This window comes from Aplidium turbinatum, chromosome 6 (assembly GCF_918807975.1).
Source record: "Aplidium turbinatum chromosome 6, kaAplTurb1.1, whole genome shotgun sequence".
Classification (NCBI taxonomy): Eukaryota; Metazoa; Chordata; class Ascidiacea; order Aplousobranchia; family Polyclinidae; genus Aplidium; species Aplidium turbinatum.
The window spans coordinates 34,923,742-35,067,920 of record NC_137477.1 but is presented as its reverse complement, the minus strand read 5'-3'; the positions used below and the strand labels follow the sequence as shown (position 1 = coordinate 35,067,920).

General features: G+C 38.1%; 3 protein-coding genes across 3 annotated transcripts; 2 read left to right on the top strand and 1 right to left on the bottom strand.

Moving 5' to 3' along the window:
- The first annotated feature begins 16,460 nt into the window (after nucleotides 1-16,460).
- LOC145772611 (uncharacterized) lies at nucleotides 16,461-18,134 on the top strand. The gene has a single exon (XM_082584470.1). It carries the CDS (start codon nucleotides 16,461-16,463, stop codon nucleotides 18,132-18,134), a length of 1,674 nt encoding a protein of 557 aa, XP_082440596.1.
- Nucleotides 18,135-70,815: 52,681 nt separating this feature from the next.
- LOC145772610 (uncharacterized) lies at nucleotides 70,816-83,823 on the top strand. The gene is made up of 5 exons (XM_082584469.1): nucleotides 70,816-71,799; nucleotides 71,857-73,177; nucleotides 73,363-74,167; nucleotides 79,020-79,095; nucleotides 83,383-83,823. The coding sequence occupies exons 1-5, from the start codon at nucleotides 70,816-70,818 to the stop codon at nucleotides 83,821-83,823; spliced, it is 3,627 nt and encodes a 1,208-aa protein (XP_082440595.1).
- Nucleotides 83,824-84,775: 952 nt separating this feature from the next.
- LOC145771862 (WD repeat-containing protein 55-like) lies at nucleotides 84,776-143,659 on the bottom strand. The gene is made up of 8 exons (XM_082583607.1): nucleotides 141,384-143,659; nucleotides 141,071-141,168; nucleotides 132,894-132,981; nucleotides 114,107-114,179; nucleotides 107,250-107,459; nucleotides 104,846-105,015; nucleotides 102,644-102,772; nucleotides 84,776-85,305 (listed from the first exon to the last, which is right to left on the bottom strand). Exons 1-8 carry the CDS (start codon nucleotides 141,539-141,541, stop codon nucleotides 85,098-85,100), a joined length of 1,134 nt encoding a protein of 377 aa, XP_082439733.1. The 5' UTR covers nucleotides 141,542-143,659; the 3' UTR covers nucleotides 84,776-85,097.
- Between the last annotated feature and the right edge of the window lie 520 nt (nucleotides 143,660-144,179).

The following is a 144,179-nucleotide window of genomic DNA, read 5'->3' as shown; positions in this document are numbered from 1 at the left end:
AATCGAACCCGCGTCAATGAAAGCCAACCAGCTGACAAAACCCCTAAACCAACCAGCTGACAAAAAATCCATCACTTAATTTGCTTTCTATCATCTTCTTTTCGTCATTTTTACGTCACTTAAACCGGGCTTATGATTGGTTGGCGGTTTCATTCTAGTCATTTTTAGTGGCAGAATTTCGACTTGTTAAAGTGGCTACCGTACCAAACCTTAGTAAGTAATTGTTTAATATCAGTAAGCGAGACCACTTAAATTTACACTAAGAACTATCGTTAAAAGATCACATTAATTTGCGACTAAAAAATGTCATGAAGTTTCCTTTTTACATAACGTAATAAAAACGTGTAAAGACACCTACAAAAACACATAATCTAACTTATATCCTAAAAAATGCGGAGGAGCGTGGTTGACACCAATCCACTTGAGTGGAGAATTCTTTCTGTTTATACCGTCCTTGGGAGGTAGTTTTACCTAACACAGATTAAAAATTGCCCAAATGAACGAAAGAACTTCAACACGTTTAATATACATGGAAAATACGTGTTACTTTTCAACAGATGGAAACGTGCAATACACGTGGAAACAACATATAATCAAAATACAAAAAATCCCGGTAAAACATCCTTCTGCTCGGGTAAACATTTTTTCTCTTTTGTATGCCCTCTTCTGGGTGTGATTTTACCTTATATACCTTAAAAATTAGTCAAATAATCATAGGATTTTGAACACGTGTAATATACGTGGAAAACACGTGTTATTTTTGCAAGCGTTATATTCAAAAAATAATCCCTGATAAAACTTCTAGAATCATATTTACAAACTAGTCATACTAAATGATAGCTAAAATATGTCTCTAAAAAAATGTTTTTTAAACAAGTGAATTTGTGTTGGTGTACACAAACTCCTTAATAACACCTGAATTCTACCTAAGATACCATACTACCTAAAATCAACCAAAAATCAACGTGTAATATACGTAGCTTTCTAGCTGGGTTCATACATTAAAAAATAATTTTTTTTTGCGAAACTATCTAATTCTTTTAGTTTGGAACTAACGTCATTAAAAAGTGTCTAAGAAAGTTTTTTTACGTACTAAAAATGAACATTACTGAAAAAAAATTGTCTTTTTAAAAAAATTTTTCCAAGACATTTCATACAGTGAAAAATAATTTTTTTTGCGAAACTATCTAATTCTTTTAGTTTGGAACTAACGTCATTAAAAATTGTCTAAGAAAGTTTTTTTATGTACTAAAAATGAACTTTATTGAAAAAAAATTGTCTTTTCAAAAAATTTTTTCAAAAATTTTTATAAGACATTTCATACAGTGAAAAATATTTTTTTTTTGCGAAACTATCTAATTCTTTTAGTTTGGAACTAACGTCATTAAAAATTGTCTAAGAAAGTTTTTTTACGTACTAAAAATGAACATTATTGAAAAAAAATTGTCTTTTCAAAAATTTTTTTCCAAGACATTTCATACAGTGAAAAATAATTTTTTTTTGCGAAACTATCTAATTCTTTTAGTTTGGAACTAACGTCATTAAAAATTGTCTAAGAAAGTTTTTTTACGTACTAAAAGTGAACATTGTTGAAAAAAAATTGTCTTTTCAAAAAAATGTTTCAAAAATTTTTTAAGACATTTCATACAGTGAAAAATAATTTTTTTTTTGCGAAACTATCTAATTCTTTTAGTTTGGAACTAACGTCAGTAAAAATTGTCTAAGAAAGTTTTTTTACGTACTAAAAATGAACATTATTGAAAAAAAATTTTCTTTTTAAAAAAATTTTTCCAAGACATTTCATACAGTGAAAAATAATTTTTTTTGCGAAACTATCTAATTCTTTTAGTTTGGAACTAACGTCATTAAAAATTGTCTAAGAAAGTTTTTTTACGTACTAAAAGTGAACATTATTGAAAAAAAATTGTCTTTTCAAAAAACTTTTTCAAAAATTTTTCTAAGACATTTCATACAGTGAAAAATATTTTTTTTTTGCGAAACTATCTAATTCTTTTAGTTTGGAACTAACGTCATTAAAAATTGTCTAAGAAAGTTTTTTTACGTACTAAAAATGAACAATATTGAAAAAAAATTGTCTTTTCAAAAAATTTTTTCCAAGACGTTTCATACAGTGAAAAATAATTTGTTTTTGCGAAACTATCTAATTCTTTTAGTTTGGATGTAACGTCATTAAAAATTGTCTAAGAAAGTTTTTTTACGTACTAAAAGTGAACATTATTGAAAAAAAATTGTCTTTTCAAAAAACTTTTTCAAAAATTATTCTAAGACATTTCATACAGTGAAAAATAATTTTTTTTTTGCGAAACTATCTAATTCTTTTAGTTTGGAACTAACGTCATTAAAAATTGTCTAAGAAACTTTTTTTACGTATTAAAAGTGAACATTATTGATAAAAAATTGTCTTTCCAAAAAAACTTTTCAAAAAATTTTCTAAGACATTTCATACAGTGAAAAATAATTTTTTTTTGCGAAACTATCTAATTCTTTTAGTTTGGAACTAACGTCATTAAAAAGTGTCTAATAAAGTTTTTTTACATACTAAAAGTGAACATTATTGAAAAAAATTGTCTTTTCAAAAAAACTTTTCAAAAATTTTTCTAAGACATTTCATACAGTGAAAAATAAATTTTTTTTGCGAAACTATCTAATTCTTTTAGTTTGGAACTAACGTCATTAAAAATTGTCTAAGAAACTTTTTTTACGTACTAAAAATGAACATTACTGAAAAAAAATTGTCTTTTTAAAAAAATTATTCCAAGACATTTCATGCAGTGAAAAATAATAATTTTTTTTTCGAAACTATCTAATTTTTTTAGTTTGGAACTAACGTCATTAAAAATTGTCTAAGAAAGTTTTTTTATGTACTAAAAATGAACTTTATTGAAAAAAAATTGTCTTTTCAAAAAATTTTTTCCAAGACATTTCATACAGTGAAAAATAATTTTTTTTTGCGAAACTATCTAATTCTTTTAGTTTGGAACTAACGTCATTAAAAATTGTCTAAGAAAGTTTTTTTACGTACTAAAAATGAACATTATTGAAAAAAAATTGTCTTTATAAAAAAATTTTTCCAAGACATTTCATAAAGTGAAAAATAATTTTTTTTTGCGAAACTATCTAATTCTTTTAGTTTGGAACTAACGTCATTAAAAATTGTCTAAGAAAGTTTTTTTACGTACTAAAAATGAACATTATTGAAAAAAAATTGTCTTTAAAAAAAAAATTTTCTAAGACATTTCATACAGTGAAAAATAATTTGTTTTTGCGAAACTATCTAATTCTTTTAGTTTGGAACTAACGTCATTAAAAATTGTCTAAGAAAGTTTTTTTACGTACTAAAAATGGACAATATTGAAAAAAAATTGTCTTTTCAAAAAACTTTTTCCAAGACATTTCATACAGTGAAAAATAATTTTTTTTTGCGAAACTATCTAATTCTTTTAGTTTGGAACTAACGTCATTAAAAATTGTCTAAAAAAGTTTTTTTACGTACTAAAAGTGATCATTATTGAAAAAAAATTGTCTTTTCAAAAAACTCTTATAAAAATTTTTCTAAGACATTTCATACAGTGAAAAATAAATTTTTTTTGCGAAACTATCTAATTCTTTTAGTTTGGAACTAACGTCATTAAAAATTGTCTAAGAAAGTTTTTTTATGTACTAAAAGTGAACATTATTGATAAAAAATTGTCTTTCTAAAAAAATTTTTCAAAAAATTTTCTAAGACATTTCATAAAGTGAAAAATAATTTTTATTTGCGAAACTATCTAATTCTTTTAGTTTGGAACTAACGTCATTAAAAAGTGTCTAAGAAAGTTTTTTTACGTACTAAAAGTGAACATTATTGAAAAAAATTGTCTTTTCAAAAAAACTTTTCAAAAATTTTTCTAAGACATTTCATAAAGTGAAAAATAATTTTTATTTGCGAAACTATCTAATTCTTTTAGTTTGGAACTAACGTCATTAAAAATTGTCTAAGAAAGTTTTTTTACGTACTAAAAATGAACATTATTGAAAAAAAATTGTCTTTTTAAAAAAACTTTTCTAAGACATTTCATACAGTGAAAAATGATTTTTTTTGCGAAACTATCTAATTCTTTTAGTTTGGAACTAACGTCATTAAAAATTGTCTAAGAAACTTTTTTTATGTACTAAATATGAACTTTATTGAAAAAAAATTGTCTTTTCAAAAAATTTTTTCCAAGACATTTCCCAGCTAGAAATTTCACGTGTATTACACGTAGATTCTACGTACCTTGGGTCGTGTATTATACGTTAATTTTCACGTATAATACACGCATATGTGTAGACACTATTTCACGTGCATTACACGTGTATTTGGTGGTGGATTTTACGTGTTTTACGCCCGCATTACACCTAATTTCCTCGTATCTGACAACACTAATACACGTGTTTTCCACGTATATTTGGTGGTGGATTTTACGTGTTTTACACCCGCATTACACCTAATTTCCTCGTATCTGACACGTAGATTCTACGTACCTTGGGTCGTGTATTATACGTTAATTTTCACGTATAATACACGCATATGTGTAGACACTATTTCACGTGCATTACACGTATATTTGGTGGTGGATTTTACGTGTTTTACGCCCGCATTACACCTAATTTCCTCGTATCTGACAACACTAATACACGTGTTTTCCACGTATATTTGGTGGTGGATTTTACGTGTTGTACACCCGCATTACACCTAATTTCCTCGTATCTGACACGTAGATTCTATGTACCTTGGGTCGTGTATTATACGTTAATTTTCACGTATACTACACGCATATGTGTAGACACTATTTCACGTGTATTACACGTATATCTGGTGGTGGATTTTACGTGTTTTACACCCGCATTACACCTAATTTCCTCGTATCTGACACGTAGATTCTAAGTTCCTTGGGTCGTGTATTATACGTTAATTTTCACGTATAATACACGTATAAGTGTTGACACTATTTCACGTGTATTACGCGTATATTTGGTGGTGGATTTTACGTGTTTTTACACCCACATTCTACCTAATTTCCGCGTACCGTATCTGAAATCAACAATTTAACACATTTGTATTTATTTAACACATTTGTATAACACATATTGGTATAAGAGGCTACTGTCCAATTGTGACCCTTCTAGCACTCATTCGGAGAGTTAACGCTTGTTTTGAACTTTATTTGGAATTAGAGAAGAAAAAGAGCAATAGCAGTGGTGGGAATCGAACCCGCGTCAATGAAAGCCAACCAGCTGACAAAACCCCTAAACCAACCAGCTGACAAAAAATCCATCACTTAATTTGCTTTCTATCATCTTCTTTTCGTCATTTTTACGTCACTTAAACCGGGCTTATGATTGGTTGGCGGTTTCATTCTAGTCATTTTTAGTGGCAGAATTTCGACTTGTTAAAGTGGCTACCGTACCAAACCTTAGTAAGTAATTGTTTAATATCAGTAAGCGAGACCACTTAAATTTACACTAAGAACTATCGTTAAAAGATCACATTAATTTGCGACTAAAAAATGTCATGAAGTTTCCTTTTTACATAACGTAATAAAAACGTGTAAAGACACCTACAAAAACACATAATCTAACTTATATCCTAAAAAATGCGGAGGAGCGTGGTTGACACCAATCCACTTGAGTGGAGAATTCTTTCTGTTTATACCGTCCTTGGGAGGTAGTTTTACCTAACACAGATTAAAAATTGCCCAAATGAACGAAAGAACTTCAACACGTTTAATATACATGGAAAATACGTGTTACTTTTCAACAGATGGAAACGTGCAATACACGTGGAAACAACATATAATCAAAATACAAAAAATCCCGGTAAAACATCCTTCTGCTCGGGTAAACATTTTTTCTCTTTTGTATGCCCTCTTCTGGGTGTGATTTTACCTTATATACCTTAAAAATTAGTCAAATAATCATAGGATTTTGAACACGTGTAATATACGTGGAAAACACGTGTTATTTTTGCAAGCGTTATATTCAAAAAATAATCCCTGATAAAACTTCTAGAATCATATTTACAAACTAGTCATACTAAATGATAGCTAAAATATGTCTCTAAAAAAATGTTTTTTAAACAAGTGAATTTGTGTTGGTGTACACAAACTCCTTAATAACACCTGAATTCTACCTAAGATACCATACTACCTAAAATCAACCAAAAATCAACGTGTAATATACGTAGCTTTCTAGCTGGGTTCATACATTAAAAAATAATTTTTTTTTGCGAAACTATCTAATTCTTTTAGTTTGGAACTAACGTCATTAAAAATTGTCTAAGAAAGTTTTTTTACGTACTAAAAATGGACAATATTGAAAAAAAATGTCTTTTCAAAAACCTTTTTCCAAGACATTTCATACAGTGAAAAATAATTTTTTTTTGCGAAACTATCTAATTCTTTTAGTTTGGAACTAACGTCATTAAAAATTGTCTAAGAAAGTTTTTTTACGTACTAAAAGTGATCATTATTGAAAAAAAATTGTCTTTTCAAAAAACTCTTATAAAAATTTTTCTAAGACATTTCATACAGTGAAAAATAAATTTTTTTTGCGAAACTATCTAATTCTTTTAGTTTGGAACTAACGTCATTAAAAAGTGTCTAAGAAAGTTTTTTTACGTACTAAAAGTGAACATTATTGAAAAAAATTGTCTTTTCAAAAAAACTTTACAAAAATTTTTCTAAGACATTTCATACAGTGAAAAATAATTTTTTTTGCGAAACTATCTAATTCTTTTAGTTTGGAACTAACGTCATTAAAAATTGTCTAAGAAAGTTTTTTTACGTACTAAAAATGAACATTATTGAAAAAAAATTGTCTTTTTAAAAAAATTTTTCCAAGACATTTCATACAGTGAAAAATAATTTTTTTTGCGAAACTATCTAATTCTTTTAGTTTGGAACTAACGTCATTAAAAATTGTCTAAGAAACTTTTTTTATGTACTAAATATGAACATTACTGAAAAAAAATTGTCTTTTTAAAAAAATTTTTCCAAGACATTTCATACAGTGAAAAATAATTTTTTTTGCGAAACTATCTAATTCTTTTAGTTTGGAACTAACGTCATTAAAAATTGTCTAAGAAACTTTTTTTACGTACTAAAAGTGATCATTATTGAAAAAAAATTGTCTTTTCAAAAAACTCTTATAAAAATTTTTCTAAGACATTTCATACAGTGAAAAATAAATTTTTTTTGCGAAACTATCTAATTCTTTTAGTTTGGAACTAACGTCATTAAAAAGTGTCTAAGAAAGTTTTTTTACGTACTAAAAGTGAACATTATTGAAAAAAATTGTCTTTTCAAAAAAACTTTACAAAAATTTTTCTAAGACATTTCATACAGTGAAAAATAATTTTTTTTGCGAAACTATCTAATTCTTTTAGTTTGGAACTAACGTCATTAAAAATTGTCTAAGAAAGTTTTTTTGTGTACTAAAAATGAACATTATTGAAAAAAAATTGTCTTTTCAAAAAATTTTTTCAAAAATTTTTATAAGACATTTCATACAGTGAAAAATATTTTTTTTTTGCGAAACTATCTAATTCTTTTAGTTTGGAACTAACGTCATTAAAAATTGTCTAAGAAAGTTTTTTTACGTACTAAAAATGAACATTATTGAAAAAAAATTGTCTTTTCAAAAATTTTTTTCCAAGACATTTCATACAGTGAAAAATAATTTTTTTTTGCGAAACTATCTAATTCTTTTAGTTTGGAACTAACGTCATTAAAAATTGTCTAAGAAAGTTTTTTTACGTACTAAAAATGAACATTATTGAAAAAAAATTGTCTTTATAAAAAAATTTTTCCAAGACATTTCATAAAGTAAAAAATAATTTTCTTTTGCGAAACTATCTAATTCTTTTAGTTTGGAACTAACGTCATTAAAAATTGTCTAAGAAAGTTTTTTTACGTACTAAAAATGAACATTATTGAAAAAAAATTGTCTTTATAAAAAAAATTTTCCAAGACATTTCATAAAGTGAAAAATAATTTGTTTTTGCGAAACTATCTAATTCTTTTAGTTTGGAACTAACGTCATTAAAAATTGTCTAAGAAAGTTTTTTTACGTACTAAAAATGGACATTATTGAAAAAAAATTGTCTTTTCAAAAAACTTTTTCCAAGACATTTCATACAGTGAAAAATAATTTTTTTTTGCGAAACTATCTAATTCTTTTAGTTTGGAACTAACGTCATTAAAAATTGTCTAAAAAAGTTTTTTTACGTACTAAAAGTGATCATTATTGAAAAAAAATTGTCTTTTCAAAAAACTCTTATAAAAATTTTTCTAAGACATTTCATACAGTGAAAAATAAATTTTTTTTGCGAAACTATCTAATTCTTTTAGTTTGGAACTAACGTCATTAAAAATTGTCTAAGAAAGTTTTTTTATGTACTAAAAGTGAACATTATTGATAAAAAATTGTCTTTCTAAAAAAATTTTTCAAAAAATTTTCTAAGACATTTCATACAGTGAAAAATAATTTTTATTTGCGAAACTATCTAATTCTTTTAGTTTGGAACTAACGTCATTAAAAAGTGTCTAAGAAAGTTTTTTTACGTACTAAAAATGAACATTATTGAAAAAAATTGTCTTTTCAAAAAAACTTTTCAAAAATTTTTCTAAGACATTTCATACAGTGAAAAATAATTTTTTTTGCGAAACTATCTAATTCTTTTAGTTTGGAACTAACGTCATTAAAAATTGTCTAAGAAAGTTTTTTTACGTACTAAAAATGAACATTATTGAAAAAAAATTGTCTTTTTAAAAAAATTTTTCTAAGACATTTCATACAGTGAAAAATGATTTTTTTTGCGAAACTATCTAATTCTTTTAGTTTGGAACTAACGTCATTAAAAATTGTCTAAGAAACTTTTTTTATGTACTAAATATGAACTTTATTGAAAAAAAATTGTCTTTTCAAAAAATTTTTTCCAAGACATTTCCCAGCTAGAAATTTCACGTGTATTACACGTAGATTCTACGTACCTTGGGTCGTGTATTATACGTTAATTTTCACGTATAATACACGCATATGTGTAGACACTATTTCACGTGCATTACACGTGTATTTGGTGGTGGATTTTACGTGTTTTACGCCCGCATTACACCTAATTTCCTCGTATCTGACAACACTAATACACGTGTTTTCCACGTATATTTGGTGGTGGATTTTACGTGTTTTACACCCGCATTACACCTAATTTCCTCGTATCTGACACGTAGATTCTACGTACCTTGGGTCGTGTATTATACGTTAATTTTCACGTATAATACACGCATATGTGTAGACACTATTTCACGTGCATTACACGTATATTTGGTGGTGGATTTTACGTGTTTTACGCCCGCATTACACCTAATTTCCTCGTATCTGACAACACTAATACACGTGTTTTCCACGTATATTTGGTGGTGGATTTTACGTGTTGTACACCCGCATTACACCTAATTTCCTCGTATCTGACACGTAGATTCTATGTACCTTGGGTCGTGTATTATACGTTAATTTTCACGTATACTACACGCATATGTGTAGACACTATTTCACGTGTATTACACGTATATCTGGTTGTGGATTTTACGTGTTTTACACCCGCATTACACCTAATTTCCTCGTATCTGACACGTAGATTCTAAGTTCCTTGGGTCGTGTATTATACGTTAATTTTCACGTATAATACACGTATAAGTGTTGACACTATTTCACGTGTATTACGCGTATATTTGGTGGTGGATTTTACGTGTTTTTACACCCACATTCTACCTAATTTCCGCGTACCGTATCTGAAATCAACAATTTAACACATTTGTATTTATTTAACACATTTGTATAACACATATTGGTATAAGAGGCTACTGTCCAATTGTGACCCTTCTAGCACTCATTCGGAGAGTTAACGCTTGTTTTGAACTTTATTTGGAATTAGAGAAGAAAAAGAGCAATAGCAGTGGTGGGAATCGAACCCGCGTCAATGAAAGCCAACCAGCTGACAAAACCCCTAAACCAACCAGCTGACAAAAAATCCATCACTTAATTTGCTTTCTATCATCTTCTTTTCGTCATTTTTACGTCACTTAAACCGGGCTTATGATTGGTTGGCGGTTTCATTCTAGTCATTTTTAGTGGCAGAATTTCGACTTGTTAAAGTGGCTACCGTACCAAACCTTAGTAAGTAATTGTTTAATATCAGTAAGCGAGACCACTTAAATTTACACTAAGAACTATCGTTAAAAGATCACATTAATTTGCGACTAAAAAATGTCATGAAGTTTCCTTTTTACATAACGTAATAAAAACGTGTAAAGACACCTACAAAAACACATAATCTAACTTATATCCTAAAAAATGCGGAGGAGCGTGGTTGACACCAATCCACTTGAGTGGAGAATTCTTTCTGTTTATACCGTCCTTGGGAGGTAGTTTTACCTAACACAGATTAAAAATTGCCCAAATGAACGAAAGAACTTCAACACGTTTAATATACATGGAAAATACGTGTTACTTTTCAACAGATGGAAACGTGCAATACACGTGGAAACAACATATAATCAAAATACAAAAAATCCCGGTAAAACATCCTTCTGCTCGGGTAAACATTTTTTCTCTTTTGTATGCCCTCTTCTGGGTGTGATTTTACCTTATATACCTTAAAAATTAGTCAAATAATCATAGGATTTTGAACACGTGTAATATACGTGGAAAACACGTGTTATTTTTGCAAGCGTTATATTCAAAAAATAATCCCTGATAAAACTTCTAGAATCATATTTACAAACTAGTCATACTAAATGATAGCTAAAATATGTCTCTAAAAAAATGTTTTTTAAACAAGTGAATTTGTGTTGGTGTACACAAACTCCTTAATAACACCTGAATTCTACCTAAGATACCATACTACCTAAAATCAACCAAAAATCAACGTGTAATATACGTAGCTTTCTAGCTGGGTTCATACATTAAAAAATAATTTTTTTTTGCGAAACTATCTAATTCTTTTAGTTTGGAACTAACGTCATTAAAAATTGTCTAAGAAAGTTTTTTTACGTACTAAAAATGGACAATATTGAAAAAAAATGTCTTTTCAAAAACCTTTTTCCAAGACATTTCATACAGTGAAAAATAATTTTTTTTTGCGAAACTATCTAATTCTTTTAGTTTGGAACTAACGTCATTAAAAATTGTCTAAGAAAGTTTTTTTACGTACTAAAAGTGATCATTATTGAAAAAAAATTGTCTTTTCAAAAAACTCTTATAAAAATTTTTCTAAGACATTTCATACAGTGAAAAATAAATTTTTTTTGCGAAACTATCTAATTCTTTTAGTTTGGAACTAACGTCATTAAAAAGTGTCTAAGAAAGTTTTTTTACGTACTAAAAGTGAACATTATTGAAAAAAATTGTCTTTTCAAAAAAACTTTACAAAAATTTTTCTAAGACATTTCATACAGTGAAAAATAATTTTTTTTGCGAAACTATCTAATTCTTTTAGTTTGGAACTAACGTCATTAAAAATTGTCTAAGAAAGTTTTTTTACGTACTAAAAATGAACATTATTGAAAAAAAATTGTCTTTTTAAAAAAATTTTTCCAAGACATTTCATACAGTGAAAAATAATTTTTTTTGCGAAACTATCTAATTCTTTTAGTTTGGAACTAACGTCATTAAAAATTGTCTAAGAAACTTTTTTTATGTACTAAATATGAACATTACTGAAAAAAAATTGTCTTTTTAAAAAAATTTTTCCAAGACATTTCATACAGTGAAAAATAATTTTTTTTGCGAAACTATCTAATTCTTTTAGTTTGGAACTAACGTCATTAAAAATTGTCTAAGAAACTTTTTTTACGTACTAAAAGTGATCATTATTGAAAAAAAATTGTCTTTTCAAAAAACTCTTATAAAAATTTTTCTAAGACATTTCATACAGTGAAAAATAAATTTTTTTTGCGAAACTATCTAATTCTTTTAGTTTGGAACTAACGTCATTAAAAAGTGTCTAAGAAAGTTTTTTTACGTACTAAAAGTGAACATTATTGAAAAAAATTGTCTTTTCAAAAAAACTTTACAAAAATTTTTCTAAGACATTTCATACAGTGAAAAATAATTTTTTTTGCGAAACTATCTAATTCTTTTAGTTTGGAACTAACGTCATTAAAAATTGTCTAAGAAAGTTTTTTTGTGTACTAAAAATGAACATTATTGAAAAAAAATTGTCTTTTTAAAAAAATTTTTCCAAGACATTTCATACAGTGAAAAATAATTTTTTTTGCGAAACTATCTAATTCTTTTAGTTTGGAACTAACGTCATTAAAAATTGTCTAAGAAACTTTTTTTATGTACTAAATATGAACATTACTGAAAAAAAATTGTCTTTTTAAAAAAATTTTTCCAAGACATTTCATACAGTGAAAAATAATTTTTTTTGCGAAACTATCTAATTCTTTTAGTTTGGAACTAACGTCATTAAAAATTGTCTAAGAAAGTTTTTTTACGTAGTAAAAATGAACTTTATTGAAAAAAAATTGTCTTTTCAAAAAATTTTTTCCAAGACATTTCATACAGTGAAAAATAATTTTTTTTTGCGAAACTATCTAATTCTTTTAGTTTGGAACTAACGTCATTAAAAATTGTCTAAGAAAGTTTTTTTACGTACTAAAAGTGAACATTGTTGAAAAAAAATTTTCTTTTCAAAAAAATGTTTCAAAATATTTCTAAGACATTTCATACAGTGAAAAATAATTTTTTATTTGCGAAACTATTTAATTCGTTTAGTTTGGAACTAACGTCATTAAAAATTGTCTAAGAAAGTTTTTTTACGTACTAAAAGTGAACATTATTGAAAAAAAATTGTCTTTTCAAAAAAAATTTTCAAAAATTTTTCTAAGACTTTTCATACAGTGAAAAATAATTTGTTTTGCGAAACTATCTAATTCTTTTAGTTTGGAACTAACGTCATTAAAAAGTGTCTAAGAAAGTTTTTTTACGTACTAAAAGTGAACATTATTGAAAAAAATTGTCTTTTCAAAAAAACTTTTCAAAAATTTTTCTAAGACATTTCATACAGTGAAAAATAATTTTTTTTTGCGAAACTATCTAATTCTTTTAGTTTGGAACTAACGTCATTAAAAATTGTCTAAGAAAGTTTTTTTACGTACTAAAAATGAACATTATTGAAAAAAAATTGTCTTTATAAAAAAATTTTTCCAAGACATTTCATAAAGTGAAAAATAATTTTTTTTTGCGAAACTATCTAATTCTTTTAGTTTGGAACTAACGTCATTAAAAATTGTCTAAGAAAGTTTTTTTACGTACTAAAAATGAACATTATTGAAAAAAAATTGTCTTTATAAAAAAAATTTTCTAAGACATTTCATACAGTGAAAAATAATTTGTTTTTGCGAAACTATCTAATTCTTTTAGTTTGGAACTAACGTCATTAAAAATTGTCTAAGAAAGTTTTTTTACGTACTAAAAATGGACAATATTGAAAAAAAATGTCTTTTCAAAAAACTTTTTCCAAGACATTTCATACAGTGAAAAATAATTTTTTTTTGCGAAACTATCTAATTCTTTTAGTTTGGAACTAACGTCATTAAAAATTGTCTAAGAAAGTGTTTTTACGTACTAAAAGTGATCATTATTGAAAAAAAATTGTCTTTTCAAAAAACTCTTATAAAAATTTTTCTAAGACATTTCATACAGTGAAAAATAAATTTTTTTTGCGAAACTATCTAATTCTTTTAGTTTGGAACTAACGTCATTAAAAATTGTCTAAGAAAGTTTTTTTATGTACTAAAAGTGAACATTATTGATAAAAAATTGTCTTTCTAAAAAAATTTTTCAAAAAATTTTCTAAGACATTTCATACAGTGAAAAATAATTTTTTTTTGCGAAACTATCTAATTCTTTTAGTTTGGAACTAACGTCATTAAAAAGTGTCTAAGAAAGTTTTTTTACGTACTAAAAGTGAACATTATTGAAAAAAATTGTCTTTTCAAAAAAACTTTACAAAAATTTTTCTAAGACATTTCATACAGTGAAAAATAATTTGTTTTGCGAAACTATCTAATTCTTTTAGTTTGGAACTAACGTCATTAAAAATTGTCTAAGAAAGTTTTTTTACGTACTAAAAATGAACATTATTGAAAAAAAATTGTCTTTTTAAAAAAATTTTTCCAAGACATTTCATACAGTGAAAAATAATTTTTTTTGCGAAACCATCTAATTCTTTTAGTTTGGAACTAACGTCATTAAAAATTGTCTAAGAAACTTTTTTTATGTACTAAATATGAACTTTATTGAAAAAAAATTGTCTTTTCAAAAAATTTTTTCCAAGACATTTCATACAGTGAAAAATAATTTTTTTTTGCGAAACTATCTAATTCTTTTAGTTTGGAACTAACGTCATTAAAAATTGTCTAAGAATGTTTTTTTACGTACTAAAAGTGAACATTGTTGAAAAAAAATTGTCTTTTCAAAAAAATGTTTCAAAAATATTTTAAGACATTTCATACAGTGAAAAATAATTTTTTTTTTGCGAAGCTATCTAATTCTTTTAGTTTGGAACTAACGTCATTAAAAATTGTCTAAGAAAGTTTTTTTACGTACTAACAGTGAACATTATTGAGAAAATTTTTTTTTTAAATTTGTTTGCAAATATTTCTCTAAGACATTTTAGAACTGATTACATACAGTGAAAAATAAGTTTTTTCTAAATTTTTCTAAGTTTTGACTGTTGACTTGGGTTTTAAGTTTTCGCTCGGAAACCTAATCCTAGGTTTCTTCAGGCTCAATTTTTTGCAATGTTTTTCGTATTTGACATCCAGATAGGAGAAGAACCTAGCAAAACATATCAATTTTTTTCGCTTTTAACAGCTAAAAACTGCGCTTTCGACATCTCGTTTTCGCTTTCGACAGCCCTACGACATCCGGACGCGCTTTCGACATATGGCTGCACTTTGGACATCAAATTGACTTTGGTTTTGCTCTTTGCATCTCGTTTTTTTCTCTTTTATTTCAGGGATGGTAGAAAGGAAAACCATGGGTGTGACATTGGAAACTAAATACATGTACTGTGAATGTTTCGTGTACATGTAATGTGGATGTTTAGTGTTTCAGGGGTGGTAAAAGGGCAACCAGGGGTGTGACATCGAAAGCTAAATAATATAGTACAGTTATTTTTCTGAATCTGGTTTATTTCGGATCAAACAGTTTACATCACAAAATTAATACAATAAAAACGTCAGAACCGATTTACAAAGGTAATTGGCCTACTGTAGACTTGGAAGATGCTTGGTTGTCTTCAAGCGTAAAGCGTACACAATTGATAGCATCAAGAAATTCAAATAATGTAAAATAATGCAGGTGTGGTGTCATAGTAATGCACAGCTGTTATGATGTTCAGTGGTTCTAAAGATAGCTGAAAGATAACGAGAAGTAAAACAACACAATGGTATGGTCGAGAACAGTCGCAATATCATTGCTTAATAAAGCTGTTTCATAAAGAATGATAGCGAGTAGCGACGATAAGCATATTGGTGCATGTATGATATATGAAAGTTTAAGAATTAATAAGCTGTAATGTGGTCAAAGTGATTTAAATTAAAATACACCAAGTTTAAATATTAGCCTACTATTGACAGAATGCTGGTCTAACAAAGCAAATGTTTTACTTATCTGAGACACACTATACATGAAAATGGCAGATCCGCTACGTAAGTATTGAAACAGATAAAAATAGCAAGAAACAACTACGTAAAAATGAAAAATACATTAAAACTACGCAAAATTAACGTCAACACTCGAAAACGAATCATCTGGACTACGTTACTATACAACGAAGAAACATGGACATTGTCATCAGAAATGGTAAAACGACTTAGGCATTTGAAATGTGGAGTTATAGAAGAATGTTTAAAATTTCATGGAAAAATAAAATCATAAACTTGGAATACACTGGAGCTACCTAACGCTCAACGGCCCAAAGGCCATAGCAGGGTTGTGGTGGGACGATTTCGAGAGAGCTTCCCACCAAGAAGAATGTTGTCCCGTGGTAAAAGCAAGCGAACACTTTTTCGATGTTTCTGAAAGCCAAATGACTATATGCACGTAGCATAATGATAACATACATCATTTTGTTTAACATCTAAAAGCTTAGAAAATCTTTTAGTGTACTATTCAATTCTATAAAGGAAACGCTTTGTTAAACAAGAGTATATATACTCTAAACTTTTGTTAAACAAAAGTATATTGGGAGCTATTGGGACGGAGCCTCCACGTGTGTGATCGATTTTCAATCACCGGCGCTCCTGGATAGAGAGGAGTTCTTGCTGACGACATCTCCTCTTGAACCAATATCGTCCCCTGGGGAAGGATACATAGGCCACCCACACCAGTATTCGGCCTAGTTAACTATGATGCAACAAGTTAAAAGAAACACAAATGACGTAAACGAGACCAGTCGCCGCTCAATGCGTGCAGGTGTCGCGTCCGGTAACGCAGGATCTTTACAAGTGCCACAGGCAGAGCACTGGCCACGGGGTCCGCGGGATCGTCATTCAGCAACCGTGGTACATTATGCCAACTCAAACAATGCAAGAAACTTTAGAAAAAAAATATCTAGAATTGGAACATGGAATGTTAGAACACTCCACCAAGCAGGAAAGTTAGATAACGTGTTGGTAGAGCTAGACCGAATGAAACTTGATTACTTGGGTTTATGTGAAATTTGGACTAATTCGGGAGAATTTACTAAAAATAAAAGAAGGATTTTCAATTCATCCGGCTTAAAACATCAACATGGAGTAGCTCTAATACTGTCTGAGCAATTAGCAAAGTCAGTGCTCTCCTTCTGGCCAAAGAATGAACGAATGCTAATGGTGAAACTCAAATCAAGTCCTTTCAACGTAAACATTATAGTTGTATATGCTCCCACAGCTGACTCGGACGAACATGAAATCAATAAGTTCTATGAGTCTTTGAATGATCTCTACAAAACTTGCGAACAAAATGAAGTTACAATGGTTATGGGAGACTTTAATGCCAAAGTTGGATGTATGGAGGAAAGTAAAATTGTTGGTCAGTTTGGGCTTGGTGAACGAAATGAGAGAGGTGACAGGCTGGTTGACTGGTGTAGGGACAAAAACCTGACAATTACTAACACTTGGTTTAACGTACATCGAAGAAGAAGGTACACCTGGACAAGCCCTGGAGACAGAGCAAGAAATCAAATAGATTACATTTTGATCAGTACTCGATACAGGAATGCTGTTAAAGATTGCCATGCATACCCAGGAGCAGATATTCACTCGGACCACAATTCAGTCGTTGCAAGATTCCAACTGTTTTTCAAGTGCATCCAAAAACCAAAACCAAAAATAAAGTTTAACCTACAGTCTCTCGGTGATTTAGATGTTTGTGCAAACTTCAAACATGATGTCCTGAAAAACTTGCCAGATACTTTGCTGCAAGACCCCGAAACTTTCTGGAATGTATATTCGACTGTTATCAAGGAAGCCGCATACACTAATATTCCTAAGATGGACCAGAGCAAGAAAACTTCAACTTATTGGTTCAATTCTGAAATAAGAAATTTAATGGACAAACGTCGTAAATTGAAACAAGATCCAATACAATATCGTTTAGTAAACCGTGAAATTAAAAAAGAATGTCATACAGCTAAAGAAAAATGGCTTGAAGAAAAATGTCTAGAAACTGAGAAACTTCGACTTGATGGGAAAAACATGTTCAAAAAGATAAGCGAGCTTGTAGGCAAAAAATCAGCACCAACATCGAAGTGTATCAGAGCGGCAAATGGAGACATCCTTCATGACCCAAAAGATGTAACTCAGAGGCGGGAGGAATATATACAGGACCTCTTTCGGGATGCGAGCAGAAGCAAGCTTACTGAAGACGCATCTCGAGATGTGACAGGTCCACCGATCTTGAAAGCCGAAGTTAAGTGGGCTCTGCATCAAATGAAAACAGGAAAAGCAGCTGAGCAAGATGAAATCTGTGTGGAAATGCTTAAAGCCCTGGACGAAGAAGACATCGAAGGACGAAGAAGACATCATATGGAAGCTCTTTGACAGAATATATGAAAGTGGTGTGATTCCTGAGGACATGTTGAAATCAGTATTCATTGCACTACCCAAAGTTCCAGGAACACTTGATTGTGACAAACATCGCACTATTAGTCTGATCTCACACACTGTGAAATTGCTGCTAAAGATCATCCTCCAACGCTTAAGAAGGCAATTGCTTCCAAAAATAGGGGGCAATCAATTTGGCTTCATGAAAGACAGGGGAACAACCAACGCAATCTTTACGATGAGAATGCTTGGTGAAAGAGCAATCGAAGTCCAACAAGACCTATATCTAGCATTTGTAGATTTAAAAAAAGCCTTCGATAAAGTTCGTCACGAACAGCTTTTTGAGATGCTGAACAACATTAACGTTGATCACAAGGACCTACGCATAATTAAGAATGTGTATTACCAACAACAAGCTGCAGTTCGCCTACCGGAAGGTCTGTCTAGATATTTTGAAATTCAACGTGGGGTCAGACAAGGCTGTGTGATGTCACCAGATCTGTTTAACTTGTATAGTGAAATGATTCTCAGAGAAATAGAAGGTATTGATGAGGGAGTTTTAGTGAACAGCATCTCATTAAACAATATTCGCTATGCTGATGACACTGTGCTCATAGCGACATCCCCGGACGGTTTACAAACACTAATTAACAAAACTTCAGACATCAGTGCAAAATATGGAATTGAAATTAATGACAAAAAAACAAAATACAGTACATGACTATCTACAAACAAAGTCCTGAACCCCACTTTGTACTTCACCAGAGAGGCAACACAATTGAACAGGTGTCTTCTTTCAAATATCTTGGTTCTCTCTTGACAGCGGACGCACGATGTAAGAGAGAGATACGAAGAAGAATAGGCCTAACTAAAGACGCTTTTAATAGACTACGACCTATTCTATTGGATCGCAAGCTTTCTATTCTTCTGAAGGTGCGACTTCTCAAAGTGTTAGTGTGGTCTGTTCTCCAGTATGGTTGTGAAACATGGACCTTCAACACAGAAACTAGGCGTAACATTGAAGCAGCTGAAATGTGGTTTTACAGGAGAATGCTCAGGATTTCATATACTGATCACATCACAAATGCAGAAGTTTTAAACCAGGTACATCAAGACAAGGAACTATTGAACAACATAACTCAATGGCAACTCAAATTTCTCGGTCACATTATCAGAAAAGAAGATTTCGAAAATCTCTGTCTAAGCGGCCGCCTTCTCGGGAAACGTGCTCGTGGCAGACAACGAACAACATTTATATCCAATTTCAATACATCAATCAGCCAACCACGAACACTTTGGGACACTGCGCGACAAAGGGAACACTGGAAAAATTTACGAACTGAGCATCTAGTTCATCAAAGGCTGCATCGGCTATGATACTGTTGATGATATACTATAACATTGGTCAACAGAAACTTTTTGGCAAACAAAGTGAGAGTGTTTTTGGACCTCAGTACTGCAGTCACTATGGTGGGGAAAAAAAGCCAAAAAACACAAACTTTGGTATAAATTGTGCTGTGAACATTGAAACAAATCTGTTTTGCATTGGCTGTAAGGGTATATGGGTGGTGCACCTTTGTTTATTAAAATATGTTTATTTTTTTGCCCCAGGAATGGGGTAAAAAATCATGGGTGGGGCAAACTATACTCAATCATGCTTATAATGGGTGGAATAACAATTTAAACATCAGATAAGGGCGCAAGACAACCAATCTGTAAAATCTATCAACATTGAAATGAAGATTACATACCTCAGCAGTGCAGTTCTTCAATTCTGCTTACCATACACGCAAGCCAAAACAGAGGTAGCAGCTGACATATTCCTTTTGCAGTAATATTTCCTATTCTTCCGTAATATTTAAATTTTATAATTTTAACATGTTGAAGATAAAAAAAGGTTAGCAGTGCTGCGTAGCTGCTTTATTTAAGGAGAGAGCGCGTATTTTAAGTTAAAGTCGCACTCTAAATATTGTTTTTGACTAAAGTCATTGTAAATTGCCTAGGAAATTATATCCTACACGAAGAGTTTCGATTATAACAAAAAAATTTTTTTTAAATTCCTTTGCAAAAATTTTTGTAGGACATTTCATGTCATTTCATACAGTGAAAAATATATTTCTTGCGAAACTTTCCAATTCTTTTTGTTTGAAACAAACGTCATTAAAAATTGTCTCAGAAACTTCTTTTACGTACTAAAAGTGAACATTATTCGAAAAAATTTTTTCAAAAATCCTTTGCAAAACTTTTTCGAAGATTTTATTTTATTGCAAAGATTGAAAAAACTAAAGAAATCTTTTTCACTGTATGAAATGACATGAAATGTCTTAGAAAAATTTTTGCAATGGATTTTTGAAAAAATATTTTTTTTTGATAATCGAAACTTTTTGTGGGATATAATTCCTTAAATGAAAACATCTCCTTAAATGAAGCAGCTACGCAGCTCTCAGTGCTTGTATAAACTTTTAATGGACTTTTGTTAATTGACAACTTTTTAACTTCAAACCAAGTTTTAGCGGTGTTAACATGCTTTGGAACGATAAAACATTACTACTGAACATAAAAATGAGACTTTAACAATATGAAAAAAACTTTGAAAATATTTAAAAAAAAATTTTTTCAATCTCTGCAATGAGTTATGAAATGTCCTAAAAAAATTTTTGCAAAAGATTTTTGAAAAAGTTTTTTTTTTTATAATCGAAACTCTTCGTGTGGGATATAATTTCTCAGGCAATTTACAATGACTTTAGTCAAAAACAATAATTAGAGTGCGACTTTAATTTAAAATACACGCTATCTTCTTAAATAAAGCAGCTACGCAGCTCTCAGTGCTTGTATAAGCTTTTTAATGAACTTTTGTTAATTGACAACTTTTTAACTTCAAACCAAGTTTTAGCGGTGATAGCATGTTTTGGAACGATAAAAAATTATTACTGAACATAAAAAAAAATTTTCACAGTACGGTATGTAAAAAACTTTGAAAAGTTTCGAAAAAAAAATTCTTTTTCAATCTCTGCAATGAGATGAAATGTCTTAGAGAAAATTTTGCAGAGGATTTTTGAAAATTTTTTTGTTCCATTAAAGTTCACTTTTAGTACGTAAAAGAACTTTCTAAGACAATTTTTAATGACGTTTGTTTCAAACAAAAAGAATTGGAAAATTTCGCAAAAAAAAAAATTGTTTCACTGGGGAGTAGCGGTCAAACAAATGAAATCACATGAAATGTCTTAGAAAAATTTTTGCAAAAGATTTTTGAAAAAATATTTTTTTTTTGATAATCGAAACTTTTTGTGGGATATAATTTCTTAGGCAATTTACAATGACTTTAGTCAAAATCAATAATTAGAGTGCGACTTTAACTTAAAATACACGCTATCTCCTTAAATAAAGCAGCTACGCAGCTCTCAGTGCTTGTATAAGCTTTTTAATAAACTTTTGTTAATTGACAACTTTTTAACTTCAAACCAAGTTTTAGCGGTGTTAAAATGTTTTGGAACGATAAAACATTATTACTGAACATAAAAAAAAACTTTAACAGTATGAAAAAAACTTTGAAAATATTTAAAAAAAAATTTTTCAATGTATGCAATGAGTTATGAAATATGAAATGTCCTAGAAAAATGTTTGCAAAGGATTTTTGAGAAAATTTTTTTTTTTTTTATGATTGAAACTCTTCGTGTAGCATATAATTTCTTAGGCAGTTTACAATGACTTTAGTCAAAAATAATAATTAGAGTGCGACTTTAACTTAAAATACACGCTATCTCCTTAAATGAATCAGCTCTCAGTGCTTGTATAAACTTTTTAATGAACTTTTGCTTAAATTTTTTCCATTAATGTTCGACAATTTTTAATGACGTTTGTTTTAAACAAAAAGAATTGGAAAATTTCGCAAAAGAAAATATTTTTCACTGTATGAAATGACATTAAATGTCTTAGAAAAATTTTTGCAAAAAAATTTTTTTTTTGATAATCGAAACTTTTGTGGGATATAATTTCTCAGGCAATTTACAATGACTTTAGTCAAAAACAATAATTAGAGTGCGACTTTAACTTAAAATACACGCTATCTCCTTAAATGAAGCAGCTACGCAGCTCTCAGTGCTTGTATAAGCTTTTTAATGAACTTTTGTTAATTGACAACTTTTTAACTTCAAACCAAGTTTTAGCGGTGATAGCATGTTTTGGAATGATAAAACATTACTACTGAACATAAAAAAAACTTTAACAGCATGAAAAAAACTTTGAAAAGTTTTGGAAAAATTTTTTTTTCAATCTATGCAATGAAATGAAATCTTAGGAAAAAATTTTGCAGAAGATTTTTGAAATTTTTTTTGTTCCATTAGTGTTCACTTTTAGTACGTAAAAGAACTTTCTAAGACAATTTTTAATGACGTTTGTTTCAAACAAAAATAATTGGAAAGTTTCGCAAAAGAAAATATTTTTCACTGTATCAAATGACATGAAATGTCTCAGAAAATTTTTGCAAAGAAAGCTTATACACTCAGTGCTTGTATAAGCTTTTTAAGTAGAAGTGTTTTCGTGTTCAAAATGCGTGGCAATTTTTGTTGCTTTTTCGCAACGTTTGTCATCACAGATGCGCTGAAAGATGCGTTTTCGCAACGTTTGTCATACCGTGAGCTTTCGATGTGTGAACGCTCTGCATTTTATTATGGATTGATTGGTGTTGATAATGAAATATGCTAATCTGTAAATAAAGTTTTCTTTACAAACTATGATCTGACCCAACTCAATCCATCTGCTATCTGTCTTTGAATGTTTTATAACATATTACATTAGTTTCGTACATAATTACAGTATAACGAAAACCTCATGCAAAAATATTTAACCGTTATCCAGTTAGAATTCATTTGTAAACTAAGAATTATATATTATTTATTAAAATTCTACAATGTGCTTCAAAGATCTGTTGAAGGTTTTCAAGTGATACCCCACAAGCCTGACTTATCTTCCATATCATAATAATTTTTCAGTGTTACAGGAAATCTTTTGTGCTAACTGTTGGCCTAATTTAGTGATTGTTGTCGAAAGCAAATTACATTGTTGTTCTACTTTTCTAATTCTAGTTTTAACACACGTGTGGTTAATTATTTTTGTCTCCATTTTTAAGAAAAAGAGATTGGATGTCTCTGCGACTGATGAAAGAAATCGAATCTAGAGGACACAAAGCAACTGGAACAATCCTTAGCAACAGGACTAAATAATGCTCATTTTCCAACATCAAAGTCTTTGGAAAAATGCCTCGTAGTGCTGAAGAACACTTTTTAGAAAAAGACACAAATATTCTAGTTGCAAGATGGAACGATAGCGGGATTGTTTCGATCGCTTAAAATGAGCATGGAATGCAACCCATGAATCGAGTAGAGCAATACTCCACTGCAGAAAAAAAAAAGCCGTAAACATGCCAAAGCTTATCAGCATGTACAATCGATTTATGGGTGGGGTCGATCGTGTGGATCAACATACAGGATAAATATCACAATACAGGATAAATATTCGAGGCAAGAAATGGCACTTTTCAATCCTCTCCTACATGTTGAATGTATGTGTGAACAACGCTTGGCTGTTTGCAAGGGTAAATGGTTACAGCCATGACAAGCTGACCTTTACCAGATCACTGGTACAAACCTGGCTTAAAAAATATGGAGTCCCTCTGTAAAAACAGGAAGACAACGATTGCTAACAAATGCGATCAATGCAGAGATGCGGTTTGATCAAATTGCTCATGATATCGTTCCAAGTGAACCTAAAAGCCGCCGAAGATGCAGACAAGGCCAGAGCCAAACAGTATACGTCTGCAAGAAATGCGATGTTCCTTTACATTTGAAATGCTCTCAACATTACCACAAAGAGTAAATACGTTTTTACGATTGAGTACATGATAATGTAACCGTTTTTCCAGCAATAAATCTTGCAAACTGCTAAGCTGACTTAGTGTACTAATTATTACAATATTTCAGAAAAAAAACATTGCAGACAGATCACAAACTGATATGCATATAACTAAACAGATGAAGATAATAGCTAGGAAGATCAAGAGATTAGACAGACATAGCCTACATATAAGTTTTAAGTCTGTAGGAATCAATTGCGACAACAGCAATAGCAAGCGGGGTGACAAACAATGCGTTTTCGCAACGTTGGATTTTTGCAAATATTTCAATAAATCAACAAAACTTAAATTTTTTTTTTGGCAATTATCATCTCTTTACAACTGAACTGATTAAACTAAACATTAAACGAGTTGCAATCAGCGCAAGAATGTAGCTTTGGAGAATCAGATATTCCTCGCGCTGATTGCAACAGGCAGTGCTTCCAGCATGTTGTTACAAATACTACAACACCTTCCCCCCCACCCCTTAAGTTCAATGACACTACAAAACAACACCAAAATTAATACATTCTACCAGTCAAGTTAAGGCGCGCGTGGTCGAGCAGGCAAGTCCACGTTGACACTATCGGAAGGTATGGGGTCTCGATGGACCAGGAGATAGACGCAGATAACCTCCGTCGAATGAATCTGCAGTTTCTAATTAACAATCGGCCGCTAGCAGTTTTAACAGTGTATTTCCGGTAGTCGTCTACAACAACTATTTCCCATAAATGTACCACAGTCTGATGTTAAAATTTTGTACTGCGACGTAAGTTCTCATTGGGAATTCAGGAAGACGATGAGCATCATTGTCGTAGTAAGCTTTGGTGTCTTTTTACGGACATATCGTTTCACATTTCAGCTTGTTGCATCTCACTCTTCCATTTACGAGAGAAGGCCCGATGATCCTACTCGAAGGGTGTCTTGAGTCGGTCGTCCGTACAGCTTCTGAGCAGGTGATAGCAGTTTTAACAGTGTATTTCCGGTAGTCGTCTACAACAACTATTTCCCATAAATGTACCACAGTCTGATGTACCACAATCTGATGTCCTTCTTACACGGCGTGTTTCGATACTGCAGCAAAGCTTTTGCTAGTTGATCTTCGTCGAGGTAGCGATGCGTCCATGAACGACGTATTAACTTTTTCATGCTTTTAACGCTTGCTTCAACTTTCCCATTAGATTGCGGTAAGTTGGAGTAGAAGCATGATGAAGAAATTTGGAGAATTTCTCAGACTTGAATTGGGGTCCGTTGTCAGACAAAATAACATCTGGTATTGCAATGCGAGTAAAATAATCATACAAAGCGTTGATGACCACAATAGACGTAGTGCTATGCCTCATAAAATAAATTGACGGCCAGTCTAAAGCAATCTATAATAATTAGATAGTGTTATCCATTAAATTCAGCTACGTCAATCGCTCAGTGTCAATGAGGCTTTCGGCTTTTTTTCCATTGAACTCAATGGATACGTTTACGTTTTCATCTGATTTAGACATCGATGTGAGAGCTGCCAAGCTTGTTGATTGACATGCAGCGGTTGGGTTACTGCTCGTCGAACGGCACGCATTAGCGAAGTGGCCGTTTTTGTTACACTTGTAGCAAATCTGTTCTTTGGAAGGACAATTGTCTCTAGGATGAAGTCTTCTACCACAAAAAAAGCATTTTTTATGTTTTATTGCAAGGCAGTCGCTTTTGCGAGGTGGCGTTTTGTGGCTATATTGGGAATCCCAAGAACGTGACTCACACATAGCTAGAGGATCATTCAAAGTTTCATCGCCAGAGGGCATAACGTACGCTTCGGCATTACGTTGGGCATCATAAGCCGACCGAGCTTTTTCAAACGCTCTTTGTAGTTCCAAGACATTGTCTTCAAGAAGTCTTTGTCTGGTGTAACTTGCAGTAGGCTAATTCCTGCAATAAAGGCGTCTCGAATGGCTGATTCTTTGTTTTGAGCTGCAGAAACTTCATTCAAGTTGCAGTCAGCTCTGAGCTAGCCTGTTTTTGTCTTTGAAGAAAACTTTCCAGGGGTTCGTCCAATTTTTGCCTGCATGTATTAAGTCGGTGTCGCATAAAAAATTCGTTTATAGGTTTATTGTAAAGGGTGTCCAACTGAGCAATGGCGTTATCGTAAGTGTCATTTTCGCTGATGTGCGCATAAACATGCGACGTAGATTTACTAAAATGTCAAGCTTGGTTTCTGTATCATCACCCTAAAAAAAAAAAAAACTCAATTCGTGTGACATAATTTTAAAACGTTCGTTTCCAATGCTGCCACTTTCTCGAAGCTTCCGGGAAGTTTGTATCAACTTCAAACACATGAGGTTGCAGGAACTTATGCATAGCTTTTATTTTAATGAATTGAAGTGAACTTAATACACTTGTAGGCAACCTGGATTAGGCTTTATTAAAATAAAAGGCAACTACATCTGCAAATGAAAAGAATACATAAATAACTCCTTCCTACAGTACAAAATAGGGCTTTGATATTATAAATTCTATATATATTCTATTCAAAGACAACTACCAGAAGGAAAAATGAACGGCAAACGAAATAGGCGTAGACCACCAAGAATTTGGACTAATGATATTGAAGACTGGTCAGTGGTCAGGACTTAACTACAAAACTGCAGTAGAAAAATCTTACAACAGAGAAACTTGGCGTCTTATTGCCTCCAACCCTCGACCAGAGGAAGGAACTTAATGATGATGATGACAGTACACAATGCTGCAACAACAGAACTGAACGAATTGTTAAAGAAAGCGTAAAATCAAAGGGTGTAGAAAACAAGGCAATAATTACCTGAGTAGAATGTTTGAGGAACAGAGCGCTCAGAAACACACGGCAATGGGCCCACTAACCGGGATTTTGGAAGCGATAAATAGGGCCTTGCATGATTTAAGCTATTGAGTATCTGCAGCAATATTTACAACATTTTTTTCATTTCAACTAGCCAAAAAACATTAAACAAACTGAAATGAGTGGAACCCTAAACAGCCGTCACCCCTTCCCGGGTACGAGAGGCGGTTAATACGGCCCTGCCGTCTCAGGACCACTCTTGAATAATAACGTGTTTGAAGTGAACTACTACATCATAGCCGCCCCGATAGCTCAATTGGTTAGCGCGTCACTTCTGGAACGAAGAAGCTTCAAGATCAAGCTGCGCTGGTTCGACTCTCGGGGTGTGCGCTTGAGCAACGCACGTTAAGGACTGCTCTCCATTTAGCGGCACCTAATGGATGGAATAGTTCCTCAGCAACAAGACTTCGACAATCGGAAACTTAAGGTGATCAATCTCGGTGACCGGGCCTGCGTCAGTGATTCAAAGCCTCTACAAGTATGCGAAACTGTCAGGATTAAGCTCTGCAAGAAACTTTCCAAGTCCGAGGATAAAGATTCAATCAATCAATCAGGCATGTGCAACCTTTTTCACTGGAGGGACAAATACAAAATTTTGAATGATAACGCGGCCACATGATTTTTTCAGAAAAAACAATTACAAGTGACACAATAATCAGAGTAACGAATCAAAACATAACAGCATGCACCACATCCACTCAGTGAGGCGTCAGAAAATGTATGGAGTTCAACAGAGGAAACGATTTTATCAGAAAGAGATAAGCTCCTCGAGGGTGACACGCTTTCAATTAACAAAGCAACAAAAACTCAATATTAAAAATAATTTTACTTACCTTGGTTCTTTTGAGTTGAGGTTTGATAAAGACGACCTTAATATATTGGCTCTTCAAACCTGCAACAAGATAAATGCAACCCTATGTGGCTGCTCACGCAAACCAAGACAGTACAAAAAATTAACCAATCACCTCGAAGCAAAGATTAAACAAAACAAATCCTTAAACTTTAAAACAAAGGTGACAAAAATCACAATGGTTGATTGTCTACAACAATGGTACCTTGCACCAAGGTATTAACCCCAAAGACAAAAGAGTTTTACCAGTTAAACTAAATCCTTGACAGACCTGCAAGGAATATCTCAGGACACAACTTTAATTACAATTAATTAAGCAATTAAAATAAGTTAACAAGCTAGCTGGCGTATAACCGCAGACATAGTAGCCTAAGGCGGCGTACCAAAGCACACAAGTAAATTTAAATTAAAACAAAGCTTTCAACTAGCCGGCATACAAGCACAGACCTAGTAAGGCGGCGTACCAAAGCACACAAGTAAATTTAAATTACAACAAAGCTTTCAACTAGCTGGCATACAAGCACAGACCTAGCAAAGCAATCCTTGGTAGACCTAGAAAGGCTACCCCAGGACACAACTCAATTTACGGTTGAAACAAAGCTAGCTGCGTGCTTTTGTCAGAGCTTTCAAAACCGGAATGGGCTTGAGCAGCGAAGCGCGCGATTATACAGTCTACGTCACCAGCGACTAGCAATCAGCTGATCGGGCAAGAGTTTTCACCGCGTGAATTTCAAATGGCAGATCAGGTTCTTTAAATAGTAAATCAGCCTTTTACATAGATTCAACGTATTCAGGCCTTCAATCAATGTAAAATGAAGATGTAAAAAAACACGTTTTTGAAGGCAAATTCCACAAAGTCATGTGAAACGATTTCAGTAAGGCAATTCAGAAGGCGTGGAGTAATCAGCATTTTTTACATGGATTCAACGTGTCCAGGCCTTGAATCAATGTGAAAATTCTTGGAACGCAACACGTCTGAACTTTTCAACCCAACGCGCGAAAAGACTTTTGATGATGCTACTGCTAGTCGCTGGTGACGTAATTCTCGAGCAGTTTTTCCACTTTTTGGTCATTTTGCAAAAAATAAAAAATAAATGAAACACTGGACTTTGCGCCTTGCCAGCGCCATTGAAAACAATTTTTTTTCAGTAATTTTTTATGAAATGTATTCTTGAGTGTTCAGTTTAGGCATTTTAATGCCTAATTCCCGTTTGAAAATTTCATTTAGTATGCCTTTAAGACATAATCGACAAGATTCTGATGCTTCCCCCTATAACATAGTTTTTATAAAAGTTCACCAAATCGTTTTCAACAGTAGACTATCTATGTAGCACCAACAACTCCATCAAGTATCAACTACGGTGTCGGTACTATACATTTTTAGGAGAGCTACTCAACTGGCGGACCGCGGTCCGAATCCGGACATTCTGGGTGTTGAAGGTGGACCTTGGGCTTCTGGAAGAATAACCTCATTGCCACATTTTAGGGCCTCTTTAAACAGATTTCCATTAGAGAAAAGCAATTTTTTGTGATTATCCAAGCAGCTGGGGGTTTCGCCCCCAGACCCCCAAGCGCTTTGCCGTCTTCTCTGATTGCGATCCACACAGCTACACTACAAACAAACACAATACATTTTTTCCTTTTTTATTTACTTGTTTGTATCAGACAAGAATCCAAGTCGTGTTACATAGGCTAGGCTACTACCTGAAAAGTGTTTCGGTGCTCGCAGGCAGGCGCGAATCTAAGAGTTTTTTTCGGGGGGGGCCAGAAAATTTGAAAATCAATTAAAAAGAAAGGAAAAGCTAAACAGATATGAACAATGATACTACGACATATACGATATGCTAGAAAATAGACATTAAAACAACTATTTTCATCAATTGTGATGCCGAGGGACTAATATCAGCTGTTTAGAAGCATATCAAACCATTTGATGCGGAAACATACAATTTTTCACAAAATTTCGGGGAGGGCCCGGGCCCCCTGGGCCCCCCCCATAAATCCGCGCCTGCTCGCAGGCTACTGGTTGTTTAATTTTCGTGATTGCATATGTATGCACCGGATATTATATGTATTGATTGTATATAATGTATAGATTGTATATGTATGCATATGTATTCACAGGACCGCAAAAATTTTCAACTTGTCAAAATGTACCTTTGCTAACATTAGTTGAGTAGCCCTGATTTACAGTATATAATGCCACGCCCACACAGCTTTTTGCTTTTTCTAAGTGGTATCTCGCATTGCGAAATTATGCAACGCAGCATTCTTGCATCACAAAGAGCAATATTTCTGTGCACAACGTGTGAAAATTTCCATTGCTTTGATGTAAACTGCATCGAATAGTGATGGCTAGTACAGTATGAACTTTTAACATTTTGCTGAGCACCACGCGGGCCGCAGTGCGGCCCGCGGCCCACTGGTTGCACATGCACATGTCTGTACTACACCATTACAAAACGCTAAAAAATCTACATTTTTTTCAAGACGGGAGAGTCATGGCTAAATGGCCCTCCTGTGTACGTCACTGTACACATCTCACAAATGCAAGTGAACGATGAAAAAATAATGAACGATGCACACGAGTCGTGAACGATGATAAAAACTCGTCATAACCTGTGAGAAACATCTGGCAACCTTGGAGAGCAACGTATGTCGTTCAGCTCAAATCATGTTCTATCCCAGTTCTCATCACTCAGTGTTTTGCAACCCCACAATGCCAAAAGTTAAATTATCTCGATGAATGATTTTGGTCTGTTGGCAGGCAACTCGACAACTCTCAAGCGTGTATGCGACAAAGGCTGAACCCAGACAGTAAATGAGTCATTTTTTACATTGATTCAACATCTGCAGACAATGTCAATGTAAAAAATGACTGATTTGCTGTCTGGGAATATCACGTGTACAACATTTCTCCAACATAAGATTATGAACAAATGCAAATCGTCTTGCTGTTCATGAGACATTACGTCATTGATGCTCTCATAAAATGTCAAGCCAGCCATAATCCAACGAAAACGAACAGTTCTCTCACAGGCTGCAATTGTGAAAAGAGAAAGGCAGCATGACGCGCCAGATGCTTTACAGCGGAAAAGTTCGAGATAATTTCAGTTTGCAAGTTGGGATTTTCAGTGCGGTGGTGTTATGCTGCTGTTGCTGTAAAACCCGCAGTAAAAAAGGGCGTGGTTCTTTGGAATGAGACTTCCGTGCTTCTGTTTTTATCTTTATTTTAGCCTAATATAAGATCAAAATAAGCAACAACAGGGTTAAAACGATATTCTAAAAGGAAAACTGTCCTTCATTTAAAAGAACTTGAAGATTTCATAGCATAGGCTTTTGTAGTTGCCATTGCCTGCATTGGTACGAATGGTACCTTATAATTTGTAGCAGCTTTGTTTTTGTAAATTGAGGTTCTCGTTTATTAAGAAAAGTGGTCACAATGTTTGGTAAGATCTATAGTGTGTAAACCAGCTACCATGTGCGCAATACGTTTAAAAATTGAAAATATTTTTGACAGAAGCATATGTCCATTAATCTGCATTTGTTTTAGGATATTTCTAACCTTTTGTCGCTATTTTGTGCACGTTTAATCAATATGGGAGACAAGCCAGACAGTAAGTTTCATCTTTGTATTTGGTATGATATATTTTTGTATATTCTTAGTGTTTCCTAATCGTCATGAGATTTGTTTAAACTTGTTACCATCCCTCTTCGTGCCTCTAAAAGCTAATTTCATCATCGTGCCCCAAAAATCTAAGACTCAAATATCTCTTCAAAATTAGACCTAGAAAATTGGTAGCATGGTTAGTTAGTCACTCACAAATTTATCACAAAATTCTGAAAGCGCTGCAACAAAACTTGACCCCTTACGACGGTACAGTGGTGTTCAAACGAAACATTTGTGAAGATAAACTAAGCACAGTTAGGCTAATTTTCAATGATTTTTCCAAAAACGAAGCTCAATTTAACCTTGTGTTGCAGTTTCTGAAGTAGAAAAATTCGATAAAAGCAAACTGAAGAAAACCACCACCGAAGAAAAAAATACGCTGCCGACAAAAGAAAGTAAGTTTTTACGACTAAACGCGACTATTAGCCATCCAAAACACATCCGGAGAGCAGAGCCCTTATTTCTTGTTCTTCCTGTTTCTTCGTAAGTCGAGCGCTTAACCGACAGACGGACAAGGGACAAAATTTTTCCATTCATCAATATCGGTGACTGGACCGGTGCCCTCCATAAATAGCTATGGTGTACGGAACACTCAAGATTAAGCTTTAAAATAGGCTTTCTCGGTCCGAGGGAAAAGAGTCCCCACATTCAATCAATCCTGGATTCAACCTGCGAAGTTTAAACTTCAACCTTTGTTAGATTTAATCGCCTTTAAGCGCTCATTGTCTAAAAGAACACATTGAATCGGCGTGCAGTTATTTTCATGCGTGGTACTTTTCCAATACCTATCGGTCAAGATGTGATTAGGACCGTCATAGCAAAACTGCTATTTTTGCAGCTTGTTTGATTGGTAGAAACTACATAACTACGAGCAGTAGACTACAGTACTACTACTACTATTACTACTACTACTACTACTACTACTACTACTACTACTACTACTACTACTACTACTACTACTACTACTACTACTACTACACAACCGTCAAACGCAACTGAATAACGCTTTTTCTGTTTTTCAGCTATTACCCAAGAAAAATCTGGTTAGCAATCTTCTATCAATCTGTGCAAGTTTAAATTGGAATGTATCCAAGAAAAATGATTTTTTTGCTTTATTATCAAAGTACAATATGTTGTGTCAATTTATTCATTTGATTCCAATATGATATCTGAATCTTAACCGATTGTTATCGACGGTCAGCTTTGATATGAAATCGAAGCAAAAACTTGCCTAAATTTGTATGTATAATTTGTTGACGGTCAATTAAACTTTTACACTACTTTGCTACCGCTTTTCAAATTTACTTTTTCGTTTACTTCAACTGGTATTCAACTGCTTGTTTTTGATGACGTCATTCACAAACTCAATAAAACGTTCATTTCGATTCGACAACGCTTTTTGGTTGTGAGGGGTTGTTAAGGCCGTTGAGAGAATAATTTGAGAATTGCATCATGAGGGCCCTGGTCCCAAAATCCGGACACATTTAACAGAAACAAGCCACTTAAAAAAAACTGAGGGAAATATGCTAATAAAATCATCGAGGAAATAGTGTTTCTTCAACAAAGAGCAGGAGTTGTTCCCCACAACATTTGTCGATTTGTTAAAAAATTAATTGTAAAAATTAAACTTCTAAAACAGCGTTTTGTAGTCTTGAAATAAACAAGATGAACCATGTCTATCGGGGTAAACCATTATCAAGGCGACCTATATGCAGAGGCCATGCCAACTGGCAAGCTTAAATTTTACCGGAGGCCGACCTGATACACATGATCACATAAATTCATAGGCACAAGTTGATAGCCTGAGTAGTAGTTGAAAAATATAGTCTGTGTATATTTTGGATTACTTTTGTACCGCTCTTAAGCCTTTTGCAATGCAAATATTGAACTAGATTTTAACACTGGATCAGAAAATCTGTGGAGCGTCTGGCAACACTGGTAAAAGAGAAAGACTTACAGTTTTTTAGATTATAACCAGGAATTTTGCAGCGGTTTAAAATTCAACGATCACACTTTAACAATTTGGTTTCTCATAGTTATTATTTCAAGGGAAAAAGACATTTCGCCTAATTACATTCGGCCTCCAGTCATTATTGTAGATTCACACGTTGGCAAGGCCTGTGTATATAGACAAGACCCCTAAAGGGTAAACCAACAACTTTTAAGTTGCTCAACTGCAGACTCTTGTATAAAGTTGGCTTGCACGAACTATACTTCGCGATGCGATGGACTTATTTTTTAACCAAGTTTGCCAGCGTGCTAGACTATCGGGTTGGGAGATATCTACAATTTTCCGACATTTGTGTCACGTTGATACAACGTCACGACCAGGGCCGTGTGAACACCATCTTGCACTGAAGTCCACTTGTGGGCCCTTTTGTTTAGTGATGGTTAAAGATGTGTCGTTTCTTTGCGCTCACTTTTTTTACACAAAATATGTTTTTTGTAAAAAAGCAATCGTTTTATTTGCGCAAACAGTTTGTAGCCTATAAAATTTAAATGTTGAAACAAAATTTGTACTTTTGCTTCTCTGAAATATTTGTTCTGAAATAATCAAGACTAATAAGTTACCAATATGAAACTTTGTCACTAAACTTTTTATTAAAATCTTCTTTTGACTTTACTAAGGATGTGTATTGTGTAGTGTGATAAAATAATCAAAAGAAGTTGAGAGTGTTAAAACCTCAATTGCTAGAACTGACGATGCACTAGCAAGTGCGAAATATGTTTTCTGTTACTTTACTAAGGATTTTCTGTTACTTTACTTATCTAAGGATACTAAGAATTTTGCAGAATTTTGCACTGACTACTGATCCCTGTTACCTTAGCAATTGAGGTGTTAGCTTTCGAGATATGGAACAGGGATCGTGTCAGAACAAGACTAGGTCAGAAAGCGAGGCAGACTCCGACTCAGCTCAGCAACAGCCTAGAGTAGTTAGCTACAGAAGTTGAGAGTGCTACACTAAATTAACAAATTCAAGTTTATTAATTTTAAATTTGAATTGAAAGATCTTGAATTTGCGAATTTAATGTGGTAGTATGCTCTACTTTTTTATTGCTCAGTTAACCTGTATCAGTCGACTAGACCAGGGCTTCTCAAACTTTTTTGCTCTGCGACCCCATTTTGAAAAATATATTTCTATGCGACCCCATTTATTTATTTATTTATTTATTTACATCAGACTCAACATGGTCCATTTTACAATCAAACATAAAATGTAGAAACAAAGCAGATACTCAACTCCGAAGAGCTGAGTTGCATTGTACCACATACAAAGATTGATAGTAACAGTCTGTTGGCATTATTTCATAAATTCATTGATTGGAAAACAAGTTACATCGTGTTACAAACTGGTATAATTTTTACGAATGAGAGCTTGAAAAGTTGTGGAGAGCTGAGTTGCATTGTACCACATAGCCTACAAAGATTGATAGTAACAGTCTGTTGGCATTATTTCATTAATTCATTGATTGGAAAACAAGTTACATCGTGTTACAAACTGGTATAATTTTTACGAATGAGAGCTTGAAAAGTTGTGGTATTGTTATCAACGAATGCAGAGGTGATGCTGCGTCGTCTCCGCAGATTAAACAACATTCTGCAACAATTATTGTATCCAACACGTAAGCGATTACTATTGGATGAAAGATAGTTGCACCATAGTTGACAGGCATAAAAAGGAATACAATAGGAACGAAACAACACATTTTTAACAGCAATCGAACATTTGGAAAACCTTGCTTTTAACATGTTTCCAGCACAATACAACGACCGTAATTGTCGTTTCGTGTCTTCATCATCGGATAGCAAGTCGTTAATTATTACTCCTAAATATTTCACTAGGTCTCAAAGCAGATACGTTTTTCATTTAAATATATGATCGGATTAAAGTCAAGTTTCAACATCTTGGATTTAAATAAAACACCAACAGTTTTGTTGCAATTAAAGTTTTGTTGCATTATGGGGACATCCACGTTAATGACATTAAAACGGATCATTTTGATCATTATATTTTCTTTTTCTTTCTGACTTATCAATTGTTTTCTTTGTGCTTGCAATTGTTACCGCATGAATCTACGAAACCTAACCACTGATCCATAGTCAATTAATCTTGTAACTGGTTCCTTCAGAAACTAGTTGATAAGCTACTCTGAAATCATAATGCGAGCGGTAAGGTTACTTTTGGTCAGCACGTTACAGCAATGATAGCGTAACAATGCATCAATATTGTTACGATTGATTATATTTTATCGTTTGACAGTTCGCACCGACGGTTGCGGTCAATTGACATCATGGCAAGACTACAACCCACCAGCACTAGAATTCCATTACGACCCCAAAATTTCATTACGCGACCCCATTTGGGGTCGCGACCCATAGTTTGAGAAGCCCTGGACTAGACTGCAGATTCACCAATTAGACTTTAAAAATATTTACTCGTCCTAATAAGCTGCAATGAAAGAAATAAACAAACTAATAAAAGAAATTAAGATGCAACAAAGGAGGTTGACCGTTAACATGATCACCACTACCAGCATAGGTGTACGAGCCGGGGGTGCAGGGGGTGCAATCGCACCCCCAATCTGTCGAGAATTTGGGCAATTTTTTATATTTGGGCAAGATTTTACACCTATCTATCCTAAAAGGAGAATAGATAGGTGTGAAATTTTGCCCAAATATGAAAAATTGCCCAAATACTCTCCTTAGTCTTCAAAAGGAGAATTTTCAGAAGATACAAATAATGCCAACCAACAAAGCTTGAGATTGATATCTGAATTCTACACCTTGGAACAGGATTTCCTGGAATCGGAATATCAACTTTTTCACCAACTCACTCGCAACAGAGAAATCAAAACTGCTGTACAATGTACAAAATTCCTAATTTCAAATGGATTAGATAAAACTATGCCCCACTTTTCCAAAGCAGCAAAAATTCTAGCAGCAAAAATTCTAGCAACAGTTCCTGCAACTTCATGTTCAGCTGAGAGGTCTTTTTCCGGATTACGACGATTGAAGACATATCTGAGATCAACAATGGGCCAAACACGACTGTCAAACTTAGCTTTGTTGCACTTGGAAAGACCAACAACAATTAAAGTGGATGTCAATCGCATTGTAGATATATTTGGACAACGAAGTGGGCAAAACAAATACTTCTTTTAGATTTGTGTAGCCTATACCACCAGACTACCACTAATCAGTACTTTTTAGTTCAGTTTGCAGTTTTAGTTTTGCAGTTTTAGAGCCATGTACCGGTAGTAGGCCTACTGCATTCTACTGGTTCGTTAGTGTAGTGTCAATTAGCCTACTCCCTTCAATTGTCTTTTGATGAATTTGTTGTTTTGCAAATTTGCATAATGGTAACCTATACCGTAGAAGAAGGCGGGGCAAGTTGTGCAACGGGCCCGGGGCAAGTTGTACAAGTCTCCGTTTGAAAGGAAATAAATAGCGTAATGAATCTTTGACGCCATTATTATATTTTACCTATAATGCCTTTGCAGCACGTGAATCGCAGTTATCAGTTTTTTGAGCAGGTTAGGCTTGATCAACGATAGCTATAAGGTGTTTAGGTCTTAGGATCTAAATTTGGATGCAAACGAAATTTTGATTTTTTGGATGCACAGTAGAACTAGTCAAACTTTAGCAGTAGGGGTCAGTAGACATATGATGTAGTTGTATTTTCGCAGGTAAAATTTTTTCGTACATTTGTTAATTTTCTTGAAATTTTTTGTTCTTTAAAAAAAGTGTGAATGGGGCGAGTTGTGCAATTGATGACGGGGCAAGTTGTGCAACTGTTCCTGCAAACCGCCTTTGTTAATTTACAAATGTTCTAGCCTATTAGTCATTTTTACATAGTTTCAAAGTCTTCCACGTGAATGAATGTAAAAAATGACTAGTGAATGAATGTAAAAATAGCTGATTTGTTAAATTGTCTGTACTTTTGCTGGCCGTAATATGTTGCTCAACTTGCCCCTAGTCAAAACGAACGATTGTTGTTGCTCAACTTACCCCATGTGCTACACAGCTTACCCCATGGTGCTGCACAACTTGCCCCGGAAAAATAATCCGGGGCAAGTTGTGCAATCGTTACTTAAACTTGAATACAGTGCAAAATAATAAATAAAACCAACCAGTTTTTGTCTAAAAACTTGGCTTATTAGCATGTTTTTGAAATGCAATAGCCTACTGTACTTGAGTCTTCGAAAAAGTTAGTGAAATAAAAAAAAATAGATTTAAAAAAACCTGCTCAACTTGCCCCGCCTTCCCCTACTTATCATACCAGTGGCTTTGTAGAAGGCTTGTCAGTTGATGCCTCATGCTGTTTTTTTTAAGGCTTATATATTATTGTTTTTTCTTACATGTGTAGTACTTTTGTTTAGGCCAGTTGATGATATTTGGGCAAGAATTCTTTTGCACCCCCCAAAAATATGCTTTCCGTACACCTATGACTACCAGTACTGGGATCATTTTCCAGGATTCATCATCTGAACCGTCCTCTTCCGTGGTAGCACTTGAAAGGTGGTTCATTGGCACCACTTGCTGAGCATGCGGCCACACCTCTAGTCAAAACTGCAGTGAACTAATTTATAATAAGATCTTTAGTCAAAACATCAGCTATAACTGTATTGTTATGATAAATGAAAACAATTGTTGCTTAAAAAATATATAAAACGATTGGAAATAATATTAAAACAAAAAAACGTAAAAAAACGACGACTAAAAAAAATGTTTTCAACTAACTTATTGATTAAAAATTTATGTTACCCTGTCATTTCAAAAAGAATTCATTCAGAAGAATTTCAATGCCGTAATTCTTGAAAGTTTGTATAGCCAAGTGTAGTGTAGCCTTTCAGCAGGATAAAACTTCGAACATCTATCAGGGTGTCCTCAGCACCTTCACCGATAGCAAGTTTACGGCACAATCAACTTCATAACCTATCTCGATTCACTGAAATATATCAGTTTAAATGTTAATTAACTAGGCTGTTTGAGTGAACAGTGTACTTCTGAATATTGCATTATTTCGTTAGATTTTTTAGGAGGCACAAAAAACTTTACTCCCTTAATCCACTGTTGAAACGTTGCATGCCCAATATCACCAATTTGGTTAATAAAATGTGGTTAAGCGGGCAAGAAAATTTTGCAACAATGAAAAAACATTACATATTAAATGTTATATATAAATTTGCAAGTCAAAAAATGCTGCACGAACTAAATATGCGTAGGCCCATAGGCGGAGGTGGGCCCTAACCGGTGGGTTGGGAAGCAGTAAATTTTGTCTTGCATGGTTTGAGCTAAATAGTGAAAAGTTTGGGTGTTCATCAGGACAATTATCTAGCACTAGTTGTAACGTTCATCTGATGAAAGTGAAAGCAACGACAAACAGGTTGATTTATTGCTTCATTGACGTTTCGTACACCATGACAACGCGCATCCTCAGAACGAATAAGCTATTGAATATCGAGCTTTTGCAGCAGCTTTTTTATTTTTTAAGCAGCCAAAAACGTTGAACAGACTAAAATGGGTGGGCCTCTAATCAGCCGTGAGCCCCTTCGACAGGGGGACAGTAAGCGGTTAACACGGCCCTGGTCACGACATCCAAATGTGCATCAAATGTTAGTGAAGTGGTTCGGATAAAAAAGGCAAGGAACGTGACATCACAAAATCCTCAAGAATAGGCTGCATTTATCATCGCACAAACCTTTTCTGTAGCTCTTTTGGTTGCTTGGCAAAGGCTTGAAACAAGATTAACAAGCGACGGATGTTTATGTAGAAACTGTCAGTTAAAAAATAACAGAAAGTTAAATCATAAATCTTCGTGCCAGGAAATACGTGCCACGATGTGAAGGAAAGAGAAAAGATAATAAAGAAACACAAAATTATTCTCGGCTGCATCGACGTCACATCCGAGTGGGAGAATGAAAAACGAGGCGATATCCAATTGAAAGCATTCTTACTTTCACGTAAATTTTATGTTAGTTTGCAATGGCTCACAGCATAAAACTTCACCCTGAACAAGAATTCTTATCAAACGTTGTTGGCTTGAAACAACGAACCTAGTGTCAAGAATTGCAAACTGTCCTGTGTTGGTTATTTGCTTTGCTTGTGGAATCATTGTTTAGGAATAATTGCTTTTAGTGTGTATGGATTTCAGTCGTTCCAGAAATAGCTTGCAAATGTTGAAATTAAATCTGTTATGCTCAGACATGCGGTCAGGCTTTTCATAGCAAATTACTCTCCACAGTGCGTGGTTGCAATATACATTATACAAGGAAGTAGGTTCAGTGGGATGCACTGATCAACACAGAATTTGGTGCCGGGAATGTTAAACCTGTCTTTAGGTTTATATTTGGGCAGTGATTCTGAAAGCGCAATCATTTTTTTTCACCAGCTCTATGAAGAGTTGATTGGTGGCTGTGACGTGACTTATTTGATTGGAGACGGGAAGCACTCCAGAACCATCAATATTTAGCTTGACTTGAAAATTTAGCCTTTATCGGAAATTTTTAGTCTATACATAGGCTAAACTTTGAAATTTTTTCCATCATGCAATAAATCCACTTTTTGTGGACCCAGTGGGAGCAATTGGTGCAGAAGATAGAGTTTCTACCGGTTCCACTTAAGCATACCGAGCTAGGATGCTTTCCTGATCTTCTTAGGGAGTTCTGGTTGATGCCAGAGATCATTGTTTTGGTCTTTCCCGTATTCACTCTTAGGCTCTTTGCTTCTATTTCCTTCTTCCAGGGGGCGATTCTGTCAACTAGTGACTCTAATGAGGTGTCGATAATGGCAAGGTCATCAGCGTACAACAGCTCCCAAGGGCAGCCTGTGCGCGGTTCGAGTGACAGGGCCTCCAGGACAATGATGAAGAACAGTGGGCTCAATACAGAACCCTGATGCGCACCTACGCCTACTTTGAAAGTGTTACTTTGCCCATCCCCAACACGCACACAGCTCCTAGCATTCAGGTACATTGATTGTACTATCCGTACTAGCCATTCCTTATCACTCAGCTTTCGCATGGCCTATCAGATCACCTTCTTTGGCACTCGATCAAAGGCTTTTTCTAGATCTACAAAGGCCATATAGAAAGTCTTGTTTTCGGCAAGGTGTTTTTCTTGAAGTTGACGGATGATGAAGATGGCGTCAGTTGTATCTCGACCTGGCATGAAGCCGAATTGCATTTCATCAATCTGCACCTGTTACCTAATCAATTGTTCCGCCACTCTCTCAAGTATTTTCCTGGTCTGGTCAAGCAGCTTCAAGCCTCTGTAATTACCCCTATCAAGGGCATCCCCATAACCTTTATAGATGTTGACGATGTAGCTTTCTTCCCAGTCTGCTGGTATACGACCCTCGCTAACAATAGCTTCTACAAGATCTCGTATAAAAGCAACTCCAGCTTCGCCTGTTGGCTTCAGCATCTCTGCTATTATTCCTGAAGGACCAGGAGCTTTGCCCATGCGCATCTTACTGATGACTCTTTCGATCATCTCGGTGGTGATTGGTACACTAGGGCCCTCAACAGATTGTTCATCTGAGAGATTATCCGAGTTCCAGGGGAACTCTACATTGAGAAGTCGTTTATAGTATTGTTTCCAAGCAACCTTCCTTCCTCGTCGAGGAAGAGTTCACCGGCATCATTTTTGATGGGTTTATCACCACTAACGTCTTGATTGTCACGTCACGGGATGTAGGCTGTAAATGCAATTCACTGTCTACACATGATCTATTGCACCATATGTTTGGTCAGTCGTTCCTGTGCAGGAGGCCTACTTATTGTAGCCTAGTGATTTACTTTTACTTTATGGCAGAAAAAAATAGGTCAATGGATGGTGATAAAAACTTATGCAAATATCTGATAACTCTCCACCCTTGTTGATTCAAACGCTTCGACCACACAATGTCATATTATTCAGCATTGCAAAATTATTATTTTTTAAATTATGGTTTTGGCATAAGTATTTTGAGCCATCATCGTCATTACCCCGGAAACAAGTTTTCCAGTAACCACGAACAAAAGAATCTATCATAATGTTGTGATAGACCTCTAAAACAGCCACTTTATCTGGTACATATCGTCATCAAATCATGTACGGATCTGATAAACATATGTAGCTTACCTGATAAAGTGGCCATCTGGGTTATTTTGTTAAAAACCAAGTTTGATCGCTTTTGTTGAAACACGACTAATTTGGCTATAAACTTGAGGTGTTTGAAGTCGGCACCAGTGGCCGAGTGGTTAGCGCGTTGGGCTCGCAGTCGAGAGCCTGCGTGTTCGATTCCAGCCACCCGCACTGCTGTTGTTTCTCTGGGCAGGAAACTTTACGATAATTGCCTCTACCCAGTGATCGATTTCGAGTAATGGGTAGTACCAAATTTAAGTCATTAGCAGAGTAGACAACCGGAAACAGACATTGCAGTCGGCTGCAGCGTGGGTCAGGTGTACGTCGGAAGGCGTACACCGATGCATAGCGCTCAAGTCCGCTTTCCCGCAATGCAGGATAAAAATAAACAAACAAACAAACAAATCAGGCAAACGTTATTTTTTGTTTGAAAAGTGGAACTTGAAATTAAAATTGAGGCAAAAGAATTATGTAGCCTAACAGAAGCAGAATTTTTAACTATAACGCATTTTACTTGAAACACTCTTACACAAAACTATAACTCACATGCAATGTTTGTACATTTGTACAAGTTGTGCTGATGGTCGAATGTAGTTCATTTAGTAGGTGAATACTGTGCATGGAAAGGTTTTTGCCTTTTTGTTTGCTAAGGTAAGAGCTGTAGCCTGCATTAAGTTTCCGTGTGATTTAAAAATAACATTATTTAAATATACTTCACTTTTTTTCAAAATGCCGTTTCAAAGGGACATTCAATCTTCAAGTAAAATTGCTATAACTACTATTATGCTAGTTTCTAAAGGTCTTTTTATTTAATTGCCTTTCCTAAAGACACAACAAGCGAACTTGCCTACTCCCCACTGCATCAAAGCTGCAAGTCAACCAAAGAGACTATGAATACCATTTTTTACGTCTAATTATGAAACAGTTAAGGTTTGTTTCAACAACCTGCTGGATTCAAGGTGGAAGATCGTTGGGCTACCATGAGATGCCAAAAAATATTTTTCTCTTCGGTTGGGTACCATAAGCCTAAAAAGGTTGGGAACCACTAAGCTAAGCTATAGTTGTGGGCTACTCCGAATGTTGCAAGCATCATATCCAATCACAATACATCAATATTGCAGGCTGTAAATGAAGCATCTCAGCTCAGCCTGGTTGAAATCCAATTGTCCTGAAATGGACAATGTTTGCAGAAGGTCGTTATTTACAAAGCCACCGTTGATAGCGACCCCAAGGTCCTAATTACATTGGTTGTTGCAAAACGACTTTCAAAAAACGTTTCTCCAACCACAAATATTCCTTCATGGATAGGTCTAAACGAAATAGCACAGACCTATCTAAGGCGGTTTGGGACTAAAGGACAAGAATGTTGATGCTGAAATATCATGGTCCAATATCCATCCACAGCTATGCTCGGCCTTAAAGTGAAGGTGGCCGCAATGATTGTGGCCGTTGTCTTACTGAAAAGCTGGCCATTATAAAGGCCAAATGTAGCCACTTTTTGAACAAGCGTTCCAAGCTGGTGGGTAAATGTCACCATCGCAACAAATATAAACTCAAATACTTCAAAATATCATAAATTTAATTTGATTTCTAAAAGTTACTTTCACTCATACCCAGGGCCTCCAAGAGAAATCATGACTGGTCGGGAAACAATACTAAAAGTGGGCCCCAAAAAAACATTTTTTAGCAAAAATACAAGTAACGAAATTGTATCATGCGTTGTATCATGTGTCTTAAGCCGAACTTAAGCCATGTGTCTTAAGCCGAAGTTTCGATTTTAAACAACCTATTTATTATATCTATATGAAAAAACTTCTTTCAATAATTATGAAAATCAACAAAAATGACTCGACTACACTAGCAGCAAAATTGCCAATGTTGCTCAATATTTTCTCTTGAAAGAATTACAGTAAAATTATATGATGTGCACATGCACACCTCATTCATGGTGCTTTTGGCCACGGCCGTTGAGAGGAGAATTTAGGTCCCGTACCAAAACGATTTTCCGGCCCCAAATAAAGAAACTTCCAAGAAAAATGCACCATATCCAAAGAATGCAGTAGTTTGTTCAATCTCTCTAGTGTTAAGGCAGTGCGGGCGTGTTTACTGATGAATTCTTGTCTGTTCGTTGTGTGAATCCTGCAAGAGCCGCTTTTGGGTCGGTGATAACGTCTCCTCCCTTGACAAGTCTGCGTTGGTTCCAGTCATGTTGTGAATCGAAATTGCTATAGGTGGTAATTTTAGTAGGCTATAACCTACAGTAGATAAAGGAAAAACTGTGAACACACAATGCGGGCAATGAAAATAGCTCAACAAAGCATTCAATCCACTCCGAATTTTTTGCCATGCAAAGTTGCAGATCACAGCATCAAATAATAAAGATTTTGCAAGGTCTAATCTGATGCACAACATGCATAAACTGTTCACTTGGTTTTGAGTCGTGGTGGTGCGTAAACGAATCTTACAAATTTCTGTGTGCTAAAACCACGTTTTCAACTTGCAACCGTTGGAGGTACTGGTTTACATAACAAATTTTCAAAGCAACAAAAATATTTGGAAAAGTGTTTCGAAAGTTGCAATCAATGATTTCCTTGAGTAGATATCATGGGGTGATGCGTTCCGGTTTAAAGCTCAAGTTTGCTTGGTAGCTTTCTTTCAAAAGTACCAACTCATCCAAAATGTCATTGTTGTGCAACTTGTTTAAATTTGTTCCACATGCTTGGAACTACACTTCAGACATACAATGATATTTCCATTGGACTTCAAACTTATCGATATCTTTGAGTTTGTTGATACATTTGTGAATAAACTATCAGCAGCTAGCGAATCCTTTGCAACATAGCGTACAGTGGAATAAATTTCGTTTGAAAGATTGAGCTGGTGGAGCGGAGTTGTTGGAGCGTTCCGTCCCCAGAAAAATAATATTATTTAATTCATAGTTCCTGTAACAACTTAAGCTTGCGAGTAGCCTACTTTCCAGCTTTCTGTAAGTTTGATTACATCTTCCTTTAACTTCATTAAATTCATCAGCTTATTGTCCATTCGTCGTCGTCGTGTGAGCCTCCTCTGGGACCAAAAAACATTGAGCAGTTCTTTATCGCTGCATAAATAGGTTAGTAGAGTGAATCTCGCTAAGGACTGTGATCTACAATTCTACATAGGCTAATGCAGAGAAGCACAGGTTTGAGACTGCTCAAGTAGGCTGCTTGGAAGTCGCATAGCTTTCTTTAGAATTACCTATCTGTCTTGGCTGCAATTGAAAAGGACATAGACTTAGTCGATCAATTACACCCTTAATCGATCAATTGCGCCCATTGCGATAACATACAGTACACTGCGATCACAGATGCGATACAACAGACGACAGGAAGCAGCGAAGTGACACATAGTCTTCGAGTCAGCTGTTCCCCTTGATTTGGCTTGCCATTAAGTGTCTTTGCCGAGACACAGCCGCGTGCTCTGGAGCGGAGTCGAACCCACGTCCTTCCGAACGTCGCGCAGACGTTCTCACCACTCGGCTACGCAGCCGACAGCCACAGTGTCTGATTATTCTATATTATTGTTATTATATTATTTAGTCTATATTATTGTATTCAGATAATTAGGATGACTTCCAACTTTGTCATCTCCCGTTGTTAGCCAGCTTGCGGCTACTTGGGCGGACCATAAATGGAATTCTGAATGGAGGTCAAGCACCACCAGACTCCATTCATTCATCCCCGACGCCGACACACGCCCCATCGACCTGACACTACAGAGACAGACATGGGTGCGCCTCAACCGTCTCCGTACGGGCGTCGGGCTTTTCCGCTCAACCATGCACCAATGGGGAATGGCTTCTTCCTCCTCCTATGAATGTGGTGCCGAGGAACAGACCGCAGACCACATCATCAATGACTGTGCCATCTTCAAGCCGCCTGGCGGAGTGGAGGGTCTGCGCGTCGTGGATGGTGGGACTAAAGACTGGCTGCTCTCTAGCAGCCTTCCAGTGTAGTCCGGAAACATCGTGAATCTGGGGTGGTAAAAGGATAGACCCTCGGCCCCAGAAGCTCAGACGACGACGAGCCAGCAGAAGATAGTACTCTGTCAATTTTCTTCCGCTGCCTCGCGTTAACAGATGATTGTAGTCCATTCCAACCACCTTCTATCATCGGTGGAACACAGCACCTCCATCATCAACCTCATACGTTACTATCTTCTTCTGTTACAATGGTGCCCCGATATCCTTCGAACTCAAGACTTTGGACTAAGATTTGTCACAATTTCAACGCCAACTGGTAATGTTACCATGCGCTCTTTTTACCTTGCTTTGAGTTGTTGTAATCACTTTTCATCCAACATTTCATTTCGTGTCGTAACTTAATTCTGTGGTTGCTATAGAAACCACCGCATGTAGATTTTTTTAACTGCCTGTAATTATCAAGTAGCATTTATTATCAACCACCTATATCTTTTACTCCAGTGTAGCTTATCTTAGTGATTGCCATAGATATACATAATTGCCGTACATAGAAATCTTTTAACTGCATGCAATTGTCAGTTAGATTTATTATTAATCTTCCCACTATGCATCGATTTCCTACGGTATCTCATGCTATTACCCAGCATTCCACTCCTGTTAGCGATGCGCCTGCATATACGTCTGCGCCCTTTTTAAAGTCTCAAGTAACTCTTTCTAATAATTTCACATCCTTTCTAACTTTAGATAGTACTGCATCCACCACTCCCATTATTATGTCTCATACAGACGCCAACATCTCCACGCCCATGCGCTCCTCAGTCACTGCGCTACATGATCTAACTACAGTAGGTTCCATTTCTACGCCTACTTATTATTCACCTCTTAATATTAAACTTCCCGAATTTTGTACAGAGAATGTACCACTCTGGTTTAGCGCGTGTGAATCTATTTTTAGGTCTCACAGCATCACCAATGAGCAAATCCAGTTTGATCTTGTTTTAAATACTCTATCTTACACACAATTACGTGATGTTGACCACGCTATCATCACCAATCAACACACTCGTCAGCCCTATTTTACCCTTAAACAAGTTCTCATCACAGCAAATGAATAAAGCTTATCCGCACGTTTATCCACTCTTTTTCATAAATGTACTCTAGGTGATAAAAGACCTACCGTCCTCCTCAACGAAATGCGTAAGCTGTTTGGTTATGATAATGCGCACAATATTACGGTTAATGCTATCCTTAAAAACTTATTCTTGCAGGGTATGCCTTCACACATGCGACCCATCTTAGCTGTCTCCGCGCATTTAGATCTAGATGCACTGGCCCTCAGGCCAACAATATCTTGGACGCTCCTACTTCACTGCACGACAATCTTAGATCGAACGAAAATTCCTCCCAAGCATTAATTAATCAGCTCTTAGAGCAGAAGATTACTTCTCTCACGCACACTCTCAGTACCTTCATGGGGTACTGGGAGGGAAGACAAGCCCCTTCACGTGGTCCCCCTCGTCAGTAACATACGAAACATAAATGAAACGTATGCGAAGCGAAGCTTGTCAAACAAGAGCTGACGAGACTGTTCAGCGCAGGGTGGGTAGGGAAATGCCCTTTTCAGGGCACGGCAGTGCTCGCACTGTCGAAAAGTACCGACGACCCACCGTACTGCAGCTAAACACCGAGGGCATCACGGCCAGCAAGCTCAGCATCATTGAGCACCTGGCCACCAAGCATCAAGCCTAAGACAGTGTCGGTGGCCTTCCATCTAAACAACGAAGCAAAACGTGAGATCAACATTACCACCAATGACGAACGCCTGCCATACTGCGCCGAACCCACCTACCTCGGCGTAACCCTGGACAGGTCACTCACGTACCGACGACACCTGGAGTCACTGCGCAAAAAACTACCTGCGAGCGTTGCACTTTTGAGGCGGCTGGCGGGTTCCGGCTGGGGAGCTGAAGCGAAAACCCTCCGCACAGCTACCTTGGCCCTCGTCCATTCTACCGCCGAGTACTGCGCACCAGCTCTCACACCTGCCACATTGACACTTCCATCAACGACGCACTACGCACTGTGACTGGATGCCTGCGTCCCACTCCAACGGATTGCCTTCCCATCCCTGCAGGCATCCAACCTGCTGAACTTTGCCGTAAAGGAGCCACGATTTCCCTTGCTTGTCGCGCACTGGACCCCGACCACCTCCTCTACAGTACATTCCAGCGCCTACCTGGAGAACAGCAGCGACTGAAATCAAGACGCCCATTTGTGCCCGCCGCACGACAGCTTCTGAACAACGTTGAAGATGTTGGAATAAGTGCGGCACACTGGACGAACTACACATGGAACACGGAGTGGCAAAACACCTCCCGACTCCGTGATTTCCTACCCGACGTCGATCCCCACCCTCCGGGAATGTCCCCCGGCTTAACCGCCTACGAACCGGCGTCGGTCACTTTCGTTCAGACATGTGCAGATGGGGCCTGGCTCCCTCACCGGGATGCGAGTGTGGTGCCACAGACCAGACAGTAGACCATGTCGTCCATGACTGCCCAATCCATCAACCACCACATGGAACGCTTGGACTGAAGGCCCTGGATGACGAGACTGTCGAGTGGCTGATGACCTCATGCCCAAACATATAGTCCGGAAGAAAGCTCATACGACGAAGAAGAAGTACCTTCATGTCGCCGCCCAATCAGCATTATGCACCTTTCCAACGCAGAGTCACAGTCCACGACCACCCTCGCGGCCACGTTTTTATCCTCAGGCTATGCCGCCTTTTAACTGTCATAGCGCACCGATCACAGCACACGCTTCACCCCACCTCTCTGTCATTACTAGGGCCATTTAAAGTCATTAAAGTCATATTTTTTTCTATGCATCAGTAAGTCGTGAAATCAATTTTAACGCCAAAACCGCATCCCCATGAGGTATATTAAGAAAGTAATGAAGTCATATAAAGTCATATTTTCCTGGTTAGGTCATAAATCAGCTTTTTAAGTTACATAGTCATATTTTTGAGTTATAAAGTCAATACCGTTGTATACTTTAAATAAAAAGTACCAATTTAAGCGGTGAAGCAATTAAGCACTAAGAAAGTAAGGCAATTTCTGATTGAACGAAGGCAAACTGTAGGATTAGCCTACATAACACTTACAGTCACAGACCTATATTTTATGAGGTCACACATGCATTATGAGGTCACACATTACATTGGGTTGCAACACAATCTGTTCTACTTCTGTGCATTGAAGTGGGACGTCAGGTGAAGTTCAGTCAGTGGGTAGGCAAGCTAAAAAGCTCAACTTTGGTCTACTTATATACAAATACAGTACAACTAGTTGTTCTAGACAATTGTTCACAAAATCAAACGTCATATAAAACCGTTCAGGTCTACTGAATCTTAGCGTATTACGTAATGGAATATTTCTAAAAAATTAGCAGATTGCACCATCGTTTGCAAGACCTGTAAAACATTGCAGCTGCAGCATAACATTACATCATTGTTAAATCTTGAATTACGAGACAGGTGTAAGCTAAACTTGAACAGGTGTAAGCCAAACTTGAACAGGTGCTTGAATAGCTCCATAATGCATATCATTATTACGTCACAGAAACTGTTTACGTGCGTTTGAAATATTGCAATCTATTCTCGTCATTCTTAAAATTGTTGCTTGAAAGTTGGTTGCATATTTAACTGTTTTGCTTAGTGCTTGCCAGCTGGACGAAATTTCCGTCTTTATCTCAGTAATTTGTTGTGTAGTGACAAGTTTTAGTGGCGTACGGTGTTGCGTCCCAATTTCGACAGCCTTGAGGCTAATTTTACAGAAATGCAATTCTTGAATAGACGTTTTCAGAAGAGTGTTTCTTTTCGGTCATTGCATACAGACGAACGGATCCGAGAATCTTATGTTACAATTTTCCCACGAAGAGATTATGGTTTACCGTTGTGACCACTAGAAGCAAACTGAAGAATATAACAGTTAAATATATATAGAGACTGAGACATAGAGAGAATATCTGGTTCAGCATGCCAAAAGTGAAAGAATCAAATGCAGCGAAAATCAAAGCGATTGTAAATGAATTTAAGGACTTCACAATCTCCCCTACAGAGAAACTGTTCTGTCAGGTATGCAGTTGCATTGTGAAGCATGAGAAACGTTTTTTTGTTGAACAGCATCTTGCAACACACAAGCATAAGAAAGGGATTGAAGCAAGAACGACTCGCTCCTCAGCTCTGCAACAAGCATTCATTCACCCGGTGCAACTAAACAATTTTACCAGTCAACTTGTTCGGGCATTTGCATCAAGTGACATTCCATTGGTAAAAGTACAACATCCATCAATTAGAAAGCTGTTTGTAGATTTGGGAAAAACTGTACCCTCTGAATCCGCCTGTCGCCAAAAAGTATTTGAATTGAGTGAAGCAGACAATCAAAAACTGCTGGATAAAATTGAGTGAAAAAGAATTGTTTTTTGTGATGGATGAAACAGATTTAAGAGGCGAAAAAATTCTGCACACGCTTTGTGGTACACTGGACAAGCCTGAATCTTGTTTTCTGGTTAAATGCTCTGTGCTAGGCAGATCGCCAAATAGTCAGAAGATAATACATGAACTTGACGATGTGGTGTAAGAACTCAAAATTAACAGAGAGCAAGTGAATATATTGATATCTGACGCAGCAGCTTACCGTGACGCGACAATTTATCGAAAGACAATTTATCGAACGACAGTTCATCGAACGACAGTTTATCGAAAGACAGTTCATCGAAAGACAGTTCATCGAACGACAATTCATCGAAACGACAGTTTATCGAAACGACAGTTCATCGAAACGACAGTTCATCGAACGACAGTTTATCGAAAGACAGCTCATCGAACGACAATTCATCGAAGGGGCTAGGGGCTAGGGGCTAGGAGCTAGAGGCTAGGGGTTAGGGGCTAAGGGCTAGGGGTTAGGGGTTATGGGTTGAGGGTTAAGGCTGAGGGGTAGGGTTAAGGTTAGGGGTTAGGGGTTGGGGTTAAGAGGTAGGGTTAGGGGTAGGGTTAGGGGTAGGGTTAGAGGTAGGGTTAGGGGTAGGGTTAGGGGTAGGGTTAGGGGTACGGTTAAGGGTAGGGTTAGGGGTAGGGTTAGAGGTAGGGTTAGGGTTAGGGGAAGGGTTAGGGGTAGGGTTAGGGGTTAGGGCTTAGGGTTAGGGTTAGGGTTAGAGGTTAGAGGTTAGGGGTTAGGGGTTAGTGGTTGGTGGTTAAGAGTTAGGGGTTAGGGGTTTGGGGTTAAGGGGTAAGGTTAGGGGTAGGGTTAGGGTTAGGGGTTAGTGGTTAGGGGTTAGGGGTTAGTGGTTAGGGGTTAGGGGTTAGGGGTTAGGGGTTAGGGGTTAGGGTTAGGTTTTAGGTTAGAGGTTAGGTTTTCGATTAACTGTCGTTCGATAAATTGTTGTTCGATAAACTGTCGTTTTGATAAACTGTGGTTTCGATAAACTGTCGTTCGATAAACTGTCGTTCGATAAACTGTCGTAGTACCGCAGCTTACATGTGCTGCGCTGGAAAAGTCTTGAAAAAGGTATATCCTAAACTGCTGCATGTAACATGTGTTGCGCATCTACTGCACAATTGCGCCTTGAAAATAAAAGCCTCCTACCCCGAAGTAGACAATTTGATTGCAAAAGTGAAAGCAAGTATTTCCAAGAACAGAAGCAGAGCTGCCGATTTCGATTCATGTGGCATACCACCACAGCCCATAGTTATTCGTTTGGGTAGCTGGTTGAATGCTGCTCAATATTATGCCGAGAGACTTCCACATGTGAAAGAAATAGTCAATGCATGGGAAGGTGAAGGAGTTATTGTAAAGAGCGTCAAAAATTCAGTCAACGATCCAAAGTTGACTAGTCAGTTAACAGAAATATGCCTCCACTACAACAATATTTTAAACTTAATACTCAAAATGGAAAGTTGTACGTACACCATCAAAGAGGCCCATGCTGATCTAAATGCCCTTGATTTCGGAAAAGATCCGCTTGAGCTCAAAAATTACATTAAGAAGCGATTGGACAAAAACGATGTGAAACAAATTATGGAACTACAAAGACAAGACATTTCACCAACGCTTTATGCAAAACTGCAGAAGTGTCAACCCACATCAGCGTCTGTGGAGCGCTCATTTTCTTTACTAAAGTCATTTTTACGTCCAAATCGTAACTTCAAAGACTCTAACATTCCACACTACATGAAACTGTACTACAACAGTGGTTTAAAATAAAAATGGATGTGTATTACTGTTATGTTGCGTATGTTTTACTCTTTAATTCCGTGAGTGACGTTGTTCGCATGTAAAAATAAACGATTTTCACATAAAGTCATATAAAGTCATATTTTCCAAAAAATAAAGTCATATTATTGATTTTTTAAGGTCATATAGAAATGGTCTTAGTCATTACCATCAGAGATTTGGCCACAAGCCACAAAAATGCTCCCCTCCGTGTAAATCTTCAGGTCCAACAAAAAATGGCGTCGCCCCGCTGTCTCGTCAATAGGACTCACAGCGGGGCTATCTAAAGAGTTACATCCTTCAACGTCTCAATACCTTTATATCTACGATTCTATTACTCAGCTTAAATGGCTTATCGATACAGGTAGTCCTTATTTCATTTTTCCCGTGCAACATGCATCTTCTCAACGTAGCACAGTACATCCCACTTATACGCTCGCAATAACACCAAAGTATCCACCTTTGGTTACACTAAACTGCACCTCTCTCTAGGGTTCGATAAACCATTTCCATGGCGCTTCCTCATCGCGGATGTTCTTCATTCCATTCTAGGAATGGATTTCCTCGAACATTTCAAAATCTCACTTGACATCCCAAAACGTAAATTAATCTTACCGCTGATAAGCTTCCTCCATGCTCAAGCGCTTGCTCTTCCACTAATGTTAATGTGTGTCCCAGTAAATTGCCTTCAGCAACGTCCACTTATGCAAGTCGCAATATTAATCAAAGTGTTACGGCGTCACTACACAAACCTGCCTCGCATAGTATCTCTAGTACAGTTGTTATCCTCCATCAGTGCGCCATCCTCCATTAATTCTCTCCTTGACTCGGACGCTGACGTTTTTGATCAATTGTCCTTTACTAAATCTATTTCTCACCACGTACAGCATCACATCATCACCTCAGGGCCACCAGTCCGCTCACCCAAACGAGGCATGTCCTCGGAAATGCTCGAAACATTGTCTAAGGAAGTTAATACTCTCTTTGATCTTGGTATTATCGAGTATTCTAATTCGCATTACGCTTCACCCATACACATAGTTAAAAAAAAAGGACGGAATGTCCCATTACATCACGGTTGATTATCGTAAACGTAACCTCCAAACTCAACCGGACCGCTATTCACTTCCCTTCCTTCACGACTTTGCTAATCGCAGTCAGGGATTCATAGTATAGGGATCGCCAACTCGGCTGAAAATCCGACAATCGGAGTGTAAAAGTGTTGCCAGATATTTTTTATATTTTTAGAACAAATTATTATTTTGGCAATTATTAAAAGGTGCATAACGGAATTGAATGGAGCCAAGCGGCGAGATGGATAACGCCTCATGGATGAAGTTTTATGCGACTTACCAGGGGCGCGGGAAGTAGGGGTGCTCAAGGGGCTGCAGCCCGCCCTAGAGCTAATTCAGTCCCCCCTGAAGTTTTCGCTAATTGCTTCAGCGGTTCAGCCCGCCTAGAAAATTCTGACAATTTAAGATATACAACACAGATGTTTTTCAGAGTGTTGTAATTCGTGAATCGTCTAAACGTAAATCTTTATTCATTTCGCTTTTTGGTTCCTATGAAGTTGCCTGCAATTTGCTGGGTTTGTGTCCTACTCGTTGGTGCGTTCGTGCTTCTGCCCTCGCTCGTGTTGCTAAGTGTTACCCTACACTGTTGCAATGTCTAACCGACATGACAGAAGTTCAAAGATATTCTTCTAAAACAAGCACGCACGATGCGGCTTTATTTTGCGATTAGCCTACATGTAGCGGTGAAAATGTTCAGCCAGTGAACCAGTTTTCAGTGAGCAAAACTCCAGCAAGATTTCGAAACACAGAGAAATCGGATGCTTTGTTGCCTGCGGGAGAAGGAGCGTGGAAACGGCAATACATCGAAGCCCTTGATTTGGTTTAAGCTGAGAAGCTTGGGTCAAGTTTGATCGAAAATTCGACCAGGCTGATCTGCTTACAACAGCCAACAGAGAGAAGGCCCTTCTGAGCTGTGCAAACGGTAAGGAAAGATCTGATACTGAGATAAGCTTACCCGATGCCATCAGAAAAGATCGCCTAAAAACGGAACTTACCTTGCTCAGCGATGTTTTACACATAGAAAAACCCTAACTCCGTTCAAAAGGTTGCTGAGATACTATCACAACTATACCCTCAAACATTAGATCTTTTCAAAGAAACGCGAAAATTCGTGGAGCTCTGCCTTTGCCTCCCGGCTTCAGCTGCATCATCAGAACGTTCTTTTTCTGCTCTAAGACGCATGAAAACGTGGTTGAGAAGCTCAATGACACAAAAAAGACTTACTCATCTTGCGTTGATGCATGTCCACCAAAACCTTTTGGACACTGTCGATGTCAAAGAACTGATGACACAGTTCATAGAGAAAACACCTGAGCGAAAAGCAATTTTCGGAAGCGTGCGAGAACTCATTTCCACAAACTGTCGTTTTCACATCACTTTCTAATTTGTTTGTTTTCATTTTAATTTCCTGAACAGCTGCTTTATTGTTGCCGTCCTTCATTTGCTAAAATTTGCGATGTAATTCTTGGCGACGTATTTTACACAGAAGGGGACTGCATGTTTTCCAACATAAGGGGTCTGGGGAGCAAAGCCCCCAGAAGCTGACAACACTACGGCAGCTTCACCCCGTAGAGAAAAATAGTTCCCGCTAGTTTTTGCTACATTGACGATATACTCATTTTTTCAAAATTGCATGAAAAACATTTACTTCACCTGCAGGAAGTCTTTTCACGTCTTGCCAACTGTGGCCTAATCCTTAACAAAAATAAATGTACATTCGCAGTATTCCAAATCATCTTTTTAGGTCACTCCATCTCATCGCAAGATATTCAACCCAATCCTGAGAAGGTAGACGCAATTCAATCGTTTCCTCAACCTATTACGATGAAACAACTACGCAGTTTTGTAGGTACGATCGCTTTTTATTCCAAATTCATTCCCAACTGTGCTGACACTCTGCGACAACTACATGCCTTGCTCACATAACAAGGCCAATCGTAAACGTTTCACGTGGACTCCTGAAGCGAAGCAGCGTTTGTTCAAACAAAATCGTCCTTATCCAAGGAGTGTCTTCTTGCATTTCCCGCACACGAAGCTCCCACATTTTTCGCGGTAGATGCATCCGCCACTCACGTAGTTGCGCACTGCAACAAAACGTACACGGCCAATTCCGGCCTATAGCGTTCTTCTCAAATCTCTAACTCCTGCACAACGCAATTTCCTAACGTTCGACCGTGAACTTTTAGCCGTTTACCACAGCATACAACATTTTCGCTATTGGGTCGCACCTTCATCGTCCTCACGGACCACAAGCCGCCAATCAGCGCTCTCCACCGTCCCACCGCATCACACTCGCCGCGGTAGATTCGCCACATGCCTTACATAGCTCAATTCACTAAGTATCGTCAGCATCTTGCCGGTGAAGACAACGTTACCGCCGATTGTCACTCCCGCCATCCCATAGCCGCCACTTTTGAGAATGTACTGTCCCTTGATTATAATCTTATGGCTATCCTTCAGAATCAAGACACTACGCTTCCACCTCTACATGACAATTCATCGCTAAATCTGACCACTCGACCCGCCCCGGATGGCCTCTCCTTGTTAGGCGAGACATCTACCTGCCGTTTTCGCCCATATGTTCCTACGCTCATGCGCAGACAGGTATTTCACATTATTCACTCTCTTGCTCACCCAGGCATCAAACAAACACAACGTTTAATGACTGACCGCTTTTTTTTGCCCACGCTTAAAACAGATGTTCGCGACTGGTGCCACACCTGCTTACCCTGTCAACAAACTAAAATATTTCGTCACAATCTCTCACCCTTACAGCAGTTTCAACCTCCAGCTAGTCGTTTCGCTCACATTCACCTGGATCTCATTGGCCCGCTGCCATCTTCCCAGGGCTTCTCCTACATTCTTACCATTGTGGATCGCTTCACTCGTTGGGTCGAGGCCATTCCATTACGTGATATGACCGCAAAGTCCTGCGCAGACGCTTTTCTCATGCACTGGGTCAGGCGATTCGACGTGCCTGCCAGAATTACCACTGACCAGGGTACTCAATTTACCTCCACTCTGTGGAAAGATATTGCTCAATTTCTTGGCTCTAAGCTCTCACGTTCCACTAGCTATCATCCTCAATGCCAGGGCGCTGTTGAAGAATATAACCGTGTACCGGTAATTAAATGGGCTTTAACCCTGTCTGTAGCGACACGGGGCTTTATGAGGACGCTAGTAGTGAGGACACTCTAGTAGTAAAATATTTCACAGAAGGAAATATGCTAGAAATGTGAAATTTCTTAACTTTTAGTTTTTATTGATGTAATGTACCTAATGTACCAAACGATGCAAAATGTCAGTGGTGAGATTTAGCCTATCTTTGGTTGTAAAATTAAATCTTTGCCAAACGTCACGTAGCACAATCAGTATGTAAGTGATTTTTATGAATTTGATATGACGTCATTACATTGTACTGCTTTGTCCAATATTTTGCTCAATAAGTTATGCAAAGCAATGACTCCATTGTCATGCAAAGAACCATCTCAAAAACTGTTAAAGTTGCAGTAATCATAATATACGCAGTACCAGCAAACTGTTCGTTCTGCAAATTCGCGATTCTAAAAACACATAACTTCTAATGTTGGCCTCGTATTTGGTAACACAGCAACCCCCTAATATGTGTGGACCCAATTGAATGCATATCATAAATCGTTGCTCAATCACACCCAACATGTATAAACATTAAACAATATTGTCACAACCTACTGTATTTAAGTGATTACAAGTTTGTACCTAAAAAAGGCAGAAACTGCATATCACTGTATGGGTTAATAAGCATTAAGCAATGTTAGGCTATGTATGTTGGGTGTTTAAGGTACAAAGTTTGTTGCATTAAATAATATGGGCTCGTGTACTCAAAAATTTGGTTGTTCCTGCTCTGTGTGGAATGCAATATGCTGAGTTACAGTAGTGTTAGGTTTTTGTGTTATTATTCTCTCGGTTTCTCTTCTTCGTCGTATGAGCTGTTCTTCCGGACTATGCAGGGGCGCCGGAAGCGGGGGGGCAGGGGGGGCGATCGCCCCCCTTGCCCTCAAATTTTCTCTGGATGGGAGGGCAAGGGGGGCAAAGATGCCCTTTCAAAGTCATGTGAGCTACTGCTAATTTTTCAATATAACAATTTCTGCTATTCGCTTTTAGTCTAATTACAATCTTTCATTTTTGCCTCAAAATAATATTCACACACAAAATTCTGTATCACAGTAGGTTACATCATTATAACATAGCATTATGCCCTTCCGTGCCGTTGTTTTTTGTATACCGTTATGTAGTTCTTGTATCATTACTCGATAATGAGCTATTGTGTAGGTCACAAACATTATTTATTGAAATTCTACCACTCCTTTGCTTCTTCAAAGACGGTTTTGTCACAACCATGTTTGATGTTTATCACCAGCTGTGAAAATCAAACGTCAATGATTCCAGGCACCTCTAAGGACCGTTTTGCATTGCATAGGACCAGTCCAAAGGTTGGGCCGGATGGCCGGGTATTGTTGATGGCTTATGAGAAAAGAAAATGTTCCTAGTGGTCTTGGTTTTAGTTAGAAAAAAGATCTGAGTGATCCAGAATTGTAGGAAAGTTAAGGAATGGTAGCCTATAAACGTCTTAGCATAGCAAAGAGTGTGAGAACCTGGAAGTTAAATTTTTTTAGAAGGAAAAGAGTAAGTAAAGCCGTTATGACATCGGGTCAAATTAGGAAAGGTGAATGCTGAACGCAGTTTTAGCGCCATGAGGAGAGTAAAAATGTGGCTTCGTACCACAATGACAGACAACAGTTTAAACAACCGAATGTTTGCGACTATTCACAAACAGGTGATGGACACCATTGACTTAGAAGCTGTTGCAAATGAGCTCATTCGAGCAACCGACGCGCGTGAAATGTACTTTGGATTGGTTTGATATTTGTCTATATACAATACACATACAGTATACAAATTATCCCGTGGACACATTTTATACTTTGCAGCAGATTGTGACGCTATGAACGTGAAATTTATCTTTCGTTCTTGTTCAAGCTATTTCAATATATTTATTCATTTATCTTCATCTGTCTCACATTTCGATTATATGGCTAATAGGGAAAAAACGATTAACGAACTGCCCAGCATTATCTCTATATCTTATCTTAAAACTTAAAAAAGTGCCCTTTTTCATAATCCTGCCCCCCCAGTCAAAAATCGTTCTGGCGCCCCTGTGTTTGGGCATGATGTCATCAGCCACTCGACAGTCTCGTCATCCAGGGCCTTCAGTCCAAGCGTTCCATGTGGTGGTTGATGGATTGGGCAGTCATGGACGACATGATCTACTGTCTGGTCTGTGGCGCCACACTCGCATCCCGGTGAGGGAGCCAGGCCCCATCTGCACATGTCTGAACTTGTGCTGCCAACAAGAAAAGCCCATTCATTTACAAGGTATTATGTAAATGCATCAATTAAACAAAAAAATTACAATCTTCTATGATATCATAAACAACCTGCATCAGCCCAAATAGTTGCTATTGACTCATGATTAGCAGAAAATATCTTGACTCCAAAAATATGTAGTCTTATTGAGGAAATGTGTATTTTTACCATCGGTTTCATTTTTGACTGCTACTATCTCACAAGCCTGCTACGGTGTTTTTTTCGCGAAAGTTTCGCATTCAGTTGAAGTGTTATTGTGGTATCAGAATGGAATGACGTCTAGGAGAAATTTCCTCCCGTGAAAGGCGTCAACGGCTTACTACTTTCTGGTTGGTCAATTTTTCTTTGGGAATGGCCTCTTCCTCCTCCTGTAAATGTGGTGCCGAGGAACAGAACGCAGACCACATCATCAATGATTGTACCATCTTCAAGCCACCTAATGGAGTGGAAGGTCTGCGAGTCATGGATGATGAAACAGACTCTGCTCTTTAGTAGCCTTCCACTGTAGTCCGGGAACATCGTGAATCTGGGGTGATAAAAGATAGACCCTCGCCCCAGAGACTCACACGAACAAGAAATTTTCTTTATGTTGCCGAATGACAGTAGGTCTTACAAATACGCCTACCTTATTGAACTTCGGCCTTTTTATATTTTAGTTATAACATGTTTGAAGTTTTACTTGGTAATAATTATCCTAAAGCTTGGTAATAGGTTAAGTAAAAGCAGGATTACTAATCAAAGTATTATTATCCAAATAATTCTGTCCAATCATTATAGGTTGTGCAAAAAATGTAGGCTAGCCTATTAAGAAAGACATTTTCTTTTGGCTTTGCTAGCCTATTTATAATAATGTAGGCTAAGCTTAATCAGATTTAAACAAAAACGAATTGTGACAGCATTGCTTGCGATATGCAAGCTGTTATACATTTTTTTCATTTTCCGCTTGAAAAATTCACCCGATTGTGTTGTGTATTTTGTTTGTTTTTGTTGAAACAATGTACCTTGCTTTCGTTCCTCTTAGGTCTTCTCTTTTGCGTTTTTGTTAATCAGCGCTTCTCGTTTTGTTTCACCATATTTTTTGGTTGCACAGTATGCACACCTTTTTGATGGGTAGTTTCATTCTTGCGATTTTGAATACAAGTAGCAAACTTTTATATGACTCTTGTTGAATGAGTTAAAAATACAACACACCTGTTGTAACGCTTCGCGATAAGCCGCTTATTGACCGAGAAGCTAGTATTTCCAAATTGAACAAGGATGTATGGACCTCCAGAATCCTCTGGTAGCTTAAGCAACCAAAGTATCTGAATATGATGTGGAACGGGCCATAGTGGATAAAGTGGAAGATTTTTTGGAAGATGATCTAGCAATTCTGTCGTCTGCAATTATGAACAAGGGTAATTTCCGCAATCAATCATAATTAGCTGGCAGTGAAGCCAATCAAGGTACCAGAGAATCTTTTAGACAAGGACGTTTTAACTCAAACTAGTAGAAAAGTAATCAACGTTGCTGCTGACATGCTTGAATCGAAATTGATTTCTGAAAAAACTTAGCAATTTGTCCAAGAAACCCTAACTTGGTATTTTTGATCTTTTGCCTAAAATCCATAAACCAGGTAACCCTGGCCATGAAATTGTTTTCTGAATAAACACAGCAGCGAAAACGAAATTTGTACTGCTAAGTGTTCATGTATAAGGGACGTATGATCAAGGCCTATGAGAGGGGAGTACGGAGGGTACGGCGTCCCCTTGAGGGTCCAAGTCTGTGTTTGTTGGGGGGACCGAAATTGTGATTTTATAGTTTACGCGCAAAAATGTTTGGTTAAAACTACCTTAAACGACTAAATTCAAGCATAAAAGCTGTTATTCTTTAGTCTTGGGGGGCCCGTAATGTAGCAAAAGTGCCCGGAAAGGTAATTGAGTGCATTGTGAGCAAATTAGGCGCCCAAAGTGGTGATTTTAATGCTTTACGCGCAAAAATGTTCTGTTAAAAGCACCTGCTGGGGGGGCACAGGCTAGTGTAGCAAAAGCAGGTGTGAAAAAAACCCGGGCAAAAAGCCTGGGTTTTATTGCAGCCTGATACTATTATTGTGCACAGATGTCCATTGTCCAATTCTGCATTAAAATGTTGTATGATGTGCAATACGCCTAAGCAAACATCACGCGTTTTTCCCAAGACAAAAGGGGCTCGGAGGGAGAGAGGGGCCGGAATGATTCTTCGTACCCCTAGTTAAAGTGTCTCTCAGAGGCCCTGCGTATGATACAGTCCAGTAATGTTAGTTTACGTAATGGTCATTACCATAGCGCTAATGCAGTGCACCGGGTCACGTGCACTTCATTACGCCGTCCCTGCCTATGGCTGGAAGTAGTTTGTAATTATTGTAGGGAGACTTGGTCATTACTGCATTGGTTTGTCACTCTATCTATATATATTTTCAATTCCTTTGTATTTGTGGATTTGTGAAAGTTATTCTCCAATGGTAACTGTAACAAAACTTTAGGTCCAGTACAAACTTGAGCCCCACACACAAGAGACTTCTAAAGAAAACAATAGTATTTCAAAGAATACGCGGTGTTTTTATCCTTTGTAAAGAGCCTTGTAAAAATTGCAGACCCTTATTATGATCCCAGGCCCCAGTCCAAAGCACCTTCTGGACCTCTTTGTCAACGCTACTACCATTGAACCACTTTTGGTTCTAGCTTGAATCGACTGTAGCAAACATTTTCCTGCCATGGCTACAAAGTCCAACAAAATGTGGTCGATTACTGAAAGCTGATGGGAAAGTTCATCGATAAAAAATAAAACTGAGCATTTCCATGAGCTTTGGTAAAAAATATCACTTTTGTCAATTATACATTTTCCCAAATCACTATGACGTTGTGCAGTCGTATCAATAAAAACTACTCTAGTACCCATTGGTAACGTCAAAACCTACCTTCATGTCAACTGGGAAGTAGACAGTGAATCCTGTAGAGATGGAACAAACATTTTTGAACAAGGGTTAAAATTTCGTTGTGACGTTTCAATCACCTTTTCGAAAAATTCTTTCCAACACTGTCATCATCTCAATAACTGCAACGATTTTTCATTGAAACGATGTCCCATCTTGTTTGTAAAACTCGAATAAGCCAAGCCTCGAGGTGAGGCTCATGAATATTTAATAGAAACTTGTTTATTTTCTCACGAACGCTCGCCAGATGACTTAAGTTTTTACTTATAACTTGCAGACATAAGTAAAAAATTCTATCTATGGCAATGGAAGCTTAGTTCTCTGTGATGTCGTTTCCACGTGATCTCACCTTATATGTTATTGCGCTCAACTGTATCTTTGTTTTTAATTTTTTTTTACAAGTCGTGCGGTTACACTGAACCGGTTTCCTTAATTTTTTATCTTGCGGAGTCTTCTGTGACATCACAATTCATTTGCAACATGCACCATGTTTTAAGCCAGGGGTGTGCAACCTTTGTTACAGGAGGGCCAGATATAAATAACTGGGTGAAACCGCGGGCCGCACGTTTATTTAACATATGATTTCTAGTAGTTGCAGGCACAAAAGAGTAGTTTTTCTTGTTATGTTATTCTTATATTAGGGGTTATCTCCTTCCAGAAATAATAAGTTAGGACGCATAAATTTCTGAAGAAAACTGCTATTCAAATTTATTGTCACACTGTCTTTAAACGAGCTCAGTGAGAAGTTTGCAGCTGGCTTCTTTTCCTGACGGCTTTTTCCAAATTTACTTTAATGGAAGTGATCGCAATTCGAAGTCCATCTTCCAAGTGTTGGTCTGTCAGAACCGACCAATAGGGAGATTTCATGACGCCCGTTTTAGAAAAAAATGTTCGCACAAATACGTTGAGCCAAAAAGTGCCATTTTTGAAGCCATGGATTTTTGAAATGTGGAAAGTCATCTTAGTTGAAATGTTTTCGGTAAAAATCGCCAAGATTCATTTTTAAATACTTTGCTTTCAAATCCTTTTCCTCTTGAAGATCAATCAGTTCAAGTTGGATATCAGCTGGTGCTTTGTCAATGTCCGTGTTGAAAGGCGAAGAGAATATATCAAACAAATGTTCATGAGATTTGAAGTCCTTGAAACGAGTCAAAAATTCATACAACAATTTTTCAAATTTAGTTTTCTTCTCCGGATGCATTCCATAGTCTCTCAAAGTTGGAAAGTGGAAAAGATGTCCTGTCTGTATGTGAGCTTTCCAAAGTCGTACTTTGTTCATAATGGCTTTTATGTGACCATACATTTTTAGAAATAATTGATTAAACTACCATTCAACGTTTTATAGGCAGAGAAAACTTTTTCTCGAACCGTAGAAAATTTCATGATCAGATCACCGCTTCAATGCGTGATGGAAAGCTACAGATAAATCTGCATCAAGCATTACAGAGTGCAAAAAACAGTGTTGCAGAACGCGTTTTCGTATATTAAATTCTCATCAGTGCAACTACGTTTATGAACGCAATAACAACGGTGAACTTTAAACTCAATACAATACATTACAAACATTATAAGGACATATTCTCAGTGTTCAATTGAATATTAATAAATCCAGAGACATCAGAATAGATAATTAAATACAATGGATCAGGCCCGCAACCAGCAAATATTTTCGGGGGGGCATTTAATTTTTATCAAAGAACAAACATTAAAATGATGCATTGTAACATTTTTATGTTAATGTCCACGCCCATTGATAAGGGACAAGAGTGTGTGACACCAGTGGCATAGCCAGAAAAAAAATTTGGGGGGGCCAAATATTTGATGAATTGAAGAGAACAACAAAGTGTTTGATTTAAAACATTGCCACCTGATGTGCAGTGACGTATCCTGGTGGGGCAAGGGAAGCAATAAAGCTGGTGAGGGGTTAGAGCGTGCCGAAGGCATGCGTATTCTATGGGGGTCCGGGGGCATGCTCCCCCGGAAAATTTTTGAAAAATTACACTCAAATAATGGATTATAGGTAGCGCTTTCTGGAAACACTTTCAGGGTAATATTTGTATCAAATTTATTAGCAGATAAACAGCTACTAATTTATTAAAGGTAGCTGTTACACACGAACGGGCAAAAACTGCGGCTAAAATTAGAGAACACAAAAAACTCAGCTACACAAAAACCCAACAGAGTAGCTTAAGCGATTCTGAAATTGCTTCAACAGATTAGTTAAAAGAAGCGTAAATCGCGTAAATTTTGCGCGATTTACGATTTACAAAATTTATTAGTGTCTTTCTGTGTGCCTAAAACAAGTCCTGGGGGTGTTAATAGCCAGATGTCTTGAAAAACGATATAAATTTCTACAAATTATATTATATATTTCAAAAAAGGGTTCAACTTCGGAACTCAAACTTTGAAAATTTGGGGGGGCCATGTCCCCTTTCGCCCCCCCTGGCTACGCCTATGTGTGATACTACCATGTTACGGTTCAATGGTCATAACTTATGTCAATCACGTTTTTGTTTAGTACAGCATTAAAGGAAACTAGCCTTTGTAACCTTTTCTCATTTAGCTATGACTACCCGAGGAAGAAAATTACGATAATACAGTAATGTGTTCAGTCGATTACAAATAAAATACAACATTTGTAGGCTACGAACTGCATTGGCACGACTGGAGTCATAAATTAATCAATAACATATATTTACATCAACATAAACAAACAGATACATATGAATAAACTCAACACGGTAATTACAAATTACAATCCTGAAACATTTTGTTGGCTCAACAAGCTTTTATGTTTGTAGGCCCAAAGAAGTTGACTTTGCAAATGCAAAATAACATTTTAATTTAGAGCATAATGTCTAACTTTCTACTTGATTTGGCAATTTTGTTTAACACCAATTCCGCGCTTGGAATTTGAGTAACAGATAATGAGGATGCCAGCCTAGTTTATCGAACAAAATCGTTAGCATGGCTTCCAACCAGCGTAGCCTACTTTCGGTTTCGATAGTATGGCTTTACGTGTACGACGTACTATTCATAGTATATTTCATACTGCATATAGAACGCTTAAAATTTTTTTAAAAAATTTCGGGGGGGCAAATGCCCCCAATACCCCCCCCTGGTTGCGGGCCTGCAATGGATTGGCGGTGGCCAGTGGGAGACTTCTAAAATGGTTAACAGAAGGTGCGAAATCTACAATATTCCACTCCACAATGAATTGTTCAAACGTACCAGACTAAACTAAATTACCGTATAAACATGTTTCGCGGGCGCACACAATTCAAAATTGGCACATTTTCGCGGGCCACATAGTTTTTCTTCGCGGGCCACATTTGGCCCGCAGGCCGCACGTTGCACACCCCTGTTTTAAGCAACAAATTTATATTTTAACATTTAACCGAAATTATCAAAATTGCAAAATGCATTTCAACGCTGCAAATTCAAAACCTAAATGTTCTCAAGGAATTTAGGCCACGCTTCCTGTTAACAAATGCCGCTCTCACGGAGTTAGTTCACCGCATTTGTATTTCTGAAGCGATGTAATTGTGTAACCGGCTTTGTTTCATAATTCTCACGATAGGCTATTACTGATAAAAAGGCACCACATTATGAAATAAGCGGGGAATTGAAAAATGCAGACATTCAGAAATAGACTGGCAAAGCGAACGGACTGAAAGACAGAGCAGAAGGTTAACCTTTTGAAGGTTGGGGGGGGGAGGCTGTCAATTCAACTTTTTGTATCAAGAGTTGTATCTCTAAAACCACTGAGGCTGCAACTACAAGATTTCTTGACTTTTCCTAACTTTTATTCACCTCTATTGAGCTGAAATTTTGAGCGAATAAAGGTTATAAATTGAGAGATATGAGGTATTTCTCAGCACATCCTTTGAAATATTTCATATTTTATTGTTCAAAATTTTTCCACCAGCTGGATGAAAGTAATTAATTTGGCCCATGGCTCGTTAATCCTAACTGTTTGACAGCGTGAAGGAAATTGGCTGTATGTAAAATTATGTAAAAAATGTTTAAATCACAACCTTGCAATGCATGTTCTTCATTACTCTATCAAAAAATAATGTGTAAACTCACGCTACAAATACAGTCATAAGTGACCTCAACATTTCAACGTATACGAGCAGTTCTAAAATTCACATTGTTTTAATTTTCGGATATGCTCAGCGTGAATAAGTTTACAAAGTGAATCCCAAATTTTGAAACCGTGCCTTAAAAAATTATAGAGATATCACTTCTAAAGCATAAGAAGAATCGACAGCCCTCCCCCAAACTGAGCAAGACTCCAGGAGTCCAACCTTCTCAGGGTTAAATTCACGACTGGAGAATGTCGCTCATCTGACACCGGTCGCAAGAAACTAAATCGGTTAGACTTATCTTTTAATTGCCCGAACTTGTAACTTTGATTAATAATAAAATATGTTTAATATTCTGTAACATTACTGCAATTGCCGGTTGAATGCTTCTGACTAAGGTTGGCTGACAACGACACTAGATTTCTTACAGTCCAACATCGACGGCGGGGACAGCGCAGATATGCAATTCGTGTCATCGACAATTAGCCAAGTGATGTCAAATGTTTTTTTCAAATTCTTTCCTCTATTACAAGCCCATTTATTAATAACATTGCTAGTCGTACTGCTGTTTATATCCTTCTTTTGGAATGCTGTTCTTACTATCATAGCGCTAAAGTACTATCTTCCTGCCATCGTTAAAAGTCCGCGATCATCTGTTGGTAAATTACAACAACGCAGACAATCCCAGCGTCAACCCACACAGGAAAACGGGGGAGAAACCCCACAAGCCCAACTTACACAAGGGTAGCTTTATTCTCGCCTGTTCTAGCATTTTAACAGCTCCACGCATAAACTGGCATTCGCCACCATGACTAAATCATGTCGCCTAGTGGTACAACAATTTTATGCTATATTTTTTGTTATTGTGTTATACTACCGTGTACGTACTTTACTTATTATACCGTAGTTAAAACAATGAAAATTATTAATACTACAAAAAGTGCTCAATGCCAAGCAAAAAGACAAAGCAGAGCGAATTAAATCACATATAGTTATTACTATCTGAAGCCTTTACAAATTGTTTCACCTAACGGATCATCAGAAGGTCTTATTCATACTGAAAGGTTTTATTCATACATACCGATTTATACCCTAGTTATGTATCTTGCGGATGCTACTCTGTATCGAATTTTGCAGATGCGCCACCTCACCACATGGTTGCTGCTAGACGAGATGCGAGAGACATTGAGAGACTGACAGCACTACGATGGATGACACGACAGAGTTCTCTACGGTCATCGCCACCACACTGTGGCTCGATCATCAACTTACCTCCACGTGAGATGCGTCTATTTGAGATGCCTTTACTTAAAGAAGCTTTACGGAGATGACGTCAACTCGGCTAACCTCATTGCCGCCTACATGCACCGAAGCTGCACCGTTAACTTTCAACATGGTCAACCTCATGTCCGCCGCAAAACTGTTACAACCGTGCACAGTAGTTGCATTGTTATGCACTCAAGCCTTCTTCACACAAGAAGCACTCTACTTCAACAATATCGCCGCAGTATTTAGCTGCTCAAGACGTCTGCTTTACAGCTTGCGACTTTACAAGCTGGCCACTCCCATGTCGTGCTCATAACCTGTCAACAGACATAGACTGAACTGCTCATCAGCATTGCTATCAAAGTCTCGAACTCAACATTGCTTGAACTCAATAGCATAGCTTGTCCTCAAAGACATTACTCTCATGAACGCCATCTTCGTTTAGCACAACCTTCGCGCACGCGTAGCTCACCGCTATTCTATTATTATTATGGTTGCTTCTATGAGTGTCAAGCCTATCTCCCCCGGACGCGGGGCATGAACAATCAAGGACACTCACCTGCCTATATAGCCTACTATATTTGTGTCTTTTATTTTTTAAATTATTCGTTATGCTTACTCAAGAATGACGCAGCAACGTAGCAGTTGCCCTATTTCTAAATCCTCCTGAGCATGAGGTAAAACTGTATCCCTCCTGGACAAGAGGTAAAACTATAACCAACCCATTAGTTAAGCCACTACTGTCTTGCCTAAATAAGCCAAAAGGCTCCCAGGGAATTATGACATCGCCTTATCTCTTATGATAAACGATTGTTCCCCTGCAACCGCAATTACTGTAAGTTATTACAGCCATGCAATTACTGTAGGCCTATATCGTCCTAAGCCAAAAGGCTTCTAGGGAACTACAACATCGCCTTATCTCTTGCGATATACGAGTGTTACCCCTGCAACTGCAATTTGTGTATATCGTCCTAAGCCAAAAGGCTTCCTGAGAACTACGATATCGCCTTATCTCTTATGATAAACGAGTGTTACCCCTGCAACAATATACTTTATTAGCCTAACAGTATGTGCTACCTACTTGCTTATGTGTGCGTTTAATCTCCTTATCCCACGAAAGGAGGGGGGTCATGTGTCTTCCCCTATTAATTGCTAGCCCACAATTGTTAGTTTGTTGTAAAGTATCTTATAACCAAACATCTGTACACTTGTATATTATTTGCATCTTGTATAACCGAGTTATTGTAATATGATTTATCCGTTATTTTGCCGTAAGGAGGGTGTTGAGGACGATTCCTATCATTTCATGTTTGCCCCTTTTTGTTTACAATTTATTCTTACTTGAACCTGTGTGACAATGTAGCACAACGAAGTTGCTGATCTCTTGTGCTTTCTTTTCATGTGGTGTTCGGTCGCAAGGTGGACGGTAAGAAAACTTTAGTTTAAATTGCTTCCTATTGGTTAGTTACTGTTAAAATTATGCTGTTTATCACTTGTTAATTACTTTCTGGTCAAATTACAATTTTCATGCTGACTGTAGTTTTTACTTGTGGTGAGAGTCAGGCTAGACTGGTAGGTTAGCGATAAAAACCAGCCATCCACCGATCGGGATGCTACATTGGATTTAAACTAAAGGCCTCTTAATTTGTGTTGTGTTAAATTGGATTATTCCTAGTAAGTGATTTGTGGTGTCTTGTGTAACTACTAGCGTTTATGCATTGTAAATTTCAATGCTAATTGTGTCGTCACAGTGCTGTTTGTACTTGGTCTTTAGTGAATTTGTTTCTTCGTGTAATCAGTCGAAAAGCTAAGTCATTTTAACTTGCTTAGTGTTGATTAACTCTTGTGCTGTGTTGAGAAATTGTGTTGTGCTATTAAACTTGTGTTGAAGTTGTGAGACATTGTTTAATGTTAAGGATAAAGTAAGTGGTAAACTTGTGTTTGCTGGTGGTGTAGCCTCATTAAGTGAATTTGGTTGAATGCACCAAAGTCAGCATAATTATTATCTTAGATCTCGTGTTACTAGTTGTAAGAACATGTCTGAGCAATCTGATACAAGTAACAGTGTGGCTGTAGGAAGTACTCGGTGTGAGTTCTGTGGCCAGCCATTCAGGTATCAGTGAGCCAAGTGGTTCTGAAGTGACAACTGTGGTGAATAAACAAGTGTCTTCATCCAAGGAATTGTCCTTGCTGATGAAAGGATTTCTAAGCGTTGAGAGAAAATTATGCGAGTTCAAACATGAGATGTGGACTGCCATTGGTCAACCAGATACCGATGAGTTGGTCAATGAGCTAATCGAAAGATGTGAGTTGGCACTGACAGATGCCAAGTTCTTGTATGAGAAAATCAATGCTGGTACTAGTTTTTCTGATTCGGCCAAATCTAGAGCCCAGAGATACTGGAATAGCTTGAATGTGACTTTAAGTCAAGTGAAGGAGTTAAGTGATTCTAGAATTTCAAATAACATGAGAGATGAGAATCAGTCCCATGTTCAAGTTGTCACTAGTCCTCAACCGGTCGTAAATAATCATGAGGAGCCTAGGGCAACAGTGCATTTGCCAGATCCTAGTGCTAGTACTTCATACAGTATTCCACCAGTGCAATCTCCAGTGAGAGTTGAGAGTGAGCAAATCCCCATATTCCCAGGTGTCGCTGCTCCATACATGCGGCCTCCACATCTTGGTGTTGCTCCTCCAGTGACATGAGATAAGTTTAGTGGTAATGTGATGGACTACTTAGAGTTTAAACGTAATTTACAAAATTTGTAGAGAATGTTTACCAGGATGATGATGTACGCATGTCATACCTGCAATCTCTGTGTGTTGGAGAGGCAGGTAGGGCAATTCGCGGCCTTGGTGGTCATGTGAATAGAAGTATGGCTTACCAGACAGCGTGGAATCGCTTAGACCAAAGGTTTGGCAGTCATGACCTTTTGATAGCACAGGTGCGTAATGAGATGCTTAACGGACCTGTCATCAAGGCATATGATTCGTCAGCACTGCATAGTCTAAGAGACAAAATGTTTGAGTGCGAACAGAGTTATCTCAGTCTTGGTTGTTTAGATAGTTTAGACAGTCATGAGGTAATACATAAATTGTTCAGTCGCTTGCCTGAACAACTTCAAAGGGATTTTGTTCCCTTGTACAGAAAGGGACTAGGTAGTTTTCGTCAGTTAAGAGAGTTGGTAGATAGTGCTGCTGCGGACGCTGAGTGTGCTCTTGGAAAGAAGCTGTATCAGCTGGACCTCAAACCAGCTGGAAGAGCAAAAACTTCCAGAGACCAGCATTCCAGTAGTCATTTTAATAAACGTGTAACAGTAAGTGCTGTGAAAGAAGTCCACTCAGGTTTACCGAGGGCAGAAGGAAAATGCTCCAATGTGATGGTGGACATAAACTGTTAAGCTGTGCTGTTTTTAAACAGAAGTCGGTAAATGAAAGGAATGATATTGTCAAAAGTCTCAAGTTGTGTTTCAACTGTTTGTTACCAGGTCATCGTGTGGGTGATTGTTATTCCAAACAGAGATGTCAAGAGTGTGGCAAGCGACACCATAGCTTACTGCACTTTCAGAGACATCAAAGAGAGGTGAGGAGTGTTGGTGACAGTAGCCCTGAAACTAATGACAATGTGTTAGTGGCGTGTAACTCTTGTCCAAGTTCTGTTGATGGACTGGGCAGGAAATTGCATGAGGTGGTTCCTGTAAGAGTGTGGCTGCATGATCCAGCAAAGGCTGTGCATACTTGAGCCTATATGGATGAGGGGTCGGAAGCAACTTTGTGCACCCGTGCACTTGCTGAGAAGCTTTGCGCTCCTTTGTCCAAGGCCAAGGTGAAAATATGCACGGCTAATGCTGTGTCAGAAGCTTCGTGGCAGATGAATAACCTGCATATAAGAGGAGTTGACGAGTCAGAGGTATTTCAAGCGAACAGAGTGTTGGTGCAGGATTCCATCGTGAATGTAAGGTCTAGTATCCCCACCAATAAAGTTGCGAAAATGTTTCCACACTTAGAAGATTTGTCATTCCCTAAGATGGAGGTAAATGAAGTTGAATTGTTGCTTGGTCAGGATGTGCAAAACGCATTTCGTGTCACTGAACTGCGTTATGGTGATACTGACCAGCCATTCGGCTTTCATACGGCCCTAGGTTGGGCTTTGTAGGGAGTTGACAAAGTGACACCCGGTTGTTACTCTGACCAAGTATGTATTAGTTTTATCAGTGAGTTAAGCCTGCCAGATGAGTCTTGCCAGCAAGTCTTGCAAATAATGGACCAAGATTTCAAGGACCTTGACCTTCTCCAGAATGCTTGTCTTTCACGAGAAGACAAACGTGCGGTCACGATTATGGAAGAGTCTGTGAAGAAAGTGGGAGATCACTACCAGGTAGCGTTACCATGGAGAAAGGACAGGGTAGATCTCAAAAATAACAGAAAGTTGGCAGAGAAACGTTTAGCTGGTTTAAAAAGAAAGTTAGAGGCTGATCCAGAAGTGTGTCAAAAATATTGTGAAAAAATGAACGAAATGATTGAAAATGAGTATTGTGAACTTGTTCCATTGACTGATTCGCCTCCAGAAGGAAAAATCTCGTATGTCCTACACCACTGCACATCATTGTTAACAAAGTTTCGTGTAGTTTTTAATTGCAGTGCGAAGTGGAATGGTTCTTCTTTTAATGATGGGCTTCTTCAAGGCCCAGATTTAACTAATAGTCTTGTAGGTGTTTTGATGCGTTTCAGGCAGGAACCCATTGCTGTTGTGGCAGATGTCAAAGGCATGTTCTTCCAGGTTTTGGTAGATGAAAAGGACCGTGATGCCTTGAAGTTTCTTTGGTTCGCAGGCCATGATCTGACTCAACCTCCAGCTGAATATCGGATGAGGGTGCATTTGTTCGGAGCGACTTCATCGCCATCAGTTGCTGCATTCGCCCTACGAAGGACAGCTGAAGAGAACTTCACAAACTCTGGTCAAGACACAGTTAAGACTGTTTTTAACAATTTTTATGTAGACGATATGTGTAAATCTTGTACAACTGTGCAAGAGGCAGTGAGACTAGTGAAAGAACTGCAAGAGCTTTTGAGTAGTGGTGGTTTTAAATTAACAAAATTTCTTTCCAATAACAAGCAGGTGTTAAGCTCAATTCCATCCGAGGACCATGCTTTAGGCGTTTTCGATTTGGAGCAACGTGAACTTCCAACCCAGAAGGCTTTGGGCGTCTACTGGGATGCTGAAAGTGATAGTTTAAAAGTGAAGGTAAATATAAAAGAAAAACCGTGTACTCGACGAGGGCTCCTATCAATGATTTAACAGACATACGATCCTCTAGGGTTTCTCCAACCATTCATGTTGCCTGCTAGGAAATTGTTGCAAGAGGCCTGCCGCTTGAAATTGGCGTGGGATGAACCTTTACCGGTCGTGGGGGGTGGGAAAGATAGTTGGAAAGAATGGGTGCAGGCACTCCCTAGTTTAGAGGCGGTGTCTCTTGCAAGGAGCTTCAAGCTCCAAGATCGTGTGGTTGACTACATTGAGTTGCACATTTTCACTGATGCTTCCACCACTGGGTATGGTGCATGTGCTTATTTACGTATAGTATATGTGGATAATTTCATTGATTGTGTTTTTGTGATGGGGAAGTCCAGGATAGCTCCCTTAAAACCCGTTAGTGTTCCCCGATTGGAGCTTACTGCTGCTGTTCTTGGTGCTAAACTTGGTAAAATGATTTGTAGTGAATTAGAGTATTCTTTGAGTAGTGTTGTGTTTTGGACTGACGCCACCGTAGTTTTAAGGTATTTGCATAATTCTACCAGTCGCTTTCAAACGTTTGTAGCTAACAGACTGGAATTATTACATACTCTTACGTCAGTGCAGCAATGGCGTTACGTGCCCACCGACCAAAATCCCGCTGATATAGCGTCGCGCGGTATGGCGCCCTCTAAGGTGTCCAATGCAGACATGTGGTTTTGTGGTCCCGAATTTCTACGCGCGCGCGAAAACGAATGGCCAGGACAGCCAGATTTTGTGAACAATATCGAACAATGTGATGCTGAAGTGAAGGTTTGTTCCACTCAACTGTCTGATCCATCAAGTGACTCGATCCATCGATTACTGCGGTACTATTCAGACTTCAGTCGTCTTCGACGCACGTGTGCCTGGTTATTACGTTTTAAGAAGTTTCTGATGTGGAAAGCTAAATCAGCTCGTGATGCTCCCAAGTGTGGTCTGTTGAGCATTGAAGAATTAACAAAAGCTACGTCCGTGATCATCAAAGCTGTTCAAGTTGAAGCCTTTTCCAACGTGATGCAGACGCTTTACAATCACCCAAGTTTTGATGCCCCGTTTGTCCCAGTAGAAGAAGCTCAAATAAAGAAATGTGCTAATTTGCGAACTGTTCAGTCGCTCAATCCGTATCTTGTCGATGAGGTGCTTTGCGTTGGCGGCCGTTTACAAAGATCTCCGCTGACAGATGAAGAAAAACATCTCATTTTGCTCCCAAGTGATCATCCAGTTACCGCTCTCCTTATTTTGACGTGTCATCAACGAGAAGGACACATGGGAACCCCTCATGTGTTGTCTTCGCTAAACAAAACCTACTGGATTCTGAAGGGAAGGTCCACCGTGAAGAGAGTGCTACGTTCGTGTCTCAATTGCAGTTTTGGGCGGCGAAAGCAGGTCAGCAACAAATGGGTAATCTGCCTGCTCACAGAGTGACGCCGAGCCCCCCCTTCAGCGCTTGTGGGACCGATTTAATGGGTCCATTGCATGTGAAGATCGGAAGAAGCTATGTGAATCGATATGTTTGTATTTTTAACTGTTTAGCCAGCAGAGCTGTTCACCTCGAAATAGTTCAATCATTGGACATGACTGCGTTCATACAAGCCTTTCGAAGATTTTGCAACAGAAGAACAACCAAGGTTCGTGATGTTTACAGTGATAATGGTGGCAATTTCGTTGCAGCTAATCGCGAATGGAACCAATGTATCAAGCTTTGGAAAAGCAAGAATTTTCAAGATGCCATGTTGCAAGAAGGCATCAACTGGCATTTCGGGCCTCCTCTGACCTCACATCAAAACGGTTTTACTGAAGCCTTTTTCCGTATTGTCAGGAAAATCTTTCGTTCGGTTGTCGGAGAAGCTACACTGGAAGAATTCGTCTTACTAATCTTGGCAACAGAGGTTGAAAGAATTTTAAACAACAGACCAATTACCAAGCTTGCCGCGACCCCAGATGATTTAGCAGCCTTGACCCCCAGTATGATCCTTACTGGATCGTTATGCGAAGGAGTTGCCCCAGGTGTGTTCATGAAGGCTGATGCGTACCGCAGATCGTGGAAAAAGACACAATACTTAGCAAATGTATTTTGGGATCGATGGTTACAGGACTATTTACCGCTGCTGCAGCCACGCCAGAAATGGTTTGGCACGTCTCGCAATTTGCGCCCTGGTGATCTTGTTTTAGTTGTGAACGAATCGGTCAAGCGTGGTTGTTGGCCGAAGGGTGTGGTCGAGGCCGTAATGCCTGACAGTAACAATTTGGTTCGAAGAGTGAGAGTTCGAATGGCTCACTCAACCCTCGTAAGAGATATTCGTAAACTTTGTTTGTTAGAGGGTTTCGCTGACGAACAGTAAGTTTCTCATTTCGTGTGCATGTTTTGTTTAGTTTACTGGTGTATTTTGAATTGTTTTTTTGTTGTTGTTTAGAAGCAACAACGACGTTTACGCATAATGTAGAGGCGTACTTGAGTTTAAGCCTTTCATTGATACGTTTAGCTACATCAAGTTTTATGTAATTTCAAAGTTAGTCGTTGGATAGTCTGTATTCGTACTCGATGTCGTGATTGCATTTGATTTCGACTTTCGTGCTCATGCACGGTCTGCTATTTGTGTTGTCTTCGCTTGCCTGTCGCCTACTGTACTGTTTGGCAGTTGCTCGTGTGCCAGTGTCAATTTATCTCTCGTGTGGCATCGTCCTTAGTTAAAAAACGTTCGTTAGCAAGTTACGTTTTTGTGGGGAGAATGTTGAGGACGATTCCTATCATTTCATGTTTGCCCCTTTTTGTTTACAATTTATTCTTACTTGAACCTGTGTGACAATGTAGCACAACGAAGTTGCTGATCTCTTGTGCTTTCTTTTCATGTGGTGTTCGGTCGCAAGGTGGACGGTAAGAAAACTTTAGTTTAAATTGCTTCCTATTGGTTAGTTACTGTTAAAATTATGCTTTTTATCACTTGTTAATTACTTTCTGGTCAAATTACAATTTTCATGCTGACTGTAGTTTTTACTTGTGGTGAGAGTCAGGCTAGACTGGTAGGTTAGCGATAAAAACCAGCCATCCACCGAGCGGGATGCTACAGAGGGAAGTGTGTAACATGCACCATGTTTTAAGCAACAAATTTATATTTTAACATTTAACCGAAACCGGTGCCGAAACTTATCAAAATTGCAAAATGCATTTCAACGCTGCAAATTCAAAACCTAAATGTTTTCAAGGAATTTAGGCCACGCTTCCTGTTAACAAATGTCGCTCTCACGGAGTTAGTTCACCGCATTTGTATTTCTGAAGCGATGTAATTGTGTAACCGGGTTCGTTTCATAATTCTCACGATAGGCTATTACTGATAAAAAGGCACCACATTATGAAATAAGCGGGGAATTGAAAAATGCAGACATTCAGAAATAGACTGGCAAAGCGAACGGCCTGAAAGACAGAGCAGAAGGTTAAATTCACGAATGTCGCTCATCAGACACCGGTCGCAAGAAACTAAATCGGTTAGACCCATTTTTTAATTTCCCGAACTTGTAACTTTGATTAATAATAAACTATGTTTAATATTCCATTTTACTTGTGTTAATTTTTGTAGGAAATCATACCCCTAGACAGAAGCCTAAATTACCCTTTTTGCAGCTAGAGACTCAGAGTCTCTCAATAACCAAAAGTCTACAGTAAAAAAGATAGCCAATAATTAGCAAAACCCTAAACATTTTTTAACTTGCCTATGAAGACTCTCAAGTAAAAAGCTCAGGAAACTTGTTATTTTTTTTTAATTTCTTTTGGATTTTATTTTTCATTGCTGGCGCAAACACGTAGTGAACGACAAAGTAACAAAAGGGAAACTGGAAAAATAACAAAACCTAATTTACCGATGCTTGACATTTGTCACATTAATAACAGAGAAGCAGCTGACTCGATGACCGATATAATCTTTCGCTGCTTCCTGTCTGTTGTGGTATCTAGGTGGCTATTTTATTCGTATTGTGTGCAATTGTGCAGTGCTATGCAGGGGCGCGGGAAGTAGGGGTGCTTAAGGGGTTGCAGCCCCCCTAGAGAAAATTCAGCCCCCCCTTGAATTTTCAATAATTTCTTCAGCCACCCCTACAAAATTCTTACAATTTAAGGTACATAACATATTTTCAGAAAATTTTTGAACAATTATTGCTACGATGAATCGAGTTCCTGTTACGTGTGGTCACGCTCATCATTCGCAATAATGAGTCGTCAATCACAAGGAGCTATACCTCGCAGTATCAGTACTAGCCACCCTCCCTACTAACACGGTGGTCCATCGTTTATTGGACATCATTCTGCAATATCTACATTTCATGCTTTACTTCTGAACATTACAGTAATACATGATATTTCTTTGTCATATCTGACCGACATGACAGAAGATAATGCAATAAGAGGAAACGCACGTGCAAACATATTCGGCTTGGTAAAATAAGCAATGCGGCTTTATTTTGCGATTACCTGCAGCGGCGAAGTTTTTCAGCCTGCAGAAGCCGTCGCAAGACAGCTCCAAAACAAGAAGATCTCTAGAATCTTCAGCTTTAGAATCAATCACCATTCTCCGCGAATGAGTCAAAAATCTCAGAAAAGATGAATCCGTTTCCAAGCTTATGGAAGTAGCGAACGTTTTTTTTGCGTCTGTCAATAACCTAAAGACGCCAAAGAATCCCCGAGTGAACAAAACTCGATTTCGAAACACAGAGGAATCGGATGGTTTGTCGTCTGCGGGAGAAGGAGCGTGGAAACGGCAATAAGGCCGTAGGCCTACATCGAAGCCCTTGATTTGGTTCAAATTGAGCTTGATCGAAGATCGACCAGGCGGATCTGCTTACAGTAGCCAACAGAGAGAAGGCCCTTCTGAGCTGTGCAAACGGTGAGGAAAGATCTGATACTGAGATAAGCTTACCCGATGCCATCAGAAAAGATAACCTACAAACGGAACTTACTTTGCTCAGCGATGTTATGTGGAAAATCCGCGAACTCCGTTCAAAAGGTTGCTGAGATACTATCGCAACTACACCCTCAAACACGAGACATTTTCAAAGAAACGCGAAAACTCGTGGAGCTCTGCCTTTGCCTCCCGTTTTGAGCTGCATCATCAGAACGTTCTTTTTCTGCTCTAGACGCCTGAAAACGTGGTTGAGAAGCTCAATGACACAAAAAAGACTTACTCATCTTGCGTTGATGCATGTCCACCAATACACTGTCGATGTCAAAGAACTCATGACACAGTTCATAGAGAAAACACTTGAGCGAAAATCAATCATTGGAAGCTTGTGAAAGCTCATTTCCACAAACCGTTCTTTCCATATCACTTTCTAATTTGTTAGTTTTCATTTTAATTTCCTGAACAGCAGCTTTGTTGTTGCCGCTTTTCATTTGTTGGCAATTCCACATAAGGGGGGTCTGGGGGGCTTCGCCCCCAGAAGCTGACAGCACTACGACAGCTTCAGCCCCCCCTAGAGAAAAATAGTTCCCGCGCCACTGGTGCTATGTTGCTCTGGTACTACTGTATTATCGCAACAGACGAAATAAAAGTTTTCCCTCTCTCTCTCAGACATTGACGATTCATACGTAGTGCAGTAATACATGTTACGTAGTTCATTTAATTGTAGTGTTTAGTCCTATGAAAAATCTCTGTTTAATTATCCTTCACAGTTACGGAAAGTAACAATTCGGGCATCGATCTGGTTCATCTCAAGGTTAGCTTAATAAACAGAAGAAAAATTTTAAAAGACTAAAATATGTCAAAACTTCTTCACATCTCATTAACTCTGTGCCTTCCATACAGAAAACATACAGGATCTCCACATATCAGTAGTTCAGATGTGTGGATAGAGCTTCACAATAGCCTATGTAGCCTATATATCTAGACACGACTACGTTCTCTGACGAAGCGAATGTTCATGGTGAAAAACGACTTGCATGACAAACCGTAATCACTTCTATTCAATTCAATTTATTTTTGCTGGCGGGAACATGTAGAGAACGGCAAAGTAAACTCACAAATTTGGCACCAACACAAGGGAAAGATGGCAAAACCAAAAGGTTTAAAATATGCAAAAACAGTGTTTGGATGTCACTGTTTTTTGTTTGGATGTCACTTGTCACACATAGGCCTACTTGCGTAATTACTAATTGCACATATCATCTCAATATCAAAAGTCAGTCCTGTTACTCAACGCAACAAACAGTTTACCAGCCTCATTTTTGTAATCACAAATTGATTTCGCTGATATAGCATCCTCAGTATGATCATGTCAAGTGCAAAAACAGTAGGCTAATAAAATTCTTCAAATGTTTCAAGTTTAGGTATTGTGGTGGCGTAACCCGTAACAAATGCATGTTGCGCCACCATGGAAACAATTAAACAAATTATATAATCAACAATTATATACATATGAAGAAGGGGTGTTCTTCCCGGCCATCAGCACAAGGCTGATCACTCGCTAGCACAGCGAGCAGCAGTAACGCTTCGCTAACCAGAACGGTGTAGTTTCCACGCTAGCCATAAAGACCTCCAATAAACGATAAGTTTCTGGGCAGCCGATTGTAGCATCGAATAGACACGTGTTTCACTGTTTCAGTGACACGTGTTTTTGCAAGAATACGGTGCGATACTGATGAGCCCAGCCTCATGGGCGAAACACGTGTCTATCGCTGTCTATTCAATGCTACAATCGGCTGCCCAGAAACTTGATTATATATATAATTACTTATTCAAATAGATTCTACATCCCATTATCATGCTATCAGATCACCACATTACAAGATTGTTCCAACACTATCATGAGCTGGAAGGGCATAGTGGAACTCTACAGGTTCTTTCAACAATAAGAGAAAGGTATTGGATCATTCGCGGACAGTCTGCCGTTCGATCAACATTACGTCACTGCATACGATGTCGCTTTCAGCATGCTAAGGTTGGTGAACAGATTATGGCACCTCTACCAGAATTTCGTGGCACTCCCAACTATCATTCCTTTAACTGGACAGGCATTGATTATATGGGGCTGGTGTACATGTCAAGTCCGGAAGAAGTACTCCAAAACGTTATATCTGTGTTTTTACCTGTTTGAGTACAAGAGCTGTAGGCTACATCTTGAAGTTTCCCATTCCATGAATACAAATTCATTTTTGCCTTTCGAAGGTTTTTAGGCAGACGATGTAAACCCTCACATGTTTACAGTGACAATGGCACCAATTTTGTTGGTGCAGAAAGAGCGCTTCGTTACGCTCTTCAAGACTGGAACCATACCAAAAGGGTATGTAGTGAATTTAAAATTTTAAGCGACGCGTCCGCAAAATAGCAGAGCGGGTTAGGGACAAAGGCTTAGCTTTCCGCAACACAAAAAGGTTCACCCACGACGGGCCGGGCGGCGTGTGGGACAGCTGACTGCATATGGTCTTTCGCTACCATCCTGATTGCGCCATTATCTAACCAATAGTTGTAGGCTACAATGCATTGTTTTGACAATTAGGCTATATTTACTCTGCTTGTTTGTTAATATATGGCGCTGTTAAAACAAAATAAATTGATTTGACTATTAATTAATGCATAAAAGTTTGAATTTTATAGACTAAAATAAGCCTAAAGTTTGCCACGTTAGGTTAAAGGTGCACTGCAACGAAAATACATGGCTTTTGTATTTGTAGATCTTTCTGAAATAAAACGCTTTTCAACAATTTTTTATGTTGCTATCAATTAAAAAACCTAAAAAAAACTTTTTTGATTTGAATGATTCTGATGGGTCAAAAATTTTAATGACATCCAGGTGTTGCAACGCCGCATCCAAGGACTATTGTTTTGCGTGCAAACACAAGAAACAAATCGCGTAGGCTAACGAAACAGCGAACAATTTTGTGCTAAGGGAGTTGTTACGGCCTTAAAATGGTGGTTGCTTGTATGACTCCAGGTTGTAGGCCTAGGCTACTAACCGGAGAATCGTCAAAGGGGTATTCTTGCATCGTTTGCCTCTGAATAATGAAGACACTGAAGCAATGGATTTCTGCGATGAAACTCAAAGACTAACCTGTAAACAAGCACTGCCATATGTGCAGCAATCATTTTCTGGTCAGCGATTACCAACGTGATCTACAGGCAGAGCTACAAGGCACTAAGTCCAGACACCTGCTCATCCCTGAAGCTGTTCCTTCTGTGTTTGATTTTTCAAGATATGTGAAAGCCACTGTTCAATGCAGTGCCCACAAAATCCGATAGACCTAGGTAGGCTACAGATCTGTGAGTACGATCGGGCGTTTGGATCGAATAGCAAAGCAAGAGGACAACAAGACTTTGAAATAGGTTAGTAAAACATTGGCAGGGTTGGCAACTCTGAATAGATAAACTACTTTTGGTTCAAGAAAACTATTTTCCTGCATTTTTTCCAGATTCACTCAGGCAGTGAATGAACAATAAATCAAATCTAAACCATATCCATGCAGAACCTGAACTACCAGCCCTTCACAGCGAGGAAGTCCTGGACCATGTTCAACAATCAACATGAATTGATCATCCTTTAGCTACCACAGAGTCATTCTCCTGGCAACATTCGCTTTCGATTATTGTTAGTATGATGGCACAATTACCACATATAGGCCTACATCAATGCAAATTTCCCATCCGAACTGGTGCTGTCAGAGCATGAATCAGAATGATGTTCTTCGCTGTCAAGTCGCCGTCTTTTTGGTTCAAAGAGAAATCCTTGTCTGGTTTCAAACATCTTGTTTGTGCTGATCTTTTATTATACTCAAACTTAATATACAATGACCTATGCGACGTTTCCAAGGCAAATGCGTGAAGCTGTTAACTTGGCTGCCACCCGATGACGTCACAAGACATATTGCCGGTCGAAAATAAAAATGTCGTAAGTGCATTTTTACACTTTGGAGTAAAAGGCAAAAAAATTTTTTTTTTTCTTTTTTAAATTTCGTTAATGCTTTTACGTTGAGCATTAATATCTGTAACTATTAAATGAAGCACATTTCTATAGGGGAGAGAGGGGCTAAAAGTCACACGGGTAAGTTGTCACAAGCGTGAGTTTAGCGCACCCAAAGTAGGAAACTACTTTCTGACGTCATAAAAAGCGAGTAAGGCAAACCGGGGCGTGTTGTCACAGCAATTTTTTTTGTACTTGCACTTACTGCTTCGAGTCTATATTTGTAGCACGTGCTTTGTTAGGAGTCATCTTCATTTTGAGGTTAGCAAAGTCAAGAAAAGACAGCAGGTTTAGCTTAAATTAAATTATTATCAAAAACTTGGTCATCGATGTAAATTTCACTAACTTTTCAAAATTGTGTGACGCTTTCGTAAGAGCAGTTTGACCGCAAGTATGAAATCAATTTTATAGCTTATTATGTTAGGTGTTTAGCTGACACTTTAGAAGTTAAGAGCGTGTCTTTTCTAGCCGCCATTAAAACTTTTGTCTGACTGCGTACGTCGGGGCGAGTTGTCACAGCTGTGATGATGGTCACAGCTTATGAGAAGCAGAAGCAAAATTTGGCATAAACTACCAAACCCTTGGTCGATATGTGAAAGCAAGGAAACAAGACCCAAAGCAGTTGTTGAATTAATTTCAACTTGTTTACTGTATAAATTCCACGTAATAAAATTTGATTTTGTAAGGCCAACCGGGGCGTGTTGTCACAGGTTTGGGGTTTTTCCATTTGTGCTTTTGCTATATACAGTAGAATTCGCCTATAACGGCTTCGTTTATAACGTCAATTCGCCTATTACGTCACATTTCGCTCGGTCCCGGCAGAATTCCTATCTTTTACATACATTGTAGTTCGGCTACAACAGCATCGCTTATAACGTCAATTCGCATGTAACAGCACCCTTTAGTGGTCCCCAGACCTCTTTTGTTCGTTTATAACGTCACTTTAAGCCATCACCTTCACCACGAACGGTCAGTCTTTTAATCCAGTTAGCGCTGCTGCTTGCAAAATGTCTTCCCTTTATTTCGCTACGTCGTTCCCAGCAGGGACTTTAACTGAATTAACTTTTTTCCCGCGTGAAAAACTATCACGTGTAAAAAGCAGCTCTACAGCTGACCTTTAAACAACTGAAAGCAACAGTTGTACAATGTACGTGCAGTACTGTATAAACTAATTAACTTTTTTTCCCCGCGTGAAAAACTATTACGTGTAAAAAGCAGCTCTACAGCTGTGTCAAATCCGTAACAGCTCAAGATCAATGCCTTTTTTGCTAATAAACAATGAACTTTTCTACTACTGTATGTAACGAGCTGTATTGCGCAAATTTCCTGTAGCCTACCTTTCGCTGTAGGTTATTTTTTTTTTTAAACAATTTTTTTACTGAATTTTTTGCGTGCCTTTTGTCAGTTTGGTGGTACCCAGTAACCCTGATTGGATTATACACCTCTTTCTTTAATCAAAAGACAGTTGTGGAATAGTTTGCGGTAGTTCGTCTATAACGTCAGTTTTTGCAAATCCCCTAGAGGTGCCGTTATAGGCGAATTCTACTGTACAATGTAAGTGATTTGGTTATATCATTCGTACACTGTCCACTTACACTTCCTTTTGCCACTAGTTAAACTTTTTAACCGCAAAAGGATTTCAAGAAAATCAATTTTTTTTTTACAAAAAATTTGATTTTCTTGAAATCCTTTTGCGATAAAAAAGTTTAACTAGTGGCAAAAGGAAGTGTAAGTGGACAGCGTACGAATGATATAACTAAATTACTTGCATTGTATATAGCAAAAGCACAAATCGAAAAACCCCAAACCTGTGACAACACGCCCCGGTTTGCCTTACTACTTCCTTGGTTACACGTTGAGATCGGCCATGTTGTTTTAAGCAACAGAAGTGAACATAATCTAGACAATAACCTGTAGTGATTTTCTGCTTCTTACGAAGACGAATTGCCCAAGGTGGGTATTTTGATATAACTTAAACGTTTCTGAATATATACGGAATCTTTTTGTTTCTGTTAGTAGTGACTAATGTCAGTAATATATGGATAAACTTTCGTTTAAAATGTTGAAGCATGTTGACCAAAATTTGGAATTTTGAAACTAAAGATGCTTTGGGGTAAGTTGTCACATTCTGTGACAACTTACCCCGATGATCAATAGTAATAATTCATGAATCCTCTTGTTTCAATCAGAGTGTATTTCTGTAAATTCTGTTATATTTAGGGTAAACCTACTGTATTACTATTAATTCCTATTTTTTTCTTTAACATATAAAACCAGTAGCTTAGGCTATATCTTTGTAGATGCGTAACTACCAAAGGAAAACTGAACGTAGACGGTATTCGAAAGACGCGACGGAGGCGGCTGCAGAAGCGGTTGAGAATGGTGGCCTGAGCTTCAGAAAAAATCTGCTAGCAACAATGACGTTAACTACAAAACCTTAAGTCGTTACATTCCAAGCTATAAGGCTAACAACAACAGCCTGAAGGACGCCCAGCTTGGTTATACTTCTCACCACCAAGTGCTGACCACAACTATGGAGGATAGTTTAGCAGAGTCCAGGAAAAGGAAGAAGGGAAAATCCGAGATATACACAGACTCACTTGTTATGAAAAGGATGGCAGAAGAAAGAAGAGCAAAAGAAAAAGGAAGAAAACAGCCGCTAAAAGAGTGATAAAGTTTCAAAAGACCAAGATTCCAGCACCAGAATCATCAAGTGATGACAATAAAAGCTCAGATGAAACAGCCTTGTGCGATGATGCCACCGATGAAGACTCAGATGATGAAAGTTGTGTCCAGACACCACTTAGTCTTGATAACATAGATATTGACGACCACATTCTTGTGAAATTCGAAAGTGATCGAGCCGCACAATGTTACGTTGGGACAGTTTTAGAAGTCACCGAAGATCAAACTTCATGCGGAAAAAATGCCTTGATAAATTTGGAAACATGCAGTTTCATTTTCCTGAAACTTACCTTCACCACTAGAGGATGTTGTCTTCAAGCTTCCAACTCTAGTTTGTGGACAAACAAAACGAGGAGCAAACTTGTTTAGCTTTCACTGCTCTCAATTATCTGAGTACAATGTGCAGTAGTTTTGGACTCCACACAAAAGCCAATTAAGTAACAACAAATACCATACTTGTAAAGTGAATACTAAGTATAATTGGCATTTTAATGTAGCCTATCTGTATTATCTTATTCATTCCATTGTACTCTATCTTAAATAAACTTTATGCGTTACAAACTGCATGCGACAATTTATCCCAAGGTTTGTGACAACTAACCCTAAGGCGAGGGTAAAAGTCTCACCTCAGTGCTCATTTAAAATGTTGAAAAATTTGGATAAAGAATATAGTTATGTGGAATATTATATGGACTTCAAGTACTCGAAGTATGACAGTAAACCTTAGTTCGTAAATGTTGATGAAATTCCCACCCAGGGAGTGTAGATGGTTTAATTAGTAAATTTTGTGACTTCTTGCCCCCTCTTTACTGATTGCCACATTTCTTTTTCGATAAAATTTTCAAATAAAAGGAATAAGAGCAATTTCATTTCGATATTATATAAACGTAACTGCAAATGTGTTACATAGGCTACGTCTTTTTTGTATTCAAATTTTTTATGAATGACTCGGGCTATCTCGTTATACAAACACGGTAGAAACAAGCTGAAAATAGTAGTAGATAGTAAGATAGACCTAAATGCATAGGTTTTGAAAATGCAAAAAAAGGGAATTTCTCAAAAATTTCACTTACGACTATCTTGTTTTCGACCGTCGATATGGTGTCACCCGGTGGCTGATTTTCTTTTCGTTATATTTACCAAACAAAAAAGTTTATCAAAAAAAAATTTCGAAAAAGATAATACTTAAACACCAAAGAATCACCAAAAAAATATTCATTTCAGGTCCCCTTTAAATATTTATGCTTCTGGAGTACCCCTCTCCAAGCAAATGGGTCAAGCTACGGAACTGGGTTCCCAGGTTGGCAAGGCCTGTGTATACACGTCGCTATGGATTTATTATAGCACAAATTTACCTAAATGTTTTGTTGTACGCTTAGGCTACACTACGCTGTTGATTCTCCAGTTGCCACTTCAATTTCATGAAATAATTCCTCACGATTACATTTACCTTATCCAAACTGAGTTTACGCTATCACACTATGCACGATCGACACTTTATTAACCACTTCTTGAACTCTACAAGCTAGGTGACGGCAACCAAGTCAAACCTCTGTTCGTATCAACAACTTTTTTTGTCGACCGGTTGTGTCCACGATTAAGTACAGTGACGCGAAGGCAAAAAGCACAAATTTCCATCTGGGTTACTCAGGATCTTCGTTATTGCTGTCAACGTCATCACTCTCAACGTCATCGCTGTCGATGTTGTACGTGGGAACTGCCGGCTCCTTGTCGATGTCGCAGAGAAAAGCCAGGCGTTTAGTCTGACCCAGTCGCTTGTACTTGTTCGCCTTCCTCGCTTTAGCAGTGCCATCGACCTCAATGTTCTTCAAGTAGCCAACATCCCAAAACCTAACCAACAAAACAAGTGGTCACCGAATTTGTTTTTTATATCTTGGTATTAGCTATAATTATGTTAATAATTGTTACCCAACCTGTCTTCGTTCTAGATAAGTGGTGCTCAACCGGGGCCTGCGAAGCGATTTCAGGGTGTCCGCGACAGTTTCCGAGTAGGCAACATGATTGATAAATTAATTGATTGTGCTTTACTTGTGTATTACAGTACGTCGGAGCGCACTGGTGTGTCGTTTGAAATTGCAAAGGACATCGCACAAAGATTTGTTTTTTTAACTAAAAATATATTATATAGATGAATTAAATTTTTTAATTAGCAGTGGCCGAGTGGTTAGCGCGTTGGGCTCGCAGTCGAGAGCCTGCATGTTCGACTCCAGCCACCCGCACTTGCTGTTGTTTCTCTGGGCAAGAAACTTTACGACAATTGCCTCTATCCAGTGATCGATTTCGAGTAATGGGTAGTACAAAATTTAAGTCATAAGTAGAGTAGACAACCGGAAACAGACATTGCTGTCGGCTGCAGCGTGGGTCAGGTGTACGTCGGAATGCGTACACCGATGCATAGCGCTCAGTTCGCTTTCCCGCAATGCAGGATAAATATATGAAAAACAAACAAACAATTAGGCGATATTGGATATGTTCAACTTAATTCTTTTGAGACAGCAGATTGTAGATCAATGATCAAGTGAGAACTTTTTGTAACGGAAGCAAAATTTCTACAAATTTTTGGTCCTGTGTGCCAACATATACCTTATAACTTAACTTCGTTAATCATTATAAGTGCGTCGCGAGTTCAGCAAATTCTTCTAACTGTGTCGCTTTGGAACTTATGGAACATTTGATTCTATAAGAGGGGCGATACCCCAAAATTTCAGATAAAAATTTTTTAGGGGTCCGCGACCGATTCGAAGACACTAAAAAGGGTCCGCCAAGACAAAAAGGTTGAGACCATTTTAGCACAAGCTGCATATGTTGAGAGAACAGGCCTATAATATATTTTCCTTATATTTATGTAGCCTACAAGAAAACTCGTGTATGCAGTTGAAATGAATAACATGTTAGCTGTCCAGCTTCACCAAAAACCATCAGTGAAATCAACAGCACAGCAGTGTCGTGCATGTCCATTTAAACGAAACGTAATTTTTCTCGCAAACGTTTTGTCGTACGCAGGCTTACGCCTGGGGGTTGAAGATTTAGATTAAGTGGATGGGAAGGTAAGGAAGCCAATCTTCGTGTCCACCTTCAGGCATTGCTTTAAGTGTCTTACCAAAGACACAACCGCACGGTTTTAAGCGGTGTCGAACCGGCGCCTTTTCGGACATCCAACGATGGCACTCACCACTCGATTATGCAGGTGTCTCCTGTGGCACGGTATCTCCTGTGGCACGGTATCTCCTGTGGCACGGTAGTACAAAAAAAGAAACAAAACAGGTAGATCTCTGAGACGAGAAGACGAGAGCAAAACCTGGGACGAGGAGTCAAGGTACTCGTAGTCAGGAGTTATAGGAGCTGGTTGAAAGGCGTAGGAAGGCTGTAAGGTGTTTGTTAGTTGTCGTATCCAGCCTTATTATTATTCTTATCAGTCATTGCTGATTTGTAATTGTACATGTGCGAAAAAGTAGTTTCGCACAAATAAGTTGATCTGAAAGAGCTGTTAAGTTCAAGGCCAATCTTCTGAAATTGGGATACTTTTCCTTGACTAGTAATTTCCAGAACATCACATGCGCTCCAAATTGAAATGATGTTGATCTGGCATTCAAAAAAGTTTTTCAAATTCGGAATCTCATGCTCAAGGGTAAAACTTTTCGTCAAAAAGTAGCTTGATTTCCATTGCCGTTTAGATAGAATAGCCTTGAACCACGATAACACACATAACACAGTCTAGACCGTCCCGTTAGCTCAGTGGTTACGTGCCCGCCTCAAGCTCACGTAGCGCTGGTTCGACTCTCGGGGTGTGCGCTTGAGCATTTTGCCAAACCATTTATGGATATAGATGATTATATTATACAAACAATTTTCCATGCTAGCAAATCGTTGCTTTTTGATGGAGGTGATACTTGGGCTAAGAAAGATGGATTGTTTGATGTTACTATGGGTTCATTTGATGGTGCAGAGGTTTGCGAGTTGGTTGGTTTGTTTCTTTTGAACAAACTTTCTACTATTGTTGACAGAGAGATGCTTGGGTTGTATCGTGATGATGGTCTAGCTATTTTGCGTAATTTATCCGGCCCAAAAGTTGATCGTTTGAGAAAAAATGTCATTCAATTATTTAAACAACATGGCTTAAGTATTAATGTGGAAACTGGCCTAATTGAAACTGTACTTTCTTATTTTCATCTAGATTTCATTTTGATTTGAAGCAAATTATGCTTATCTTGGCTTTTCCTTAACCTATATTTCTGAAATGCTTGCAATAAATAGAAAGTTCGAAGTTATCAGACAAAAAATTTTCCAACCCCAGTTCATTATTGTGTATATCAGAAATTAATTTGGGGTGAATCGACTTTTTTTCCAAATCTAACTTTAGTCCTAGTTTTAGAATACAACAGGACATTCTAATACTTGTGGAACAAATTTTGAAATTTCTGTCTTTAAACTCTCTCTACCCCGAAAATTACCTTTCGCATTTAATTGCCCAATATTGTTTACACGTCTCTTTTTGTTTATAACATTTAAAGTTCAAATATTATTTGCTACAGTACTAAAATACTTCAAGTATGTTGCAAGATTGCCGTAAACATTTTTCTGGTTTTGGCTTCATCATAAAACACAGGAAGTGGTCATTTCGACTTGTGCGCATGCGCATAGCCAAAAGCGTGACATTAATGCAAGCAGTTTGTATGAAGCTGCAGTTGCATTTGAGCGCTGTAAATCAACCAAAACCAATCTCTAAAACCTAATTTTCAGAAATGAAGTTGCATTTAACTTGTTTTGTTATAATAACTGATAAAACGTCTCTGTCTGCAAAAAGTTACTTTGCATTTTCAATTTATGCCTTCTTTTTGAGACTCTCCGCTCAATCCCTTTTCATCTAGCTGTCTATTTTATCTGTTGGTTTCAGTTTAACCACATAGATTGACTTGCCTTTGGTATGCTTCTGCTGCAACAACCAATTGAAAACCTGTGGTGTAGCGCGTGTCGTCACGCACCACATCTCTCTTGCCAACAGCGCAGTGTGAGTTTACCGATTGCCTGGCTTGGCTTCTGTTGGCTTCTTTTGTGTTGGTTCATTCTTTTCAGTTAACAGTGTAGCAGTGCAATCGGCAGTTTAAGTAGAGTCTTGTTTTTAGTTTGTCATTTAATACTTTCTGTTAACATTCTTTAAAGCTAGTTTTCAATTGCAGGATAATCACGTTTTAAGTTTATTAAAGCCTACTTTACTAAAATGAGTTTGTTGGTTTCAATGTAGGTCATGTCAATTTAATAAACTTATTTAAGCAAGAATCAGAAAGATGGACAGACATATTCCTCGTCCTAAAGACCTTTCAGTTGATCCTAACTCCGCTGACGCTCCTACCATTTCAAGTTCTGGTTTTAGACTGTCACTGACTACATCGCTACACTTGAAGAGGTTCGCCAGGAAGGAACTTCTAATATCAACAAAACTAGAATAATACGTAGCTTCTTGTCCCCATAGGTATACCTCTTTGTCGAGGAAGTTGACGATTATGATGCAATTGTAGATACTCTCAAGAGAACATACGTAAAGAAGAAGAACAATGTCTATGCCAGGCATTTACTAATCAGCCGAAAGCAAGCCAGTGGAGAAACGGTCTTGGAATACCTTAGAGCGCTAAAACTATCTCTAAGGACTGCACTTTTGGGGACGTTTCTGCCCAAACGTATACAGAGCAGCTTATTCGGGATTCTTTCATAAATGGCTTACAGTCTCCTGTCATCCGCCAACGTCTTTTGGAAGAGAATAACATAGACCTTCAACGTGCTTCGGAACTGAGCGACAGTATAGAAAGAGCACAACAACAATCTTGCATCATGGGGAGAGCTGCAAATACTTCGATAGCCTCAACGAAAAATTATGCGCGAGAAGGTAACAACATGCGTCCAGAGCACAAGGATCATGACGTTTCTGCAGCCACTTCCAAGTTCAAGGTACAAACCAGAAAATCATGTTACTTTTGTAACGGACCACTCCATGACCGTTGGTCCTGTCCAGCACACAAACAGAAATGCTACAATTGTGGAAAACTAGGGCATTTTTCAAGGTCTGTCGCAGTAAAAGTTCATCAGTATCTTTGGCTTCTGCTGCAGAAAACCCAGTTGCTAACGCGGATTCTCTTAATTATTCGTCAACGCTTTCCAGGCACAGAGGCCCATTATATTTTGCTGGAGCTTCTAACTGCCTACATCGCAAAGTGGTGGATGCTTTGGTAAATGGACATCCAGTTAAAGCCTTGCTGGATTCAGGTGCCTCGATAACTTTATTGATAGAAAATTGATAAACAAGCTGAAGATAAACCTTACGAAACAACCTCACACTGTGACCATGGTGTAGCGGATGGCGAGTGGTCTGAACATCCACCCATACCTAGCTGTAGCTGCTACAGCAACATCCCGGGTACCAGCATGTAGCGTGGATGATCTTGAGAACAATACCTTATTCCTTTTTCGAGTATGACTTTATTGCAAAAAAATGAATGAACTTCCACGTCGGAACGTTGTGGCCAAATAATGCCTTGAATTCAAACAGAACGAGCTAAATTAATTCAGAGAATAAAAACTACACTACAACCATAATTAAACTAATATTGTGATTTCCAAGAAAGGAATCCGTGGCAAACTGACTGAGAAAGTAAGGCACCACACAACTGGCCGACAAAAAAACCATACTCAAACTCACAAACTGAACTGTGTTTCACGCTGAACGATTGATTTTAAAGAGGCTTGTTGCTTCAAGCAATGCAGCATGTGTCAAATGGTCAAATGCGCAACGCTAGAACAACGTAAAACTACGTATGTAAATCAAACCGAGGAAACGCCCTAATCTTCAGCCAGCATTCCAAATTCCTAACAAGTACAATTTTCACAATGGCAATTATACTAAGGCAAACACGAAAAGGGCCGCAGGTGCCTCGTATAACTTTATTGATAGAAAATTAGTAAACAAGTTGAAGATAAATCTTACGAAACAACCTCACACTGTGACCATGGCGTCGACCCATCACTTGGTCAAGACCGATGGCTGCGCTTGTTTGCATCTTGAACTCCTCGATAGAAGTTATCCAAAGATCTGCTTTGATGTCATTCCAAACTCTTGTGCTGATGTGATTTTAGGCCAAAATTTCTTTCAAAAACACGAGAAAGTCACCTTTCAGTTTTGTGGCCCCGAAAAATGTAAAATCCTGGCATGTGGTAGAGGAAGCACTGACAGATGACATGGCCCAAATCTCAGACTACCTGAAGCTGTGGATGCTGAAACTGAGCCTGGCAAAGACCACCGTCACACCTTTGCAACATGGAATCTACACGCCAATTGTCAGTCTCTCTCAACGGAAACCCACTCCCACACAACCCGTGTCCCACCTACCTTGGAGTGAAGCTCGACCGACAATTAACCTACAAACATCATGCTGAAGCCCTCCATGGTAAGCTATCAGCACGCAACAACTTGCTGAGATGCCTAGCTGGAACATCCTGGGGTGCTAGTACATCCACACTCCGTACAAGTGCTCTTCCACTTGTTTACAGCACCTCCGAATATGGTTCCCCCACTTGGTGCCGCAGCGTACACACTTCCAAAATTGATACTGCCCTCAACACCACCATGAGAATAATCACCAGTTGCCTGCTTCCAACTCCCACTGACTTTCTGCCGGGACTATCAGGCATCGCCCCAGGTAGATTTCATAGGGAAAACCACGTACGTAGTCTGGTCCTACAAGCTATGTCAAGGGATGACCACCTCCTCAACCAGATTGTCCTAAACTCGCACTCCCAAAAGCCTCAGCGCTTGAAATCTCGACGCCCGTTCTCCCGACATGCTGCAGCTATCTGCAAATCGAACTTCCACATTTCCGAAGTTTGGAACCGTGAATTGAGAGAAGTTGCGAAACCAACCCAATTCACAGTCCTTCCCAATACCAACATCCCATCTGGAGCAGAACTACCCCGGAAGGAATGGGTGAAGCTCAATCGCCTGCGGACTGAAGTGGGCCGTTTCAGCAGCAACATGTTCCAGTGGGGCCTCGCCGATTCACCATCTTGTGCGTGTGGCTCAGATTTTCAAACTGCACACCACAGTATCTATGAATGTCCTGTATACCGACCACAAGATAGACATGTGGACCTAACAACGCTCGATGAATACACAATCCACTGGCTTCTGCGCCTGGATGTAACAACGTGATCTGTGGCGGCCTCAAACGCAAGAAGAAGAAGAAGAAGTCAACAGACATGGCTTATTTTTTTCAAACTCGAGATTGCAAAGAACCTATACTACCTGCTTTCACATAAAAAGCACGTGCAACAAAATCGAAGCTGCGAAAAAAAAACCTCCTTCATCTAGGACAGTGGTCGGCAACCTGCGGCTCCAGAGCCGCATGCGGCTCTTTAGCTCCTCTGAAGTGGCTCCCTCCAGATTTGACATGATTTGGTATAGCCTATGCGTTCGACTGTGATAATGAAAAAAAAAACGGCATCAAAACGTTGTTACTAGTTGTGCAAGATGATGCAGCAATGAGCCAACTCTGATCGAATGATACTCTGTCAGAAAATAATATACTTTTTTTACAATTTTTGTTATTCAAGTTTTGACTATCAAGCCAGTTTACAACTTTTGGCGTGAACACTGAACAGCATACCCTTTTTTATGAGTATCCATGCACAAATAAAAAAGAGAAAAGTTTTAGGCGAAAACAGAGATGTTACTCAGCATAGACAATTGGACATAAACATAAAATTTGCATTCAATGTAAATGATGTTGGCATATCTGCATGCTTAATAGCCTATGTGGGAAAAAAATCCCAAAATAAATGACTTCAAAAGGCACTGTCAGAACAGCCAAAGAGCATTAATTTTGCTGCACATTATCCCATTTTGGAGATTAGTTTAAGTAGGCAGTATTGGAACTTATGCAAAGATCGGAGCAGAGAAAGGAAGCTTTCAATAAATGGATAACAGCCCCATGCCACAACAATGCTGCTACTTTTGTGGAAGCTCAATAGATTGTTAAGCAATGAAAGCTGTACACAGATAGAGATGACGGCATAAAAAAGAATTGTTCGGTAGCAAAGAAACTGTGGTCTGATCTACTTGAAACACATATATTACGTTTTGTGGCTCTCAGTAGTCAGCTGGTCATATCTGCCAAAATATGTAACAGAATCGCTCTTTTGTTAAAAAAGGTTGCCGACCACTGCTCTAGAACAAACACAAATGAAGGACTTGCAAAAGCGATTGTCGCTTCAGTTTGACTCCAACTGACGTCATAATCCGCGTGTTGCGCAATGCAATCCGCCATTGCAGGAACGTGGCCAAAATACAAGCGCGTGGAAAACCATAGTTTTGATAATTTTTATTGAGATAAATATAGCTTTAAAAAGTAAGGGCGAGGTTGGTATTTACAGATTGAAACATGCTCTTTCAGATAAAGTGCGGTCAAAGTCATCGTGCAGTTGCACTTTAAAGGTTTGAAGCCCTATTTGTTAGTGATTTAATATAGTCGCTACCCATTTGTGTTTCCATGCAAAAGAATGTCTTTAAGTCCGTCATTGATTGTTTAACTAACTTATTTTGCCTGTTTGGTTTCCCTGCTTACATCCACAGCGATCGAGGAACTGCTTTCACTAGCCGAGAGATCAAAGATTTTCTTTCTACACGTGGAATAGCTACTAGTTGCTCATCACCTTACCATCCTCAAGGAAATGGACAGTGCGAAAGGACAAACCAAACGGTATGGAAAACAATAAAACTTCTTTTGAGAACGCACCATGTTCTGGAAGACGATTGGGAGAAAGTCCTTCCACAGGCTTTACATTCTATTACAGTAAGTCATCGCTATGTGTCGCGACTAATCAAACACCCCACGAGAGGTTATTCTCATTTGCATGATGAGCCATGTATGGCATGGCAATGCCTTCGTGGTTTTTGGACTCCGGTAAAACAGTTTTATTGCGACGCTTTGTGCGTAATAGTGAACCTGTCTGTGATCCAGTTATATTACTCATGCAAATCCTACTTATGCTCTTCAAACTGGAAGAGAGGTGACTGTTTTGACTTCGGATTTGGCACCTTCTCCTCAAACTGAGGTTGATGCAGAAGAACGCCTTTCTACAACGACGGATCTTACCTTAAATGTGCCGGAAGAACCTGAAATCCATAACATACTAACAAACGATTATAACACGCCGTCAACAGACGCTCCTTCAAATTTAACTACTGACGTTTGCGAAGACAATAGGCCTACTTGTGATATTATAAACCCAATCACATCAACTAATGAAGGGTTTACCGACAACAGCACACCTATCTTGAGACGTTCTACTAGAATTCGAAAGTCACCAGAAAGATATGGCTTCTGAGTCAACATCTTGTCTGGTTCTTTTCGAAATTTATTTGGCGGGGGAGAATGTGGTGTAGCGCGTGTCGTCACTAGAGATGTAAAAAAACGGTTTTTTTTGTTTTTAAAAAAAACGAGCTCGTTTTTTTTGTTTTTTATCTTTTTTTTTGTTTTTTATTCGTTTTTTTTGTTTTTTTTGTTATTTTTACCTATTTTTTTATTAAATGTCACAATATGCAGCAATTAGGGTAAACTCATTGCAATAGCGTCTCTTTCAACAAAAAAATAGTCTCATAACTCGTATAACATCTTTCAAATGAGACAATATGTCTCTCAAGTCTCAACACACGAGCCATAAAGGTTTCTCATCGACTCAAATAGTAACACAGTGTCCTATGGTTGGCACATCTCAAGTATTGTCTGTAATTTGGTTCAGCCAGTTGTTAAATGCAGTACCACACTTGTGTACAGTTTCGAAGCCACCTGGGATTTTGGTTAATGGGCATGTTACGTTAGGACTAGGTGGTTAGGGTCCTGTTTCTCTACTTCACAAAGGCACTTTTCCCCAGCACACCACACCATTACCAGTACAACGTCAAGAGATTGTTCCAGTTGATGTGCATTTGGTGCAAACGTGATGAAAATCACACAAGCGGTTCTCGAGTTATAAGTGAAATAACCTTAGCCACTAAGTGGCTTTATAGATAAGGAGCAATAGAAAAACGGCCATATCTCAAGAACCGCTCAACATATTTACATAAGTTTTAGCTCTACCCCCATGTTTTATGGGGTGGGCTATCTGTTTATGAATATTAAAACAAGTTTTGGCTACTACTTTTTGAGCTAAAAAGAAATTAACCTCTTGTCGTTACGCACCAATAAAACCATGGTGCGTAAATTAAAAAAAAAAATAATTGGGTAGAAGAAAGATTGATGACAAGTTTGGCAAAAGCAGTGTAGTGCTAAAGTCCCAACTTTTAGCCCAAATCACATTTAAATGTAGTGAAAGATGGAAACGTTTTGATGTTTTTTTTATTTTCCCTGAAGAGGTTCAACACTCCTTTATGATGTCATAGTCATCTTTTTTTCCCTTAATCACACCATTGTGCTGTCATAGACATGTTTAAAAGAAGTATGGTTGCACTTAATCCATCCAATTTGAACTAGTTTGCAGAACTTTGAGACTTTAGCACTTTTTTTGTTTTTGCCTAACTTTTCGTCAATCTTTCCTCTGCCCAATAAAAAAAATTAAAGTTTGCATCATGGTTTTATTGGTGCGTAACGACAAGAGGTCAATTTTTTTTTATCTCAAAAAGCAGTAGGCCTAGTTCTCAAATAAAATAAGTTTTCATCTTTGATGTTTGTTTTGTATCTTTATCCTGCATTGTGGGAATATGGGTAAAACTTTATTCTTGTCAGGAAAAGCATTATAAAGCATTTATTCACTATGTGAACACTGAGCACTGAGCAGTGCTGAAAAACTCCACTTTAAAGGAAAAATTTCTTCATTCAAGGTTGGTAGAATGGTAGTTACTAGCAATAGTCAACATGGGTGGTGGGCATTTGAAAGGAACATTAACCTAAACCTTTTCTGACAAATGCACTAACTTTTGACAGCTAAAAATATCAGTGATAAGGTCTCTTGCATTATATGTCCCAAATAATCTGCAAGAAGCATCAATGACGAAGTGTCCAATCCAAGATCTTACAACACACGAAAAGAATACTTCTGTTTCAACATTTATAAAGCATATACATCGTTGGCAAGCTATCAGTTACAAAACATGTTTAAACAAGCTATTGGCAATAGCTTGCATTAGTAAATTACCACGTCCACAAACAAGGTAATGTGTGTACTGAATACTGCCACCTTGTTTTGTCAAAATTTCGTCAACCCATTGAGTGTGTACAAGAATAACCAGTACCACAGTATACTAACATCATAGGCTAACTTCCATAAAAGGAAAAAGAAATTAACTCATCTACATTATGTCATGCATCAAATTTCATTAATTCAATGTTTGTCAGGTCTACTGCCACAAACATGCCAGAGAATGAAGAAAAAAGCGAAACAACATAGGTCCTCATAGGACTATGCAAGAACATATGCTGCCAAACACAAACACTTAGGAATTTCAGCACACCAATAAAACTATTTTTAGTAATTTAATGTTTTTCAAGAGCACTATAATGAAACTAAGCTGTAAATTGCAAAAAAATTGCAACTTTTCCAGAAAAATATGAAAAAAAACAAAAAAAACCAAAAAACGAGTGTTTTTTTGGCTCAAGTTTTTTTTGAAAAAAAACACGTTTTTTTTAAAAAAAAACACGTTTTTTTTAAAAAAAAACGGTTCGTTTTTTTTGCATTTACATCTCTAGTCGTCACGCACCACATCTCTCTTGCCAACAGCGCAGTGTAAGTTTGCCGATTGCCTGGCTTGGCTTCTCTTGGTTTCTTTCGTGTTGGTTCATTCTCTATTTTTCAGCAGTCAGCTAGTCTTGGCTCCTCTCCTGTTCAACTTGCCCCCCACCATCTCCAGGAACTATGCTTACGCAGACGACCTGGCACTCCTGCACTCAGCAGGAAACTGGCAGTCAGTGGAGAGGAACCTCAGCCAAGACATGCAAACACTATCAGCATACCTCCAGAAATGGAAGCTACAGCGCAGCAAGTCAAAGACAGTGCCGGCGGCCTTCCACCTTAACAATCGGGAGGCACAACCGCCTGCGAACTGGCGTCGGCCGCTTTCGTTCGGACATGCACAAGTGGGGCCTGGCTCCTTTATCAGAATGCGAGTGTGGTGCCACTGAACAGACCGCAGACCATGTCATCCACCACCGCCTAACCCACCGGCCTCCACACGGTGCGCATGGTCTGAGGGTCCTGGACGACGAGACTGCTGAGTGGCTGAAGATTTCCTGCCCTCCAATCTAGCCTGGAAAGATCGCTCATACGCCATCATCAGCAGTGTAGCAGTGCAATCGGCAGTTTAAGTATAGTCTTGGTTTTAGTTTGTCATTTAATACTTTCTGTTAACATTCTTTAAAGCTAGTTTTCAATTGCAGGATAATCACGTTTTAAGTTTATTAAAGCCTACTTTGCTGAAATGAGTTTGCTGGTTTCAATGAAGGTCATGTCAAAACCCCAGGCTGACAACTGCTGCTTAAGATGCTTCTCCATAGCAAGATGTTGTAATGGATGGTTGTCGACGCGAGGTGGTTGTTGCGAATGCTCTACCAAAAGGACTCCACACAACGCACTAATCCTGTGAAGTGAACTTTCAGAAGGTCTTTCCTTGAATCTCTTACAATGCACGGCATTGCACTCCAAGCAAGAAAAGACAACATAAATAAATGAACCGTTTTTCTTGAAACCTACCGTGTTCCCCCAATTGTTTTTTGGCCTATTGGCCGGGTAGAGCTTTGGCACCACGGTTTTGGGTTAACCTGTAGGCCTACACAGGTGGAACCCTAAACAGCTTGATTCTATAGCTTAGCTAGCTATGGATATTATTGACTACCTATTATTGACTACTAATGATATACCCAATATGCATAGATGCACATTTGACTTGTTTCATAATGACAAGTAAGCGATTGCCACCACTGTTCTAGCAATAGTTGCAACCATCACCAATTTGCATACATTAGGCCTACTCCTGGAGATGATCTTGAGGTGTTGCGACCGTGCCATATTTTAAACTGATTGTTCTGCTTTGTCATCATGCACATTATAACGTCAGCGTTGTGTCACTGCTACCTTTTTCTAGACCTCTGCTATGTTTGGCATATATTGTTTTTTCATTGTGATGGTCAGAAATAAACACAAACTGAACTGGATCTTTTCATTAAACTTTTTACAGTGTCTAAACATTAATTTCATCATACAACATATAACACGATTAAATGGCTACATAAAAAATCCCTATAATATAAATTTATATAATAGTCTTATTTCATATAAAAAAAAATTCTACGAAAAATGCAACGTTGTTGTATGAAAAATTATTTACTGCCCAAAAGTAGGATATTTCTATCCTGGTAGAAAAGGCTGCATAGGCTAGGCCTAGTATGAACATGTTACCGCCAGGGACTTCAATCTGGAGTAGATTTTTACACGTAGCAATGTAGCATATTTGCCAATTTAGCCAGCTCAATATCTTACAAAATTCGAAAACAAAACTTTGTAAATAAATTATTAATCTTCTTTGGAATTTACCGATGATCCAAATGGATGCGTAGTGCGATCTGGTAAAATGAACTTCGCCCTTGAGGCTGATAAGTCCAGCCTGGGCAAAACACGTGTCTATCGCTGTTAATTCTTGCTACACACGACTGCTAAGAAACAACTTGCCAGAATTAACAAAAGTGTCTGATGAACATCATTTAGTGAAGAACTTAGCGAGGAACAAGAAAAAGTGTTTTCACGATATCAGAGTAATTGAAGAAGAGTGGTTAGCATTGTCTAATGTACTTTTAGCATCCAATTACTTTGATGTTTTGCAAACAATACACCTTTTAACAGTTCAATAAACAAATTTTGGTCTTGTTAAAGACATAGCCAACAAAAACTAGGCAAAATTTGGTGTCACATATCTCGAAAACTAGAGTTGATGGAAAAAATAATTGCATTTTTGGAATCAGCGTGCAAGATATACCCAAAAACAGGTCTCAAATTCTAGGAACCAAATGATGTGCTGTCCCACATGTCCAATGCTATCTAAGTCGAAATGCAACTTACAAGCAGTCTTAATCGTTACTGTATGTCGGCAAATTAGGCGGGTCAATATATGAAAAATATGGGGGCAACCCCAAAAAAATTTATACAAAGGTTTTTTTGTTCCAAGTGTATGATTAGGTTGTACTATACCCCAGAAAAAAAGTCTACAAAAATCTGACCCCGGGAAAGTAGTTAATTAACATAACTATTACGTCATTTACATCCTTTAGTTAACACGTAGTATTGCGTCTTTGTATAACCTAGAGTTACCTTTGTTGAAACCTCGCTTTACTTTTTGTCTCCCACGCATTTGTTCAATTTAAGTATGCGCTGATTAATTATTACTTCACTTTCATTGAAAGAAGCTACTTCTGTTAAACAACTGTCAGTTATACTTTGGTTGGAGGGTCAGCCAGTTTTTACATATGCAAGTAAACGGAAGGACAAAGTGAAAACTTTACGTGATTCATGTTGCATCAAAGTTTCCCAAGATAGATCCATCAATCCCGCCCTACTTTTTCAGAGACTTTTGGTGATATCGAATGCAGGTGACTTTTCTCTAGAGGCAGGGCCTATGAGAGGGGGGTACGAAGGGTACGGCGTACCCTTGAGGGTCCAAGTCTGTGATTGTTGGGGGGTCCGAAATTGTGATTTTTTTAGTTTACGAGCAAAAATGTTTGGTTAAAATTGGTCAGATGTTTAATTTTATTATATTTTAACAAGATGTTATGTTTGAGCCTTGGTAGAGAGCTTGGCTTGTTGTACCAGATACATATAACACTTAGTAAGTTTAACGGATTTAACATTTTTGATTAAACACACAAAAAACAAGAAAAAACTACTAAATCCAATGTTTTCGACACCACATTGTGTCCTCATCAGGAATAATTATAGGCTACATCTAAGAGAAATAAATAATTGAATTTGAAAATCTTACATTAAATCTGTAGCCTACAAGCTACACCTCTCTACAACCCAATCAACAACTGATTCACGAATTCAATGCAGGCTGCACAAATTGTTGAGGGACAGATTACATGATATGCACAACACAAAACACTAAATAACTATTATAATAGTTTTATTGCAACCTGATACTATTATTTCGCACAGATGTACAATCCTGCAATAAAATGTTGGATGGTGTGCAATATGCCTAAGTAAACATCATGCGTTTTGCCCAAGACTAAGGGGGCACGGAATGAGAGGGGGCCCGAAATGATTCTTCGTACACCTAGTGAAAACTTCTCTCAGAGGCCCTGTCTAGAGGAGATTCTAGAATACGAACTGAGCCCATTCCCACCTGTCCTGTTTGAGACAAGCAACATTATGAGGAAACCAGAGAAAACACAGCTTGCTAAAGCAATCGATGAGTACGCAAGCAGCCTATCTGATGAGGCTGTTACCAACGAAGTACCACAGACCGAGAAGTACAGTATGTCCTTGATGGTGGTTCCCTCATGCATCGCGTGCAATGGACGAAGGGAAGCACATACGGCGCCGTTGCAGATGGCTATGTCGACTTTACCCTACACAATTACGGGATGGCGACAGTCGTTTTCGACGGTTATCGTGATCAACCATCAGTGAAGGACTGCACCCACCAACGCCGTCAGCAAAAAAATCATCCAAAAGTGAGCTTCACTCCAGTAACAGTCTTCACTGGAAACAAGGAGGATTCCTGTCACAGGGCTGCAATAAGCAAGGGCTGATCAATATGATAAGAAACAAACTGCAAGAGAAAGGCCCCACAGTTATAAACGCTGAAGGAGATGCCGACTATGATATTGTTCAGGCAGCTATTGCAGCTTCTGAATACCACACTACAACCCTGGTTGGAGAAGACGCAGATCTCTTGATCCTTCTCCTCTATCATGTGGACAGTCGGAAGAAGACAATGTATTTTCGTTCGGACAAGAGGTCTAAAAATCAGAGGGTGTATAATATTAATACCCAACAGCTGTGTTCTCAGTTACTCTTCATCCATGCGTTTACAGGATGCGATACCCCCTCACGAATCTTCGGAATAGGAAAGAGAACACTCTTTCAGAAAGCCACCAAAGGCGACAAAGAGCTAGAATCCTTGGCACTTGCATTTACAAAACCTGGCCAGAGGATGGATGCAATTGAAGAGTATGGCAAACAGTCAATGGTTCTACTCTATGCTCGAAAGCAAAGCGATTTGCTGGCATCTTTGCGACATTCTGTGTTGAAAAAGAAAGTAGTTTCAGTGTCATCCTTCGTTGCGCCAGCCCGACTCTCACCAACTGCATTTTCTACAATATTCTATTCCCTGCGTGCTGACTATCAAATAATGATATGGTTAGGACTAGAAAGCAATTTGGACCCTACTGGCTGAGGTTGGAAGATTGAGGACAAACAATTCGCATCAGTAATGACGCTGAAAAACCCTGCACCGGACAATCTGTTAAAGATTGTGCATTGTAATTGCACGATCGCTTGCACAACACGGCGATGTACATGTAGGAGGTACGGATTTCCGTGTGCCTCTGCTTGTGGACAATGCCAACTTGTGTCCTGTGAAAACCCAAACAATGTCCTCAGGGGCGCCGGAACAATTTTTGACTGGGGGGGGGGGCAGGATTATGAAAAAAGGACACTTTTGTTGCTGAAAGGCCAATTTTTTTTAAGTATTAAGATAAGATATAGCGATAATGCTCATCTATCAGCTCATCATCGAGTAATGATACAAGAACTACATACCGGTATACAAAGAACAAGGGCACGGAAGGGCATCATACTATGTTACAATGAAGTAGCCTAACCTACTGTGATACAGAATTTTGTGTCTTGAATATTATTTTGAGGCAAAAATGAAAGATTATAGGCTAAAAGCGAATAGCAGAAATTGTTATATTGCAAAATATGCATAGTGGCTTACATGACCTTAAAAGGGTACCATTTCTCCCCCTGCCCCCTCATCCACAGAAAAATTGAGGGCAGGAGGCGCATAATTTGAGGGCATTCGCCCTCCCTGCCCCTCCGCTTCCGGCGCCCCTGAATGTCCTTCTATTGGATCAAGACGACACAGACAGTACCGATAATAATTGTGACGACTACTAGTACGCAATCGACTTAAGATCAATCATAACTTGAAAAATGGTACTTCATCTCTGACATTTAGTGCATATACTCTTCCATCATAGGCGTCGATTCCCGGGAGGCAGGGGGGCGCGCCCCCCCAGCAAGAAATTGTTTTGGGGGCAGCCACCCTGCTTTTCTGTTCTTTTTTGTAGCTTTGACAGTATAATTTTATGGAAATGTTCAAATTTGGATACATATTTCACACTTTTTATCATCTTGCCGCCTCAGATTTTTTCTTAAATGTTAAAAAATCGACGCCAATGTCTTCCATGACACCATAATGACATCACATCGGTTTCTGATATGTTCATTTGGTGCATAGATACCATGTTTATATGTGTTTAATACATTTATAATGTGTTAATTGAACTAAAAAAAAAATTGTGCACATTGAAAAATTTGGGGGGTCACCATTATCAAATTATGTAAATTGACCACTTTCCCGGGGTCAGATTTTTGTAGACTTTTTTCTGGGGTATAGTACAACCTAATTATACACTTAGAACAAAAAAACCTTTTGTATAAATTTTTTTGGGGTCAAACCTTATATTGACCCGCCTAAATGCATATGTGCACTTATTCTACAATCATGCGCACTTTCCTTTATTACACTTGAGATGGCAGCATGATCATAAGCGCATAAATGTAGCCAGTGTAAAATTGATTAGTCTACTGGAAATGCAAATGACATAAAAAGCGAAAGTGTTGTCGAAATGCTGCTGGTACAAACAATAATGTTGTCTTGTCTTTAATAGTCTATCTGAATAAAATATACCTTCACAAACTTAGTTTGACACAAAAGTAAGATAAAGAAAATTTGCATCAAGTTCATATGATTTGAAATATTTTTGCTTTCGACAAACCTTAGTCCTATGGGTGGTTACTGGTTAGTGTTGAAGAACACAGCGAAAAGCCACACCATTTTAAACTTACAACACTTTCTGCCTTCTAAAAAATCATAACTTTCAATTCCTTCAGAGACCAGATTCCTTACCTAACCGTACTGTCATGTGAGATGCTTGCTACAAGATTCCCATCATGTGTTGACCGAACCTTATTCACGGGAAGTCCCTTATGACTCCCAACTACGCCCAGGAAGCGATTGGGGAGAATGTGCACAGCCCTGAAAAATATTTGAAAAATCTTAACCCAATACTGCCTAGTCGATAGCTGTAAGCAAATGCCAATTCACAGACCCAATTGATATGATGTCTTAGAATAAATCTTACACCCTTCAATAGTCTAAAACAGGGATGACCAACATTTTGACCTAAGATCTACTTTTTGATCAGCCAACCTCCTGAGATCTACCAGATCAGCGTCAACATGGCAAAGCCACACACATCGTTATCAATTATCAACATGAACCAAAATTTAACACATCGCCCAACATTTTTTGAAACGTTTTTGGGCAGATCACCCGGTTTTCTTTACAAAACTTAATACCGGTAATACAGATTATACGTACAGGGAAACTCGTTAAGCATGTGCACAATTTAAACCAATAATTCATGTTAACCATTCAGCTTTACCAAAAACTACTAGTAGAATTGACAATCGACACCACAACAGTGTAGGCCTCTACGTGTGAATTTGGACAAAGGTAATGTTGTTCACATATCTCCAGTTTCTTTTGTCATTTTACGGCAGTTAAAAATTTAGAATTTGAAGGAAGACAAAGCAGCCAATCTTCATGTCAGGTATGCCTTTAAGTGTCTTGCCAAAGAATCTTGAGCAGTGTAGAACCGGCACCCTTTCAAATGTCAAACCATGGCACCCACCACTCGGCTATGCATGTATCTCCTGTGTCATGGTAAAAAAGAATAAATCAGATAAAAAACAGGCCAATCACTGAGTTTGAAAAAGGAAAATCACTTCCTGCCTTAGTGCGAGACCTGGTACGAGGCTAGATTTTCGTAGTCAGGAGTGTAGGAACTGGATACAAGGTGTAGGCAGGCTGTCAGGTGGTCATCAGTCATTGTTGGTCTGTGTTTGAACTTGATGATATTTATGTGCAAAAAAGTAGACTCACACTAATAAGTTGATGTAAAAAGAGCTGTCAGGTTCAAGGTACATCTTCTGAGATTGAGATGCCGGTACTGATACTTTTCCTCCTCCAGTAGCTTCCACAACACCACGCGTTCTTTAAGTTTAGGATGTTCATCTGGCTTTCATCTCAATGTCAATTTTGAAATTCAGAACCTCATCTTCAAGAGTGAAACTTTCAAGTCGAAAGTGGTTAGAATTTGGCAGCAATGTCACTAACATCAATACTCCAACTGAATGGATAACACATAACCTTGGCTGGTTATAAGGTTAATAGTTGCAATATCAGTAAAAGGCCTTTCAAACTCAAATCATATGCTCTGAATTTGCTCCTAATAACGTGCACTGCCAAGCTGTGTCACACCTTTGCCTTAACGCAGTTCTTCTTGCATGTGAGGGAAATTGCATAGTCTACCATGCTGCAGCCTGTTTGACACCAGCTGCAGCTTACTTTTAAACGAGTTTAAGGTACTCATCATGTTGGCTACACCTTTAACCTTACCATGCACACTCAATACATTGAGCTTGTTGTAATATTCAATACGCCAGACAAAATTGAAAATCACCATACAGAAAAACAAAACTTTTGATTGTTAATGTTCCTGCACATCACGCAATCGACTTAAGATCAATTCTCAAGTCGATGGTCATTAACTGGTCAGGCACTCCTGGTCCAAAAAGTCTACTTTAAGCTTTAAATGCCAATGTGTTTTGCCAGCCAGAATCATTTGCAAGGTGGATCCTTTAGGAACCAGCCTGTTGAGGACATTGCAACATATTTTTTTTCTGCACATGTTCATAAAACAAATCCACCTGCTGCAACTCCATTACTACCCATCACAAAAATTAATTAGAGAAAATAAAATACAAATTTTTCAGTAATTTCAAGTGTGACATTTTCTTTTTATTCGAAAAAAATATAAATACAAATGAACATGGCAAATTATTGCATATTCTGGTCAAAGCATAGATTTCACATGTTTGTTTCATTATACAAGTAGCACATTGTGAGAGCAGAGGCTTGACGAAATATAAAGAAAAGACAGCTTAGGTCACTGTAACCCACGTAGGTTCAAAGGTCAAATAAAGATTATAAAAAAGACAAAACAGATTAATTCCTCAGGCCATAATTTTACCAAAGAAGACCAACCTGACTACACCATCTGATGATGCAGTGCACAGTATGTTCTCGGATATCTTTGCCATGCTATCCACTGGTCCAGGGTGGCCGTGAAAACTGTCAGAAGAAGCTGCAAACTCGTCCCAGTTGTAAAGAAGGATGGGCCCATTTGCGGTTCCTACGGCTAATTTTTTGTTGAACTAGATAAAAGAAACACCGTAATAAAAACTTCGTGATGTACAGTGCCTGCCATAAGTTTAAAACCATGATTAAATTAGAAGATTTTTTACTATTGCATCATATTTCGAAATTCATTGGAAAGTCTCCTTGAAACAGTCAAATGCCTCTAACCATCAATGCAGCTCCAAATTTATTGACTGAACTCATTGGTGACCCTGGTGACTATCCGATTCATCAGGTGGTTATCTCGATGCTGTTTTTTGGGTCTCCCATTTTTTCTTCATTTCGCTATACTGTACAAGCCGTGCAGTTGAAATTTTTTAACTACCTGATGAACTGTTGGCTTTGCTGACATTGATTGCCGTTCTGATAATCCTTCACCATGCAGGGTAACAATTTGGACTCTTTGAATTTCACTAAAGGGCTTTTTGTGCCCTATTTTCACTATTCTCAAATTGTGTAAAAGTGAATAAAAATCGACTTAAAAACAGTAAAACAATATGCTTAGTGAATGTCAGATATGAAAACAACAAGTATGATACAGTTAAGACAAAGACATACCGCAAAAGTGTAAAATCTCATAAATTTATGGGTGGTCTTAAACTTGTGGTAGGCAGTAGGCACTGTACATCAAATAAAAAATTAATCAAAAACGATAACAGGACAAAAAACTCCTAATTTTCAATTAAAAAAAGGCAACTATTATCTCATTACCAGTGTTGCCAGACACTTTTCGAATTTCCAGCAATGGTACACAGTGATTCACACACATAGTTTGTAAACACAGAGTACACACACACACAGTTGCGGATGAAAAGCTCCTTTTTTAAGTCAGCTGCCATTGGATTTCGAAGATGCCATTTGATTATTACAAAATGTAACGCTTGGTGGCTTAAAACATTATAATGTAAACAATTTTTATGTCAGAAGTTCTGCAATAACATGACTTCACAGAGCAAATATAATTAATTTTTTTAAATTTTAAAAAAATTTTACAATTTTTTTAAATACCGTACACCAAAATTAAAAAAAGCAATTCACTCAAAACACTATAATTTTTAAATAATTTTTTTTTTCTGCTGCACATGCATCCTTCTACTCTGTTGAAAGTGGTTATAGAAAATCGTGTCTTCTTCACATTTTGAAACTTTTTGATAAGTGGTTTCTGATATACACAATAATGAAGGCATTTGAAACTGCATCGGCCTTGAGCCACATCTTCATGAAGTCATAATGAGATAATTTTTGGGAGTCAAGTTTTTACCAAAAACTTCTCCTCATCAGACTTCAAACATTGTGAAAATCAAACACAGTGAAAATATGAAACTTTGCAATAAACTAAGATTTCTCGAGTGGGGATCGCCATCTTTATGCAACACACTGTTACAACCATACAAATTAGCTTTTGGCAATTATGTATATTAGTTCTTTGAGCCATCGAACACAAAAGAGGATTTATCTGAATCAACTTCGACAACAGCCAACTCAAGGACTTAGACTTAGCAGCATGGGTGAATTGACAGTAAATTGGCATTCTCGAGAATGAAAAAGTCAATGGTGAGAGGAATGCTTGGGGTGGAAGCAAAAGGACTAGTTGACGAAGATGTTAGACCAAAGAAAAATAATTTTCATCAAAGCTTATAATCCAATTTGGAAAGGAAAATGACATGCAAACATGTGTCATGGTGGAGCAAAAAATGTTATCAGAAAGGCAACAGATTTAAAAGTAATACAAACGAATTTATTTTCACGCGAGTCAGAAAATATTAAAAGATTTAAAAGCAAATGGAAAGAGGAAACGTGGATGTCCAAAAAGAAACAAGTGAAAGATGAGGTGGAAAAGATCAGAGAAAAGATGAGGTTACAAAGTAATTGAAATGGAGAAAGGGGGTTGCTGCATGCAATGGCATTAGGTTGCTGCATGGAGAAAATCATCCAACCACACCAGTGAAGACCAAACAATAATGATGAGTTCATAGGTCAATATTTAAGAAGAGATGACTCTTGACGATGTTAAGTTATATTTATGTGTGTTATGTATATTTCACACACAAGCGCAAGTAACCAAATATTTGTGACAAGAAATAAGGTTAAATACTATTGATGATATTGTTAATTGAGTATCTAGTAGTAGTAAATAAGGTTAATTTTAAAGGCAAAGTTTCTTGGTCATACATGTTTGTCTAGCTTCCATGGCTTGCAACCAATCTGCTAACACTCAACATAATTTAGCATTCATACGCAAGAGACATACCCTGATTGGTTTTGCGCAAAGTAGATCACATTCCTCGTTTTGCGATTGGACGATGAACTTACGCTGACGCGCGTTGTATGACGTCATGGTGCCGTCACCGCTGACGGCGAAAATGAGGCGTTGGTTATCATCAACAATAATTTCGCTGATGTAATCATTGAACTTGTGCTCTTGCATGACCGGAGTATCACCTCGCCTCAAGTCCCACAACTGCAGTAAAAACATCGTTAATAATCACCTTGCCATTGATGCAACTGTAGACGTGGCATCAACGCAAATAAAGAAATTCTGATAAAAAACTATTATTGGTCACATATATGTTTGGGCGTTTCTGTGGGCTTCCTCGCACCAATTCCACCACAATTACGAATCCAAAGCCTGGAATTTCGGGTTCACAGTAAACTGACGCTAAGTGAAAATGATGTCATCACGCTGTAAATCAAAAGTCTGAATACAAACAAAAATATGTCCAAATCATCATGTTGCAGATCGTGATTTCAAATATTTAATCTTCTTTGCTGCGTGTCACATGGCCGTAGCCCAGACCGTCACGGAAGGTCTTGCTCTTAGGGCAGGGCATTCGAGTAGACGTTGCATCGTTTGCTCCTGTCCACATTTACAATTTGTGCTGCCTAAGGAATATCCCAGTGTCGCAGCTTGAGGCATTGCCAATACTTTCAAGGTTCACACTTTCCAGGAGGAAGGTCTTCTGTGGAAGAGAGCTCCATATTGCTGATGTCGGCCAGGCTGCCAGCTCTTCTTGCCATAGTTGGATCTGCACTTGGCGGTGACTTCATCTTGACCAAGTGGGACAACTGAAGCAAGAAAACTTTTTCAGTTCCAGACAGAGTGTGTAGCGATGTGATATTGGTTAAACAGCGTGTAATCAAACGGAAGCTTCAGTTCAATTATGTGCTATAATAATTTTGGCTTTTCTCCATAGCTTACAAATTTGGTTAGAGCTGAGGCAGTTATTGTAAAGTTTTAGCAGCCATCAGTGATTGTACAGAAATGTTTAATTTGTTCTGTTCGAACGCTATCTAATCCAGAAGATTTACCTTGTTTTAGAAATTCAATGCCCTTCTTCAGTTCTTCAGGTACAGTGAAATACATCAGTTTAATTCATAAAAGGCTAAAGTTGGTATGCACACGAAATTCTGCATTATGTTAAAGTTATAACGTTAAATTGCAGTTGTGTTGTTGGTTCTCAACAGAGGTTCTGAACTTCCTCTCAAACTCTGGTTCTGGAAAATTTCCATTACAGGCCTTACTAGTCCAGGAGTTAAACGCATTTAATTATATTTTTATTAGGAAAAGCAAGGAAGACTTTTTTAGATGTATTTTTGGTAGTAGAATTCAAAAATTGACTGCTTACAAAAACTGGACATTTTTGAGATATTAGCAATTGTCACAATCAATATGCAAAGCCTCACAACAGGCTACATTATGTCTTGACCGAGCGTACTGTTGTAATTGTATAATTCTTAAGAAATGTTATTATCGGTTACTGTCCTATAGTGACCTTTGATTGCGAAATCCTTATTATGTGACATATTTCTAGAAGGTTCTGCATACGTGCAAGACTAGAAGCTTCTCCACCTTTCTTATGACGTAACACTATTGTACCTACTCGAAGTTAGTGGTCAAAACAAACCTGCTATAAATAGTGGCGTAATCTGCGTAATTGATATTGTAATATAGATGTAGAGAGATCAGAGATGTGAGATGATTGTTGAGAGTTGAAGTCATTGAATACGAGTAGATAAGTGTTGGCATAGGCGTCGATTTTTTCTTAGAAAAGAGGAATTCTGGGTGGGTGCCTTTTGGAAGAACGCGCGAATAGATGTTTGACTTTGCTACATGTTTAACTTTTCAATAATGAAATGACAACATCTCGCGGTGCCCCAATTTATACCAAGCAACAAGTTTGTGAGGAAAGATTTGTAAAAAGTGATTGTTTCAGTATGTCTTTGGTTTGTATCGGTTATTTTATTGTCATGTTCATTATGATGTCATATTCATATTCCCTTATGCTGACACGGAACTGAACGTAACGAAAGTGAGACCACTCGGAAAAAAAAAACGAAAAGTGAGACCATTCGGAGAAAAGATCAAACGTGGCTTTCTCTCACCAGGAATTGCCAGCGTGTGGCAGTTGCCGTAGCAACAACAATGCAGTGGGTACCGAAAAAGGTTTGCAGATGCTGATTTTTGTTTCTATCTGCGACGATATTCAATATGTAAATAGAGGAATCGTACGACATGTCCTTTTAGAAGAGAGGAGTGCGGTAAATGCGCGCATCCGATTTAGCGTTTCAAGTACAGACACACTTGTCAGCGCAATTTCGATTACCACAAAAAGCTAGGCCACGCGGATTCTAATTGTCTTGGCTTTCTGCTCTAGACAGGTTTTCAACGTGTGACGTCCCAAGAAAAAGATGAGATGAGTTCGGCGATTTTACAGCGTATTGGGTTGATATCAAATCGTGCCCAAACGCCTTTTTTTCAACGCAGCGTTGTTGTGGAATTGCTTTGTTTTATCCGATACCTAGCGAGAGACATAGCGTAAAACAATAATTTGCGCTGCAGTTGGTTGAATAATTCAGCGTTTAACAATAACGGAAATAATTGTAACGAACACTTCATAAGTGTCATGAAAACAGGGTGGGCAAAACATATTTTGCCCACCCGGACTACCCTATTTCGACGCCTATGAGTGTTGGTGCTATTATAAGTTGTGATCGAGATCAGAGTTGTACGAGAAGCTGTGAGTGAAGTACGTTAAAGTCGATTATCAGAGCTACAGGCGTTGGTGATGGCAATGGTGATATCCCATTAAACTACGTCATTAATCCTTTCCGAGTCTCTTTCTTGGTAAGAGATAGAAAGAACCGTGACAGCAATTTCTAATGTTTTTGGGCTATTTTCGCTTTTTATTTTCTATTTTTTTTTTCCTTTACCAATTTGTAATAGAATTAAACAGTTTCTTAGTTCAAAAATTGCAATTGATCAAATTCTGCCAAGACAAAAGGCTATCGTATTTTTAAGTAATGTAGCAATTTTTCTGTTTTTCACAAAAGAAACTGTGAAAAAAATCTGAAATACAAGATTCAATTAGATAAATTTAAAATTATTGCTGTAACTGTCACTGTCATCCGAAAATAAATTCGAATCCTCGTAATCACTGTCGTTGTAATATTAGTCTACTTCCAGAGAATTTGGCAGCTGAGACTATTTAAACCAATTAGGCAAGGTCTTGCTGTTATTATGCGTGCATGAGTGTTTGGTTCTTCCATTTGTAGCTTACTAAACATTGTTTTCAGTGAATGACAAAACATATCTTTCAATGACAATGCAATTCTACGTCCAAAAATAAATCAAAAAAGTCTTCCTTGTATTTCCTAATAAAAATGTAATTAAATGCATTTAACTCCTACTCTACATCTTTCGCTTCTTCTTTCCAAAACCTCAATTTCTCCAATTCAAATTTTTGCCTTGAATTTTTGCCAAATTCGGAACAAAATTCCCCATTTGATGCGGCCAGTGACTGCACAACTCTTAATAAACTTAATAACTTTTGCATCATCTTGCACAGAATATTAATATGCAGTAGGCTACTTTGTGTAAAATTGGTACACTCTCTGCGACCCCTTGCGGGGTCATGACTCCCAGTCTGGGAAATGTAAGCCTAAGGCATAGTATGACAACTTTTCAGCTAAATTTTAGAGGTTCACTAATATACAAGATATCTTCAATCTTCACATTGGCTGTTTTCATATTGTGGAATGACTCAAATGTCTCAGTTGTAAGGAAGTGAGTTTTTCAACCGGTACCAGATGTCTTGGCAATGGATTCTAGCCAATGTTAATTCGACTGTGCAGTTGCACTTTAAGACCGGAAACAGTTCTCCGAATGCCATCCAAGCCGCTTTTTCAAGCGATGCTGCTGTGTAATCACATCCTCATGCAGTCCTGTTGCAGAAAGTATGTCTCCAAAATAACGGAAAGAGCTTACAACTTGCAGTTTTTCTCAACCAACCAGAACATCTGTTTACGTTTTTTCATCAATCAGGTGTGCTGTGCCGGTGTGCCCCGACATCGCATACATCTAAAGTCAGGGTCTTCAAACAAGTGATCTAATTGACTGCATCTCTATTGTACCCAGTGCTGGCACCCGTTGCATCAGATGCTGTTGCGACCTACAGTCCTACACCTTTGTGACAAACAGCACAAAGATATTTGCCCCAATCTTGTAGTTCTGCACCGCAGATCAAAAAACTTAGTTTTATCAGTGTCTTTCTTTTCCAACGCTTCTTTCCAAACCAGGAGCCTCTCTAAACATGTTTCCAAGTTGTTGGCTACAATGTTTTAGTTATCTGCATATAGGTCCTCCCATACAATTCCAGAACATTGTCATTACTCTTCTTTTCAGTCCAAGAGATCTTCAATATTCTATTCTGAGAAACCACATCTCAAAAGCCTCTAAACTTTTCTTCATTTCATTACTTATCGTCCACTTTCCAATATAAGGTGAAAAAACGATTCGTTTTTGGAGATTTTTGATGAAAACAATGATTGAAAAAATCCCAGCAAAAATCATTCGACTATTGCGGGTAACATCAAGCCACGTTGATACCGACTAGAGCAGGGGTTCCCAACCTATTTACGACCTCGTACCACTTGGAAGCTCTGTACTGCCAAGCATACCACTTCTTACAGAACAACTAATCTGATCGAATGATATTTCATTCAGAAGAATAATATTGGCCTACTAAAATAACACTAAAGCACCACAACTAAATTTAAGCTAGAAAACAGTAGATGATATCTATCAAGAGCAATCATTTGACATAATTAACACTTTAAGATAGTAATGATACGAAACAACAGGAATAGTTACGTAACAATAAGAATAGGCTTCGGGAACTTTTTTTTGTAAACAAAACCAGATAAACAAAACATAAAGTTGTGAATACAGGTTTTTGTGAAAAAACGGAAGCTACCCGCGTACCTCCTGAAAAATCTTCGCGTACCACAGGTTGGGAACCCCTGGACTAGAGTGACACAAGTTAGAGCAGCCAATGAGTGTTTTTTAAGATTCTCTCAATAGGCGAATGGAGAGCTGGACAAAAAAAATGTTGAATAGTTTTTCATCTAAATCAGGGGTCACCAACTGGCGCCCGCGCACAAGTATAACCAAAAATACTTTTCTTGATGAGTTAAAGAGCATGAAGGCAAAAAATACTTTTCGGAAAGCATATTTTCGCTTTGCATACGATTCCAACGACCAACCAATCAGATTGTTGTTCTAGGTGGGGGTTGCTGAAAGTTATTCCAATGCGATGTCCAACCACAATGTTCCAGTGTTTGATTAAAACGTCTGTTTTCGAAATTGTCTATGATCATAGGGTTGCTTATTTTAAGTTTGTAAATGTCATGTAAACACTAGTGTGCATTTCACGTTTATTGTGTTTCACGAGCAGTATTCCCTTTGTGCAAGTTTTTGTTGGCAAAATAGGTCGGTGTGGCAAAATAACTCAATTTATAATAAATTGGCAAAATATTATATATAAATTTAAAGACTTTTTCTGGTTGTATTATGAAAATATTTAGCTTAGTACTGCAAAATGTTGTTAATCAACAATTCTTGCCATGCTGACAACCACCACAAGTGACAGTTGCCTAATGATCAAAAAAATATGGTTTTATAGACTCTCACAAAAACGATGAAAAACCAACTCATTGCTTTTTTAGAGGGAACCACTGTTCATGAGTTACGATAGAAACGCTTTTTCGGTAACTTCCACAAACGTTTGTTTTATGGTGCCTGGTTTCTTTCTCCCTGTTATTGGAGCCTATTTTTCGCTGATATGTTTGCAGGCCACTATCGTTGCCTGTATTGCGATGTGTCAAACATTTCCTTGTTTACTGAAACTGTTAATTGCAACACCATACTCTTGCTTGGTGATGAATATTCTGATGAAACCGTTTGCCTGGCGCGCAAAACAAGTGGCCTTGTTTATTAGGCATTGTTAAAGTTTGCCTTCTGTCCAAACTTTGCTGATTCCGAATTGTGATCTTTTAGTGTGGCCGAACAGTTTTAAAACATTTGTTTTTATTATTGCTGCAATTGGATGTAGTTTAGCCTTTTGTTGGTCATGCTTCTCATGATGTGATTTTGGAAGGTAGTGAGTTTTTTCATTGTTGATGATGTCCAATTTACACATTCTAGACGAGCATGTTGGGAGTCTATTGGATAACGCCTAACAACACACCAGCGATAACGCCAGCAATAACGCCAACAACACAGAAACTCAACAGCCAGCAGCCTCAAGCCAAACAAAAGAGGTGTTAAAGAACGACTCACTGACTTCAACACCATTCGTCATAGGCAGCACATGACTAGGAAACTGTGTTCCAAAAGCTAGTGCAATTCGCTATTACCACAGCGAACTCGAAGAGTCAGGCTAAAACAGGTCGTTTAAATCTACATTGTGAAGTAAGCAACGATCATGCTGCTAAAAGCGAAACTCAATCAATTGCATAATGGAATAACATTCCGACTGACGAAGTTTCCACTGGATGAAGGTATTTTTTGAATGTTTTGACTTAATGAGACCTCTGCAACAGCATGCCTTAAAAAAAATCTTGGAACCGTGTTAACACTTGCATTGGCACAGCCATTTGTTCAAAATTCGGTTAGTATTATCCAGTAGCCACTCATATCTTCTTCATATGAGAATTCTTCGCCACTCCAAGCGTCGAGATGCACTGCCTTTTACCACCCTGCTGGATATTTCTTTAGAACCAACTAAAACATAAATATAATATCAAAAATTCTCCGTTCAATTAACCCACCTTCAATATTCCGTCTTCGTCGCCCGTTGCAATGACGTTTTTGTTTATCACAGAAATGCAATATGGTGAAGATCTACAAGTCAAATAAAGAGGTATTATTTTAAAGAAGCTGACGGTACTGCTTGGTTCAAATAACAAAATTTTGTGCATAACAGGAGTTATGAACAGATTAAGTCAGTGCTTTTTAACCCATGGCTGTGCGGATAAAAAAGTTGTGATGCGAATTCCACTTGGTTTTGATATTTCGTTATGTGCAATAATTTAAACAAGCCTAATAATACATTGTGGCTGATGGCTTTGACGCCCGTGCTCACATTACCAGAGTCAAACTAGTACTAGAGTGGGGGAGGGTGACCACTTACTGGACCTCACATCCATTGGTCGACACTGCCTTTTTTTTGCGGGAGAGCTCCTGATGGGTTGCTCAACAAAGGCAAGTCGACCCTTGTATTCTATCAGAAACAACCTAGGTTTGTAGTACGTACCGAAGTAAAGCAAAATCACAAAAACAAATTTAGCTGCTTCGCGCCACACTACTTCTTCTACTTCTTGCCGCAACCAGTTTCTATGTGCGCAATGTCGTCCGAAAAATTTGGGCGGTATCGACATATTTGGAATACTTAATAAGCTTAACACAACTCCACAAAAATGTGGAGTTGATAAACAAAGAAGAAAAAGTTGGCTTCTTGATAAGACACTACAGATGACTTAAAGCGGGGAGCTTTGGAGCAAGAAGTTGTGTCTAACTGGTCTGAAATTTCTAGAAATATTCAGCAGAAAATGTCATTGTTATTAGCCTGCTTCGATATTTGAATAAAAAGTGCTAGATCATTTTGGGCACATCAAATCTTGTTGTTGTTAAGTAAACAAAATCTCTTACACATTTCTTGAAGTGCCCTCGGTCTACTTACTTGGAGTAGTAGGGAATTAAGTACATGAGAGTTGCATTCAGATCAACCTACTGCATCTGCCATTGGCGTTAAAATTGGCTTAGATGCATAATTTTAATGAACACCCCTTTCCATTGTTGTTGCACAAATAAGGAAATTGCTGCAAACTAATTCTGCTTGACTTGTGCGGATGATGTTACGGAAATAAAAAGTGCAAACCGTGTTTTTAAAGGTTGAAAAGCACATTTAAGCAAACCTAGGAAATGACATTCAGGCTTAAAAACACCAAAACACATGGAACGTGTTACAACACATATCCATTCAATCCTATCTAATGGGCAAATAATTATTTATTGTTAAATAACTTCGCATAAAACAAAAGCTGCCAATCATGTCATCACTCAAAGAAGATCTAAGCTTTCATATAAACAGTCCAGCAGCAATAAGTCAATCAACGTTGCCAGACACAGCCAAACAAATTTGGCCACAAATGCTTTGCAAATTCATATATCGCAACTTCATTTCACATTCATTCCATATAAATGCAAATCGGGTTCAGAGCCCTTCTTCGTTCGTGTGAGACAGGATTGTTCAGACTTCTGGCAGGTAATGGAAAGCCAGGTAAGTGTAGCTTTGTCCAGTGCTACTACGTCATGCATTCCATTTGGCGCCTTGTAAAATGTAAATGGGACATTCAAAAACGATGTCAAACGACATGGTCAGCACTTTGTTTCTCCACGCCCCACACATGCAGGCAGATGAGGGAGCCAAACCTCACTTGTGCATATTGAAATGGAAGTGACCGACTCCTGTTAAAATTCTATTGAGCTTGACCCAAGTCGGCCTGGGCAGGTCCACATTAGGGGGGCCCGCCACATATGAGGTATAAAAGCATGGAGTTTGGAGTTGGTGCCACACTATGCTGCATTCCAAGCATCTTCCAGTAACGTGCTGTACTGGTGGTATGATCACAGAATGATTGTAATAACTCCCGGGCAGGTGGTACAAAGGCTTTAATCAACGAAGATTCCTGTGCGTGACATTGAGTTTTGCGTGGAGCAAGTGGTTAGGATCTTCTTCCAAACGAGTTAGGTATATGTCACGATTTCTTTCTATCTCTTACCAGGAAAAAGATTTGGAAAGGTTCAATGACGTAGTTTAATGGGTCAAACCGAAAAGCAGTCAATTAAATTCACGGATAGTTCTACTGTTGAGATGATATATAAAAACGCTTGAAGGACTCCAACGAATGGTTCACCACTTCCAACAATTAATCAAAGTAACAGTAAACGGCAATAGATTCCAATGCTTGCGACTATTGATCAAGTTTAACGTAATCCACTCGCAGCTTCTCATACGATTCTAATTTCAATCAGAAATTATATTAGCATCAACTTTGCTTTACCCGTATGCAATACTTCAACTTTTGATCAACAATAATCTTTGCTTCTATTACCAACTGCTACTATTACAGCAATGATCTCTCATAACCAATTCATCATAATCAACTCGTCATAATACAACTCCCATCATCACATAATCAACTCAATAATAATAATCATCATAATAAATCATTACGCAAATTACACCACTATTTATAAAAGGTTTGTTCGGTCTAGTAACTTCGAGAAGGTTACGTAATGTTGCATCACACGAACTCATCGTTCGGTCACGTTGCATTGAGCGGCATAAACAAGCAAGTTTAAAGAGGACTCTAGAACTGCACGTAGCAATCGAATGACCTAGAATACACGTTACATAATACAGATTTCGTAATCAGAGGTTACTTCAGGATAATGACCGATGATAACCTATAGCATAAGAATTTTACAATCAAAACAACACGCTCGATCGAGATACAAGCGGCCCGTCGTAAGACCTCGCACATTGATTGTGACAATATATAATAGCCTAACTTTCAGCGAAGCTCAGCAGATTGGATGTCTGCAATGATTGGTAAGTAATCTGTTGGAGTTGGGCACAAACGATTGTGTGACAGAAGATATGAAAATGGTGGGAGTGAAGGAGAAAGATGCTGCTGACAGAGTGATGTGGAAGACTGCAATCTGCACCGGTGACCCCACTTGAGGCTGGAAGAAGAAAATCTAGAGCGATATCTATGGTATAATAATACAGCAAAAAGTATGTTTTCCATTTCAGCGCGATGCGTAATGTGGATGTGGTATTTTTTTATTTGTCTTTAGTCTATGTGTTGTCAGACATGATTAGTAGGCTAATTTTGTGTTTTTTAAATTTGTATCTAAAATGCTATTTTACATCATCATTAGGTTCTTTTCTCTCGTCAAGGGTTGAAGGCAATTAAGTGTGTATCTTTGCGTAGGAAACAATTAAAGTTGATTATTATTTTCATCTTAAATCTGGAACTCCTTCTTTTTTGTGTTCAAATGTCATGTACAAGTTGACTTCTTTGCACAACGCGAACTGTGCATACATTGATATGCTCAGGTGACATTTGACCACGTGAGGGAGCATTTGTATTTAACTGCTCTCAACAGAAAAAAATAGACGACAAGTGGCTCCTCGTGCCCCATCCTATGAGTAACATCTGCACCCAAGCAGATGCCAAACGAAACTTGTCAACCAAGAGCATCCACCCGGACGGCACAGCTGCAAGGGGCGATGGACAAGTTCAGGTGCCCCACCATTCTGCAGCTCAACATAGAAGGCTACACAACAAGCAAGATCAAAGTTGTGGAGCAGCTTGCCCATACCAACCGGACACTCGTCATCCTCCTTCCAAGAGACCCACTGCACCTCTGCAGATAGGCTAGTTATTCCCAACTACACGCTAGCCGGTAGGGTGGCTCATTTTCCTTGATGTTCATTAAAATTTTTGTCAGTTTGGAATAATATTCGATTTTGCTCGCTGATATTTGTAAACCAAAAATTTTTGTTGGGTTTTGACCTTTGACCCTGGTTCACCCAAGGAGAAATTCTAAATTTTTCCAAAAAATTAGTAAATTTTGAAATGGTTTTGCAGTATCTGAACAGGGGATTTCTCAAACCTTGACCACGTGATTTTGATGTCACTTCCCCTGTTAACTTCCACGTGGAACATCTTCATCCTGCTCCAAGTCTGAGAGTGAGAGTCACTAATAGTGCATGCTTTTAGTGTCCTTTCAGTTGATTTTACAGCTTTTTTGCGGTCATTGAATCTATAATCACAGACCAACAAAACAATTTGGGGATAAAAGGAGAGAGTAATTTTAGAGTATTTCAGGGCCCCTGATTCCGAAAATGAACTTAGTTTTTTCGAGTTGGCTCTAGTTTTTGAGATATTCGACAATGAAAATATTTTTGAAATCGTCACTCAAAAACTTTCAATTAGTAAATTACTTATTTTCAGCCTTGTTTACCATTATGATTTCATTACTGCACTTGTCTAGTTCAATTGGTTGATATGTTATGAAAGTTCAAAACGCAAGCAAGGGTTGAAATGAACTGTAATTAACGTAAGGGAGACATGAATACTCAGGGGTCCCACTCAAGATGTTCCTATTTTTTTTATGATTTTATGCCAAAAAAGTCAAAAATTTTATGATTTTTTATGAATTTTTTTGGTTATTTTATGATTTTTCATCAAAATTTTATGATTTTTTTATGATTTTACATCAGAGCTCGATGTTTTGTTACATTTAATTTTTTTAAAGTATTTATTTTCACAGTTTAAGGATAAGAAGCGATTACGGAAAAACAATCAATGCAAGTCATTACGTAAAAGCAAACATAGGCTACGGTACAGCTTTTGAGTGGAAGTAGAAAACATAATATAGCCTACTGTAAGCTTGTTATACTTTACATTATTTAAATGTGGTTAAATTGTTTAGCTCAGTTCAGAGCAAGCTGCAGTTTAAAAATCAAATCAACGCAACAACAGACTTGCAAAGACATTGGGAATAACCAGTACTTCTAGGTTCTGCGAAAATCCAATTTATCATAATTCCTTTGGAACAGATCTGTTAATCAGTATTTGTTGTGGCTTGATCTTTCTTGCATGGCTCATATAAACCAACTTTTTAGTAACATTACTCAAATGATGTGAAAGGTAACTTGTAGCAACCACAAAAAAGTTTAGACAGTCTGATTTAAATTTCTTCTTGTCAACTTCACTGAGGACCGCAACATCACTGAGTAACACTTTTGCTCATGTTCCAGCATCAATCAAGTTCGTTTGTGACATCAACCAAAAGATGTTCTGACTCTGTGGATGATATGTTCTTTTTTTTTTTTGATGAATTTACTAAGCAAAGCCGTGATCAGATGGCAACTTTCATGTAAACCAACTTTCTAGTAACATTACTCAAACGGTTAATGGGAAAGTTTACCTCATCATCATACCGATTTAGTTCATCTTTCACCATCCTCAGTGAAACAATTGTGATTCCTTTAAGAGAACTTCTATGTGAATCAATCAAATGTGTATTAATGGAGAAACCTCTTTCAGGACTGGTATTACCGTGACTTAATGTTAGAAAACATTTTGCCAGACTAAATAGTTGCGGATATTTTTTATCCCAGCATCATCAAACAGGCCTCCAATTTTTGTCTAATAATAGTCAATTCTCTTGTAGGAAGACACTTTTGGTAGGGGTGTTACTGTTAAACCATATTTGAGAAGATTGGGAATTGGTGTATACTGTATTTGTTACTTTCAAGATCAGTCTTTTTGTAAAACTCATCTAGAATATCCTTAGATTGATATATACCGCAACCACTGCAGTCTTGCCTTATCATAAAGTTCTTCTCTTGAAACAGATACATCAATTGCAAAAGCACTTGCACGACACTTTTTAATGCAATTGGGGACTGTCCAATGGATTGACAGTAGAAGTTGTAGTTCCAACATCATTTCTTTTTTCTGGGTGCAAAAGCTGTGCCTGCTTAAGAACAGATGAATGCAATGGCAAATGATGTAAAAGGTAACTTGTAGCAACCACAAAAAAGTTTAGACAGTCTGATTTAAATTGTTTCTTGTCGGCTTCAGTAAGGACTGCAATATCACTGAGTAAAATTTTTGCTCATGTTCCAGCATCAATCAAGTTCAAGGGCTTCTGAAGTTCTATGTTTGTGACATCAAGCACAAGATTTTCTGACTCTGTGGATGATATGTTGTTTTTTTTTTGATAAATTTACTAAGCAAAGCTGTGATCAGATAGCACATTGCTGAGTAAAAAATGTGAATCAGTGGCTCTTCATATTGGAATAGGACTAAAAACCGTTCAAAGTCACCAGAAGCAAATGATACAAATGAAATATAAGCTTCAATCAAAGGATCCTTTAATGCTTCTTAAATCCTTTTGTATCTTTGGGTAGATGCAATTTTTGACTTGAAGTTTTTTGCTAAGGCAAAAACTACAGGAAGTAATGTCAGAGGTCCCACTCAAGGTTTAAGGCCATGAATTTCCGCCATGAATTTCGCCTGAGTAACACATTGCTTGCAAATGGCCTCAATAGTTTCCTTGCCTAGCCCTACGCTTTTTCCCAAAACATTGCTGTCAAATTATCCTTTCACCATTCTCCCACAACAACTGCAATGTCTTGAAATCTTGTCAGCGTCTACTTGTCTATGTCTAATGACGTTTAAAACATGCACTGAAAGTATCTAGTTACGCTCCTTTTCTCATTCCAGCTCCACAGGCAACACTGGACTTGATTACGCAACCACATGTTATCCTAAATCAATGCATTCAACACAATCGTTACACAAATAATTATGCTGTTATCATGGTTGGAATTGTTACACATTACACTATATATATATTAATTTTTTTGATTTTTACATGCTCAGTTCTCCATTACAACTAAATTTTATGATTTTTTATGATTGTGTCTATATTTTATGCTATTTTATGATTTTTTCCAAATCAAGCAAAATTTTATGATTTTTTATGATTTTATGCCGAGTGGGACCCCTGAATTATACTCAATGAAAACAGTTCTAAATCAGTAGGCCTACATCACAAGAAAAATAGCCCGAAAGTCATGTGTTTATGAATGCAGCCATATACTGAAAAGGTAGGCCAACTGAAATGGATACTTATTACTTGTACAAACCAAATTTTATTCTAAGCCTTTGCTAAGGCCAAGTCTTTGCTGCAAGAAGTTTTTTTTTCTGATCTATAGGCTAATAAATGGCATATAGGCTAATGAAATATGCCTTTGACAAGTAGGATGCTGTACAAACAATCCAGATATATTTTACTGCATGAGGCAACGCAGAGGAGTTACGCATTCTGCGATAAATACAGCGCTGTATAAAAACAAGCATTATTATTACTTTGATATGAAGCTGGGTGATCAAGATAAGTCCTGGGTTCCTCTTAAAGTATGCAAACATTGCACTCAAACCCGTTTCTGGTTGGCTGAAGGCTAAGAAGAAGTTCAGAGTGCCTTGGCACAAAGAGAGCCTTGGAATCACCATGAAAATTGATACTTCTGCACGGTGAGCATGTTCGAAGGAAGTTGGAACATCATGGAGTGTGCAAGGCAGCCATTGCGTGGACGATTTGCTTGAAACAATAGGAAAAGGGGAATGACTGAGAGTAACCTCAATACCTTCAGTAATGTTTCGGAGTAAGGCCAAGCTTTTTTCTCAAAACCATTTCTACCACCTACTGTACTAGTAAAAGATTTAGTTATCAAAAGTGGTAGCTGGAATCTTGGCTCCTCATCTCGATCAACGTGGCATTCTTGACTTAGAGACCAAGATTACGTTCTTCCGCAACGAGGATAAAATTCTAAGCAGCTAATTTACTGAAGAACATAACTTTGTATTCTGTAATTACATAAATCGTTTTCATACCGGGATAGGTGTTGCTCAGTAGGCCTACCATAATAAAGAGTTGCGTTTGTTTATCGATAGCTTTGTTTTGCTTATTTGTCTAGTTTGTTAAGCAAAACAATGTATGCATTTTGTTTGTACTTAGTAGCTTAGTTAGTAAGCCTGATACTGTTGAAGACTAACAAATATATTAACGCAAAACGCAAGTTATATATTCTACATCTTGCATCCTCAGACTTACTTCACATATATTTTGATTATTACTAGGCCAGTAAACGTTAAATAGCTGTTTGTTTGGGTTGTAATCAACGTGATTGGTTCCAAATAGCGTTTATAGGCTACAACTCAGAAATGTGCCTGGGATTACTGCCAGTTTTGTCTATGTAGTAAACAACACGACGTTAAATCTATAAGGGCTAAAAACTGGGAAGGAATATTTTTGCTGTATCTCAAAACCTAGAGCGATTCGAAAAAACTTAGTGCATTTTCAGAATCAGGGGCCTCGAAATACCTTAAAATTACTCTCACATGTCGTGCCTTTATATAATTTTTTTTTGTTTGCCTGTGATAATCGATAAACATCATCAAATGACAAATGGGGAGGAAGACAAGCACCTTCACGTGGTCCCCCCCATCAGTAACATACGAAACATAAATGAAACGTATGCGAAACGAAGCTTGTCAAACAAGAGCTGACGAGACTGTTCAGCGCAGGGTGGATAGGGGAATGCCCTTTTCAGGGCACGGCAGTGCTCGCACTGACGAAAAGTACCGACGACCCACCGTACTGCAGCTGAACACCGAGGGCATCACGGCCAGCAAGCTCAGCATCATCGAGCACCTGGCCACCAAGCATCAAGCCCTCATCATCCTCCTCCAGGAGACCCACTGCACATCTGTGGATAAGTTGGTACTAACCAACTTCACACTCGCAGGCGCAACCTGCAGCAGGAAACACGGCCTCGCCACGTTTGTCCATGACCGGCTGAGCTGGTCCTTGTTTGACCAATCCCAAGCTCAATCGGAGATCGAGTGGCTTTGTGTAAATGTAGCAGGCTACAAAATAAAAATATCAAATGATTCAAGAAACTGAAAGCAGTAGATATATTACTACGATGAATGGTGCACAAAGAAAATCATGTCTGTCTGAAATGTGGTAGAATTCGACATTTTGAGAGTAATACACGTGTCAGTGTTCATGGAGTTGCTAATTAAACTACTTTGCTTGCTACAAGTTTGGGTTACTGCCTCTTATTGTGTCCATTAAGATGCTAGAATGCATTAGAAGATAGCGAGTGAGCTGTTTCAGGGATAAGCGAAAACTCGATATTTTGAAAAATTTCAAACCAGGTGAACCAGGGTCAAACGTTAATATTTTTTTGTGGAATTTGGTGTAGGAGATACATTTACCAAAAGGAACGTTATTACAAACTGACGAAAGATTTAACAGAAAAAATTTTTTTTTTGAGATTTTGCGCCAGCCTACTAGCCGGGTCTACCTTAAGCAGGAAGCACGGCATTGCCACGTTTGTGGAATTGTACATGAGAGCCTGAAGTGGACCTTTGTCGACCAATCTCCAACTCATGCCAAGATTGAGTGGGTGTGCATTTGTATCTCAGACTACAACATCATCAACATCTACAAGCCCCCACCCTCGCGAATGTTACCACCATCCCTTCCAACGTTCCCCTCCCCCAGTCTCTACGCTGGCGATTTCAACTGCCAGCACATCGACTGGGGCTACAGCAACACAAGCAGCGACGGAGAATTGCTGGCTGACTGGGCCTCTACAAACCATCTTGCCCTCCTATTCAATCCAAAGGAACCAGCCAGTTTCCACTCAGGCCGCTGGGGAACAGGGCAAATCCTGACTTGGTCTTTGCGAGTGTCGACAGCTCTCTTCCAGACAGACGTGTGCTTGAGAAGTTCCGCGGTCCCAACACCGGCTGTCCCTCATCATTGCTCCAAAACTTGTGGCTTTTGTCCCAAGTTCACCGGTGAAGCAATGGAATTTCAAAAAAGCCGATTGGAATCAATACAGCCTCCTGATCAATGAGGCTGCTGCAAAGTTACCATCGACTGAAACATGCAACGCAGACGAGGCATACCAGGACTTCTGCAATGCCATAATAACTGCGGTAAAGGCCACAATACCACGTGGCCATCAAACCAGCTATACACCATGCTGGGACTCTGAGTGTGAAGCTCTCTATCGCTAATAGTGCTATAGTGCTGCTTCTAACACCGCCACCACCAGACTACTTGAGTGGCTGGACACAAAGCAGCTTGAGTGATGGAACGAAGCTGTCCAAACCATCGACTTCTCACATTCAAGCCACAAAGCATGGAGCATCATCAACAACCTCATTGAGCGCTCAGCAAACTCCCTCATCAGTGCCCCGTTTCTGCTAATGCAATCGCTTCCCAGCTAGTGTTGAACGGGGTCTACAAGACAAAGAACCGCAAGGCATCCCGCCTTGCTGCCAAAGAAGTATCTGCCCTGTGGCAAGTGGAAACATCTCAGGGAGAAGAAACAATCTCTGGAGACTTCACTCCACAAGAATTCACCACCGCCCTTCGTCTAGTGAAACCACACAAGTCTCCAGGGCCAGATAAGATCTGCCCTGAGCTTGTGCTCCATGCTGGCCATTAAGGCGATTCGAAAATCAAATTTCAAAATTTCACCTATCGCTCATGGATTGTCGCAATATGTAGAGCATATGGGGATCCTGTAAAATATTTTGTAATAAAACGCTCTAACTTTAAACAATGAAGCGTTTAAAGATTAGGTATTTACAACTTTTGATAAGGCGATTCACCAAACTTGAATGCGTAGCGCCTGAATCACGTGATCCAAATAGCGCTCTGTGATTGCGCAGTTCCATGGAAACGTTGTCTGTGACGACACAATGAGTGATTTAACGATTGGGAGTAAGCTCCAGAAAATCAGACAAGAAGCAGTTTTCAGCTGAAATGTTTGCTACAGTGCAATTCTAGGTTAGTGAATAACATTAAGGCTACTATGTGTTTAAAACTTAAATAGTTGTTATGTAGCCTAGCTTTCCCGAGAAACTCGAAGCGGTTGTCATTCGAGAATATTAGGGTTTTTGCAGGTGATTGCTTTGACCTTTGATGTAGCCTAATTTCTGCTCGGTGCTAAAACATTACTGAATCACGATGACAAATTGTATAAAATGTAGAGTTTGTTACAGATTAAATGAAGTACAAGGCCTAGGAATTTCAATATTTGAAATTAAATCAGTGTTAGAAAAAGTTCTGTTGAGTTCTAGTCTACTTCACAGCTTGTATGTACCGTAGTCATAAGATCACAAAACTATAACGATACCATACTCTTCAACTATCTTTTCAGTTAATAACGCTTAAATAATTGTAGACTGTTGTATCAGTAAGATAATGCCTAAAACTTCTACGAAGACAATTAGAAGCGCTGAAAGCTCTGTCATTGGACCCTCGAAAGAACTCCCGACTGCAGACCTACCATCGCTCCGAGATGTCCTCGCATTTTGTGGTTTGTTGAAGGTAATATTGAAATTAAAAAAAAATTAATAGATTTTGTTTTGCCTTTGGGGTGTCACGAGTCATGACTGAATTGACTACTTTTATATGTAGGCCTCCTTAGTACTTACACTGTAAGTAATTAGTTTGTTAAAACAAGAATTTAAACAAGTCAAGAACAGAAAACAGGTCTAGCAAACAACCAAACTTTTTTCCAAAACCTAGGCTGTAGGTTTATTAAACTTTTTTTTAAAGAAGCAATGATTAGAATTATTAGTCACTTCTTTTCAGAGATATGACAATCCTAATAAATATTTTTTCAGGAATCTGGAAACAGAGTTAATTTTTCACTCTTCACGAAGATCGCCAATGATGTCATTATCATCTACCATCGTGTGAATTCATCCCTTTCCCTTGCTTCAAAATGTTCGATTGCCAATAGAATAAAAAAATCTTATAATCAGCAACTATATTTTCAACGAAGTAAATCTCATGGTCCAAAACGAAACACCTTTGATGAGAAACTGGATAAAGTTTTCGAAATTCTAAAATGCCGTTGCTTGATATCTGTTTGTGATAAATCCATTTGTGGAGATTCGTGAGAATGGGGAGCTCATATCACGTGCAGTTGTCCTAAAGAAGACCACATTCCGAAGGCAGAACTGAAATTTTTCCTCTCCCAACGTAATCGTGGAGCAACAGCACCTCAATACCAAATTGGAACACTTGACAAAAAGACAACTAAAACTCTTCAAAGGATTGCTCACAAAAAGGTAAGACAGAACATGCATTTTAGAATTCTTTGCTGTTGCATTAAACTGCTTTCTTTCAACTTGGCTATTAATTAACATTAGTTGTTGGACTATTTTAATGATATTTTTTACAATAATTATTTTTAATCAAGAGTGTGGAACAGTACCGTCTGGATGAGTTTGCTGCTGCTAAGAAGTCCCAAAAGATGGAAGAAACTTACTGGAGGAAAGAGCAGTTTGCTGCAACAATTCCGGAAGCAAACGATTCTTCACTGGAAGAAGCTGTGCCTGGCTCATCCGAAGACAACAATGTAACGTACAAAGCGACCACAGGTGGGGGTACTTATACATACTATTGCAAACGCTTTTGATGTGTTTTTCTTTTAAAGCTTAGCAAGGAACTGATTTCAGACAAGTACGACATCCAGTAAAAGTCCTGTTGCTCTTAATAATTCATAAAAGACTCACATTCCTTTTAAGAAAATAAATTGTTTGTTTTATTATTGAGTTTTCAATCAAGTTTTATTCAAATTGCAGATGCTAGTTCTGGTTTATCTTTTAGAAATAACATAATTTATGTACATCATATACCACAAACAGATTCCTCCTTATTACAATAATTAATAAACCATATTTTTTCCAGGACATCAAATGCGATTACCACTTCCAACAGTCGCAAGGGAAGTAATGCGATGGGGTACAATTCAAAGAGAAGCTGCTGCTTTGGTAAATGCTACACTTATTGATGTCGGATTTATTTCACCAGACGACCCTTCAATGATAGTAGACCAAAGCAAGATCCGGAGGGAAGTGGAAAAGGTTCGCAAGAGAGAAACAGAAGTAGATCGAGAGAAAAGAGGAGAGGAAAAGTTACAGGGCATCTTCTTCGATGGGAAGGAGATTGAAACTCTTACTGTAGAAGAAGAGGATGGGGTTTTTAAGCAGAAACAAATAAAGCAAGAGCACATAGTTTTAGTTGGAGAACCGGGAGGCCAATACATTGGACATGTCACACCTTTTGGGAAAGCTGCAGAACCCACAGTTGTTGAAATAACAAATTTTTTAAAGGAGAAATACCTCATCGACAACTGGTTGGTTGTAGGAGCAGACTCCACTGCTGTTAATACTGGAAAAAATAATGGAATAATTGCCAGGTGTGAACGACACATTGGCCACCGTCTCCAATGGAATATATGCATGTTGCACACCAATGAGCTCCCATTGCGACATTTATTCCAAAAGCTTGATGGAGCAACTTCTGGAAGTGCTTCCTTCAAAGGGCCGATCGGAAAAATTCTACCGCATGTTGAAGACCTTGAATGGGATGCAAAATTTCTGCCAATTGAAGGCCCAAAATTACAAGTACCACCTGAGATTATCTTTGATCTTTCCACAGATCAAAGATATCTTCTTCTTTCTGTGACATCAATTCTAGGTGGAAAAATTTTAGACAGCTTGAAGCATTTGAAGCCCGGTCCAATTTCTCATTCATGATGGCTTACACTCGCATGTCGATTATGTCGGCTTTACATGTCAAAGCATGCTCTGCAGTTTGTTGATGCTCTCCAGAAGTTGGTAGCATTTATTGCCACTAATTATGCTCCACTGTGTTTTGAGATAAAAAGCAAGCCATACATTCACCATGCCCCATTTCATGTTCTCTGTCAGGTCCAGCTGCTACATCTTCTTCCTGCGGATACTCGGGAATTTTTTGCTCCTTATATAAAGTCGTGGCATGCTCACAGTAAGAGCCTCCTTCTAGCGATGGTAAGCAATGACGACCCTGCTGTTCGATCTTTTGCTGTGAGAATTTTAGAAGATATTCTTAAGGGCAACAACACTGGTGATGTTTCCATCCGCACATTCATACCTCCAAAATTAAACTGGAATGCCGACTCACTGTTCTCGTTAATTAATTGGGAGGATACCACACCTACAGAGTCCGTATTAACGTCTCACTTGACCTTGGACTAATTAAAGAATTTAAAGAATACGAAGTTTGAATGCGCACATTTCCCTTGTCATACTCAGGTTGTGGAGCGCCTTATCCGGGAAGTGACTAACGCCTGCGGAAGTGTGGCTGGCTACCAACGACGGGATGGCTTTATTCGAGCTAGACTAGCTTCAAGGAGAGTCACTCCAAAAGCAAATACAAAATCCGACTTTGTTGCTATGACCACGATTTAATATTTGCTAGTGAGCACTGTTATATCGTTCTGATTGCTTTTTCTGTTGATGTGGTTCAATATTGCAATTTTCTGGGCACATATTTTATAGGTAAACGTTCAAGTCGTGCATTTCCATGTGATTTTTAATTTGTAGTTGTTACTACGTCCATAAATTATGCATGAGGTTGTTGTATGTTAGTGTTTACTGCAGTCCTACAACAAAGCAGATGATTGACGATTTAAGACGATCGAGATTATACTCTTGATATAGAGTTGAATATTGAATAAGCCACATTTGTTGCTGACTGAATAACAGCAGGGCTGCCAGAGTGATCGTAAAAGATTGCGCAGAAGACGCTGAACCTGCTTTTGAAGAAAAAATAGCCATTACACTGGTTCTTATTGCAATTTAGCTCTTTAGGGTTTCCAAATTTTTCTGTTTTTACAATTTTGCACAGTTAAATTCTTAGAACAATTAGTTTCTGGCAACTCTGTCCTTGTTACAATCGCCTGATCATAAAATCGCCTCAATGTTTAAAGTTATGCAAAACACAAAAAAATTTGCTTTGAATTAGTGTTAGGAAAGATTAAAGGTTGCTTGATTGATAGGTTAAATTTTGATTTTTCATAATTTTTGAAATTTCGAATCGCCTTACTGGCCAGGCCCTAAAGTCCTGGTTACGTAAATTCCTCTCTTCTAACCTGCACCACCTCACAATCCCAAAAATCTGGAGAAGAGCTTTAGTAGTTGCGATCCCTAAGACTCACAAGCCACCAGATGACCCAAGGAGTTATCGTCCGATATCCCTCCTCTGTGTTCCTTTCAAGATCCTCGAAAGACTGACCTATGCCCGCGTCAACCCAATCATCGACCCGCTTCTTCCAAAAGAGCAAGCTGGGTTTCAGCGCGGAAAATCCACTGTAGATCAGGTCACACTCTTGACCCAAGACATCGAGGATTGCTTTGAGGCGAAAAAGAAGGCCGGCACTGTCTTTCTAGATCTCACAGCTGCCTATGACACCATATGGCATCGCGGCCTTACTTGCAAGCTGCTTCGCCTGCTTCCTGACCGACATATGGTTCATATGATACTCTTATGATACTCTTATGATACTCTTGTCAGGAATCGAAGCTTCACCCTCACCACCGGTAGCTCACGGCGAAGCAGACTGAGATGCCTGAAAACCGGCATCCCACAGGGATCGGTCCTGGCTCCACTTCTTTTCAACATCTACACCCACGACCTGCCAACTACGGTCTCTGCAAAATACGCTTACATGGACGCCTGGTAATTCTCCACTCCACAAAGTCGTGGGAAAATCTAGAAGACACCTTGAGCCAGGACATGAAAATTCTCTCAGCTCATCTCCAGAACTGGCGACTGAAACTCAGCAAAACCAAAACTGTGGCAGCAGCTTTCCACCTCCACAATCGGGAAGCTGATCGTGAGCTACACGTCGCTCACATACCGCCACCATTTGGTGTCACTGAGCAAGAAACTCACATCCCACGCTGCGCTACTCAAGCGCCTGGCAGGCTCTAGCTGGTGGGCGAGGGCTGACACTTTGCGTATAGCAGCCTTAGCCCTTGTCTACTCTTCAGCAGAGTACTGTGCACCAGTATGGTGCCGCAGTGCTCATTGCCATAAACAGCGCCCTGCGCACAGTGACCGGATGCCTGCGTCCCACACCATTGGACAATCTCCCCATTCTCGCTGGCATCCAACACGCTGAGCTTCATCGCAAAAAAAACACTCTGTCCCTCGGTCGACGGACACTGGAGCCTAACCACCTTCTTCACCACATGATTTCTGCTCTCCCAAACGAGCACCCCTGCCGACTGAAATCAAGACACCCATTTGTGCCAGCCGCTCAGCTTCTGATCAACGAAGCTGATGTACAAAACATCTCTGAGGAACAGACCGCAGACCACATCATCAATGACTGTTCCATCTTCAAGCCACCTAACGGAGTGGAAGGTCTGCGTGTCATGGATGATGAAACCAAAGACTGGCTGCTCTCTAGTAGCCTTCCAGTGTAGTCCGGGAACATCGTGAATCTGGGGTGGTGAAAAGATAGACCCTCGGCCCCGGAGGCTCACACGACGACAACGACAAACAGAAAAAAAAGCCATTAAAGATCATATACTCGATTATCAAACTTGTTCAAGCAATGAACCATTTTTGGAGTCTTTTAGAGAATTGTGCGTAGATGATTTATCAGGCCTCGAAACTGAAGGCGGCCATGGCCGCAATTAACCTATAAAAACCGACATTTTGTCCGCTGAGTCTCGCCCTTCCGTTGGCCGCATTTTTCCGCCATGAAGTTCCAAGAAAATTTTACGCAAGCGGCCTTGTGAATAAAGTACTTTGCCACTTATAATCACAAAGAATTAGAAAGCAGTCAAGTACCCGATAAATCACTAATACCCTGTCTATGCTTGAATTGTTAGCATTATTGATTGACCAAGCAGCTGATCTCTGACGATAAGCAGGATGCAAGTGACATCACAATACATTTTATTGATGCGATATATTCAGTCTTCGCAGGCCTCGAAATTCACGGCGGACACGGCGGTCATGTCCGCCGTCACAACATGTGATGTCCGCGGGAAGTACCATCTAGATCGGTCATATTTGTCCGCCGAGAAATAGCGATACAAATCGTCATTGCATAGCACGAACAATTTGTTGCAAATATATAATTTCCGCGCATCTAGAAAATGTGAATACTGTATCCCTTAGCTTCCATTCAAGCAGGAAAACTTTTGATTTTTTTGGTACTTCAACCATTGATGACATTAACTTTGCACAACAGAAAATAGTAGCGTTAGTGTAGAAGTTTTTCGACTTGTGCCCAGAGCATTGTGACGCAAGAAGCCACACGACCTCATTCGGTGGAAGTTAATCAATTATGCGGCATATTAAGCAGTTACACGGCGCTTTGACTCTTCAAGCGCACGTCGTTGTTCTGATGAAAGCTTTTCAGAGTCAGTGACTTTGCTGAAATTTTAAAAAGCCTTCTAAACTGTAGCTATAGTTCTCAAATGGTGAAGAATTATCAAGATAAAGTAATTAAGCATGACGATCGACGCTAAAACTGGTGTGTCCGCGGTGAGACTTAATTTGTCCGCCGAGATAGCTGCTCAGACTGGACACGTTTGTCCGCCGTCAACAAAAACGAAATTCGAGGCTTGCTTCGAGATTAGCGTCGGCAATTGCCAACGCCCAACGCAGATGCATGAATGGCGCATTTACGTCGGCAATAAAAATGCCGAGGCCACACGAGCGCTTGTAAGGTTAGGGTTAGACATTCCTCCCAGCCGTTATGGCACAGCCATAGATTTGTTCCTTAGTCAACACCCTGATGAAGCTCTACGAAAAAGAAAGAGGTGTGTGGATTGGTATCAAAACCCGAAAGCCGCAAAACGTGGACGTTTTATTGCGAGTGGCGAAGACGGTGTGGATTTACAGCCAAGTGATGAGCCTCTTGATGTGTCTGTTTCCATTGATGATGCGACAACCTCGTGCTCCGATATAGCATCTGATGATTCCGATTTTGACAGCTAGTTCTATATCAAACAGAGTTTGTGTTGTTTGCAGTAAAATTATGTTAGTGTATACTTAAATCGCTAAGGGAAAGGCTAACGCTCTGCAGTGGGTTCTCACACTCACAGGCTGAAAATGATGATGATACGTAAATCGAGGCAATCTTCCCGCAGGGAGCTATTAATTTGTTACCAGTGCCTGGTTGAGCAATTAACGTTATTTTATGATAATTCAACGTTGTTAGATGTCGAATTGATGTAAAACAAACGTAATTTTTTTATTGGGCATTGTTGTTATGCAATATAACCGGCCGGGAAAATTAAATTGATTTGTTCTGACTCGAACGTTGAAGCAACCCAAAATTAACTTACTTTTTCCCCCGTGAGTTATTTAACGTGAATTACTGTAACAGCGTGCGACGTGCGTATCTTGTCGCTCGCTTTATCGCTACTTTTGGTATTATTACATCACAATAAATCAAACAGTGCGGTCGTGATAGATTACTCTAGTATATTTTTCTCTTTTCGTTTTACATGTTTTGTTAGAATTTTTTCGTAACAAATGTTCACATCAATTGCTGAGGCAATTTCAACTTTTGTCGTTTGGCCTCGGCAACGTTTCTGCCGAAGTAAAAATGTGCTAATTTCGAAAATTGTATGTTGATGCGTGTCGAAGTTCCGATGGCCGCCATGTGCTTGGCCGCCAAACAGCTTGCTTCAGTCGGACACGTTTGGCCGCCGGAAAAAAAAAGTTGTTTCGAGGCCTGTTCACTGAATTTGATTCTAAAATTCACGAGGCTTTCCTCACAAAATCCTGCAATCCTCGTCTCAATAGGCAGTTATTTTCCGCAGGCGTCACTACCTGCTAAATGTCTTTACTTAATTTTGCGTCATGTGATGTGTTTTTTCCTTGCGTAATTAAGCGTCATGTGATTTTGCCTCTTATCTGCCTTGCTGTTTCATTCTTGTGCATTTTTTTTCTCAATTTAGTGTATGTAGATCAGTGAGTTGGTTACTTGATAAGGGCTAACATGAGTATGGCCGATAAAGCTTGTAATTGTTAGTTTTTATTTGTCTATGGTTCATTAATATTTTAAATTCTAAAAGGTACCTGTGGACAGGATTGATCAAACGTTTGGTAGATCCGGTCAAAGAGCAGATTATTTGCAGAATGTGATCTTTCGTCAACACCAGAATATCTAACAAAACACGGTTTACAAATGTGATAAAACAAGTATTTGAATAACAAAAAATAAATTAAAAAACTTACTTTTGTATATATATATTAACTAAAACTCCAAGTTTACCCTGCTATAAAGATGCAGTACATTCCAAAACCTCTGGCGATTCGCTAGCCATAACGGTGTAGCTTCCACGCTAGCCATTTAAACGAGAATTGACAGCGATAGACACCGTGTTTCGCCCAAGAGGCTGGGCTTGTCAGTATCGCACCGTATGTGTTTTGTGTTCAACTGTTTTATTCGCATCAACAGCGCACGGGTACAAAGGATTGACACGGCGAGAGAGCACAAACAAACATAGCCAGGTCGAAGACTTTAGGAAACCGGCCTGCCATTCCCGCGGCGGCAGGGAGCGGCGTGATTTAGAGGTGACGATGCACCTGGAGGGGTAAGTGCACCAGCTTAGGTCGCGGGGGCCAGGCTGGGGAGTCGAGGTACCTGTGGAGGGAGAGTGTGATCGAAAATGTTACATGACCTGTCCACAAATTTACAATGGCGGATCGGGCCAGGGAGACAGGCTCTTTCTGCATAGCCCAGAAAGATGACCTGCAACGGGCCGGGCGACCCGTTGCATGTGGACGCTGGAGCCGGCAGTAATTGACCGCCGGGCGACGCCCACGTCTCCTTCACGCGTCCTCGGCGCAGGTACTTTGACTCTTATATCCGGTCTGCCAGTAGGCAGAGCGGATAAAATTGTGGTCTACCACGAGGAAGAGAGTCGAACTATTTAAGGATAATTTGGCTCTCGTAAAATTCGAATAAAAATGTGGAGCAGAGGCTCGATTAATCAATAGAAACAAAAAAATATTTCCATTGCTTCAACTGCTCAGTGTTGACTGTTGTTACTTCAAAGTTAACCTACTTACAGCTGCATTCCGGTCTATGCTTGTTGCATTAAATTCCCATAATATCAAACGCTGAAAAGCAGGCTTTTTCACGGTTAACTGTCTTCAAACCGAACAACTGAGTCTTACAGTTAGTTGTTCTGTCATTGTTGTAACTAATTTAGTTGTTTTAACTATAACTTTACAACAGGGTTGCCAACCTGTCTTCACCAAAAAAAAGCCAGACCTAGTCACAAAAAAAGCCAGAAGAAAATACCTGAAAAAGCCAATTAGTATTCATTAAACATACACATATAAAAAGTGCACAACCAAATAGTGTCCCACCGAACTTTGACTTCAGCGACAATAGAGAAACATAGTTAATGAAAAGACAAGCAACTAGAAAATTTTCTAGTTTCGGCTTCAAAACGACATTCAGTCGAATACTACTGTACAACCAAATATAAGGTAGAAATTACTGCTCTGATTGACGCTGACTAAATTTTTTTCTAAAAAAAAATCGGGAAAGGAAACATTAAGCCAAAAAAGCCAAAATTATGTTGGCTTTTTATTAATTTGACAAAAAATTGATAAAACATAAAAAAAGCCTAATTTTTCTGACTTGTTTATTAAAAAAAAAAGAAGCCTAGGGAGTTTAAAAACAGCCAGATTCTCAAAATCTGGCTTCAAAAAAGCCAAATTGGCAACCCTGCTGTACAAAACTCTGCCTCGAGTTGACTTTTGTGCGCGTTGCGAACACGCGCAATTAATTGTTTATGTTTGCAACGCGTTATTACCCTATTTGATTACACACACATCTGCACGAGGTTTTTCGCCGACTCGCTTTTTTCTTTTTTGTTTATAGAAGGTGACGAAAACTCCATTAAGCAATGCAGGCCTCACCTTGTACAGCGTTGCTCGAAATTACAGCTTCGTGTCCTGTCCAGATTCTAGTATTTAAAAGTCCATGACTAGGAACGCAGAGCAATGGCTTTACGATGAAGTGTTGCCAGAGAGTAGCTAATGATGTAACTATAAGCGTTTTTGTGACACAATGCTTTTGGCGGGAACAGTAAGCTAAGAACTTGTGCAGATTTTACATGTAAAGTTTTTTTTTGCCGACTGAATGTAAAGATTTTTTTTGCCGGCACTGTACATCCAAACAGGAAAAAATTTACGCATATAAAGAAAAATACAAAGAAAAGTATAAATAAACAAAATGTACTCTTATTTTTCAATATATCTTCCCTTTGCCTTCACCAAACGCCTTAGTCCGTTGTGCACTTGACTGCGTATGGTGTCTGATGATATTTTTTCCCAACAAGTGCGCAATTTTGCCTTCAGAGCTGTAACACTTGAATGATTTGAAGAACAGACTTCACTCTCCAAGATACTCCATATTGCGAAGTCCATTGGGTTTAAATCAGGAGAGGATGGAAGCCATAATTCCTTTGGCCAAAACTCTTCCATATTCTCCTTACACCAGTCCTGGACAAGATTTGCTGTGTGGGATCTAGCCCCATCTTGTTGCAGAGTTATTTCGTCTTCTCCAAATGTTGCATTGATCCAGGGAATCAATTTCTCCCTCAACATTTTCAAATAAACATGTTGATTAATTTTTACTCCCCTTCAATGAAGAGGGGATTTTCTTCACCACTTGAAGTTAACCCACCCCAAACCATCCCAGGGGCTGGTTTCTGTCTCCGGAACATCAGCCTTTCATTCAGTGGGATAACTTCTTTATTCTTTGCATAAATACGGTCATTCTGATGATTATGCACAGCCTGGAGCCCTGGATAATGAATAACTTTTTGTCTGTTCAAAGAACTGGTGGCTGCGTGCCTCATGCAGTCAAGTGCACAACAGACATATGCGTTTGGTGAAAGCAAAGGGAGTACGAATGAAAAATAAGAGTACATTTTGTTTATTTATACTTTTCTTTGCATTTTTCTTCACATGTGTAATTTTTTTCCGGTTTAGATGTACTGTTATTTCAAGAAATATTTGTCTACACTTGGCTTGATCACCCTGTATAATCAAGTTTTACAGTTTGTTGGCCTGTCTATGACGAAATAGAAATAAACTGCTTAAAGTTTTGGCGTTTATGTGCCTGTCTCCCCGCACTCCAAGTTTACGCTTACGTCACGCACCGACGCTCTTTGTCAAGGTGCTGCACGTGTCTCTGTGCCCCTATCTTACACCTGCTCTGCACCTACGTCACACATGCAAAAAGTGAAAGCATGGACAGTGAGCGAATATTATTTGCATGTATGTGCAAAGTGCCACCGAGCAATAGCATGTATGATGTAAGTGCAGAGTGAAAGTGCAAGGGAACAGGCACAAAAGCGCCAAAGTTTTTTCTTTTGCAACAACCGTGTTGCAATGATTACACAGGTTAACAAAATTTGAAAAAAATTTTTAATCGAGAATGGGAGTAACTTTTCTTGCTGCTGATTTTGCTGCTGATTTGCCACAATTTGCTGCTGATTTCAAATCTGGCGCTAGTTTCGCTCTAGCACATCAGGTTTTAAAGTTATTGGTCTGAAAAATTTTGACCAGAAACGTCAATATTGCGTTCAAATACCGATTTTGTCGCTACAATTTTCAAATTTAGATTAGCTTCAGAGAGCAGAGTGTTTCAGATTTGTGCATTGCTTTCACAGATTCAACACTATTTAGTTGCATATGTATGCATACTAGACACTAGAGTGCAAAAAATGCCTCTTAAACCTTGTCTGAGGTACTAAATACTTGAGCTAGCACAATACTGAAGTGTCAGGTTTTTAAGCTCCCTGTATTATATTACAAAAACACAAGAAAAACGTTCAGCATGATACCAAAGATAGTGTTTAAAATGTTGCAATGACACTTAGACATTGCTGCATTAAAATCGCTGGGCATAGGTGTACATGTTGGATCATCGCGATGCAGCATTCAACAGTAATCACCCATCATCCTTTCGTTCCAGAACCCTTGATAGCGTGCTTTCATGCTTTGGATATGTTGGTGAAACCTTTCACCTTGTTCATCACTTACTGCACCAAGGTTCTCAGGGAAAAAGTCCAGGTGGGAATGAAGAAAATGAATCTTGAGGGACATGCGGCAGCCCATGTCATTGTAAGTTGAGAGCAACCTTTCAAGACCTTTTCTGAAGGAAACAGCCTTGAAATTTCCCAAAAAGTTAAAGCATAACCATTTAAAGGATTGCCATGCTCGACATTCTGATGAAGTGAGTGATTTTTCAAAGTCAGTATCTTTTAAAACTTCTCGAATCTGTGGACCAACAAATATTCCTTCTTTAAGCTATGCATGATTTAGTTTTGGAAATTTCTTATAACAGAGGTACAGAAAACCGTTTGAATTTGATTTGCCCATTGCTTTCACAAAATTCTTCATCAAGCCGAGTTTGATATGTAACGGCAGCAAAAGAATTTTGTCAGGATTAACTAGCGGGACATTTTGGACACTTTCTCATCCAGGATTGTAGGAGCTTCTTGTTGGCCAATCCTTTTTCTGGTAGTGCTCAGTAGTAGCGCGACTATCCCACAGACACAAGAAACAACAGTACTTTGTAAATCCCCCTTGCATCCCCATTAAGATTCCAATCATTTTCAGGTCTCCACAAATACTCCACTCATAATCCCTGTAATTAATAGCATTGAGAAGAATTTCGATGTTTTCATAAGATTCCTTTAGGTGCACCGAGTGTGCTATGGGAATGGATGGCTTTTCATTTCCGTTATGTAAAAGAACAGCTTTCAGACTTCTTTTCGAGAAATCAATGAAAACTCGCCACTCATGAGGATTGTGAACTTCTCCCAATTTGTGAAAAAGTTCTTCATATCATGACAAAAGCACAGGGGCCATCAACTTTAAACAAAGCAGTGAGGTCTTTGTTTTGTTTTCCGTAATGGCTCACTGCAACACCTTCCTCAACCAGATTTCGCTCTTTTAATCTTGACGCAAGGATTTCTGACTTTTGCTTTGAAAGACCAAGGTCTCTAATCAAATCATTGAGGTGCTCCTGGGAAAATAACTGTGGCCTGCCTTCTTCTTCTTCTTGATACTCAGAACTTGTTGATGAGAGTTCGCTTAATGAAGCGACGTCATCACCATCATTTTCAATGGAATCTAGGCCTCCCTGTGGAGGTAAAGGTGGCGACATGGTTTCATCATGAGGAACCGGCCGGCGAGCAGATTCCAAGTTTGGATAAGTTATTTTGTCCCTTTGCTTGATTATGACGTATCATTGTTTTATTGTTTATATCATTGTTTTATTATGACGTCACACTTAATTTGCGAATAAAAAAACTGCTTTACTTGCCTGTAAATGTGGCATGTCTTCAAAATTTTAAAATTGGAATATCTAGAAAACATGATGTGCTAGGAAAAAAGTAAAGACATTTTTGAAATCAGCGCACAAAATGCTTCTAGAATCAATCAATCACGAGCTCGATTAAAATTTGCTGTTGACCAGTGTTATATTATGATGAAACAGTAAGCAAATAAAGAACAGTATGAATAGCATTCAACCGAGCCAAATTGCAAATTAAAACATTTTATAGTCTTTTCCTAAAAATACACGAGTTTCTATGTTTTTGTAACCAGGGTTTCAAGTTGTAAAAAATACCTAAAAAACGAGTTTCTGGTTCTTGTAAACACGGGTTGCAAACATTATCCGGCATTTCTTTGTGGATAGTCCAGGTTTGCCTCCTAAAGCAATAGACCCATGATTTAAGAGCTGATCACATCATGCCTAGAGCCATTATTTTTCAACATATGTAGTTTTTTTTCCTTAAGCTCTACATTTTGAAATGATTTGACAATTTTTCATGTTCCACAAAAGCAACTAACCTTACTTTGAGTCAATGGGGTTGAAAGTGTATTAACACAGTTGATATTGGCGATGTTATTAATTGAACATTGTGCAAACGCTGCTAGTTGTAAATGGTGTATTTTTAGAAGAAAACGTTTTACTGCACGACATGGGTGCCGCCATGGGAAGCCGAAGAATACTAGTTTTAGGAAGGGAAGGCAATCTGCAAGCAAACCAACTGCTGCTAGTCACGTTTAGCATCACATCACCTCTCTATAACCAAGGGTAGGTAAAAGTAAATTACGCCATTGTAATGTTAATTTTGCATTGCTTGGTTTCATAGCTCTATACGTGGTTCATGTAAAGAAACAAAGTTGAGTGTTGCTTCTGCTGTACGTGTTACTACCAAATAAAAGCAGGCAAACATATCAAGCTTTCATCGAAATATTGCTTAGAATTTTTGCAATGACGGCCAAGGACGTGCTCATACGTTCATGGTAAAACGGTCTTCCAAGCGAAAACTGTTTCAGTCACCATTCACATTGTTGACCGTTTTACCTTGAACGTATGAGCACGTCCTTGGTCGTCAAGGCAAAAATCCGAAGCAATATTTCGATGAAAGCTTGATACGTTCGCCTGCCTTGTCCTTGCCATGCGAGTTATATTTCATCTTTTCTTTTACTTTCATCCTGTTAATCTTTTGTGCCTGTTCATGCATTGCATTTGAAATCATTCGCTTAGCTTTATTTCTGTATACTCTGCTTAATTGCATTGTCTTTTTTCTCTTCATAAACTCTCCTCCAGCCTCTGAGAATCAGAAGAATATTGCTCCATGCTGCAATGATTGCAACATCATTCTTGAAAATTATTTCAAGCAGACAATACAGAAAAGCTGAAGACTCAGTTAAAGAAATCTTTAAGTCGCTACTGCAACAATTCAACAAACGCTTTCGAAGCAAAACAATATGGTGAATGTACACATCAGTACAAACTACAAAGGTACAGGTAAAAAAAAAAAAAGTACAAAGGTAATATTTTTCAATAACATCTAGCTACAAGTCCTTCCTATGTCTGTTAAATTGAGTGTTCACTGTATTTATTCAGTACACGACTTAATGCTGCAATCCGGGTGACGCAGACATGAATGGACATGATCCCTAGGCCACAACAGTCAACACACATATGATGCAAGACCTGAATAACGCAAGGCTTGAATGACGCAATGCATGAGTGATGCAAGATTTGATGATTTTGTACTAAAATTAATTGTTCGTTTGAATATGGTAGTAATTACATTTGTCATGATAGCAATTTCAATTTTTGTTTTTTATACAAACAAAAATATAAAAAGTGAATAAATTATAAAAAGTGATTTATGCATATCAGTTTGTATCCTTTGTGGATTCTTCTCTTGTATCATGGACCCATGTAAAGGTTGTTTGCTGGTACACCTCTTCAATTTCTGTGATAAATATATAAATTGTTTTTTGCACTTAACAAAATAAAGATGAGACTTGGTTATTTTTACAAAAATTAATTGTTGTTTTTAATACGGTAGTAATTTTATTTGCCACGGTAGCAATTTCAGTTTTCATTTTTTACAATGATCATTATTATGTCCAAAGTTGTCGTTGCGCTGTCATGAAAACTTAATTCAACTGCTAAATGGTTTTTAAGACATCACAATTCTCAATCTCAAAGCAATAAAGCTGTCAAAAATTTCAAACGCAATTTTCTAAAAATCTAGACCTGATGAGCGTAGTAGTAGTCCAGTTTTAATCCGGTGATGTCCCCGTTATCGAGGGTGGCCGGATTCACCTCCAAGTGCCCCAATCACCTTCACACCCTGCCTCCACATCGATCTGTCTAATGCGTCCACTCTTGTCAAGCCCACCTTGCTGCTTTCTTCGTTGAAATCTGGACGTCGCCCAGATTTCAACAATATTAAGTGATCATTTTGGCATTGTTGCAAGTTTAATTCTATATACTTGTGCTATCGTTATTTGTATTTTGGCATCCAAGCACATAGATTTGGCCGCCGAGAAGGAGCTCTCGGTAGGCTGCCGGAAAAAACACGGGTTTTAAGGCCTGGTGTCCATTAAGTTTAAAAAACAACAAATGAATTATGCTGTTAAGTGCAAAAAACTTTGTTTAAAAAATAACAATTGCTACCGTGACAAATGGAATTATTACTGTATTCAAAAGAACAACTAATTTTAGTACGAAATAATCAAATCTCGCATCATTCATGCATTGCAGCATTCAGGTCTTGCGTCAGTCGAGTCTTGTATCATTTGCGTTTTGCCACATTTGGGTCTTGCGTCATTCACACCGTGGCATAAAGTTGTGTATCTGTATTTTTTTATCATAAAGAGATAGTTGACAAAGATAATTCACAAGTTTCTACCTTCACCATCAGAGGAAAACGCAAGACATCGTGTTGGCCTTTTAGTTAGTCTGACCTTCACTGTTTCCAAACACTCTTCGCCTGGCTTACATGAGAACCTGAAAACATGTTTAAAAGATTGGGTAGACAGCTTCCAAAAGAATACTGCAAGGGATTTATATGTGAAGTAAAATGCAAAATAGTAATCTTTTTAAATGACGAAAATCTTGGATTATGCAGGGCTCGCTGTCATGTAAAAACTCTTCAATCAAGAAAATCTTCTCTTACAAACATGTATACTTATCGCAAAGTTTTCTAAAAGTTTTCAACTTACATCCTGAAATAACCGTTCATGTCACAAGTGGCAAGTGACTCATTCAAGTGCGGATGAAAGGACAAGTCCACAAAGTCAGATGTGTTTTTAATGGTCAACGGAAGTGGGATTTCATCTTCTTCTGAAGAATAGTCATCGGAATCTTTTAATTCACTCATAACTCCTTACTAATCTTACACAGTGCATGTTAACCTTTGTAACAGAATAAACAATCAGATAACAAGAGGAAATTGATCTCTTGAAAGATGAGCAACAACTAAACAGTTCAAGTTCAATGATATATCAATACACTCCAACAACATGATGCAAACCGAATCAATGACGGAAAGTTTATCACACACATGTCGAACACTAATTAAATTGGATTAGTCTCACAAATAAGTCACTATTTTGTATATTATGGAAAATTATCTACATACAAGAAAAGCAAGTCAAGCTAAGAAAACGTTAAAATTTGCATCAATTTTAATGTTGCCCATCACTCATTGAATAAAATGATGATTTTAGAGCATGCTCTTCATCCGGGTATAGTGCATACCCAAGAGTATACAGTACAAGATTATAAATTGGGTATGCAACTAAAAAGGGTATACAAACATATTACTACTGGATTTTCAATAATATTTTTTCACAAGAAAAATTAATAAATCAGACTTTTCTTGTATACAGTAGGGGACTAGGGGATCCATGGGGAGCACTTGGCTATGTGCAATGTGGATCTCCAAAACTGAAAAATTACAGCAATTTGTCATCGCTTTTTTGCAAAACTCTTGCTTGCTTTGCTGGCTCAATCATATTTATAAACTGAATCAGTTGCATGAGGTGCTTGCACTTTCAACATTGGATTTAAAAAAAAAGTGTTTTGGTGTATCTCTCAATTACTGAGAAAATAATTAATGCAACACTTCGAAGTGGACACACTGTTCACTCAACTGGTTAACCGTTAAACTAATGTATTCCAATGTTAATAGAGGTATGAGGTGAAAAGCGTCTTGTACAAGCTATCCTACTAGTCTTTGGGGGAAATCGGGGACACCTCAAAAGAGACAAAATTTTTCAATGAAAGACTGTAACCTACAACACTAAGTTATACAAACTTTGTTAAAAAGCAAAAATGATAGAAATCTTTCTGTCATAACTTCAACTTCTACACAAATACAGTTTTTGATGAATTTTGTCAAATGCAAAATATACGCATTAATGTACTTTGTGAGATATACAAAGTTCTTGAAAAATTACACAAAGGTATATCACGAGAAAAAAGGTTGAAGAGCACTGTTTAGAGCATTAGTCGTCACTGAAATGACAACATACTATACAAAAATAAAAATCGGAAGCTGTTCACCAGGCATTTAATTCAACAACATGATACATTCCCCTGGTGTCAACTAAGCTAAACTGTCACAATGTGTTTCAAGTGATAATCTGCATTTATTCCAATGTTTCGTCAATCAGACATGACTGACTTCTTTAGGAGGCTGGATCAGGCGATGACTACCTGCCATGGCAGAACACAGGAACATGTCACTACTTGGTAAACATCAACTGAACATGCAAAATAAAATTCAACTTTGATTTACTTTCAAATTTTAGAATTGCCAAATTGCAACTCCACAACTATACATTATATATACAATGTGAGTACTCGCGATGGGTACTTACTACATCTGGAACGAAACGGAAGGAGATCTTAGCAGTGAAATGTTCGCACTTTTACAGTACCAGCGTTTCGATAAATATTTGAACGATCACCGAGATGTTGAAGAGCTTGTGAATCGGAGAGACGTCTGTGGTTACCAAAATAGAAATACACTCTAGCAAACATTTATACACACAGTTCTGGCTCAAAAGCAGGGTGTTAAATTTCTCAAAAGTACCTTGTTGCTGGCCATACACAAATGGCATGTGACAGTATTCATAGTGTGATAGGAAGAAAGCTTGTCGTCCATGTGTTTTACTGTTTACGAATCGAGATTATAGCTTGCTGATGCAAGCTGCCAGAATTTATCCAAGGCCTTATATAGTAAAGCACCTCAACCATACTGATTTCATGAAGATGACTAAGGATTCCATTTATCTGAAAAGTATAAGACCTGGAAAACGACCTGGAGATCCCACAGTAGGCTACATCACATAAGGGGGTTGCAATACCTTCCTGATGGTGCTGCTTTGTTTAAGCTACCTTTTACGCCAGTAACTGTTAGGGAGTAGGGTGGAGTGAAAATTTTTTTTTGTTTAAATCGAAAAAAACGGGGTTCTTAAATCCCGACAAATGACCTAAAACTTCATTAAAAATTGACTTTAGGGGGTTGCCCCCATTTTCCAGCCGGCAACCCCCCAATTTATGCGCGCGAGGGGGTTAAATTGCCTATCTCGGTAACCACTGGTCGTAGAGTCATGATATATAGCTCAAAAGCTGCCAAAACATCATGTTTCTATCTGTCCTAAGAAGAAAGTTTGCTCTATTTACGATACAAAATGAGTTATAGCCAAAAAACCAAAATATACACACATTTTTGTTAAAATTCAGCATTTTTCTGACAAATTGTGATCTGTCATCAGTTTTTTGAAAAAAGAATCTGATATGTTGCACAAGATATAGTAACACACTGATAATACCGAATGTGAAAGATGCAGGGAGGAACTATGGCACGAAGAGCAACAAAATTTCAGTATAGTGAATGGTCTATACTTTGATGGACGTAAAGATACAACACAAGCGGTTGTGCAAGGTCCAAACGAAAAGCACTACAGATCTGTTCAATTGGAAGAACACTATACTGCAGTTGGCGAGCC

Excerpts from the sequence above, each read along its gene's own strand:
- LOC145772610 (XM_082584469.1), top strand. The coding sequence starts at position 70,816 with ATGGACCAAGATTTCAAGGACCTTGACCTTCTCCAGAATGCTTGTCTT. Across the intron at positions 71,800-71,856 it reads GTGATAGTTTAAAAGTGAAG|ACATACGATCCTCTAGGGTT; the intron begins GTAAATATAAAA and ends ATGATTTAACAG. Across the intron at positions 79,096-83,382 it reads ACTGGAACCATACCAAAAGG|GATGGCAGAAGAAAGAAGAG; the intron begins GTATGTAGTGAA and ends TGTTATGAAAAG.
- LOC145772611 (XM_082584470.1), top strand. The coding sequence starts at position 16,461 with ATGATGCAACAAGTTAAAAGAAACACAAATGACGTAAACGAGACCAGT.
- LOC145771862 (XM_082583607.1), bottom strand. The coding sequence starts at position 141,541 with ATGAGTGAATTAAAAGATTCCGATGACTATTCTTCAGAAGAAGATGAA. Across the intron at positions 102,773-104,845 it reads TCATCAGATGGTGTAGTCAG|GGCTGTGCACATTCTCCCCA; the intron begins GTTGGTCTTCTT and ends AATATTTTTCAG. Across the intron at positions 85,306-102,643 it reads TCACATGACAGTACGGTTAG|GTTTTGGGATGTTGGCTACT; the intron begins GTAAGGAATCTG and ends TTTGTTGGTTAG.